Below are 110,982 nucleotides of genomic sequence, written 5' to 3'. Positions count from 1 at the left end.
TGGATCTTCAGATCAGAAAACAATGTCCTTTTGTAATGTCACTAACCAAAGTCTTTTGTGTTTTTGTTTGGAGGACTTGCCACAGCTTTGATTTGTATTTCAAGTATATTCCTAACAACTCTCGCTCTGCCAATAAATCACCGTCAACACAATTTCCAGCAGAGCTTTGGAGCGTTGAGGATTTTGTGAAAGTAGGGAAAAACTGTGAGTGAAATGGTTGGTTTGTTTAGTTAAGCTTAGTTTTGTGGAGGCTTTGAAAATAAAATCTGTTACGCATATCAATAGTCTTTGTTATGCATGAAAGGTTTTTGTATTACATTATTATTTTTAAATACAGAGCAACACATTTACTTTGTTAATCATTTTAAACCATGCATATGTTCTTATGATGTTGTTGTGAGTACAGTCATTTTGTAATATCGACATTGGCTTCACATGGCCGTTGTTTAACCTTCAGGAAAAGTCCTTCAGCTTCCTCCCCTTCACTCCCTCTGTAGTAGGTGCTTTTTGATTATTGTAATTTCACTGAAAGGAAGCAACAATTTCCTGCCCATAGCAGAGAGAAAACTGTGAGGATTTTGTGATACTTTCAAAATCTCGCCACAGTAAAGTGTGAAAACTGAAGGTGTCAAAAAGAGGTGTTATTTCTCGTCATGGAATTATGTGATTCATCCTCTTAAAGCATTTCGGCTCCATATCAGTCATAATAGTGAGGGATCAAGGTTTGTATCACCTTTCATTGAAGTGATAAGAAGTTGTTTATTTTCTATTAACAAATATATATTTTGCTACACGGTTTCACCTAGTTTCATGATTCAATAGTGATTCAATTCCACTGGTATCTTTTTACATTTTGTCCATTCATGCATCTTGTGGTCCATACGTCTGATTCATCTGTGTGTGTACATGTTAGGTAATGGTGACTGGTTAGCTTGCTTGCCAGCTTCTAAACAGTCCAATCAAAATGTATTATAATCAGATAGTAGTAGAAGAAGAACTCACATTTTATACTTTAGTAAAAGTAGTAGTAACTTGTAAAAATACTCTCTTATAAGTAACAGTCCTGCATTAAAAGCAGAGATGTAACTAAGTACATTTACTCAAGTACTGTACTTAAGTACAATTTTGAGGTAATTATTTCCATGTTATGGTACTTTGTACTTCTACTCCACTACAGTTCAGAGGTAAATGGTGTACTTTATTTAATACCTTTAGTTACTTTCCAGATGTGGATGAATGATGTGAAATATAATCAAGTGTTAAATCAGACTTTAGTTCCACCTGGAGTAAATTCTCAAGCTACCCTGCAGTATACAAAGTCCAGCTTTGAGAACTTAATGGTCAATCATTATAAAACATATCATATATATTATTCTGAAATGGACCAATCTGCACAACGACTACTTTCACTGTCGCTACTTTCACTATATTTTGATGATAATACTTTTTATACTTTCACTTGAGGAACATTTTGAATGCAGGACTTTTACTGTAACAGAGTATTCCTACACTCTGGTACTTCTACTTTTACTCAAGTACAATATCTGAGTACTTCTACTTTTACTCAAGTACAATATCTGAGTACTTCTACTTTTACTCAAGAACAAGATCTGAGTACTTCTACTTTTACTCAAGTACAAGATCTGAGTACTTCTACTTTTACTCAAGTACAATATCTGAGTACTTCTACTTTTACTCAAGTACAAGATCTGAGTTCTTCTACTTTTACTTAAGTACAAGATCTGAGTACTTCTACTTTTACTCAAGAACAAGATCTGAGTACTTCTACTTTTACTCAAGAACAAGATCTGAGTACTTCTACTTTTACTCAAGTACAATATCTGAGTACTTCTCCCACCTCTGATTAAAAGGCTTACTTAAGTAAAAGTACAACATTTGCATAAGAATATACCTAAAGTACTTGTTAAGCATAAAACTCAATTTCAGAATCATATGAAATGACTGGATAATGATTATTGATGCATTCATTCATCCCAGCTGCCGGCCACCATGACATAAAGCTAAATGAAAGTAGTTCCTTATAACACTTTTGTGCAGTGATTCAGAGGTGGTTTTTGTCTCTATTAGAAACATCCGCCCATTGTTCTATGAAGTGGATGTCAAATATGTTGTGGGTTTCGTCAACAATGACAATGAAAAATACATTTTTAGTACCACTCCATATACAAGTACTGTAAATGTAACTCACTTGAAGTCAATTGGCAGCATGCATCATGTAAGACACTTCATTTAATTACTCGAAAATAATCTAAATTTGTAGCTTAAAAAATAGTAACATCAAATATCCCCAGTTATCACAAAGCATCCAAAGTAAATCCATTCTGAGATTATGCAGACTATATAAAAATGGGTTTGCTTTGCACGGTTGGACTTGACTCGATCCCTCTCTTCGTGATGTAACACAAACATGTCCAAACATTTCATCTCTGTAGTGTCAGAGAGGAGGGAGAGGAGGGTCTCTTAACCGATCTGCTGCTCTCCTTTTATTGCTGCCCTCTAGTCAAGTGTCTTTGTGCAGCGAGGAAAAGGAAAGAACAATACAACGAGAGCACTGAAGCACAATTTATCTCGTTCTAAATTATATAGGAAACAAAAGGTCTTTACACACCTAGGGCCCTTTTTGCTACATTCATCCATCAATTTATTTCGCAATGAATGCTTTTGAGCAGAATGCAAATATAACACGACGAAAATAAAGCAATCTCATCTTTCTGAGGCCTTTAGCTTCGCTTTAGCCCATTGAATAAATTATCAAACCAATCACGTTGTGTGGACCTGGTTTAGTTGCATTGATATTAAACAACACAGAGACTATGTACTGTAGTCCACACCAAGATGGAAAACCTTAAGACTCCTTTCAACCTTGGCAAAGCTAATCCATCCAGGAGGCCTCATTTTGCGGAGGGATCCTCATCTGATACACCTACACCTACAGTGTAAGCGCGCCACAGTTTCGCCGCTGCAAGGCCCCACTAGCACCCACCCCCCCCCCGCTCGCGACACAGAGGGCCTCATCATATAACTTTGTGGGGCCACAAGTTGGCCACCTCTCCATTGACATCAGGACAGCCAAAGGTAGAAGCAGTTAGAGGGTTTAGTCCATTTAGTCCAGGTAAAACTAATGCAGCAGCCCTGTGTGTGTGTGTGTGTGTGTGTGTGTGTGTGTGTGTGTGTGTGTGTGTGTGTGTGTGTGTGTGTGTGTGTGTGTGTGTGTGTGTGTGTGTGTGTGTGTGTGTGTGTGTGTGTGTGGCCTGGCATTACTATCCATGTGGGGACCTACATATTTTTACACAGACACGTGTGGGGACTCGCCTCCCTTATGGGGACAAAATGGAGGTCCCCATGAGGGGAATCATTCATTTAGGGTGAAGACTTGGTTAGGATTAGGGTAAGGTTAAGGGTTAGGGTGAGGGTTAGGCATGTGTTGGTTATGGTTAAGGTTAGGATACGTCTCCAGGAAATGCATGTAAGTCACTGTAATGTCCCCTGAAGTGATGTATACATGGTGTGTGTGTGTGTTTGTGAACCTAAAACAAAAATAATTGGTGCACTTAGAGTTTTAGTCGTATGAAGCCAATCCTGCATGTGTGTTGCTGTTCTGAGTTTGTGTCTTCATGATTTATTGCACTTATTGTACGCTGCTTTGGATAAAAGAGTCAGCTACATTAAATGTAATAAGCTGCTCATTTCCCAGAGCAATGTGTGAGCGAGTGGGTGTGTTGATGACGTGTTGATGACGTGTTGATGACGTGTTGATGACGTGTTGATGACGTGTTGATGACGTGTTGATGACGTGTTGATGACGTGTTGATGACGTGTTGATGACGTGTTGATGACGTGAAACCCAAAGAAAACAAATACTAGAGGATAAAGAAGAAGGGGTATTTACAAGAACAGCTAGAGAGCATCCAAATTCAAGGACTCTAGGGCCAAAATCTGATAAGAGACCTGGTTGGTTAAACCCAAATAACAAAGCAACTGAACGACCAGTGTAACTTGCGTCATGTTCTGCCTCCTGCACACCAGCCAACACTTTGCCCTAAACCAAACAGAACATTTCCAGTAATTAAAGTCTGCTACTTCATGGAAAGGAAAACAATTTGAGGACCTGATTCTCCTGATAATGTCTGGGTTTAATATGAAACATCTTATACATGTCTGATCCGCTGAAAGGTCTTTCTCTTTTAAGTTGTGCAGACTAAGATCTGACAACATGGCAGGAAATGCCTCACCTTTAAGAAGTCTGAAAGCCTCACAAACTTGGAAATGACTTTGCAAAATGTTCCTGATTTTGAACTATTAAAGGTTTCATAGAGTGTAATCCATTATCAATGTGACATTTAACAAATCCTGCTTTGAGATAACAAACATTTTGACGATACACTTTAATGATGTTATCTCTGAGAAAGAAGATAAGGGGAATATGTCTGGGGGCTTTTAAGATATGATATGGAGGATATCATCTTAGGTTTGATTGCAGGCAGGTCTCTTAGTGTCCTTTAGGACCTGGAAGTTTTTCTGCTTCGACGTAACCCCTTACTTCCTTGTGTCACTCTCTAGGACTTGCATGCATTTAAGATCTCAGAAGGATGAGTGCATTGATTTTCTATCTCTTCATTGCTCTACAGAGCTGCTGATTTGAAGAGCTCTCAACACTCTAAGTTTTCCTATCCAAGTGAAATTAAGAAAAGTTTCCAGGCTCTTACACAAAGAGGAGTCCTAGCGGCAGTAATGGCGGTCGTCTCGAACAGAAACAGATGATGCTGAACACCCAGCTGTTTGTCCTGGACAACATCTGGACTTGTTTTAGTGTTATTTTCCTTCCAATAGATTCGTTTTGGATGAGTGTTTGCGCCATAAGATGATACCAAATGATACCCGGCCTAGAACAAATAAACTCTGAGTTTACTTTCAGTTTAGGTGACCTCATGTTTTCCAATGCACAACTGTATGCCGTGCCAATATTTCCAGAGTGTAAAGTAGAGCGATAAGAGACCTCCTGTTGAGGTGGAAGTCAGTCCCTCAGTCGCTGCTTGTTGTCACACTAAGCGTCCGTCAGGGAGATGGTTTATTGACTACTGGTGGCCAAAGGTCAAGGGAGGAAAAAAGACTGAATGACTGACTCCACATACAGAAGCAGAGTGAGGCTCAAATTCATGTCATCTCTTATCTGAATGTAGCCTGAGTAAAAAGACTCCAGTATAGGACTCAGATGAGGGTGTTGCACTTTTCCTTGTTCATCTGATGTTTTGGTGTTCTTTGTTTGTTTCCCTTAACTGTCTAGTTAAGAATAAAAAGGGGCTTAGCTTCTGAAACCTCCTGCAGCTGATCTGGCATGTTCATGAAAGCTGTTACCAAACGGCCATCATCCTGATCATTTACAAGTGACAATTAATGTGTTATTTGAGACATTGCACAGAGGGACTGGTTGTTATAGTAACAGTGCAGATAAGTGCTCAGTGACACAGAGATCTGTCCGACACCTCTCGATTCAGAAACAAGAACAACAATGACTGTATGAGGATTTAAACGATGTGTGTTTACTCAGTTAATCTGCATTCAAATGTAGATCTAGCAGTCTGTGAACAGAACAGAGGCCAAACAAAGAATGATGCTGTTTTTTTGGAGTTTGACTGATTATCCAAAGTGAAAAACTGGCAATATTGAACAAGTTTCCTTTCAAGATCTCTTATCTGAGACCCTGAGGCATTACTTGCCATGTTGGCACATTTAAAACCAGTTAAACCCCACGGGGCAAAACCCAACATCCTGCAAGAAACAGCGTCTGAGGGTTTCTTAACATTTAATAAACTATGAATGTGTCATACCCACTTAACGGGAAGAAACTCAGCTATCAGACAATATTAACCATTTTTAGCAAATTAAACACAAGTGTAATAACAAAGGCTCTGAATTAGGGCTCTGAATTAGCCCTGAGTGAATAAATGCTAACGCACTTAGCACATAACTCACGTTAAAATACCCATATTACTTATCAGATCTGCACAAACAAGATATCGATTAGCAAACTGAGATTCCACAGATTCCAGACATATAAGTATCATCACTGAGCGATCAGAACTTGCGGCGAAACGACAACAAACAACAAACAAATTAGCTTTACGGAGCCAAAACGGCTAAAAACGTCTTACCTTTGTTGTTCTGATCAAAAGTTGTGTTCAATGGCATTAAAACGATAAAAACGCTGCTGAAGGTGATTATTGATAATCCATCATTCATATTAGCTGCTACGATAGCTACTAGTGCAGGGGTCTCCAACCTTTTTTAGGGTGAGGGCTACTTTAAAAAAATAAAACAAGTTGTGAGCTACTTTTACTCTTCTTTAGTTTTTTGCAGTGGATATATTTAGCACATTTTAACATTAGTATATGCTTACCTTTAACCTTTGTGTGCATATAGATAAAGGTGTGCTCTCTCTCTGTCTCTCTCTCTGTCTCTCTCTCTGTCTCGCTCGCTCACAGTGTGCTCCTCCGTGGCGATGACGGCTTGCGTCAAAAAATAATAATAAACATATTTGTAAAGTGGGGGGACACAAACAGGATTTCGAAAAGTGTTGGGACTGTCCCAGTGGCGGTTCTAGACCAATTTGACTGGGGGGGCCACTGGGGTGCCAGTTATTTTCTGAGGGGGGCACAATAAATGCAGGACGAAAAAGAGAACTAGAGAGTATGAAGTAATTGCGCATAAGAAAACAATGCAATCCAGTTATTGGTATTTGTTTCAGTACACTTATTTATTTCAGATAGATCTTATAGTTATTACTGTTAGCTTCAGCTTAAGTTATAGTGCAATGTTTGCACTAACACCATATTTATATAAAAATAAAGGCAATGAACAGTTACATCTCTACTTTACATAAGGGTGTCTGCACAATCTCACATTACAGAAACAAAATCCTGCGGTTTTTGGCAAACCGAGTACCAGAGAATACACATTTAAAAAAAAATCTTTTCATTGTTAGGGGGGCCACAGGGGGGTCAGAGGTCAGTGTTAGGGGGGCACTTGCCCCCCCCTGGCACCCCCCTGGCACCGCCCCTGGACAGTCCCCAGTGGAAATTACGCCATGCGTGTGTGTACGTCAAGTGCAATACATATGCAAGTTGCAACTGGTTGCAACACACACACAGTAAAACTCTGCCCCTCATGTGTTGTATAGGCTGGCATGACTAGGCTGTGTTCAATGGGGCTGATGTGTAGATTGTGCCAGAAGGAAAGGTTAAACTCCTTATAAAGCGGTGAGGTGCCGCTCCACATTGCTTTTCTTCCAGACTGCAACGCTGGTCCCGCAAATCAAGCAAGAACGTGATTGGTCGATATTCATTGTGGGGGTGGGGGGAGGAGGGGTGTTAGATAGATATAGAGTTGTAGTAAGTAGATAGAGTTCGCTATGTTTGAGGTTTCGTTTATGCATAGGGTAGATTCTTTTAATTACATTTGCTTTATTTTTGGTGTATTTTTTACATTTTGGATTTGCTTGGCGAGCTACGTATTGAGGGCTTGCGAGCTACCGGTAGCTCGCGATCGACGTGTTGGAGACCCCTGTACTAGAGTGTATGACAGCTTCCGGTTCCGGGGCATTCTGGCTACGCATCACTCATTCACCAATGGGTAATGTTTAGATGGATTTTAGAAACTTCCTCTCGATCCTATTGGCTCTAACGGTTAATAAGAGGAGTCAATCATCAAAATCGACCGACGGGGGCCAGAGATATGGAAAATGCACCCAAATTACCCCAGAAGTTTATTTTGCAAAATCTCTCCAAAAAGATCAAATTTCACTTATTTTGCATCAATCTTGATACAGGGTACTTATTATATGTTATAGTTTGGATTCCTAAAGCTTTTAGTACCATCCCATCATTCAAGGGTGGTTTTCACTATAAGTAATGTGGTATTTTTGAACAGACACTATAGAGTACATTTTTGTACTATGTTCAACCTGAATTTACTTTAAAATAAAAAAAATCTATATTGACTCTGACTTTTCTACATCCAACTCACAGGTTTATCATTGCTTTGAGGAAAAAAGATTATTAATGTAACCCTTTTAGAAGTGAAGATATTGTCAATTGTTCTGGGAATGTCATTTTCGAGCCTGAGGCCTGAAAAACAGGCTCGGGGCTCAACTAAATCACGCACTTCTTGTGATAAGAGGGCGTTGCTATGCAGTAGATGAGAGATGTAAATGTGTAAAAGGTATAAGCTTTTGTTCTCAAATGAACTCTGGACCATTTGGGGTGAATCAGGTCCTCGAGTGGTCCAGGATATCAGTGAAACTGCAATCAAATGTACATCTAGCAGTTCATTAACAGATCAGAGAATAACCTAAAAGCATTATCTTTTTGTGAGTTTGGATGATTATTTGAAAGGTCCAACTGGTCATTTTGTATAATCACTCTATCCTATTTGTAACAAAAACCTTTTCCACATTGCAGGCTCGAGAAAACGTCCTTGTCCAGGAAACCGAACTTTATAAATGTACCAAGAAAGTGATGAATTTCTCTCTGTGATGCATCAACCATGTTTCAAATTGCATTTCAAACTAAGAGTATTGTGCAAGTTACAACACTAAATGAAACCAAATCATCACTTTTTGCATAAACATTTGGTAAGCTCTTCACAATCAAACATGTTTTGTAGGAGGAAGAACCAATCTATGATGTAAATATAACTAGTTTAGGATAGTGTTATCCATGCTATCTGTGTTTAACTCCTCCGACATAACAGCTAGTTGATATTACAGCTATGATCTCCGTCACATATGCACGAGTCTGCTGACCATTAAAGCAGAGCGTTGTTGTCCTTTGGAGGGAGAGTAATACAAGCACAGATAAAATCTCTACACTTCTAAATCTGCTCCGTGCATGCAGATGGGGTCACAAATGGAGGCGAGTCCAACCTAAATAAATCCTGATTGCTAAACACGAGGCGTTCAGGCTCTTTGACTTCAGTGTGTGCAGCAATAACCTTGACCAGAAAACAAAGGCTCCCTTGCTAACAGCTCGCCAGGAAGCCCTCACTTCTGATGATATCACGCATAATGGATGTGGACAATCACACCCACCAGGTCTGTGGAAATGAAGAGGAAGTGGAATCTCAGAGAATCAATAGACTGCACAGATAGACATGATTCATTAGAAGGACAGTGTGTTATTTGTGATGCCTTTGGAAGAACATTTGTGTATTCACCGCCATCCTCACATGTGCATTGAAATGGCATGAATATCAGTATGTAGTGTCTGTACTTTAAAGAGTCCTCTCCTGCTGATGTTCAGGTGTATATCAGTATATAGTGTCTCTACTTTAAAGAGTCCTCTCCTGCTGATGTTTAGGTGTATATCAGTATGTAGTGTCTCTACTTTAAAGAGTCCTCTCCTGCTGATGTTCAGTTGTATATCAGTATGTAGTGTCTCTACTTTAAAGAGTCCTCTCCTGCTGATGTTCAGGTGTATATCAGTATGAAGTGTCTCTACTTTAAAGAGTCCTCTCCTGCTGATGTTCAGGTGTATATCAGTATGTAGAGTCTCTACTTTAAAGAGTCCTCTCCTGCTGATGTTCAGGTGTATATCAGTATGTAGTGTCTCTACTTTAAAGAGTCCTCTCCTGCTGATGTTCAGGTGTATATCAGTATGTAGTGTCTCTACTTTAAAGAGTCCTCTCCTGCTGATGTTCAGGTGTATATCAGTATGTAGTGTCTCTACTTTAAAGAGTCCTCTCCTGCTGATGTTCAGTTGTATATCAGTATGTAGAGTCTCTACTTTAAAGAGTCCTCTCCTGCTGATGTTCAGGTGTATATCAGTATGTAGTGTCTCTACTTTAAAGAGTCCTCTCCTGCTGATGTTCAGGTGTATATCAGTATGTAGTGTCTCTACTTTAAAGAGTCCTCTCCTGCTGATGTTTAGGTGTATATCAGTATGTGTCTCTACTTTAAAGAGTCCTCTCCTGCTGATGTTCAGGTGTATATCAGTATGTAGAGTCTCTACTTTAAAGAGTCCTCTCCTGCTGATGTTCAGGTGTATATCAGTATGTAGTGTCTCTACTTTAAAGAGTCCTCTCCTGCTGATGTTCAGGTGTATATCAGTATGTAGTGTCTCTACTTTAAAGAGTCCTCTCCTGCTGATGTTCAGGTGTATATCAGTATGTAGTGTCTCTACTTTAAAGAGTCCTCTCCTGCTGATGTTTAGGTGTATATCAGTATGTGTCTCTACTTTAAAGAGTCCTCTCCTGCTGATGTTCAGGTGTATATCAGTATGTAGTATCTCTACTGGGACATGTCTCCATGCTTTAATGTTCAAAACATTTTCTCATACTGTCTGTGCTGCAGCATCTATTTTCACCCTCTGTCTGAAACCAGAGCCCAGTCTGCTCTGATTGGTTAGCTGGCTGGCTCTGTTGTGATTGGTCAACCGCTTAGAGATGTCCCGCCCCTTTAGCCTATCACGTACAATGTGTCGGAGCACCAGCCAATAGAAGCGTAAGTGTTACGTAGTGATGTCCGGAAGTAAACTTTGAGATTTTAGCCTTTGCAAACCATTTACATGCACAAAATAAAAAGTAATATATATATTATATTATATAATGTTCTGTATGTCTGGCTCACTGTGATTATGGTAACTGCAGGAAATGTTGATTCACAGTCAGAGAAACTGTATTGTATGGTTGATGAAGGTACAGCGCTATTGATTATGAAGCCTTCTGTGTGTTGCACTTCAATGAGGCGGCTATTTCTGGCCAGGGCTCTGTATTATAATAACAGGAGAAAGAAAAGAAAGAAACTTTAGGTAGACATTGTTATTTTATTTGATATTAATTTTTTAATGGAAAATAATTAAAAAAGTATTATACATTAAATAAAATAAAATAAATAAAATAAATAAAATAAATAAAATAAATAAAATAAATAAAATAAATAAAATAAATAAATAAATAAATAAATAAATAAATAAATAAAATAAATAAAATAAATAAAATAAATAAAATAAATAAAATAAATAAATTAAATAAAATTAATTAATTAATTAATTAATTAATTAATTAATTAATTACATAAATTAAATAGATGAATTAAATTAAAATAAGTAAAGGATAAAGAAAATGTATTAAAACAATTTATGCAATTAAATTAACAAATAATAGACGGGCCTTTAATTCTCATACAAACATTAATTATCTCATTTAAACAGAGGGACAGTAGAGATGTTTTGTCTTGTTTTTTCGTACACATTTATTCTGCTGTTAATTACTGTGATCGGATCGGCCCCTTCATGATTTCAAAAGAATAAACTAGAGCAGGTGTGAGATGGTGTCTGACACCTGGAGGACAGAGCTTTTTCTCAGTGATTGGTTTTCTCCGCGTTTCTCTCCTGACTCCACCATCCACTCAAAGGTCAGAAGAGCTGCACGAACACCACAAAGCCAGCGTGTCATCGATGGTAAATAAACATGGAGAAGGACCACAGTGTCAAGGAAATCATTACAGAGTCGCTTTCAGTGACTCATCCTTTCAGAAAGAGACATTGGATTTTGAAATATTGCAGAAAGTAAACTCTGTGGTAAACAAACTTGTATTATACTTACAGGTTTTGTTCAGCACATAATCAGTGATTTTATAAAGGAGACATATCCTCATCTTGTTTTGTTGTTGCAAGAGGTGGAAGAAGTACTCAGATGTTGTACTTCAGTAAAAGTAGAAGTACTCAGATCTTGTACTTGAGTAAAAGTAGAAGTACTCAGATGTTGTACTTCAGTAAAAGTAGAAGTACTCAGATCTTGTACTTGAGTAAAAGTAGAAGTACTCAGATCTTGTACTTGAGTAAAAGTAGAAGTACTCAGATATTGTACTTGAGTAAAAGTAGAAGTACTCAGATGTTGTACTTCAGTAAAAGTAGAAGTACTCAGATCTTGTACTTGAGTAAAAGTAGAAGTACTCAGATCTTGTACTTGAGTAAAAGTAGAAGTACTCAGATCTTGTACTTGAGTAAAAGTAGAAGTACTCAGATATTGTACTTGAGTAAAAGTAGAAGTACCAGAGTGTAGGAATACTCTGTTACAGTAAAAGTCCTGCATTCAAAATGTTCCTCAAGTAAAAGTAGAAAAGTATTATCATCAAAATATAGTGAAAGTAGCGACAGTAAAAGTAGTCGTTGTGCAGATTGGTCCATTTCAGAATAATATATATATATGTTTTATAATGATTGATCATTAAAGTGTTCTCAAAGCTGGTAAAGGTGCAGCTAGTTTGAATGACTTTGTATACTGCAGGGTAGCTGGTGGATTCACTCCAGGTGGAACTAAAGTCTGATTTAACACTTGATTATATTTCACATCCTTCATCCAGATCTGGAAAGTAACTAAAGGTATTAAATACATGTAGTGGAGTCAATCTACACCATGTACCTCTGAACTGTAGTGGAGTAGAAGTACAAGTCCCTTAAAGTTGTAAGGACAGCACTTGAGTAAATCTACTTAGCTACTTAACACAACTGGTTCTCACTCCTCATTACTAACCCTGTGAGAGAGCAGCAGTGCACTCTGGGAGAGGATTTGAGAGCAGTCAGACAAGATGTCAGGGTGAGAAACTCCTGCAGCCTCTCGGCCCTGCAGATCAGCAGCGATGTGCAGCGACAGGAAGTGAGAGTGAGATCTGCAGTAAGCACAGGAACACCTGAGCTTCCTCCAGCCAATCAGTTAACAGCTGTCAGCGCTCACTCTGCTGCACAAACACACATTTAACTGACTGACAAGGACTTCACTCAAGACTCAGGCTGCACGCGCACACACACACACACACACACACACACACACACACACACACACACACACACACACACACACACACACACACACACACACACACACACACACACACACACACACACACACACACACACACACACACACACACACACACACACACACACACACACACACACACACACACACACACACACACACACACACACACTCATACTAACAGGTGATTATCTATGTCATTCAGTCACTGCCATTGGTTTCGAATAAGATAAGATAAGATGGAACTTTATTTATCCCCTCGTGGTAATGCAGGCGTTAATAGCAGCAACAGGGTCAGAGTTAAAAACAGGATTCACATAAGGTACAATTAAAGACAAAATAGAGTAAAACATTTAAATAATAATACAAAACATAAGTGATAAGGTGATAAAGTAACTGTTGAAACAAGAAATCACAGTCAAACGTTGAGAATTTGAATGAACAATGAACACGTCATCACAACAAACCTTGCGCGTGCATTGGCAATCTGAAGGCCCTGGTTTGTGTCGACCGTGTCATTCTGCTCACACCACCAGCATCCAGTAGCAACGCCCCCACATTCATGCTGCTGAATACCCGCTCCCTCAATAATAAAGCACCACTCATTCAGGACATCATCACTGACAGGAAAACGGACTTTGTTTGCCAAACGGAGACCTGGCAAAATCAACAAGACTTTTTCACCTTAAACCAAGCCACACCCGCAGGCTATATTTACCTACAGAAGCCCCGCTCCCTGGGTCGGGGTGGTGGGCTGGCTGTTATCCACAGAGCAGAAATCCCAATAAAACAACTAGCTGTGGTAAATACAACCTCTTTTGAGTGTATCGCCTTTTCTCTGGCTGGTTCATCACAGCTACAGGTTGTCCTCATATACCGCCCCCCCAAAGCCTCCGCCATCTTCATGTCTGAGTTCACTGAGCTGCTCACCTGTGTCTGCTCCAGGTCTCCATCCACATTACTGCTTGGTGACTTTAACATCCATGTCGACTCTAGTACATGCACCTTTGACTCTGAATTTCTCTCACTACTCGACTGTTTCAACATCACACAGCACGTCCAAGGTCCCACCCACACCAAAGGTCACACGCTGGACCTAGTGTGCTCTATAGGCACCCCTCCCTCCCATCTCCAGTGCCTGGACCTAGCTGTTGCGGACCATCTTGCCATACTCTTTACTGTTCCTGTCCCCCTGCCCACTCAGCGTGCAAAACGCACCATCACATTCAGAAACACCAAATCACTGAGTGCACCAGCCCTGACCAGCACGATAGCAGCCCACCTAGCCTCCATTCCCCTTACCACCACAGTGGATGGCCTGGTTGCTCGCTACAACTCAGCTCTATCCCTCAGCCTTGACTCTCTAGCCCCCCTCAAAACCCGGACTGTCTCCTTCACCCGTTCGGCCCCTTGGTTCACCACTGAACTCCGCGCCCTGAAGGCTTCTGGTCGTCGGCTAGAGAGACTCAAAACAAGAACTGACCTCGCCGTCCACCGCGAAGCATACCAGGACCATGTAAAGGCCTACAAAGAAGCCCTCTCCCTGGCTAGGTCTTTGTACTACTCCACCCTCATTGGCATCCAACAATCCCAACCGAGAATGCTGTTCTCAACTAGTGCTGCGTACCGGTACGCCGAACCGGTACTGGACTTGTAAAAAGTTTCGGTTCAAGTCCGGTTAAAACCGGAACGTCGGGAACCGGTACTTGGACTCGCAAAAAAACTACCACTTACGTATATTCTGGTGTCTGTGGTTATTTAAACATTCCCTGATAAACGTTATTCAGCGTCAATAAATGAGTGCTAATCCCAGTGTGCTCAGTGTACAACATCACATGTCATTTCACCTTCGATTCACGGTTTGAAAATGTAGCATTTTGCTAATGCTAACCGGAAGTGAATACTTTTCAGAATAAAAGTATTACATTAATAGTGTGAACTTCCGGTTTTTTCAGAATAAAATTACGCCATATCAACATTGATTTTAATTTCTAACAGTATGTATGTACATCACTATGTATGTAGTATGTACTGTATAATGTACACATGTAGAGTTGTAGAAAAGACATGGTGTACAGACAGTACAGTACACTCTGACTGTACAGTCACTACAGTGTAGCCGATACTGTATAGTAGGTGTGTAATGCATATAGTCTACTCTACACTCTACCTTTCAGCAACGTTTTAGGGATTTAGGCTCAGTCAGCTCAGGGACTGTTTGGTTACTTTAGTTTGGTAAATGAAATAAATGTTTGAACTTTGTAGTAGTTCACTGTAGTTGCTGTCATAAGTCATTGTAGACTTGTTTTTTTTTTACATTTGTACTTTGTAGAGAAATGTAGACACAAGTTGGAAGGGAGCACAATAAACCTGACGAGTTTGAATTTGAGTTGATTATGAGTTAATTTTCAATTGATAATTAGCTCACAATAAGTTCACTTTAGTCACACAACTTGACACAAGCCATGGGTTCAGGTCCGGACTTATAGGTCCGGACCTGAACCTGAACCTCTGGACTTGAGTCCGGACCTGAACCTGAATGTGAGTCCAGGTACGCAGCACTATTCTCAACCATAAACCGGCTTCTCCGCCCCCTTGATCCCCCCCATCCCCCAGGTGCTCTTGATCTCTGCTCGAAGTTTCTGGATTTCTTCCAGGCAAAAGTTGATTCCATCCACCAGCAGCTTCTGGTGCCTGGCCCCCCACCTACTTCAACCGCACCCCAGCCACAAGGTATTACTCGTCCACCTAGGTGTTGCCTCTCCACCTTCTCCCCAGTGGATGTCATCCAAATTACCAAGCTGGTTACTAAGGCCAATACATTGACCTGCTCTCTTGACCCCATGCCCACAGCCTTGGTCAAGGCAGCTCTATCCACCATCTGCCCCATCATTGTTGACATTGTGAACTTGTCCCTGTCTTCTGGCACAGTCCCACCCTGCCTCAAAACTGCCTCAGTCTCTCCAATCCTGAAGAAGCCTGGCTTGGACCCGGAGGACCTCAACAACCACCGGCCGATCTCAAACCTCCCATTCGTGAGCAAGATCTTGGAAAGAGCAGTTGACGCACAACTGCAACACCACATGTCACTGCATGAGCTCTACGAACCCCTCCAGTCTGGCTTCAGACCATATCACAGTACTGAGACTGCCCTCATCAAAATCACAAACGACCTTCTCATCGCATCTGATTCTGGCCTCATCAGCATTCTCATCCTCCTGGACCTCTCAGCAGCCTTCGATACCATATCCCATTCCATCCTCCTCAGCCGCCTGTCTGACTACCTTGGCCTCAGTGACACAGCTCTTGCCTGGTTCGTGTCCTACCTGTCTAACAGGAAAAACGTTGTCACCATCAGTGACTGCAGCTCCCCTCCCGCCCCAGTCAACCAAGGTGTACCTCAAGGCTCTGTGCTTGGACCCCCTCCTATTCAATATCTACATGCTCCCACTTGGTCAAATCATCCGCCAACATGGTCTCAGCTTTCACTCTTATGCTGATGACACACAGCTCTATCTCTCCACCAAACCGTCCACTCAGCTCCCCCCTCAATCCCTTGTCAACTGCCTACAGGACATACAAAACTGGATGTCATCAAACCTGCTCAAAATCAACAGCAATAAAACAGAGCTCATGATTGTGGCTCCCAAGACGCAGCTCCAGAAGGTTTTTTAGGTTCGACCACCTAAAAAACATTGCCAGAATCCGGCCTTCACTCTCTGACTCTGTGGCAGAACCCTTGTACACGCCTTCATTACATCCCGTCTGGACTATTGCAATGGAGTCCTGTCCGGGGTTCCCAGCAAAACCCTGGATAGGCTCCAATACGTCCAGAACTCTGCCGACAGGCTTCTCACCCACACCAAGCCATGGCACCATATCACCCCCACCCTCATCCACCTACATTGGCTGCCGGTCAAGTCCCGGATTCAATACAAAACACTCATCCTCACGTACAAGTCCCTCCATACCCTCGCCCCCCCAGTACTTATCGGACCTCCTCCATCCCTACACCCCTTCTCGGAGTCTGCGGTCCTCAGACACGGGCCTGCTCTCCATCCCCCGCTCTTGCCTCCGAACTGTTGGTGACAGGGCATTCAGTGTTGCGGCCCCCACCCTCTGGAATGCACTTCCTGCCGAGATCCATAATGCTGCCTCCCTGGACATCTTCAAATCTTCACTAAAAACACACCTGGTCACCCTGGCCTTCGGGCCCTAGGCCTTTTCTGGTCCCCCGGCTTCCTTTATTTATTTCTTTGGTTTGCCTGTTGATTGTCTGTTTGTTTTGTTTGTCCACCATGTACAGCGACCTTGGGTCCCTTGAAAGGCGCTATATAAATATCATTTATTATTATTATTATTATTATTAACAAGCAGTGGAGCAAGAAGTATTCAGATGGTTACTCACTCACTTACTTCTTCTTCTTACTTGCTAATGTTTATCTCTATTTACTGGCTTTCACATATTTGCTAAGCTTGGTAAATGTCCTTATTAAGAAGATCTGTTGTGATGTTCTCTATGTGCAGTATGACCTTCACTTTCTGTTGAACTGAGAACGTCTTGATACTGCCTCCCTTACTGCACAATACAGGGTTAGTTTCTGCATCATATCCCAACACACATATCATTATCTTGCACTGTTTGTTTTATATTCTGGTATTTCTTGCACTTTTATCTGTTTTATGTCCTACATATATTCATGTTGCTCTGTTGGAGGAGCCTGTGACTTACAGTAAGTGTTTCATTGCCATATCTACACTGTAGCTACTGAGCACATGACAATAAAGCCTTGCATCTTGAATGATGTGTTTATCATGAGGAACAATCAGTGTTAGAAACATCTTAGTATGATGTTTGTCTCTGAAATATAATGAGGTACAAGTATAAAGAAGACTAAGATGATGCTTTACATGCATACATTTCAAAGCTGCTCATACCCTTACAACTTGTGTGTAATTAGTGGCAGGTCCCCGGGTTAAAAGCTTGCATTATTGCTGAGAAATAAAAATGTGGAGGATGGCAAAAGTCAGCCTTGAAGTTGAGCCGTATAGAAATATGCTGAGTGCCCTGCTTAAAATGATAAAAGGGTTTGTATAATGGGGATCAGAGCTCAGTATATTGTGCCCTCTTTACATAAATGAAGTTAGGAAGCATGCAGAGAGCGGTCTGTGGGAATGTTGAGCACATCATTATCTTAAAGGCAAGGCAAGTTTATTTATATAGCACTTTTCAACACAAGGCAATTCAAAGTGCTTTACAAAAAATGAAAGAGTTTAAGAAAATGACATTTAAAATCAGTCATTAAAGGGTTCATATGTAGTGTCTCTACTTTAAAGAGTCCTCTCCTGCTGATGTTCAGGTGTATATCAGTATGTAGTGTCTCTACTTTAAAGAGTCCTCTCCTGCTGATGTTCAGGTGTATATCAGTATGTAGTGTCTCTACTTTAAAGAGTCCTCTCCTGCTGACGTTCAGGTGTATATCAGTAGGTAGTGACTCTTCTTTAAAGAGTCCTCTCCTGCTGATGTTCAGGTGTATATCAGTATTTAGTGTCTCTTCTTTAAAGAGTCCTCTCCTGCTGATGTTCAGGAGTATATCAGTATGTAGTGTCTCTACTTTAAAGAGTCCTCTCCTGCTGATGTTCAGGTGTATATCAGTATGTAGTGTCTCTACTTTAAAGAGTCCTCTCCTGCTGATGTTCAGGTGTATATCAGTATGTAGTGTCTCTACTTTAAAGAGTCCTCTCCTGCTGATGTTCAGGTGTATATCAGTATGTAGTGTCTCCACTTTAAAGAGTCCTCTCCTGCTGATGTTCAGGTGTATATCAGTAGGTAGTGACTCTACTTTAAAGAGTCCTCTCCTGCTGATGTTCAGGTGTATATCAGTATGTAGTGTCTCTACTTTAAAGAGTACTCTCCTGCTGATGTTCAGGTGTATATCAGTATTTAGTGTCTCTTCTTTAAAGAGTCCTCTCCTGCTGATGTTCAGGTGTATATCAGTATGTAGTGTCTCTACTTTAAAGAGTCCTCTCCTGCTGATGTTCAGGTGTATATCAGTATGTAGTGTCTCTACTTTAAAGAGTCCTCTCCTGCCGATGTTCAGATGTATATCAGTATGTAGTGTCTCTACTTTAAAGAGTCCTCTCCTGCTGATGTTCAGGTGTATATCAGTATGTAGTGTCTCTACTTTAAAGAGTCCTCTCCTGCTGATGTTCAGGTGTATATCAGTATGTAGTGTCTCTACTTTAAAGAGTCCTCTCCTGCTGATGTTCAGGTGTATATCAGTATGTAGTGTCTCTACTTTAAAGAGTCCTCTCCTGCTGATGTTCAGGTGTATATCAGTATGTAGTGTCTCTACATGTCTCCATGCTTTAATGTTCACAAAGCTCTTTATTGTTCTCATACTGCCTGTGCTGCAGCACCTCTTTTCACCCTCTGTCGGAAACCAGAGCCCAGTCTGCTCTGATTGGTTAGCTGGCCGGCTCTGTTGTGATTGGTCAACCGCTTAGAGATGTCCCTCCCCTTAGCCCATCACGTACAATGTGTTGGAGTGCTAGCCAATAGGAGCACGAGTGTTACATGGTGAGTCACTAAGTACAGGATGGTAAATACATTAAAATAAGTAGTATTTTTTGGGAAAGTGAACATTTAAAATGATTGCAGTAGCCAGCTATAATAAATTGTTATGAATTGTAAGACAACAAATAAAGGGTAAATTGCACATTAAAGTAGATAGCAGAAAGTTATAAAAAATAAAGCAGAGAGAACTACAGAATCTGTCTTCAAGGAGATCTTTTGGTAGTTCAGATCATTCTCAGTGTCCTCTTTGCCGACTACATTACAGGCCAGATTTAAAGCACTAATCATCCAGATAACTGCATTTTTGATTAGCTTGAAAGAGCCAACAATCACATTATAATGATGTGTGTTGGTTTTACATTGTTATCTCCTGCATATAACTCCTGCTTCTGAATGTCCCGCAGCGCGATGAACGGCGAAGCATTTAAAACCTCTAGCAGGCGATTATTGACGAAGAATTGAATCACCATAAATAATGCTCTTCACACGGCATTTACCGTCGCTCTATCAGCAACATGTTGATGCTGCTGCGTGCAAAATGCAGTCCATTATGCACTTTCTCACCAGACTGCTGTTATTATTCTCATCAATTAAAAGACAGAGGACAGGGATGGAGGTATTTGATCAGTGTGAAGCTGACCGTTGAGCGGCCCAGACCAAGCAAGGAGGCAGAGGCAGAACGTCCAAAAATATAACCCGACGTGGGCATTTATTAAAATATGAACACATTACACACAGCCTCAATCCTGCTGCTGCTGCTGTTCACGTGAGCCCAGCCTGCAGCCACCAGGATCTCTCACACACACACACACACACACACACACACACACACACACACCACACACAGCACACACACACACACACACACACACACACACACACACACCACACACACCACACACACACACACACACACACCACACACACACACACACACACACACACACACACACACACACACACACACACACCACACACACACACACACACACACACACACACACACACACACACACACACACACACACACACACACACACACACACACACACTACACACACACACACACAACACACACACACACACACACACACACACACACACACACACACACACAACACACACACACACACACACACAACACACACACACACACACACACACACACACACACACACACACACACACACACACACACACACACACACACACACACACACCCTCCCAACAGACAGGGAAACAGAGCCTAAATACACACACTCTAATCAGCACAACAAGACACAGGTGAGGGGGGAGGAGACAACATAGGGCACCAGGTGCACACAATCACGCTAATAAAGTGCAATATTACCCGGCCTGAAGCCGTCAGTCAATAGTGACGAAGTTACCTTCGTCACAAGCAGGTAGTACATGTGTGACGACAAACATAAGCTACAGGTTAGACGAGGTTATTATAAAACACATTTTAACAGCATGACAATTCAAATACTTTAGCAAAAACCGTAAAAGCATTAAGACATTCATGAATACAATTTGGTTTTGTTATGATTGTAAGGCTATTCAGTTGCATTGTGGGAATTGTAGGATCCAAAATACAAATCAAGCTATTTTGACTATTGTAATAATCTGTCTTCTATAACTTGAAAGAAAATCAATGGCTTTAGTTCTCCTTTATGTCAGTTTCTGTTGTGACTCGACAGATAGGTTTAGTTATGTTTTTACTCTAGTTTTGTGTTTTGATCTTGTCACTTCCTGTTTTTATTTTGAAAGTAATCTTTCCTGTCATTCCAGATCCCACACTTCCTGCCTTTGTGTGTTTCCCGCCCGTGAGATTGCTTGGCCCTGCCCTGATTGTTTTCACCTGTGCCCATCCCCCTCACCTATATATAGCCGGGGTTGCATTCCAATAGTCCATTTAGCTTAGGAACCTTCCTAACGGAGTGAAATGACCCGGAAGTCCCTCACTGGCAGCCATGATAAGTGCCGTTCCAATTCTCCAAATGAAAGGAAAGGAGGTTTCAAACTTCCTTTATAACCTCCTTTAGCTTAGGAACCACTGGACCTCCCTAACCGAAAGGAGAGGAGAAAATGCTGCCCCACAATGCATTGCAGCCGCAGCATTTGCCGTCACTCAACAGTCGGCCGTTCACGGAAACAACCGATTATGACGGAGAAATGATATCATGAAAGTTACGGTGCTTATTAAGCATTTTAAAACGTATGTGGTAAGTTGCCAAAGTGCTTTTTTCTGAACGTTCATCAGTATTATAATCAAAAAGAGAAATATGAACGTTAGTTTTTACTGAAATGATCAAATGAAGTCAACATCTCAGTCTTTACTGAGCTGTGGGGTTTGTTCAACTTTTAAAAGATGTTTGAATGGTGATATACCAGGGTTCCCAACTCTCACGCATCGGGCGTGTGACACACGCTTTCACTCTCAATCTCACGCTCTCACGCTGCCCAAACTATTCTCACGCCAAAAACAAGACAAACCGGCGATCGTTTTTGGTTGGTTATTTACAATGTTGAGTTGACAGCTGCTCAAGCTGTCGATCCGCCCCCTCCACTCTTAACAACGTTAACAGACAGCAGAGCAGTGGGAGCCGGTTGGTCAATCACCGACCCGTATTGCGCATGCGCAGATCTACGATCCAGTAGAAATGATAACAAGTAAAAGTCTGCTGCTTATTGTTCTACTTGGTCAAAATAGAGTCAAAGAGTATGAGAGTGAGAGTGTGTTAATTCATATATTTGGCAGTTTGGAGTAAGTCTGTAGATTTGTTTGTGTGTGTGTTTCATGTATAGCTCTCATGATAATTAATTTTGTTGGATACATTTTCCCGGAAATGATTGCGATAAACGATAATATTGTCGGCACCGTTGTTTGACCATTTTAGACCACTGACATAATGATAATGTATAATAATAATAATTCAAGTACATCCTTTCAAACTGCTAGTCACATCCTCATGTAAATGGAAATGTATCGAGTTCATTTTTATTTATCGTACGATAAGTCAATGAATTGCTTATCGCGACAGGCACACAATAAAACAGCGGAAACAAACATGTGACTTTCATTAGTGAATGAGACTGTGCCCTTTATAGTCTGTGTCTAATATTGTGTATTTGTATATATTGTATATATATGCTAAGGTCCCGCTGCTGACACAATAGCAGTCATTTAGTGCACATATGTGTAATTAAACCCATGATATCAAAATCTCACTCCAGCCAGGTACCCAAAGTTGGCAACCCTGATATACACAGTGATAGATGTTAAGGACTAACGTTTATAATAAATACATCTGTATTGATTTTAAGATATTTTCATCAATCATACGTATTGGGATCATGTGTATTAATGTGGACCGGAGGGAGAGGGTGATGAGCATAAGTTTCACTTTCCTTTTTTATTTCAATTCCAACTTTGGTCATGAAGAATATGTTTCTCTGTTGTCCACGTTCATAAAGCATAAAGCAACAGCATCAGAGCACGGTGCAGAGTCTCTAGATGAGTTTACAGTAGTCCCTCGTTCTTATTGAACATCCATGTTGTAGTCCGCTGTATAGAAAACTGTAGTTTCCATGGTTTCCCCACAGCAGCAGACGCACATTCATGACGTCCGCTGGTGCATCATAAACACGTCGGATAGTGTAGCATTCGGATTCTCTAAAGTACCGCGGTCTCTTCTCCTAAATCCTTTTGAATTCTCCTATCCACTATCCCTTAACCCCGTGACGTTTCACTCAGAGGTCAAGGAATAGGAGATAGGGTTAGAATTTAGGAGCTGATTTTTGGATTATCGGAACGCAACCCTGGTGTTTCTTTGTTCCTTTGTCAGTTCGTTATGTTTCATGTCGTGAGCACCTAGGCCTTTTGACTCCTGATACCTACCTTGCGATTTAGACCTTTTGCCAAGTGAGTTTTTGTGTTGCTGTACAACTTAGTTTTTGCTGTTTAACTACTTTCTATTTTTTTGAAAGTACGATTTAGTTTTTGTTATTAAAGAACATTCTATTTTTGGACAACTGTCTCCGAGTCCTGCTTTTGGGTCCTGCGTCCTGTGTCTCGGTTCACAACAGTTTCAAGAAAGCATTCACTAGATTAGATTTGTGAGATTACTGAAAACAAAAACTGGAAATACTTTTGACATAAACATCTTTCTTATCTAGGAAAAATGTATAAATAAGTGATCAGGTAACATTGAGACTAAAATACCTTTGTGATTTAATTAGCTAAAAACCAATGAAGATGTCAGGCAGTATTTCATAAGACTCTATAATATATTATGAAAAAGTATTATGGCTTATATTATAAGCGTTTCCATCAAGTTTGAACATTAATTTATGGAAAATCTTACAACAAGACATTTGTATTGGTCTGAAATATGTTTTATTCTATGCTTTACACTCATAAGTCAGATAAGAATAACTTCAGACAGTGATGTGCATTTCTTTAAGTGGTTTTACCTCGTGCGTAATGAAAACAAAGAACGATTTAGGAAGTGCAACTTTTTTTTTTATGTACTAAGCATATTAAGTGAATATGGAGACGGTATCAGAGCATATGGGTGGATTCTACTCATCACACACACACACACACACACACACACACACACACACACACACACACACACACACACACACATACATTCACACTCAGTATCACAGATGAAGTGAACACTCATCTCGCTGAGTAGGAGGGCTCTGAATTTGGCAGTGTGTTGTGAACATGTGTGAAAATACAAGAAGATGAGTCAACACTCAGATACTCTAAAACCATGGCAGTAAAATGCAGTCGGGGAATGTAATGAAATGCATTTAATGAAGTATAGTACATATTTGAGGTGCTTCTGCTTGAGTATTTTTAATTTATGATACCTTATGTCTCGGCTCCAGGCCAATATTGTGCTTTTTATCCATTTATCTGACAGCTTTAGTTACTTTACGGCCCGTCCACACAGCGGCGTGCGTTGAAAGCTTCACCATTCACTTTGAATGGGGTGACGTCACTTTTCGCCGAACTGCATTGTGGGAAGCGACGCGGAGCTTTGCTGGCGTGGCTCGCTGCAAAAGTTGAGCAATGTTCAACTTTTGACGCCTCGGCAGAAGCGTCAGCCAATCGAATCATATGCCAGTACAAGCTCTAGCCAATCAAACCGCTGCTTGTGTGTCAGGGGCGGGAGATTCATGTAATTGGTTGTTGGTCGAGTTTCAGACACGCCCCCCGGGAAGCTTCAACGCACGCCGCTGTGTGGACGGGCCGTTATCGATTTATCTGACAGCTTTAGTTACTTTAGAGATTCAAAATATAAATAAATAAACATTGTCGGAATATTATGGGGTACTTGGTATGGTATTAATGTATATTTTGATGCCAACATGTTTGTACTTGAGTAGGATTTAAAATGCAGGACTATTTTTTTTTAAATAGTATTCCTAATTTTACTTAAGTAAAAAAATCAAGTAAACAAAGGAGTCCAAAAGAGGCGTTTCAGGGGGTGGGGGACACAGGGATGTTAGCCTTTGCAGACCATTTACATGCACTAAAACCTATAAAACACACTACAAGAAACAGAAAACCCAAAAAGCTTCTTCCACTGCTGGTAAAATCAATAAAACACACACAGGCCGACACGTACTGTGAGTTCACTTTGAAGGGTTCTCTCATGTACAGTTTCCTTTGATGCTGCCAACCTCAAGAAGCATGCGTTTACCTCCCAGCACTATCACACAACCCTAACACAGAGAGCTGTTTGCAGAAAATACAAAACCAAGAAGCATTTTGGCTGTCACTTTGACATTTTTAGCAGATAACTTCACTGCATAATGCTGTTCTGCAGGCCCATCCCCGCAGGAAGTGGCAGGGACTAAACACCGAGTCCTGAGCTGTGATTGGCCGCTCGAGGTGTACGTGGGAGGAAGTTGATATTTCAGGACACAGCACATAAATCGGATTAACACATTGACGTGTTTATGGGTTTATTTATAGCCACCATTTGATTAGAAAGTAAGGCTCAATTCACAGTGCTGCGAACACATGAGCCCACATCAACTTACAAATGTGATTTAGATCGATCTGTGGACGCAAATTAATAAAGGAAGAGAGGGAAGATGTATTCAGGTCCTTTAGTTAAATAAAAGTGATGATACCACCCTGTTAAAATACTCTGAACTAAAGTCCTGCATCAAAAATCGTGCATTTAAATGGTCTGCAAAGGCTAAAATCCCTGTGTTCCCTCCATCTGTACATCTCTAAGCGGTTGACCAATCACAACAGAGCTGGCCAGCTAACCAATCAGAGCAGACTGGGCTCTGGTTTCAGACAGAGGGTGAAAAGAGGTGCTGCAGCACAGGCAGTATCATACTGATATACACCTGAACATCAGCAGGAGAGGACTCTTTAAAGTAGAGACACTACATACTGATATACACCTGCACATCAGCAGAAGAGGACTCTTTAAAGTAGAGACACTACATACTGATACACACCTGAACATCAGCAGGAGAGGACTCTTTAAAGTAGAGACACTACATACTGATATACACCTGAACATCAGCAGGAGAGGACTCTTTAAAGTAGAGACACTACATACTGATACACACCTGAACATCAGCAGAAGAGGACTCTTTAAAGTAGAGACACTACATACTGATATACACCTGAACATCAGCAGGAGAGGACTCTTTAAAGTAGAGACACTACATACTGATATACACCTGAACATCAGCAGGAGAGGACTCTTTAAAGTAGATACACTACATACTGATATACACCTGAACATCAGCAGGAGAGGACTCTTTAAAGTAGAGACACTACATACTGATAGACACCTGAACATCAACTGGAGAGGACTCTTTAAAGTAGAGACACTACATACTGATAGACACCTGAACATCAGCAGGAGAGGACTCTTTAAAGTAGAGACACTAGATACTGATATAATAATAATATATTTTATTTATAAGCGCACTTTTCATTTGCGTAAACAAAACTCAAAGTGCTACAAAATTTAAAATTAAAAAGGGTGAAACAAAACAATAAAAACAATAAAAAAAACAATTGAAAAACAATTAAAACAACATAATAAAAGCTGTGACATTCATGCCGGCATGGCATAATGTGGGGGATTTCAAAATCTAGTTAAAGGCTATTCTAAAAAGATGCGTTTTTAGGCCTTTTTTGAAAGCCTCCACAGTCTGTGGTGTCCTCAGCTGGTTTGGGAGGGCCACAGTCTCTGAGCAGCGGAGCTGAAGGCTCGGTCTCCCATGGTCTTCAGTTTTGTCCTTGGTGGGATGAGGAGGTTTGCCTTTACTGAACGTAGGTTCCTCGTGGAGGTTTGTGGGGTGAGCAATTCCTTGATGTAGGAGGGAGCATTTCCATATATGCACTGATGAGTGAAGAGGGTGATTTTGTAATCAATCCTGAGTGAGACCGGGAGCCAGTGCAGTGATTTGAGGATGGGTGTGATGTGTTCGTACTTCCGCACTCAAATCAGGATCCTAGCAGCTGTGTTTTGGATGTATTGCAGCTTCTGGATGTTCTTGCTAGGAATCCCAATGAGAAGTGCGTTACAGTAGTCCAGCCTGGAGGAGACAAAGGCGTGGACAAGCTTTTCAGCATCTGGCAGACTGAGTGTGGGGCGGAGTTTCGCAATATTTCTAAGGTGGTAGAAAGAGGTCTTGCATATTTGCTTGATGTGGGCCTCAAAGGTCAGGTGAGGATCCATTTTAACTCCCAGATTGGTAACCGTTGGTGAGAGTGGAATGTTCTGACCGGAGAAGGTGATGGCGGATGAACGGACCTGATGTGGAGTGCCAATAAGAATGGCTTCAGTCTTGGAGCTGTTTAGCTGGAGGAAGTTGTGCTTCATCCACACCTTTATCTCCTCCAGGCATGTGGTTATTGTGGATGATGGCAGAGGTGCAGAGGGGGTTGGGTTTGCTCTGATGTAGAGCTGTGTGTCATTAGCATAGCAATGGAAAGATATTCCATGCCGGCTGATGACACGACCAAGGGGGGATATGTATATGGTGAAAAGGGTGGGGCCGAGGACTGATCCTTGGGGGACACCGCAAGTCACAGAGTGAGTTCTATGAACCTGAACATCAGCAGGAGAGGACTCTTTAAAGTAGAGGCACTACATACTGATATACACCTGAACATCAGCAGGAGAGGACTCTTTAAAGTAGAGACACTACATACTGATATACACCTGGACATCAGCAGGAGAGAACTCTTTAAAGTAGAGACACTACATACTGATATACACCTGAACATCAGCAGGAGAGGACTCTTTAAACACTAAATACAAATATGAACCAGGAAATGAGGATAATAGAGAAAATAAAACTAAAAATGAAAATGAATTGGTCGTAAACATTGTTCTATAGGATAAAATGTCTGATCATATAAACAATTGAGTGGCCATGAAAGAAGAAGTAGAAATGTTGTGTGTTCATGTGCCAAAAAAAAGAATTCATATATATTTTAACAATGTAAATAATGATAAATCATACATGACATATAGTGCTTTTCACACTGCTCCACCATGCTTTACAGGCAAACCAGATGTTAACGACAGAGTAAACAAAAGTCCCGAGACCAGAGGAAGAAGAGGGAGGGAGGGGTGACGAGGTGAACGAGAAGCAGTGAAAAGGTCAGTTTTGAGGGTTTTTTATTTTTCTTTTGTGTTTGAAAATGTGTATTTCCAGTCTTTTAAGAATCTTTTAGAATCCCTTTTGTGAAAGACAAGCATTCTTAACTGCCTAAATACCCATTTAAGTCACTTTGAAAATGAAAAACTACATTATAAAAGCAAGATTACTGAAGAAAGAAATCAGGAAATGCTTTAATAAATGTGAAATATGATTGATAAACACATTTCTTATAATGGCTTATCTTATGTGCAAATATATAAATAAGTGGCCATGAGGGAGAAATGGTGTGTGTTCATATGACAACAATGTACAGTACATCATACATCACATATATAGAGAGCTTTTCACACTACTCAAAGACACTTTACTAGCAAACAAGATTTTAACGACAGAGTAAACAAATGGAGGAAGAAGAGAGAAGAGCAAAGAGGAGAAAAGGTTGGTTTTGAGGTCTTATTTGTGTTTGAAAATGTGTCAGATTATCGCCTTTATCACTACTTACTCTAACTGCTGCAGGAGGCCTCTCGTAACAGCTCTACGGTGTTTACATACGGGGGAGTAAGGGACACATTGCATGATAGTAACATTGCTTTAGATACCCCTCTGCATGCTTAATCAAAGCTTCCCCCACTTAATTACTGGGGCGGATTAAAAATAGCCGAGCTGGAGTGTGTGTGTTCCCCCGTCAGCCTGTCAGAGCCCACGGCAGCATATGTGAAGAAAGACTCATCTGCTTCCATCCCTCTTTGATGAGAAATGGGCGACTACATCACACGCAGGGTTGGGTTGTAACGGAATACATGTAACGGCGTTACGTAATCAGAATACAAAAATCAAGTAACTGTATTCAGCTCGCGTTACATTTGAAAAACGAGTAATCTGATTACAGTTACTTTCGTAAACCTGAAGTGAATACATTTTGGATTACTTATTGGAATTATTGATGGAAATATTTCCTCACAACATTTAATATTCATTATTAAAGGTAGGCCACAGCCGAATCATCACAGCGCACAAACACTTTTACCGCCGCAGATGGACCAAAAAAGGGAGCGAAAAAAAGGGGCGGGGCCGCTCAGTGAAACAATAACAACGAAACATGGAGGAACAAACGTCTGTGTTTAAGTCGTGTGTGTGTAGAGGCAGGGCCGGACTGGGACAATAAGTCAGGCCGGGAATTATACACCCAGTCAGGCCACTACCAGTTTTTTGTGCCATTTTGCTGGATTTATTTGTCAATATTTACAGCGTTGCTGCCCATAGTGATAGCCCTCTAAATCTACTACCCATAAATAAACATATGGAGATGGGTTACTATTTAAAAAAAATTGCAAATCTATTTAGGAACCTATGTGAACATATTTTAAGTGGAGGTGGACCTCAACTCCTATAGGAGGGTCCGGGGGCATGCTCCCCCAGTAATATTTTGTTTTAATGTTGGACTTAAATGCATCAATCTGGTGCACTTTGAGGAGGAAATAAAGAGACTACACCCATATCATATGAAACATAACTGAATACATTTAAATAATCATAAAATCATAAGAACATGGCCATAACCAATAACATACCATATCCAATATGGAAAAACATTGAAACTTGTTTATTTATTTGTTTTTGGTTCATTTATAGTTGTGAGTGTGTCTGTGCTCCTGAACCAGCCTCATCCGTCTCCCCCTGCTCCTCTTTGAGGCAGCAGCAACGACTAGTTTTAGCTCTCAACAAGTTTTTAAAGTTTATCTTACCTTTTTTCACCTAGTTAACGTTTTTTTTTGTATTATTCATGCATATTTTACTAATCACTCCCCCCTCAAATGGAAATATTTGTTTACATAAATGGTGACCAAACCGTTTGAGACCCACTGGGATAACTTAGACTAAGTTAACTATCTAAACACTCAGAGTCCTTTACCTCACCTGAGCTGTAGTTATCAGTCTCTCAGTCTGACAGGAGAGGACTCTCCTCCACCTTGTTGTTGAAAAAGCTCCTTATATCCGTTAGCGCAGCTAGCTAGCACCAGATGCTAACAACAACAACAATACACGTAACCGGTGCGCATGCTTTTTCTCACTCGCGCCACACATAACACACACCCTCCCGAGCTTGAATGACACACAGAGACCAATCGAGGGCATTAGTATGATCTGTATGAAAGTGACCATGTCGGCAGGCCACATCATGTAGACAGCCAGTCACCCTCTGTGAGGCAGAGTCAGACCCACATTTGCGCAGCGTTGCGTTCACAATACATAGGCCTACATAAAAAAAAAAAGTCCTCAGGCCAGCAGGCCACTTAGCAGGCCAGGCCATCGGGAAACCTCCCGGTCCTCCCGATGGCCAGTCCGGGCCTGTGTAGAGGTGTGTGTGGTTAAAACACATCAGCCTGCGGTCGCTCTTTAGCCTTATGATTCTGAAGGTAAACACAGCGAAGGCGGTGCGTGAAAGGCACTGCACGCTCGTCTTCTGAGTTAACCCTCCCGCTGCCTCCTGTTGCTGCAGAGATTTCATGAAGTGAAGGAAGCGTTCCTTCTATAAAACAGCTGTGGGCAGCAGATAGGCTACTGTGAGTGTCACGGACATGAATTCATAGATCAAGGCAGACTGGTGCACTGTGCACAGAGTCTCCTGTTTTGCCGATCCGGTGCTTAAACAAATATAGCTCTACACCCCTGGCCGACATGTCCTTAAAATGAAGTCCGAGTTCGACATTTTAATTCATGTCCTGCCAACACTTGCAGGACAGAATGCGACACGCCCGTTCTAAGCCGTGTCCCTCACTCCTCACATCCCAAGCTGCATCCCCAAAAAGTGTATTAGCCTATGTTGTTGCATCGTTTCAGATGTTATGTTTCAGTTGTGCTCTTGATAAGCCATTAAAACAGTAAAAACACGTTCAGTTTCCTTTTGCTTTTTGTGTCTCCTGTTCACCAAAACATACCCATCTGAAAAAGAAAGTAATTCAAAAGTAATCTAAAAGTAATCTGATTACGTTACTTTTTTAAGACACGTAACTGTAACTGTATTCGGATTACTTTCAGAGCCATGTATTCAGTAATCAGTAACTGATTACATTTACAAAGTAACCCTCCCAACCCTGATCACACGTAAAGCATTTCCCCCTCTCATCCGAGTACTGAGGAGAGAACAGCACTCCTCTCACGTCGCTGCTCACTCCCCGAGAGTATCGCCTGTTGACATCGCTGCCGGGAGATCTGCGGAGAGATGCACTGGGAAAACAAAATGTCAACAAGGCCGTGTCTCTGCCCTGAGCTTCCCGGAGTTCAGGCATTTTTATGTCCCAAATAATATTCCACAAAGAGCCATTTAAAAGTATTTTGTCCCTGGCACCTTGATGTGTTGGCACATGACTTCTTATGTAGCCTACTTTATATATATGTTATTATTTTTATTTTTATGTTAATTAACATATTAATTAAATTTCTTGTATTTATATAATGAAAGCTTTAGCGCAAGTTCAATAAGGAAGACCTAACATGAGTCACTTACACGTCACTCTATTGCTCCCCTCCCCCCTCATTAAATACGAGGGCGTCACCCCTCAGCAGCCAATCGCTGCACAGGCTAAATTCCTTAAATACCTGCTCTTCCTCCCTGTCAGTTGTCATTTCAGGTGACTACACGCAACCCGCCTCCACCCCTCTCGCCTCCCGTCTCCTCCAGGACAAAGCTAAACTTCCTTCTTCAGACCGGTCCCACCTACTCATCACCACCACCAGTGTCTAGACCCCGGGGATTTCATCGGAGCGGTGCTTTCCCTCCTGAATGATTATCCTGCAAACCGGGGCCTAATCGCCAAACACCATTCCATTCTCCTTTTGTATTATCATGGCATCATTTCATTCATATGACGTGTAAACAATAAATATGTATTCCTTACATCACGTCTCTCAGGTTTGAAATATTTGTCTCTTAATCGGACATAATTCTTTCATTTTCTAATGTTGACATAATATGTTATTCTTTGATTCTGATGTTGTTGTTATTATTGTTAAAAAGTGCTGAATTACACAACTGTTCAGTGGACTTGAAACGATACTCGCAATGAAAAGTATAATTAGAAAAGTCCTTATGCTCTAATTGGATCAGTCCCACCAAATTATTTGATAAACAGCAGCATGCAGGAATTGGCTAAATGAAGCGTATAAACCCAAACAAGCGATGAAATTTGGGGAAATTATGTAATCTTAAAAAGATTAAAGAAAGCTTTGGAAATGTGTTAACAGAAAGACATTTCATCCCTGATTTAACAGATAGAAACTAAGCACAGAAATGTCCCTTTCTCATTGTTGTCATAGGATGTTTGTTTTTTTAGATGTGAACCATCTGATCAATTCAACAAGAAAACAAATATATGCAGATGAAATGATATCATGTTATTTGGGAATACCTTGCAACACGTGACCCAAAGTCCTGCTCAAGACCAGTTTTGCGAAACCGAACTTGCACCTGTTATTTAGGTTGTTTATGTAATTTCTTTATTAGTGTATGTCTTTTTATCTTGACATTATTGGTCATTAAGGTAACCTCAAATACTTTCAAGGTTTGAATACAGGTTTTGAAGAGGCCCTATTATGCTTTTTGGGGATTTCCCTTTCCTGTAGTGTTATAGGTTTTTGTGCATGTACATATACTGATATACACCTGAACATCAGCAGGAGAGGACTCTTTAAAGTGGAGACACTACATACTGATATACACCTGAACATCAGCAGGAGAGGACTCTTTAAAGTAGAGACACTACATATTGATATACACCTGAACATCAGCAGGAGAGGACTCTTTAAAGTGGAGACACTACATACTGATATACACCTGAACATCAGCAGGAGAGGACTTTTTAAAGTAGAGACACTACATACTGATATACACCTGAACATCAGCAGGAGAGGACTCTTTAAAGTAGAGACACTACATACTGATATACACCTGAACATCAGCAGGAGAGGACGCTTTAAAGTAGAGACACTACATACTGATATACACCTGAACATCAGCAGGAGAGGACTCTTTAAAGTAGAGACACTACATACTGATATACTCCTGAACATCAGCAGGAGAGGACTCTTTAAAGTAGAGACACTACATACTGATATACACCTGAACATCAGCAGGAGAGGACTCTTTAAAGTAGAGACACTACATACTGATATACACCTGAACATCAGCAGGAGAGGACTCTTTAAAGTAGAGACACTACATACTGATATACACCTGAACATCAGCAGGAGAGGACTCTTTAAAGTAGAGACACTACATACTGATATACACCTGAACATCAGCAGGAGAGGACTCTTTAAAGTAGAGACACTACATACTGATATACACCTGAACATCAGCAGGAGAGCACTCTTTAAAGTAGAGACACTACATACTGATATACACCTGTGACGACCCCTCCACACCACGTGGGGTGCCGTCTGGGTGTAGGTGTGCTTTGTGGTTGTTCACAGGTTCATGGCTGATGAGTCGCACCGGTGGGAGGATACCTGCCTGATGAGCTGCACCTGGAAAGGAAAAGGATATAGGAGGAGCCCAGCCGTTACGTCGGCTGTCTCCTCTGGGCACTTTTCCTGTGCCAGCGTCAGGGACCTGTTGCGGGTTCTTTTTGTTTGGTTGTTTGTTTGTTTGTTTGTTTGAATAAATGAACATTATATCATAACCCTCGTCTCGCCTCCCCGCTTTATGTTGCAGCCCAGGAGCCGGGTTGTAACATATGGGAGCTCGTTGCTTTGGACCTGGGAAACGTGTGCGAACTGGATGTCCGTTGTGGGGACGGTTTTCGCGCAGCTGCTGTTGTCATTGTGTGCAGCTGATTGGTTAGGAGTAGCGTTACGGGGGTGAGTGTTTTGCAGTTCTAATGTACAGAGATTGTATGGCAGCGAGTACGAGCACAGTATCGTTAGTACCGTGGTAGCTGTCCCTGTTAGGTCTAGTACGGTCTTCCTTGGAGGTCGTAGGGGGGGGGCTGTTAGTGCGGTGTGAAAGTGGTTAGAGCTATGGAGAGGCGAAGTCCCTCCCCTTCCGAAAGCCTCCATGGGACCCCGGAAGCGGAAAATAATACATTGAAGTCAATGGAGAGAGAAAGGTTATCTTTTGATCCCGTTTGAGTTGTGCCACGAATGACACATATGATGTTTGTCAATTTAAAAGAACATTTTGCAAGTCAAAAAAATAAAAATGTGTTGTAAAACTGTGAAGTTACACATTTTTTCGTGTGAAACCGCTCAGTGAACTACAGGTCTCTGGTCTCGCACAATACGCGTCATCAACATAAAGATGGCCGTCACGTTAGCACATTTCACCACATTCTTTCAGAATGAGAATAAAAGTATTTTACGAGGTGAAAATCACTACAAGTCTGGGCACGTTGAGAGCTGTACCTATATGAAAGGGGAGTTAGTCGGTTCTGTAAGAGCCAGCATGCGGGACCGGCTTTACAAGGTTTCGGTGAGAAATATGAGTGCAATGTTTAACGTTAATGTCAGCTAGCTAACATTAGCTAACAAGGTACACTAACGTGTTTTGTTTTAGCAACTAGTTTTCTCCTTAAGAACTTCGTGGTCTCTGTGTATTCTGTGGATAACATTAGTGTTCACAAGAACAAGGTACACTCCCGTGTTTTGTTTTAGTTGCTCTTCAGATTGAAGCAGCCAGTTTTATATCGACTATACTGTATGTGTGATCTCCTTTTTCTCGTTGTGTCATTTGACTTTATTTGCTGTGTAGATTCAAGGATTTTGGTTATCTAGGCACAGCTGTGTGTGACTCCCTCTGGTACACTGGTATGTGTTTTCCTAATGTAGAGAGCATTGATTAATTAATAAACTACACACTGAGTCTAGATCCTGACCAAATCCTTTTTTATTGTTGATCAAATGTTTTTCAAAAATGTATTCATACACATTTAGAAAAATACAATGTACAATCACAACCAATACAACACAAATTACAAAAAATACAGAAAAAAACAAACAATAACAACAGACAAGAGGACAAAACTATGGAAAAATAAACCCTCCCACCCCCAGATCCGGACCATCCTTGTATTATTGCTCATTCAATCTATTATAGCATGCTAACAAATGGTACTTACTTTATTTTTACAGATCTGCATGGGAGACGATGGCGCGATGCAGAGCGCTGTCTGTGATTGTGCACAGGAGATGTACAAATGCAGCCACGCTGCAGCATTGGCAATATTTTCCATGTGGCAGATCAGCTCCACAGATGTTGAGTGCCAGTGGAGGAAGCCTGGCACTTAAAAAGTAGGCCAGCCGGTGTCTCAACTTTACCAACAGCGAGAGGAGACATACAACCCACTGGCCAGAGACATCGCCAACTGTCAACTGGGGGGTTGTAAACGAAGCCGAAGGGGTGAAGGCTTTTGTGGAGGCCTATCAAGTGACAGTGTTCGAATCGAGTCTGGTCTCTTTGTGAGTGAGTCGGGTGTTTTGGGAGCATCACCCGATGGACTTGTGCAGCCATCTGCCCTGCTGTAGGTGAAGTGTCCACACAGCCAGAGGAACATGACCATCGCGGAGGCAGTCCAGTTACCATCCTTCTGTCTCCGTGAGGAGGGTGGGTCATATATTCTCAAGGAGAATCACCCATACTGGCACCAGGTCCAAGGGCAGCTGCACATCACAGACCGGAGTCTCTGCTACTTTGTTGTGTGGACCACGAAGGAGGCGATCATCATCCCCATCCCCAAAGACCCTGCATGGCATGGAAATCTCCTCCTCCTGGAACAATTCTACACCCAGCATATGCTCCCTGTGTTGGCCAGTAGAGAGGAGGACATTTCAATAAACATACTCTTAACACCCTCGGACTCTGCGTTGTGTTTCGTATGTGTGGGTGTTATGCAGAGGGGAGGAAAACAGGACACGGCAGATTGGGATTGTGGTGGAGATGCTGAGCAGTTATTTAATTGTTGCATGTAATTATTATTATACTGCGTGCTTCTGAGTTATTCCATCTTTTGCTGTAACATGGATCTGTATGTAACTCTATATTTACTTGTTATCTACCACACTTCCTTCTACATCATACACCATCATTATACATGATGGTGTATATAGGATATATATATTTGTATACATATCTGTAAATTGTATAATTTTTAGGGCCGGGACTTTAACGCGTTAATTAAGATTAATTAATTACACAAAAATTAACGCGTTAAAAAAATTAACGCATTTTAATCGCACTTATTTTTGCACCGCGGGACGTTTCTCACTGGATGAGTTTCAGGCGTACCGATTATACTGGAGCACCAACTAACGTTCATGACTTCAGACAACAACAAACCACAGTGAACAACAGTGGGAAATGTTGTTTTAAAAAACGGACGGATGGAAGCGTCGATAAGTGCACGGTTGTGTGCAAATTATGCAAAAAGGAATTCGCATATCACCGCAGCACATCAAGCCTCAAGTATCACCTCAATGCAAAACATATAGCAGCTAGCGTGGAAGCTAGCGTGGACGTTAGCCTCTTTTATCGCGTTCACACCAAAAAGAGCCGGTACTAAAATTAGTTCATGAGAACCTTTTTACCCCCACGAAAGTCCCTGCTAGAGAGCAGAGAGCTGCTAGAGAGCAGGGACTTTCGTACGGCTCTCTTGTGAGAAAAGAGCTATATTTCTGATTGGCTGGGCGGATTGCAAACCACGCCCCGTAAAACTCCCAAAAAGTTTTGTGAAGCCGCCATTTTTTTTTCATGCATTAGCATTATTAGCATTAGCCCAGCGCAGAAACGCAGAGAGACTAACTTATGGCAACACAAAATAAAACATGGGAGCGGTGGAGATGAGGAGGTGTCGGCGTTCTGGCGATTTACTCGGAAGGCTGCTGGGACTCCCAGCAGCTTCTACTGAAGCCAGTCCCCCAACTCCGGGGACTTCCGGCCGGGGACTTTGGGCGGCAGTATACGCCGTGAAGTGGTTTGCGGCCTGCCAGTAAACCCAAAGCAGAAGAAGAAGAAGTGACGTCAGCGGCTTCATTTGCCTAATCCACCCCCAGGTTCAAAGAGTTCTCATGAACCTTTGTGGGAAAAGTACTGCGGTGTGAATGCGCCTAATGGTATACTAAAATCCATGTGAAAAAAATTGCTTCTCACTGTTCTTAGGTCAAATATTTATATGTGATTAAAAATGCGATTAATTTCGATTAATTAATTACAAAGCCTCTAATTAATTAGATTAATTTTTTTAATCGAGTCCCGGCCCTAATAATTTTATTTAAACGTCTTTTTGATCTCTCAAACTGAGTAAGATTGACAATAAAGTTGACTTTGAAAAATATATATATTCTTTATGAAAATAGTTGACTGTTGTCAAATGAAACGTTGGATTGAACTACAACTACGCCTTTAAATCTCTACGGACTGTTTTTCAGTGGGATGGCAAGTTCCTATCTTTAAACATTTATTAGTTTTTTTTCTCAGAACAGATTTGATTTTCTGAAGTTAATTTAACTTTGCCGACCATGTAAGGTCATCATTAAAAGGTACAATCAATTTGTTTAGGGTTGACTAAAATAATGAAAAACATTCATTTGGATAATTTACTGACAATAAGAAACTCAATGATGCTCTACTCACCTGTTCCTTTTTTATAAAGTGAAACAGTTGAAACGATAGATTTTAGTAAACTTAAAAACAACCTTCTCCAAAAGCTATCAAGGAATATACCGAATACTTGTTTTAGAACTTTATTACATATTTTTATATAAATAGTTTGAATGATCCATAATTGACAGAAGCTTGTGTTTACTGTTACTCATATATTAATGTCTTTGTAACTTCAGTAAACCACTACCTCACTCATTTCACTTTCATTCATCAAGGTTCAGTAAACTAAGTGATACATGAACCAGTTTAATCATAATAACGTAGGATTGCAACTCTTTGAAAATGTAGGTGGCTCTTAAAAGAGCTGTTGTGTTTGGGTGTGCTGGTCTCAGGTCAGTCTAAGCCCTCTCTCCGCGGATGCGGCGGGCCAGCTGGATGTCCTTGGGCATGATGGTGACCCTCTTTGCTTGGTTCATCTTACTGGGGGGCAGCTACATGGATGTCGGTGCAGTCCACAATCATTGCGCAGTTGAAGGCAGAATGAATTTATTATTGACTCCGAATGAAGCACAACTTCATGTCATACAATACAATGACTTTATTTGTAATTGTGTAAAAAAATATGAGCATTGATTAGCAAGCAGGACCTGCAGGAACAGAGAATGGTGATGGATGGAGTTGGGAAGAGAGAAGAATAAAGAAAACAGATCAACTTTATTATCGGATATTAAAAATTCAATTTCAAAACAAGTTGCCGCTCCTACAGTTTTCTAGTATGTAAAGATGATTTCACATGACCTATGCAAAATATCACACTCAATACATGTGTGTCTCTGGGGGGTGCATTGTGCCTTTGATGTATATAAATAATATACCATAACCAAATACTATTACGTACAGTGGAAACCAGGTTGCCAGAGCAGGTCAGTGTGCATGTTCCTCAACGTCTCAGCAGTTACAGGTGAGGTAAAGAAAATAAAAGAGAAAAAGGTCAGTAACAACACTTAGTTTAAAGCAGTGGTTCTCAAAGTGGGGGGCGCCCCCCCCCCCAGGGGGGCGCAGAGGCATGCCAGGGGGGGCGCGAGAGACCAGGAGGAAAAATGGTTTAAAAAAAAAAAAGATTAAAAAAAAAAAAAAAAAAAATCATAATTTTAAAAATTATTGATTCGAAAATAATATGATGCAGTACAGTATTATTACGTGTTGAGAGATGTATCCATAGATCTCTTCATTTTGCTCTCAAAGTGCACCAGATTGATGCATTTAACTTCAATATTTAAAAATGAAATCTTCCCGGGGGAGCTTGCCCCCGAACCCCCCTATGTGAGGTCCACACACCACCTATAAAAATAGCACTTTACCCCTGCTTACACCTATATGCCGTGAGCTGATTATCGAGCCTTCATTGTAACAGTCGCGGGTACACTGTGTATATGCGTGGGGAATGTTGCAGTAGAAAATTCCACTGTAGCGACCGGTACATTAATGGGAAACCCTAAATGTTTGAGCACCCTCTATGAAACGTCAAGCTACCTGAGCTACTGAGCCTGACTATTTGTGTTGGGGGGGCCCGACTTTTTTTTTTCTCCAAAGGGGGGGCCTGACAGAAAAAGTTTGAGAACCACTGGTTTAAAGTAACAACACTTTGAATAATTATCTCTTCTAACAATTTTCTCTCAATAAGCACACAACGACTGTCTTTCCAACAAACAGATTGTCATCACAATGAAACACGTCCAGAAGAATGTCATGCAAAGCTCCATGCCTGCCTTCGACTCTCCCTGAACTGCTTCCTTAGCACCCGGTGGAGGGCGCAGTAGGCTACTCTTCAAATGTTTCACGAAATATTTACCATCATGTTTAGTTACTGTTTAACATTTTGGTTTACTTCATGTAATAAAATAATAACTTCATGGTAAGGCTACTAAAAATGACAAGGCTAAGTAATGTAATGCTAACTAACGTGCTCGCTACTCGTCGCTACTAGCTAGGTAGCTAACTTGACTATTCTTTCACACACAGTGACGTCACAGCTACCCACAATGCAACGCGTGCCATATATTTTTTTATAAAGACGCCATTTTTCTGGAGGTGCAAAAATCCTGGTGATGCTAATATAAACAGCTAGCTTATGTTGCCAGGCAGAGCGCACTAGGTTTTTTTTCTGAATTAACGACCGAAGAAATCGCTGCATGTCTTCGGATTACATCTCTGGACTTGAGGGGTGTGATCTAGGTCGTTACCAGCGTAAACTAGAGCTGTGTGGGTTGTTGGATGTACAATGTATGGAATTACGACCCTCAAAAGTGGCCTTCGGTCGATTTTGGCATCTACGTCTATCTTCTGGAAACACAAGGTGAATACCCCACTTGTCACAATAATATTATCATGCCAATGCATATATGTGGTATTTTAGAGTTGACTATTTTGATTAAGGCAATCGACTATGATATTCTGTATGCACCTCGTGTGAAATAGTTGATACCGGAAGTACGGTGTCGCCCTCGGCCCAAAACCCGTATGTGTGTGTGAAAGAATGCACATGAACATGCACAACATGTATATTACCTATGATATTACCTGATATGTCTGATCCAGCGACTTCTGGTCCTTTCATCAGACGGGAATCGATAGCAGGAGCAAGTGGTATGATCACTTTTATGACTACAACCTGGTACAAAGCACACAGGCATCTTGTAAAAGTGAATTTATTTTTAGCGATCTATAATTTATTGATTAAATAAAAATAAATACATTTAATTTATATAGCGCTTCTCATCTGCCAAGACAAATCTCGAAGTGCTTCACAACAAGGGATATTGATACACTTTGAGAGATTAAACAAATAATTGTAATAATAATAAGAAATCAAAAAATTAAAAATAAAATAGAGTACAAAAGTAAAAGTCGGAGATAGCGATAAAAATGGCAATACTCCAGGTGTACCATGCTCAAAGTTTATTGGAAGGCCTGCCGAAAGAAGAGGGTCTTAAGGCCGGTTTTGAAGACCTCGGTGGAAGGGGCAGATCTCAGCTGATCTGGGAGGGAGTTCCAGAGGCGCGGGGCGAATGAGCAGAAGGCTCGGTCTCCCATTGTTCGGAGACGTGTGGGGGGGATGTGAAGAAGAGGAATAAATCAGTTATGAGATCTTCTTCTTCTTCGCTTTAATTACGAGTCTTATTATAAATCACCGAGCATGCCTGTGACATCACTTACGCGACCCAGAATGGGATTTGGGATTTTTCATAGTCTTATATTTCAGCAGTTTTACGACAAAATGTGACTTTTTTGACATGGAAATGATTGTTTAAGATTGACAAACATCATATGTGTAGTTCGTGGCACAATTCAAACGAGATCAAAAGATATGTGTTCTCTCTCCATTGAATTCAATGTAAATGTTTCGCTTCCGGGGTCCCATGGTCCGGAAGTAGATGGGCGTGACTTCGCCTCTCCATTAGCTCGGGAGCACGCCGAGGCTGCGGGTGGGGTTGCCGGTTTTTTTGTTCGCTTCGCCGAGCTTACGGTATTTAGTGCGTAAGTACCCGCCATAACTAGCACCTGCAGACTAGCGGGGAGTTAGCCAGTTACTGTGAGGCAGTTAGAGGGACAGACCGCGGTAGCGTGTAGGCTGTGGAGTAGCGTGAGCGTGCCACATAGTGTTGTCATGATGGAGAGTGTGGAGGAGTTTGTGAGAGCGCCTACAGAGGAGATACTGGAGGGCTTCTCACGTGAGCAGCTGATCGGTGTTGCTGAACATTTCCGCTTGGATGTTGGGGATAAGAGGATGAAGGAAAACATAAGAGGGATTGTTAGAGCAAATCTGTTCGAGTTGGGTGTTTTCAAAGGGGGAAAATATACTGTTGATCCTAGCAGAGACAGTGGCAGTACGTCTGGCTGCCGTGATACAGACCTGACTTTTGAGCAGAGAAAGGAGCTGTTGCTGTTGCAGGTAGAAATTAAAAGGCTTGAGTTAGAGGAGCGTAGGTTGGGTTTACCTGCTGGGGCTGCAAGTCAGGCCTCTAATTTCCCTGGTAGAGATACTCCATTTGACGTTGCCGGTAATCTGCGGGTTGTGCCTCAATTTAATGAACGAGATCCAGATACGTTTTTCTCCTTGTTTGAGCGTGTTGCTGAGAGCAGAGAGTGGTCAGAGGCTAATAGCACCTTATTGCTGCAGTGTGTGCTAACAGGTAGGGCCCAGGAAGCTTATTCTGCTTTAACGGTGGCGGACAGCAAAGTGTATCTGAGGGTTAAAACTGCGGTGTTGAAGGCTTACGAGTTGGTCCCTGAGGCATATCGACAGAGGTTTCGGTCCTGGGAGATGTCTGACAAGCAGACACATGTTGAGTTTGCCAGGGATCTGGTTACCTCTTTCGGTAGGTGGTGTAACTCCTTGAAAGTGGATACGTATGTCGCATTATGTGAGTTGATGGTGTTGGAGCAATTTAAAAATTCTGTGCCCAGCCACATTGCGGTTTACATCAGCGAGCGCAAAGTTAAGACTGATGCAGAGGCTGCTGCTCTGGCAGATGACTATGTGCTAACACACAGGGGCGGTCGCGACTTCAGGGTCCAGGATGAAGGGGGTATGTATCGTGCAGGGAGATGGGAAGAGAAAGCTAATCCACACTGGGTTGAGCGTGAGGTGCGAGGTCAGCCACAGGAAGATTCGGAAATCTGTCATTACTGCAGGGAGAGAGGGCACTGGAAGGCTGACTGTCCAAAAGCTAAGGCTAAAAGGGAGAACTGTGTAGGCCAGTTTAACTCTGCTGCTTGTGCTGTGTCTGTGGTGCCGTTACCTGTCATCTCTCCCTGTCAGCAGATTAATGAGCCATGCGGGTGGAAGGACCCAGTGTTTTCTGCATTTGTGTCAACCGGATACGTGTCATTGGTGGGAAGTGATATCAGCGTGCCGGTAAAGATTTTGAGAGACACTGCATCGTATGACTCATACATTCTGAGCTCTGTGTTACCATTTTCGGACGAATCTGGAACTGGGGATTTGGTCCAGATGAGAGGTATGGGAATGAATGTTGTGCCTGTTCCTCTGCATTCTGTGGTGCTTAACTCAGGTCTGGTGCAGGGTGAGGTCGCCATGGGGGTCCGTCCTGTAATGCCAATTGGTGGTGTGGATGTTATCCTGGGTAACGGCCTGGCTGGCAGCCGTGTGTGGGCTGAGGGTCCACCACCTACCATGCAGTCATCTTCACCCACTGTGACTGTTAAGGCAGAGGAGAAGGTCAAGTGCTCTCCTGCAGTGTTTGTGACACGGGCTGTGAGCCGTGCACAGGAGGAATCTGAGCAGGGTGAAGAGGTCAGTGCGACAGATTCAGTGGTTATTCCTGACTGGTTGTTGTCGGTATCCCGCAGTGAGTTGGTGATGGAGCAGAAAGCGGATGTCTCCCTCAATCCGTTTTTTGAGGCGGTTCTCTCCACCGGGGATGGAAATGGTGTCACCAGGGCTTGTCAGCTGCAAGGGGGATTGCTGGTCAGAAAGTGGTGGTCACGTAGGAAAGGCTTCATCGGTGGGCCAGTGTATCAGATTGTGGTTCCTGTTAGGTTTCGGGAGGAGGTCCTCAAAAAAGCGCATGGGCAGTCGGGACATCTGGGTGTCCGTAAAACATGTGGTTACCTGTTGCGGTATGTCTTTTGGCCTGGGTTGAGGAGAGATGTGTCTCGGCATGTTGGGTCATGTCACGCATGTCGGACGGGTGGGGCAGTTCGGCAGCGACCTGGGGGTCAGGTCTTGGGTTTGTTGCCGGGGTCTAGGTTGCAGTTTCTGGAGGGACATTCCAGGTTCTTCCAGGTGCAGGGTCAAGGGACTGGCCAGAGTGGTCTTCTGTCCACGCCGGAATATCGGAGAAGAGCTCCTAGCTATTTGGGTACTAACGGTGTTCTTAGGGGAACTCCTTTCTTATGGGGGGGTGGGGTGACCCCTCCACACCACGTGGGGTGCCGTCTGGGTGTGGGTGTGCTTTGTGGGTGTTCACAGGTTCATGGCTGATGAGTCGCACCGGTGGGAGGATACCTGCCTGATGAGCTGCACCTGGAAAGGAAAAGGATATAGGAGGAGCCCAGCCGTTACGTCGGCTGTCTCCTCTGGGCACTTTTCCTGTGCCAGCGTCAGGGACCTGTTGCTGGTTCTTTTTGTTTGGTTGTTTGTTTGTTTGTTTGTTTGAATAAATGAACATTATATCATAACCCTCGTCTCGCCTCCCCGCTTTATGTTGCAGCCCAGGAGCCGGGTTGTAACACACCTGAACATCAGCAGGAGAGGACTCTTTAAAGTAGAGACACTACATACTGATATACACCTGAACATCAGCAGGAGAGGACTCTTTAAAGTAGAGACACTACATACTGATATACACCTGAACATCAGCAGGAGAGGACTCTTTAAAGTAGAGACACTACATACTGATATACACCTGAACATCAGCAGGAGAGGACTCTTTAAAGTAGAGACACTACATACTGATATACACCTGAACATCAGCAGGAGAGGACTCTTTAAAGTAGAGACACTACATACTGATATACACCTGAACATGAGCAGGAGAGGACTCTTTAAAGTAGAGACACTACATACTGATATACACCTGAACATCAGCAGGAGAGGACTCTTTAAAGTAGAGACACTACATACTGATATACACCTGAACATCAGCAGGAGAGGACTCTTTAAAGTAGAGACACTACATACTGATATACACCTGAACATGAGCAGGAGAGGACTCTTTAAAGTAGAGACACTACATACTGATATACACCTGAACATCAGCAGGAGAGGACTCTTTAAAGTAGAGACACTACATACTGATATACACCTGAACATCAGCAGGAGAGGACTCTTTAAAGTAGAGACACTACATACTGATATACACATTACATTACATTACATTGCATTTAGCTGACGCTTTTATCCAAAGCGACTTACAATAAGTACATTCGACCAGGAAGACACAACCTTGAAGAAAACAGAATCATATAAGTACATCAGGTTTCATAGAGCCAAACATTTCAAGTGCTACTCAACTGGCTTTAGGTAAGCCAGTCCTTTATTAGTATAAAAGTGCTTCGTTAATAGTTCTAACGCTCGAAGTGGAGTCGAAAGAGATGAGTTTTCAGTTTGCGCCGGAAGATGTGCAAGCTATCTGCCGTCCTGATGTCAATGGGGAGCTCATTCCACCATCTTGGAGCCAGGACAGCAAACCCACGTGTTTTTGCCGATGGGAACTTGGGTCCCCTCGCAGCGAGGGCGCAGCGAGTCGTTTGGCTGATGCAGAGCGTAGTGCACGCGCTGGGGTGTACGGTTTAACCATGTCCTGGATGTAGGAAGGGCCAGATCCATTCGCAGCATGGTAAGCAAGTACCAGTGTCTTGAAGTGGATTCTAGCAGTTACCGGAAGCCAGTGAAGGGAGCGGAGGAGCGGAGTGGTGTGGGAAAATTTAGGAAGGTTGAAGACCAGACGAGCCGCTGCATTCTGGATGAGCTGCAGAGGTCGGATGGCACATGCAGGTAGACCAGCCAGGAGGGAGTTGCAGTAGTCTAGGCGTGAGATGACGAGAGCCTGGACCAGAACCTGAGTCGCTTTCTGTGTCAGCTGGGGACGTATCTTCCTGATGTTGTAAAGCATGTATCTGCAGCAACGGGTTGTAGCAGCGATGTTTGCAGTGAAGGACAGGTTGTTATCTAGGGTCACACCCAGATTCCTTGCAGTCTGAGTCGGGGAAACAACTGAGGTGCCGATGTTGATTGTCAGGTCAAGAGTGGGACAATCTTTTCCCGGAAGGAAGAGCAGCTCAGTCTTGTCAAGGTTGAGCTTGAGGTGATGAGCAGATATCCACTGAGAGATGTCAGCTAGACAAGCAGAGATGCATGCAACGACCTGGGTCTCTGAGCGGGGAAAGGACAGAATTAATTGGGTGTCATCAGCGTAGCAGTGGTAAGAAAAACCATGCGGGCTAATGACTGATCCGAGCGAGTTTGTGTACAGGGAGAAGAGGAGGGGACCAAGAACAGAGCCCTGAGGGACCCCTGTAGTTAATTGACAAGGGTCGGACTCAGACCCTCTCCAAGTCACCCTGTAGGTATGGTCTTTCAGGTATGAGGTGAGGAGGGAAAGAGCAGAGCCTGAAACTCCATGTTTTTGGAAAGTGCGAAGGAGGATCTGATGATTCACCGTGTCGAATGCTGCAGACAGGTCCAACAGGATGATGACAGAGGAGAGGGATGCAGTTTTGGCAGTGTGCAGTTATTCCGTGACAGCAATGAGAGCAGTTTCTGTGGAGTGACCTGCCTTGAAACCAGACTGGTGCGGATCCAGAAGGTTGTTCTGATGGAGATAACAGTAGAGTTGTTTAAAGACAGCGCGTTCAAGTGATTTAGACAGGAACGGGAGGAGAGATACAGGCCTGTAGTTTATAACATCAGACGGGTTGAGAGTGGGTTTCTTTAGGAGAGGGTTTACTCTTGCCTCCTTGAGACTGTTTGGAAAGTGACCAGAAGTTAGAGAAGTGTTGATGAAATGGGTGAGAAACGGTAGAATATCAGGAGCGATAGTCTGAAGGAGGTTTGAAGGGATAGGGTCCAGAGGACAGGTGGTAGGGCGGGCAGAAGTAATGAGGGTAAGAACCTCACTTGGAGAGAGAAGGGAAAAGGAGGTTAGTGGGTTGGTGGAAGGAGGGTCTGGTGACCCAGCGGTGAGTATAGGTGAGTCAGAAAAAGAAGAGCGAATATCATCAACCTTTTTTTCAAAGTGGTTAACAAAGTCGCTTGACAGAAGTGAGGAGGGGGGAGGGGCTTTTGGAGGGTCCAAGAGGGTGGAGAAGATGGAAAATAGTTTTTTAGGATTGGAATAGGAAGATTGGATCTTATCTTGAAAGAAAGTGCTTTTTGCCTGAGAGATCGAAGCAGAGAAAGAGGAGAGGAGAGCCTGATAGGTTAGGAGGTCGTCACGGTGTTTGGATTTCCACCATTTCCGCTCTGCTGCCCTAAGGACGGTTCTATTAGCACGCAGTGCATCATTTAGCCAGGGAGCAGGAGGGGACTGACGAGCCTGCCGAGATGTGAGAGGACAGAGAGAGTCCAGAGAGGATGAGAGAGTAGAGAGGAGAGTTTCTGCAGCAGAGTTTGGTGGCAGGAGTTGGAACGAGTCAGAAGAAGGGAGGGCTGAGAGAACCGACGAGGCAAAGGTAGAGGGGGAGAGGGAGCGAAGGTTACGGCGGACAAGTGCAGGATGAGAAGAGATTTGTTTGTTATGTTTGGGAAGGGGTAGAGAGAATGAAATGAAGAAGTGATCGGATGTGTGGAGCGGGTTTACAGAGAGGTTAGAAGTAGCGCAGTTCCTTGAGAATATGAGATCAAGGACATTGCCAGCTTTATGAGTTGGTGGGGAAGGAGACAGTGAGAAAGCAAAGGCGGTTAACAGAGATGTTAGTTCGTCTATCTTCCCCGTCTGGAGGTTGAAGTCTCCGAGAAGTACAGCGGGAGGGCCAGTTTCAGGGATGTGTGAGAGGAGATGATCTAATTCCTCCAAGAAGTCCCCCAAGGCGCCTGGTGGACGGTAGAGAACAACAATGGTTAACTGTATAGGATGGGTGACTGTGACGGCATGGAATTCAAAGGTGGAAGGAGTGAAGTTAGGTAGCTTGAAGAGGGAAAATCTCCATTTGGGAGAGAGCAGGAGACCAGTGCCACCTCCTCTGCCAGTGGGTCTGGGTGTATGGGAGAAGGAATATGCAGTGGAGAGAGCTGCTGGGGGGTCCAGCTGGGAAGAGACCAAGGGGTAGACCTAGGACCAGGTGGAGGGATTATATCTCTTCGCTGGCCTGGGAGCGCCTTGGGATCCCCCAGTCAGAGCTGGTTGATGTCGCCAGGGAAAAGAAAGTTTGGGGCTCTCTGCTGGAACTGCTACCCCCGCGACCCGACCACGGATAAGCGGGAGAAGATGGATGGATGGATGGATGGAGAGCTGCTGGGGTGGATGTGTTGGATGGAGTAATCCAGGTCTCAGTGAGAGCAAGGAAATCCAGAGACTGCAGGGAGGCGTAGCCAGAGATGAAGTCAGCCTTTGGAACAGCTGACTGGCAATTCCACAGGCCACCAGAAACTAGATGTTGGATCTCAGTGGAGCACGTGGGATAGACGAGAGCAGGCCGGTTATATCGATTAGGAGATACACGGGGCCAGTGATAATTGCGAGAAGACACATGAACAGGAATGGAGAAAATACACATGATTATAGCATGAGGGGCTAGAAAACTAAAGAAAAGAGAAATAAGACACCAGCTCAATCAGAGTAGGATTTGCCTCCTCTTTGCCTCCCTCGTGACTCCCGTAGGACTCCAATGTCTTTGTCAGTCTTACTCCCATAGGACTCCAATGTCTTTGTCAGTCTTCGGCTGTCTGACGCTGAAGCTGACGCTCCAGGAAAGAGCTACCCAAAAATGGACGCCTGATTGCTCAGTTCTCACAGCTGTAGGGCCACGCCCCTCTAATTAGTTAACTATCTACAGCTGATGGGCGACAATAGACTGGCCCTGCCTATATTAATGCAGGCTTGAGTGCTGAGACCTGTGAAGCAGGTTTCGCCTGAGCAGATCTGAGATTTAAAATCTCTCAAAAGCGATTTAGCCGTTTAAGCTACAATAGCAATTTATACAGAGTCGAATAAATGAAACAGAGAAGTCTAATTAAACAAGAATATAACTTACAGTGGTTGCTGCGTCAATAGGTAATGTCGTCACCGGGTCCAGATACACCTGAACATCAGCAGGAGAGGACTCTTTAAAGTAGAGACACTACATACTGATATACACCTGAACATCAGCAGGAGAGGACTCTTTAAAGTAGAGACACTACATACTGATATACACCTGAACATCAGCAGGAGAGGACTCTTTAAAGTAGAGACACTACAAACTGATATACACCTGAACATCAGCAGGAGAGGACTCTTTAAAGTAGAGACACTACATACTGATATACACCTGAACAATTGCTTATTAGGGCCACTTTCAATTAAAAAAGCCTGTCTGCTGTGCTTAAATACAACCTCTTAGAGCTAGCGTGGCATTAGATTTAGTCTTACGGCCCGTACACACAGCAGCTTTTAGCGATTTGTCCACCGCTTCCAGCGCATCTCCGCCCATTGACTTTGAATGGGGATGACGTCACTTTCCCTCGCTTGTCGCCGAACTGCATTGTGGGGGGGCGAGGCGAAGATTTCCAGGATTTCCAGGATGTTCAGGATTCCAATGTTGAACAATGTTCAACTTTTGAGGCTGAGCTGGAAGCGACAGCCAATCAGATCCGTTTATGCAAATCTGACAGTTCAAGCGCTAGCCAATCAAACCGCGTGCAAGCTGGGAGAACCAGACCCGCAGTTCATTCTATATTCCTAACAAAAATGGAGGAGAAGTTAGTTATTGCGGTAGCAAATCACCCGGTTCTTTATGACCAGTCCCTATTTACTTACCGGGATACAAACCGGAGGAACCAGGCATGGAGGGAGGTGGCAGAGGCAGTGGGTGAAACTGGTAGGTTTTCGCTTGTTTGGGGATTTTATATCCAGTTTACTTCGTTGCTAGTTTACTTCGTTGCTAGCAAGCATAGACAGTATCATTAGCCAGCATGGAATGTAGCATAAAATAGCACCATAAACATTAATCTCATAAATGTTCAAAATGTTAAAAAAATAAATGTTCATCATAGCCCTTCCTATTTGACAATAGTGTAGAAGAACCGGGTTTTTTTGCTTTGTATGTCGGGGGCGGGATATTCATGTAATATTCATGTGATTGGTTGTTGGTCGCGAAATCCCCAAGCTATCAGACACGCCCAGCTCCAGGATTTTCAAGATTTGGTCAAAGCTGCTGTGTGGACACACCGTTAGGTGTCTCTGCACAAACACAGCCTGAAAAATCTATATTGAGTTGTTTGGATACATTAACACTCCTACACATGACTACTAGAAGTGTAAAGTATTAGGTATGAGTATATCTGAACACACCACACACGTCAGACTCTACCTCGTCCTCCACGGGACAATTTCAGTTATCAAAAACAAGCAGACAGCTGTCATCCAGACTCTGAATAAAAGATTTTGCTGCAAGCAGACGGGAAATAAAGGAGTCCTTACAGCAGCATGAAGGCCTCGGTGGTAATACTCTAGGGAAAAGGATGAATTTTTAAAGGCTTCGAGTGGACCTTAAAGGTAGCGTCTCTATATCGCTTGACCTATCCGTCTAGGACAGCGGTGTCAAACTCAATTTCATCGCGGGCCACATTAGCATTATGGTTGCACTCAAAGGGCCGGTTGTAACTATATAAATATACATATATAAATAATATATAATATATATAAAATAATGTATTATATTACATTATTGCCTCTGAATTGGATTATTATTGGATAGGGTAATAACTTCGTAATTAACTACATCTGAAAGCAGAAGTCTAGGGCAAATAATTGCAAGTCTCTTCAGTGCGCATGTCACAAAACGAGATGCATTGTGGGACATGTAGTTTATGGGCAACCTGCTTCTGTAAAGTGGTATGTAACCGTATAATAAACGTATTATAATCTTTGCAAGCTCTTGCGGGGCCACATAAAATGAAGTTGTGGGCCGGATTTGGCCCCCGGGCCTTGAGTTTGACACCCCTGGTCTAGGAGGTGAGGATTATGAATTGTGTAGGGGCTAGAAAGCGAGGAGCCTTGTGTGAATTGTCTCCTATGAAAATGAGAAATTAAGGATCTTTTGATAGAAACTCGAGAAACATGTGCGTTCGTTCATATAATCTGAGGTTACCAATATAGGCCACAGTGACGTTTAAACCAAGTGTTTCTTTATTTACAAAGTGATGAAATGCTTTGCCACTTCCCCAGCTTGTTTCTGAAAAGACAAAGCGTTCACACAGAGAGCAATCACAGAGCAGTTGTACACAGATTGATTTTACACCATATATAAAATAGCAATTAATTACAAAATGATGCAAGACAGCGGTACATCTGTTCGGAGGAAATCTCAAAATCGAGGTAGAAAAAGCACGCACTGCTTCGAATGGTGACATTTGACGACAAAAGTTCATGAATGATTCAAGAACGTTTGTATTCTTAAAGTGAAACTGCAGAGTTCATCAGCTTTAGTTGAGCTGCGTAAAACCAATAAGGTCAGCAGCCAAATGTTGAGTAAAAAATAAAAGGCAAAATAACGACAGTGAAAAATGTCCACAGTATCTGACACATATTGTATTGAGTTCATTTGGATGTGTGTGATAAACACTGTAATCTGCTATAAATAATCTCTTATGGTTTATTTTTACAGTGGCATGTGTACGGTGTCCGACAGGTGCAAATGCAAAGGTCAAAGATATTTCCAATAGGAGCAACAGTTTCAAAAACGATGCAAATATCAAAACACAAATGTGGCGAAACACAGATGAATAAAACATCTTCACCGACTCACAAAAATTGCACAATTACTAAGAGGCTGCATAATCGAAATGCTGCAAGAAACTCAAAACACAACGGAAACGGGGGGGACAATAAAAAGTGACGCACACAGCTTGTTGACGTTAGGGGATTATAAAGTTAGCCAAACTGCATAGTCGCGGGAAGTAGGGGTGCTCGAGGTGCTGCAGCACCCCCTGTTGGTGAATGGTGTACATTCTTTATAAATATGGACATTTTGAGCACAAATTGAAATGTCACTGTCAATGTGGTTTGTCATTATTGATAGGGCTTTTTTGCCGGTAACTATTATGTTCATGTTACTGTTGAAATCTCTCCCCACTTTTGGCCGCACCCCCTAAGTAAAATGACTTCCCGCGGCTATGCCAACCTGTCTCTGTTGTTCGAAACGTACCTAAAATGTAACGCCTTTCTTTAACAATGTGATCACAAAACTCCCTCAAATATTATAGCGGATCTGCTTTAAGCTTACGTAGCTAACCTAGTCATTTCAAATATACTGACAAAACACTTACAAATATGAAACGGACTATCTTTGCCAACACAGACAGTTTGTCCAACTTTATATTCCTGAACGCTCCGGTCCCAGCTGTGTGCGTCACTTCTTAGTGTCCCCGTTTCCGTTGTGTTTTGAGCTTCTTGCTGCACTTTTAGTAAACGCTGCTCATGTTTCCTCAAGTTGCCAAATGTTATCTAAACGCTGCGCATGTTTGCATGTGTTTTCGTGCATTTGTGTTCTTGTATTTGCTTCGTTTTTTAAACTCCTGTGCGTTTCTCTTAATGGAAATGTTTTAGGCCGTTGAAGCGCGTTTGCACTTGTGGGCCACCGTACTTGTAGGTAAAAATGTGTTTCATGCAGACACTAAACAAACGACGTTCAGTTTATTTTCATAGCAACAAATACTGAGGTTTAATGAATGGAAAATGTTCCCCTTCATTCTGCATTTGACACCATGTTGTCCACCCACCTCCTCTCGCTTGGCATCACCACATGTTTTGTGAAACAATCAAAGTGCTCCTGTTAAATTTAGTGAGAGGACCAAATGGAAAAGTATAGCTGGAGTCAAAGTGATATAAATGTAAATGTAATCATGGCACAAAGCACAAAAGAGCTCAAAGAGTTGACTCTGTCTGAAATGAATCTGTGATGTCTCTAATGGGTGTTTTGATGAAGAAGCTGTGCCACATAAACAAATGTTTTTCCTTTACCCGCATTTGCTCCTGTAGGTAATGTCCGCAGTAATGACTCTTACATGTCTAATATGTGTAATGTGTACTTGTAAAGCGCTTTGAGCACCTGTAAAAGCGCTCTAATAAAAAATGTAATGCATTATTATTATTATTATTATTATCAAACATCAATTTCCCTAATGTACACAGATCTGTTTACTTCTGTTGCCTTGATTAATTGTGTTTACATGTCACTTCCTTTGTCCCTTCATTACCCTTCCATTAATCCAGGATTGGTGGCATATGCACAAAAGCGCTGTCGACATGAATAGCCCATCAAGTGCACTCCATGATTTTCTTTCCAAAAATAGAAAGACTGGGACACACACACACACACACACACACACACACACACACACACACACACACACACACACACACACACACACACACACACACACACACACACACACAGAGGGATGTGATTTGCAGAGAGACCAGAAAGCCACATACAGCAACTCCTCTACTGTCAGTCTTATCTTCACGCTGTGTTCAACATCCCCCTTTAAGCACCAGGTGTACAATCACAAGGCCTCCAAACCACCCTTTTTTTTTTTTGACAGTCAAACCTCAGCTTTTTAAACCTTGAGAGCTTCGTGGACGCCCACAGCGGACAGTCTGCGGTTGATGTTTCGATAGCGACAGCGGAGAAGGTCACGGTAAGTGGAGCGCAGGTCTCTGTTGAAGAAGGCGTAGATAAAAGGGTTCATTAGGGAGTTTGCGTATCCCAACCAGAGCAGCGTTCGCTCCAACCAAATTGGAACGCAGCTACACTCAACGCCACAAATAAACGGCCTGGCGGTGGAAAGGATGAAGAACGGCAGCCAGCAAACGCCGAAAACCCCGACGATTACCCCCAACGTGGTCGCTGCTTTCTGCTCTCGCTTAAAGATGGAGATGTTTCTTCGCTCGCGGTTCAAAAGGCGGGAAATGGCGGCACATTCCTCCGCCACGCCTCCAGGCTTCATTCCGTGCATCCTCAACGCCTCGTTAGCCACCGTGCTGAGACGCTCGCGGCGAGAAATGTCAGTGAAGCGATGTTTGGCGCCACTTTTACGCGCCGCCTTGAAGATCTTGTAGTACATGACCAGCATGACCAACATGGGGATGTAGAAAGCAACGGCTGTGGAGTAGATGGTGTAGCCGAAGTCTTGGCTGATGAGGCACACGCCGGCTGTGTGCACGTTTTTGGCCCAGCCGCAGAAAGGTGGCAGCGTGATGGAGGCCGACGCCAGCCACACGCCCAGGATCATCTTCGCCATCAGCTGACCGTTCTGCCGCGCCGGGTAGGTGAGAGGCCGCGTGATGCCCAGATATCTGAGGGGAGAGGAGACAGAAGAACATCAGTAACAACCTTAATATGCCATTCCTTGCAATCGAATTTGGCCCTTCACCATTTAGTCTTCAGATATATTTCTTCCACTGTCATTATGTATATATTTTACTTTAAAGGGGACCTATCATGCAAAATGCACTTTTGTACGTCTTTTATACATGAATATGTGTCCCCGGTGTGTCAGGGAACTCACCAAGTGTCAGAAAACACAACCCTCTCTCTTTTCCTCCATACCCAAATCTCTAAAAACGGGGCTGTAACGGATCTGATCAAAACTGGTCCAGATTTGAAATATCTCTGACGTCAGAAACAAGGAGCTCCGCCTATATGGGCAACTCTCCACCTATCAGGGGAATAGGGGGTTAGGCCACGGCCATTGCCACTCGAAAGCACTGGAGACGCTGTAGTACATATGCCAGGCCTGTAAGTGGTGCTGTAGTCTGCCACAAAAGCAGCGAAGAAGACTTCCCGCGCATGGTTGCCCTTCTGTTTATTCTCCGCTCTGGCTCTTTTTCTCCCCCCTCCCCGAGGCAAGCGTTTGCTGCTATGTTACGTTAATTCAATGCAATCCCTCCCTCGCTGTAATTCTCTCCGGTTAGTCCACCAGCAGATGACAAACACCCACCTCTCCGCCTCTTCCAAGGAACGAGGGGACCGTGCAGCAGAGTTTCAATTCGATTTTTTTTCGCCGGTCAACAAGTTTAAATCTTTCGGACAAAATTAGAAAAGTGCCGGTCAAAGGTCTTCTTTATTATTTATTGAGCTTTAAAACAAATGAATAACGACTCTATATAATCATATAAGAATAAAACACAGAGCCTCTCTTTTCCTCCCCCTCTTCTGACAGCCCAGCAGCTGATCAGAGCACGCTCCCCTCTCCTGCAGGGGGGCGTGGCCAGCTGCAGTTCATTTGCATTAAAGCTACGTCACAGAATCAGCCGTTGCAAAAACAGGGCTGGAAAAGAGCAAATAGAGCGAAATGAGGCATGGCTAAAATGCATGATCTGTTTGGTATTTTGAAAAAACTTCACAGACATGTTTTCTATAGGTATGGCCCTACAATATATATTTCAAATATAGCATGATAGGTCCACTTTACATTTCTGTTTTTATTTTCTATTTTGAGATGTTTATGTCTGTTTATTTCGTACTCCATTCTATTTTCACATTGTATGCAATGCCTTGTTTTAACATGCTGCTGTAACGAAAACATTTCCCAATTCAGGATCAATAAAGTATATCTTATCTTAAAACAATAAATAAGCAGTATTTTATGTCACTCTAAAGCATTTTATTTGATATTCTATTTTTGGCTCATCTCATTATTTCTTCTTTTTTGCGTAAAGTTAACTTCTCCTGCATTAATTGAACATTACTCTTGCAAAATTGTATTTCTACTCTTTAAACTCCTGATGAGTGACTAAATGAAATTTTAAAAAGTTGGCTTATACATGTTTTCTAAAATGTTATGTTAAAAAAAATTGTATTTAAAACGTTATTAGTGGATTTGGGGAATATTTACAGTAAAAAATAGACAGAGTTTGTCAAAGAAAAGGCTCAATATGTATTTTGGATATGTTCTTGCTCGTGCTCAGAATCTAAAAAATGACCTGTGATAGAACAAACTATATTTTCCTGCGTTGTCTCGCCCCACCTTGTCCAGTACGGTAGTTTTATCACAGTAAAACCAAGAATGTATTTTGAGTTTCTTCATGAAAAGCACTAAGACCCCCTGCTGATACACAACAATCTGTTGCCTGTCTTCTTTGGGTTGAAACCTGGGGCTATCCTGAGTTCTGGATTAAGTCGTGGACTTCGGGTCGTGGCTGAACCTGTCTCTGCGGTCCTGCCTTGGGTCTCGTCCTGCTGCTTCCCTGATGGCTTCCACAGGATTGTAGCTGACATCCTCGTGGATTCATCTTCTTATTACAGACACATGCATTTCCTAACATTCGGTCTATATGCTGTAAAATGTATTATCTCTTGGATTTACACACGGCATCTATTGCACGTCTGTCCGTCCTGGGAGAGGGATCCCTCCTCTGTTGCTCTCCCTGAGGTTTCTCCCATGTCCCCTTTAAACTGTGGGTTTTCTCTGGAAGTTTTTCCTTGTACGATGTGAGGGTCTAAGGACAGAGGGTCTAAGGACAGAGGGTCTAAGGACAGAGGGTACTGATATTCTGAACAATCTGTGCTGTTGTATTTGCTGTAAAGTGTCTCTACTTTAGGCTATTTTTATTTTATGTACAGCACTTTGGCTCGACCAAAAATCGTTTATAAATGTTCTATATAAATAAAACTTGATTTGATTTGAAACTGCAGAGAAGTGACATAAAATACATGGCTGTCAATTCAAAGACGGACACTTCAATGAGAGGTCATAAGCTCTGTCGCTGCCTGCAGAGTCATTAGCTGCTTTCCTTCAGCTCTGGGAAAGCTTAGCAGATGGAGAGCGAGCTATCAGTCGAACAGACGGCTCAGTGGTTTCAAATAGCTGCTGGAGGTGTCAGGGAAATAAAGATAAAGCGAGGTGTGAAAGCTTTAATTTGTACAAAACCGTGGAAGTTGCTACAATTCTCACATAATGACAAATCTGTGTGTACATCTCATCGTGTTTTTGGCCGTATTCCCACAGCCTTCATGAGCATCAAATGTGTCATTGATGAAAGCTGTAGATCTGAACCCCCCCCCCAACCCCCCTTTCGGCTGTTTTTCTAGTTTCCGTCTCTATTGTTAATCACAAGATAAAAAGCTTTAGGGAGCACTGGCCAATTCGCGTCGTCGTCCATCAGCGATGTGATGCTATCAGCGCCGATCCAATTCACCTCAGTCAGCCCAGGTGGCATTCTTCACTTTATAGACGACTTTAAGATGTTGAAGTTAATACAAGTGTCTGGAAGTTTACACATTTTACTTCCTGAAGCACCGTTTTGTGCTTGTTACAAATGCCATGGGGCTGTGTGGAATCTGTGCTTCATATTTTTGTACATTCAGATAACAGGACAGGGGTAATTACACGACTTTGTTTTTTAGTTTTGGTGATGGCAACATGAGTCGGAGATCCAGTCCAAAACGTTGGTGGTACCCGGTACAAAACAGCATGTGATTTGCAACCCAAATAGTACTTATCCAAATGTTTTGTTTGCCAGAAAAATAAGGCACTTTAGGACAGTATTTCTTCTACACACTCATATTGTTAACAACTGACAACACATAGTAGTAATTTAGATCGGATCCATTTGCAAAGGACAACAAGGCTACAGCTACACTGCAAAAAGCTTGTTGAACACAACACCACAATCCCCACACACACAACCCCCCCACACACACACACACACACACACACACACACACACACACACACACACACACACACACACACACACACACACACGATACAGATCTGATGGTTTTTAATCAGCTTAAAAAAGATGCACGAATCACGATTAATTCATTTTTTGTAGTTCCTATCAGGACCACTTGTATAAATCGACTACATACCACTCATCCCACGATTCTGTCAACATTGCAATGATAAACACGGATAAAACCGTAATTTATTTTAAGACAGGTATCATATTTTGTCACTCATGGCAAGCGGAGAGGACGAGTTTCATATACCAGTGGTTCCCAATACGGGGTATTAGCGCCTCATACGGGGCACCAGATGTGGATGTACCCAGATTTGTCTTTTTAAAATTCGATTTGAACATGTTTAACTATAATCCTTATCAGCTACGGGCTAATGTTGCCCGGGCAACAGCCCGTTTGCCCTTTTTGGCTGACCTGCCCCTCTGGAGAGAGCTAGAGTTTTTTTTCCTTTTGTGGCCGAATCAACATGTTAAGCCCACAATTAGTATTGTAGCGTCTCGCTGCGGGAAACACACCTTGTCAGCGCTGTCATCTGCCCCCAGTCACGTGACTTTGTTTACAATCTGACAGCTGGAAGCAAAGGAAAGCCCTCTGAGTCCGGCCTCATATGGCTATGGTGATCACACCAAATGCCTGCCTGGCTTTGGTGGCCAATCCCCGGGTCAATCTGTCCCCGGAAATGTCCCTGTTTTTAAATAGGCCTATGCTTATATTGATTTTGAGTGTTCTCATGGCAGTTAGAGGGGACAAACCAGGGGACTTTACTTCCTCTTGACACCGTCGGTTATTTACAAAAAAAACACCTAAATATACTTGTTATTGTGCTTCTGTCTTTCTGTGTCTTTTCATCTGCTCCGTAAACTCCCTCAACGGGCCGCTCGCTCTCTTTTCTTGATCGCCTTCACTGTCCCCCTTTATTGCAGGATTTCTGCCATGTCTCTACCCCTTTAGTTTGACCATCTCTGGTATTAAGTTATGGAATACTAAATAAATAATTAGATACCGTTACGGCGCTCATATAGAATGATAAGAATAAGAATAATGCGTATTGAATTGGTTTCATGAATTAGTGAGTTTATTTAAGGTAATTAGTTAGAAGCCCTATGTTATCAGTATGTCTGCACAGCAGTTACAATGGTCAAACTACATTAAAACAGAATTGTCCCCATTTTTTCTTTAATAGTTGCTAACATTAGATATTTTAAAGAGATATGGGCCAGAAAACTTGTTTGTTTTACAAAGATTTTTTTTAATAAATATATAGTTTATTTGCTGAGTCTCAAATAGTCGGTTTCTTAGTTGGCCCCACCTCAATAACGCTCTCAATCCCTTTCGTCAGGTTGTATTTGTTACGGTGGGTGAAGCAAGCAGGACCCAAATGCAGATAGCGCTGAAAATGCCTTTATTTCAAGGATAACGAAAAAATACTTGGACAAAACAGAACACTCACCGGTGAACTCAGTCACAAACAAAAGACGAACCAACCCTGAACACAGGAAGAGACTAAATACAGGGAGGGGTCATCACGAGACGAGAAACAGCCGGGCAGGGGAGGAGAAACACAAGGGCCACAGGTGAACACAATCAGACAATTAGACACACCAGGGAAACTAACGACTGGAGGAAGACACAGGGAGAAGGACCAGACAATATACAAGGGAGAAAACATGACAGGGAGAACAGCAACACACCCAAAACAAGACATACAAAACGTGACATAACACAATAATCGTAACAGTATTGTTCTCATCTCCAACTTGTTTTTTCATAAAAGCAGAGCATCACAGTTATTTATGAAAAAATGTGTGATGACTAAAAGTGCTGGTGACTATTCAAAAAGGGGAAATAAAGCTATATGTCAAGATTATTTATTTATTTATTTAGATTATTTATTTATTATTATTATTTATTGAAGGACAGTCAGAGCATCACTGTGTTATGAATGAAAGAAAATGTCTGAGGAATGTAAGAGTGCTGATGACTAATCAGCATCAAAAAATAAAGGAAAGCTATATCTTGAAAGTTACATTGGTTTTGTTGAAGGACATGCAAGTCTTGGCCAGACAAGCTAAAAACAGTTGGCGCTATCAAAATGATTCACAGACATCATAAAAAAAAAATGGCGTAGAACATTTGAAAATATGGCTTTTTATATCTACAAGTCGGGGGTTTCAAGGGAATAGATGAGAAAGATCACAAAGCCAAATACACATCCTTCAATTCAGTCAAAAAAAAGAAACTTACAATCTATGTTTGCATTGCTGTTCATTCTGGTAATGAATATAACATGAATATGAGAATAAATGTCATTCCTTGGCAGTACCTTTGTGATCGCCACTTAAAAAACGGAAATGTTTACTTAAATGTATTATGTCAACATATTTCACATAACTGTATTAGTTTAGCTGAAGGCAATACTATTAAATTTAAATACAAATACTAGTTTCAACTTAATATAATTGCTTTCGACTAACCAAATACAGTTATGTGAAATGTGTTGACATAGTACATTTAATTGAAGTAAACGTTTCACTTTTTTCAGTGTATTATAAACACTATTAATGAGTTGTCCTTAAAGATCCCTTGGGTCAGGTTAGTTATGCTCACTGAATATTTCATAATGACTTGTGTTTATTCAACTCCAATTCCCTCCAACCACTGATCTTCCTAATTTACACGCTCACTTAAAATGTTCTGAAGCTCTACGAGAGGGCTGAGCACACCCAAGCGAACGATGTCAAATAAATACAAGACAGATCCGGAGATGAGTACACTGCATGCTGTGGGAATTCTTAGGATACATAATGGAAACCCAGTAATGCAACACTCTTCTCTGAATTCATTATTGAATAAGAGGAAGGTCGACGTGGTGCTTATTTGGGGGGATTTTAGTGTGTGGGTGGGGGGTGGAGGGCAGTTCTCCTCAAACCTGTGACTCATCTGCAGCCCTTTAATGCTGCAGAGCGGTTTTCACTCTCATTGGATTCAAAATGCTCTCACCAGCCTTTGGAGACAAACAACTGCCAGGTTGGACAAGACAGCATGAATTTTAGCACTTCATTACACAGCATCCTGCTCGTATTTGAGCAGGAGGAAGTGATGCCAACATCTGTGGGACCTCGGGTTAGTTTTATCTTGTTCACTTTGACATAAAGGGATTAAAATGTACTGTTGTAACTAGGGCTGTCAGTCGATTAAAATAGTTAATCGCGATTAATCGCAAATTAATCGCACATTTTTTATCTGTTCTAAATGTACCTTAGAGGAATATTTTTCAAGTTTTTAATACTCTTATCAACATATGAGTGGACAAATATGCTGTATGCTAATGTTTATTATCATTTGAACAATGACAAATATTCTCATGAATATTAAACACAACAACCTCTGAACATTACAAATATTCGCCTCAATTCAACCTGGAACCTCTCTCATACAATAATACAATACAAATGGTGTGTGTGTGTGTGTGTGTGTGTGTGTGTGTGTGTGTGTGTGTGTGTGTGTGTGTGTGTGTGTGTGTGTGTGTGTGTGTATGTGTGTGTGTGTGGTGTGTGTGTGTGTGTGTGTGTGTGTGTGTGTGTGTGTGTGTGTGTGTGTGCATGTGCGCGTGTGCGTGTGTGTGTGTGATGGATCGTTGGAGCTATGTGCAACTCAAGGCATATGCTCGAACGGGAGCTGCCTGGACGCTGCAATCATGTTGCGCACTATCCGTGCTGAGTGTGCTGACTTTTCGTACAATGTCCCACTGTCTGGCTTCCTGCATAAAGTCAAGTGCTCGGCGCAGTTGTGGCGAAATGTCGCTCCTCTGTTTTCATTTAAACAGCTCCTTATATCCGTTAGCGCAGCTAGCTAGCACCAGATGCTAACAACAACAATACACGTAAGGTCTCTCTCTCGCTCGCTCCGGCCACACATACACACACCCTGCCGGTGAGCGTGGAAGTGTGGTCTGCCACAAGCGGGCGGCAGGAGCGGGGCTGTCAGCATCAGCTTGTAGATGGTATTTTAAACTCGATGCACTCTGAAACTACGGGGCGGCCGAGGAAAAAAAATACATATGCGTTAATCGCGTTAAAATAATTAGTGGCGTTAATTTTTTTTTGCGTTAGCGCGTTATTAACGCGTTAACTTGACAGCCCTAACATTACTGTTGTTATGGGGTTATGTTTTCAGTCCAGTTTGGTTGTCATTTGAATTTCGTGAAATCTACTGACATGACGACTATGGGCAATGGAAGAAACATTTGAAAGTATATTTAAATATACTAACAAATTATTTTTGAGTGTCATTACCTTTGCGTGTATGGTCTTTACGCGCTTTCAGTTTTTTTGGGCCACTAGGGGGCAGCAGAAATCAGCTTTAAACACAACGTTGACATATTACCTCAAAGTTGAAATGGCTAAAAGTTGTTATTTTTATATACTCAGAACAAACAGAGTAACATTTCTATTAATTTATTTGTTGTTTTAACTATCACTATATATGATTTGTATGACTTGACCAAAGAGAATGGATTAAAAAGATGGATTAATATAGATTTACTCAACCAATACAATACAATGTACAGAGAAAATCACAACATAAATGCACATAATATGTAAACGTAGCTCAATATTGGAGAATCATTTATCTTCAAACATTACTGTTGTTAAGGGGTTATGTTTTCGGTCCAGTTTGGTTGTAATTAGATATTCGGGAAAATCTAGTGGCACGATGACAATGCAAGACACCAATAAAGTCTTAAACTCGGTTGCGGATATACGCATTATGTTTCACATTCATTAACATTGCGTGATAGGACACTTGGCCTTGGTTTTGCTGTCTTTAGATTAGATTAGATTAGATTAGATTAGATTACTTTATTGTCATTACAAAAATGCAAGCACAGTGTAACGAAATTTAAGGAGGGTCTAACCAGAGTGCAAAACAGTCAGTTACATACACAATTATCAGAAGTATGTACAAAATACATTTTCATAGAAAGGCTTTAAGGGCCTTTCTATGAAAATTGCATCAACACTTTTTTAGGCCACTTTTGAGCAACATTGACATAACTTCAAAGGTGACATCTCTAAAAGTTGCGTATTTACACACCCAGAACAAACAGTCACATTTCTATTAATTTGGAGTCTTGTTTCTGTCCGCCTAAGGTTTTTGAAGAATGTATCATTTGTATGAGTTGTGTTTGACTTTGAATAAATGTATTTTCTGTCTATAACTTTGTGTTGTTGTATTTTGGCCAGGTCTCTTTTGAGAAATGAAACCCTGTATCTAAAAAGACACAAGTGTTGCTCTCTACTAACTCCTGGGGGCTTTGCAGCTGCAAAACACTTCATTATATTCACCGGCTAGTTGTGAAAATGACCTTTTGGGATGTGCAGGTAGTGCACAGTGGGATTTTGGAGCTCTTTAGCTGAAAACAAAGGCCTGCTGTGTCGGAAAATGATGCTTTTGAAAGCTGTGAGAGGGATTCAAAGTTGCGGCCATGGCATGAAAAACAGATACTAAGAAAAGACCTCATTAAAGCTGAGAGGGACTGTAAAATCAGGAGATAATTATCTGTAGTGTGATAACTACTGTACAAGTCACCGCTCTCACACTACACACAATCATTTGATCTGTAGTTCATTTAGAAACATTTATTGCATTTGAGGAATATTACCTAGTATATGCAATTAATGAGTGTAATGCAAAAAATATATGAAATTGTAGCATACGATAAGATACCACAAACCTCCCAGGAATCACATAACAACAACAAAGCTGTGGCAACACATTATTTTCACCTACAAGAAAACACTACAACTACAAAATATTTGAAGGAAATTATTGTTTTATTTTAGATATGTTGCTGTAATGTATTTGTAATGATGCCAACTGCATTCACCCTAATCATGATAAGGTTTCCCTTAAGTTAAAAACAATAAGGCTGATGCGATTTACACCCGGGTGTCTATAGTCAACAATTATATTTACATCCGGGTGTCTATAGTCAACAATTATATTTACACCCGGGTGTCTATGGTCAACAATTATATTTACACCCGAGTGTTTATAGTCAACAATTATATTTCCACCCGGGTGTTTATAGTCAACAATTATATTTGCACCCGAGTGTTTATAGTCAACAATTATATTTCCACCCGGGTGTTTATAGTCAACAATTATATTTGCACCCGGGTGTCTATAGTCAACAATTATATTTACACCCGGGTGTTTATAGTCAACAATTATATTTGCACCCGGGTGTCTATAGTCAACAATTATATTTACACCCGGGTGTCTATAGTCAACAATTATATTTACACCCGGGTGTCTATAGTCAACAATTATATTTGCACCCGGGTGTCTATAGTCAACAATTATATTTCCACCCGGGTGTTTATAGTCAACAATTATATTTGCACCCGGGTGTCTATAGTCAACAATTATATTCACACCCGGGTGTCTATAGTCAACAATTATATTTACACCCGGTTGTCTATAGTCAACAATTATATTTACACCCGGGTGTCTATGGTCAACAATTATATTTACACCCGGGTGTCTATAGTCAACAATTATATTTACACCCGGTTGTCTATAGTCAACAATTATATTTACACCCGGGTGTCTATAGTCAACAATTATATTTACACCCGGGTGTCTATAGTCAACAATTATATTTACACCCGGGTGTTTATAGTCAACAATTATATTTACACCCGGGTGTCTATAGTCAACAGTATATTTACACCCGGGTGTCTATAGTCAACAAATTATATTTACACCCGGGTGTCTATAGTCAACAATTATATTTACACCCGAGTGTTTATAGTCAACAACATTATATTTACACCCGAGTGTTTATAGTCAACAATTATATTTACAACCCGGGTTGTTTATAGTCAACAATTATATTTAAACAACCCGGGTGTTTATAGTCAACAATTATATTTACACCCGGTTGTCTATAGTCAACAATTATATTTACACCCTGGTGTCTATAGTCAACAATTATATTTACACCCGGGTGTTTATAGTCAACAATTATATTTACACCCGGGTGTCCTATAGTCAACAATTATTTACACAACCGGGTGTCTATAGTCAACAATTATATTTACACCCGGGTGTCTATAGTCAACAATTATATTTACAAAACACCCGAGTGTTTATAGTCAACAATTATATTTACACAACCCGGGTGTCTATAGTCAACAATTATATTTACAACCCGGGTGTCTATAGTCAACAATTATATTTACACCCGAGTGTTTATAGTCAACAATTATATTTACACCCGGGTGTCTATAGTCAACAATTATATTTACACCCGGGTGTTTATAGTCAACAATTATATTTACAGCCGGGTGTCTATAGTCAACAATTATATTTACACCCGGGTGTTTATAGTCAACAATTATATTTACACCCGGGTGTCTATAGTCAACAATTATATTTACACCCGGGTGTCTATAGTCAACAATTATATTTACACCCGGGTGTCTATAGTCAACAATTATATTTACACCCGGGTGTCTATAGTCAACAATTATATTTACACCCGGGTGTCTATAGTCAACAATTATATTACACCCGGGTGTTTATAGTCAACAATTATATTTACACCCGGGTGTCTATAGTCAACAATTATATTTACACCCGGGTGTTTATAGTCAACAATTATATTTACACCCGGGTGTCTATAGTCAACAATTATATTTACACCCGAGTGTCTATAGTCAACAATTATATTTACACCCGGGTGTCTATAGTCAACAATTATATTTACACCCGGGTGTCTATAGTCAACAATTATATTTACACCCGGGTGTCTATAGTCAACAATTATATTTACACCCGAGTGTTTATAGTCAACAATTATATTTACACCCGGGTGTCTATAGTCAACAATTATATTTACACCCGGGTGTCTATAGTCAACAATTATATTTACACCCGGGTGTCTATAGTCAACAATTATATTTACACCCGGGTGTTTATTGTCAACAATTATATTTACACCCGGGTGTCTATAGTCAACAATTATATTTACACCCGAGTGTTTATAGTCAACAATTATATTTACACCCGGGTGTTTATAGTCAACAATTATATTTACACCCGGGTGTTTATAGTCAACAATTATATTTACACCCGGGTGTCTATAGTCAACAATTATATTTACACCCGGGTGTCTATAGTCAACAATTATATTTACACCCGGGTGTTTATAGTCAACAATTATATTTACACCCGGGTGTCTATAGTCAACAATTATATTTACACCCGGGTGTCTATAGTCAACAATTATATTTACACCCGGGTGTCTATAGTCAACAATTATATTTACACCCGAGTGTTTATAGTCAACAATTATATTTACACCCGGGTGTCTATAGTCAACAATTATATTTACACCCGGGTGTCTATAGTCAACAATTATATTTACACCCGAGTGTTTATAGTCAACAATTATATTTACACCCGGGTGTCTATAGTCAACAATTATATTTACACCCGGGTGTTTATAGTCAACAATTATATTTACACCCGGGTGTCTATAGTCAACAATTATATTTACACCCGGGTGTCTATAGTCAACAATTATATTTACACCCGGGTGTTTATAGTCAACAATTATATTTACACCCGGGTGTCTATAGTCAACAATTATATTTACACCCGGGTGTCTATAGTCAACAATTATATTTACACCCGGGTGTTTATAGTCAACAATTATATTTACACCCGGGTGTCTATAGTCAACAATTATATTTGCACCCGGGTGTCTATAGTCAACAATTATATTTACACCTGGGTGTCTATAGTCAACAATTATATTTACACCCGAGTGTTTATAGTCAACAATTATATTTACACCCGGGTGTCTATAGTCAACAATTATATTTACACCCGGGTGTTTATTGTCAACAATTATATTTACACCCGGGTGTCTATAGTCAACAATTATATTTACACCCGAGTGTTTATAGTCAACAATTATATTTACACCCGGGTGTCTATAGTCAACAATTATATTTACACCCGGGTGTTTATTGTCAACAATGCTATATTTAATATTTGGAGCGGGATGGGTGTTATTAGCCGAATTACTGTGGTGTAGCTATTTTCACCCGGCTACAAATAGACACTCCAAAAAAAAAATAACAGGTATAAAACTGTTTTTTACAACAGTCATGATGGAGCTATTTCAGGGTCATAAGTTTTGATCATTCAAAAAAATACAATTTATTTGAAAGTTCAAGTTTTTATCCTGAACTTTGAAAAATACAATGATGTATTCAAAATAAAAATAAGTATTTGAAATCATTTTTCAGGTTGAATATTATTTTTGATTCAGTTCAGCACTTTTTTTGAATAAAATATTTATTTTCAGATTCCACTTTTATACATATTTTGATATTTGAATTTTTTTCAGTTGCAGATTTTTCGTTTTCAGATTCAAAAAAAAAAAATTTTCAGTTTCAAATCTTGTTTCTTCAGGTTTCACATTGCTTTTCACCTTCAGATCGTTTTTCACTTTCAGATAGTTTTTTTCGCTTTGAAAAAATGTGATCTGCTGTTAATATAAAAGACTTTATTACAGCCGCTTTGGGGAATAATATGTTCTATGAGCGATAAATGAGTGCTTGTGCAAAAAGATAATATGAAATCGTAGGATACCACAAACGTCACAGGAATCGCACTGTAGCAAAGGATTATATTCACCTCCTAGAAAACACCCTGCGCTAAACAGTAACACCACAAAGAGTGTGTTTTTAAATCTCTGGAGGAGTTGAAACATGTCCGCAGCAGCCCTCGGGGATTACCCTGCGACTGACAAACATTGTGCCCGAGCTAATGGAGAATGCCATTACTTCCACTTGGCTAACGGCTAGAGCAGTAAAGTGAACTATTTTCTGCTCTGTAAAAACCTCTCAAAACCTTTTACATCTGAGAAGGGAAGCACAGTTAAATTATTACTAAGGTGCACATTTAGAACAGGGTCTCCTAAAAAAGAAAGTAACAGGTCGGGAAAGTCTGTCCAATTATTCATGTTTAACCCACAGAAACCTTTCACTGCAGAATCCTCACTCATTTGGCTCCCTGAAGCATTTAAAATTCATCCATAATGAGCCTGTGAAAAAGTGAATTGTGTCCCGTTTAAGTCAGAATATCCTTTTTCTTTTGGCAGTTTATCCGTGTGAGAGATGTAGACATCGCTTTAGATCACAGCCTTTATGTTGAAGAACTGTCAGGAACTGAGTGCAGCGTGGCTTCCTTTTATAACTCAGTCATAGTGTGTATTCATGCATTTGTTTTGGAAACAGTGAATGAGTTTGCTGGAAGAACATCTAAAGACACACATATATTGTTCACTCTCTCCTCAATGAAAATTATATATTTGATAGAAAAGCGTATTTTCTTGTTGATATTCTGATGTACGGTTTCTAGGGTTAGGAGGGTTACTTCAAACATGTCTTACAATTACCTGTTACCTGTACAAAAGTGTAATCACTAACTTAATCTGAGTATCAAAATGTAAAAGTAATTCAACCTTATTACCTGACTCCATTGCTTCGGATTACCTCAAATGGCATGCAAATGAACATAGAGAAGACAAAGCTATACTTAAGTGTGTTATGTAAGACAACAGAACAGCAGGACCTTATAGGACCTAACCAAGATATTTGTAATCAACAATGTGTCCTCTGCTCAGAGGTGTTATGATAGAAAAACCTGCCTTTCATGAAGCATATTCAGCAGTAGCCTTCAATGAAACACATACTACAGTTTAAAAAGCAGGAATACAATCTGAGCTCCGTTTTAGTTTAACACACACAGTTAAGCTCACACAATCTGTTTTATTTTTCATTTCATTTCAAACCTTTATTTACCCAGGTGTATCCCATTGATCTCTTTTTCAAGGGAGACCTGCTCAAGTAGTTCCACATGAAACATAAAAACATAAATAGAACAACAAAGGGACATCATACAGCATCATTACAGGGATTACAATTTACAATAACTATCCACATAAACAGGTACCAACAGCTTCCGATTGAGTAGCATCCAACCGAGCTTTCAAAACATTTAGTGGCACCAGATTGTTCAGTTTCCATTTAATTTGCAGACTATTCTAAGACAGAGGAGCTGCGCATCTAAAAGCCATCTTCCCTAAGACAGTCCTAGCAGTTGGCACATTTAATAAAAACACAGCACATCTCAGGCAGTAGCCACTTACAATTCTCCGTGAGATCAGGGAGCAGATGGAAGATGGAAGTTTCCCTAACATGGCTTTGTATATAAAAATGTACCAGTGACTGAGCCTCCGTACAGTTAGCGAAGGCAAACCAAGTTGCATACAGGGTACAGTGATGGGTTAATGCTTTACAGTTTGATGAACATATAGGTTCACCTGCTGAATTGAAAACAGAACAAATGAAGCAAAGATTCAGGCAGTATACGTATAGGTTCACACTTAAAGTATTATCCTACAGAACAGAACAGCTTACAGAGACATCAAAACTGTTCCACTCAGAATTTTTATTAAAAAAGGGAGAATTTAGAAAAATAAGTCAGAATTTGAAAAAAATGAGTTTTTTAGAAAAAAATGATATATTTTTTTTAGAAGTGATATTTTTTTTTAAAAGTGATATATATTGTTTTTTATATTGTGTTGTTGTTCTTTTTTTAGATGCTATTTTTGGGGGAAAAAGTTATATCTTTTTGGAAAAAAGTGAGAAATTTCCAAGAATGTTGGAAAAAAGTGAGAATTTCTTTTAAATAAGAGAATTTTGAAGAAAAAAATTTAAAAGAAAAAAAAACAAGGATTCTGAGAATTTGTAAAAGAAGATGATAAGGGTGTGATAAGATCTCATAAAGCATATCAGGCAGTGTGCGTATATATTAACACTTAAAGTATTAGCCTGTAGATCAGCACAGTTTACAGAGAAGAGATAACCTCTGATACTTTTACAACAAACACTGCTCTATTTATTGTATTAGTTTAGTCCTGCTAGTAATCCCCAAATGTTACAGTAATCTGATCGCATCCTGATGACATACTCCTGTCACATGTAATCTGTTACTCCCCAAGCCTGAGAATAACCCTAACACTGATAGGGTTTCTCTCTCAAATTAAGTATAAAAGAGTGTTTATTTCATCAACCATGCCCTCGACTGAAGGTTCAAATCTGTCTAGTGATAGATCTGTGTTTTCTCCGACATCAAATAACAACCTCAGTCCTCGAGGAATGCTCCAGCTCTCCTAGTCTATTTGAGGATCCTCCGTCAGACATAAATTAAACGTCTCCTCTCAGAGCACACTGCACAAACGCCAGCAAATGTAATTTCCTCCTCAACAAGGAAGCAAAGGAGTAATACTTCACACAGAATCCATTCTCAAGCAAACTTAGCAGGTCAGGTTTGTTTTCTTCTGCTGCTCAGGTTCAGGTTGTATGAGTCAGTGAAAAAAGCAGCAGTAGTTTTAAATAATCTCATTTATACTCTTACATAAGGCAAACTGAGTCATCCTCAGTACTTCACCCCTCAGGCTGTTACCTCACAGCGTAGGTCAGACTAGTGTCAAGCAGACTGTGAACAAGTGTCGGCACTTATTTAGACGACTTGTGGAAGAAGATGCTTGGGAATTGTAAACCAAGACAAGATCATTGTTTACCAGGAAGTGCATAGGTCAACACTCCATATATGTATATGTTCTGATGGCTAAGGATTAAGGACACTGAGATGGGAAAGAAGTGAGTGCAGTTCAACCAAATTCAAAAACGACATTTACCTACACTCTTATAGACATGTAGGCAAGGCCAGTTTATTTATATAGCACCTTTTCAACACAAGGCAAGTGCATTAGAAAAATGAAAGACATTAAGAAAATGGCATTTAAAAACAGTCATTAAAAAGCAAAGATAATAAAATAAACATATGTAGCTATATTTGTATTATTCATAACTGTTCATATCAGTGTATATGCAAACAGTCAACCACATGTTCTTTGAACACAGAAAGAGAAGCAGTTTACAAGAAGAAATGTATATAATCTTCTACGGTGATATTGTGGTGCAGGAATGAGTCCTAATACTTTGAAATTAGTTAGCATTTTAACTTCTGGTTCCTTCTCTTTGAAGTCAACAGTTTTCTGAATGTGTGTTTGGTAGTGAGCTTGAAATAAGGTCTGTGGTTAACACAAGCTATAGAGATGTTCTACGACATAAAATACGTCAGTAAGTACCCCACTGGTGAATTTGAAAACGTGGTTGCTATCAAGTGTCTAAATGAGACGACTAAGCGTCATCACTCCCAACATTAGATGCCAATAGCTTAGCGGTGGTGCCGTGAAGTCATGTGACCGTGCTGTAGTTCCTTTATAGCCCAACATTAGCCGCCTTTAGCTTAGCGGTGGTGACGTGAAGTCATGTGACTGTGCTGTAGTTCCTTTATAGCCCAACATTAGCCGCCTTTAGCTTAGCGGTGGTGACGTGAAGTCATGTGACTGTGCTGTAGTTCCTTTATAGCCCAACATTAGCCGCCTTTAGCTTAGCGATGGCGACGTGAAGTCATGTGACCGTGCTGTAGTTCCTTTATAGCCCAACATTAGCCACCTTTAGCTTAGCGGTGGTGACGTGAAGTCATGAGACCGTGCTGTAGTTCCTTTATAGCACAACATTAGCCTCCATTAGCTTAGCGGTGGTGACGTGAAGTCATGTGACTGTGCTATAGTTCCTTTATAGCTCAACATTAGCCGCCTTTAGCTTAGTGATGGTGACGTGAAGTCATGTGACCGTGCTGTAGTTCCTTTATAGCCCAACATTAGCCGCCTTTAGCTTAGCAGTGGTGACGTGAAGTCATGTGACTGTGCTGTAGTTCCTTTATAGCCCAACATTAGCCGCGTTTAGCTTAGCGATGGTGACGTGAAGTCATGTGACCGTGCTATAGTTCCTTTATAGCCCAACATTAGCCACCTTTAGCTTAGCGGTGGTGACGTGAAGTCATGAGACCGTGCTGTAGTTCCTTTATAGCACAACATTAGCCTCCATTAGCTTAGCGGTGGTGACGTGAAGTCATGTGACTGTGCTATAGTTCCTTTATAGCTCAACATTAGCCGCCTTTAGCTTAGTGATGGTGACGTGAAGTCATGTGACCGTGCTGTAGTTCCTTTATAGCCCAACATTAGCCGCCTTTAGCTTAGCGGTGTTGATGTGAAGTCATGTGACCGTGCTGTAGTTCCTTTATAGCCCAACATTAGCCGCCTTTAGCTTAGCGGTGTTGATGTGAAGTCATGTGACCGTGCTGTAGTTCCTTTATAGCCCAACATTAGCCGCCTTTAGCTTAGCGGTGGTGACGTGAAGTCATGTGACCGTGCTGTCGTTCCTTTATAGCCCAACATTAGCCACCTTTAGCTTAGCGGTGGTGACGTGAAGTCATGAGACCGTGCTGTAGTTCCTTTATAGCACAACATTAGCCTCCATTAGTTTAGCGGTGGTGACGTGAAGTCATGTGACTGTGCTATAGTTCCTTCATAGCTCAACATTAGCCGCCTTTAGCTTAGTGATGGTGACGTGAAGTCATGTGACCGTGCTGTAGTTCCTTTATAGCCCAACATTAGCCGCCTTTAGCTTAGCAGTGGTGACGTGAAGTCATGTGACTGTGCTGTAGTTCCTTTATAGCCCAACATTAGCCGCGTTTAGCTTAGCGATGGTGACGTGAAGTCATGTGACCGTGCTATAGTTCCTTTATAGCCCAACATTAGCCACCTTTAGCTTAGCGGTGGTGACGTGAAGTCATGAGACCGTGCTGTAGTTCCTTTATAGCACAACATTAGCCTCCATTAGCTTAGCGGTGGTGACGTGAAGTCATGTGACTGTGCTATAGTTCCTTTATAGCTCAACATTAGCCGCCTTTAGCTTAGTGATGGTGACGTGAAGTCATGTGACCGTGCTGTAGTTCCTTTATAGCCCAACATTAGCCGCCTTTAGCTTAGCGGTGTTGATGTGAAGTCATGTGACCGTGCTGTAGTTCCTTTATAGCCCAACATTAGCCGCCTTTAGCTTAGCGGTGTTGATGTGAAGTCATGTGACCGTGCTGTAGTTCCTTTATAGCCCAACATTAGCCGCCTTTAGCTTAGCGGTGGTGACGTGAAGTCATGTGACCGTGCTGTAGTTCCTTTATAGCCCAACATTAGCCGCCTTTAGCTTAGCAGTGGTGACGTGAAGTCATGTGACCGTGCTGTAGTTCCTTTACAGCCCAACATTAGCCGCCTTTAGCTTAGCGATGGTGACGTGAAGTATGTGACCGTGCTGTAGTTCCTTTATAGCCCAACATTAGCTTTTTACTTCAAAAATCATAAAGTGGTGTTAACATGTGGATATTATCCTGCGGAACTAAACGTGTAAGAATCGTACGTTTTTTTTACAGATTGTTTTCTGCACTAATCCAAAATCCAGTGGAAAATGCCATTGGCTTTTTGTCGAGGGAGCTCTTGGGAGAATAACTCCTTAAAAAAAACATCATCACTGCATCCCTCTATAACAGGGGTGGGGAACCTTTTTCCTCTCAAGGGTCATTTCAATGTTTACAATATCCTCAGAGGGCCGTACAAATTATTGACCTCTGCTTAAAAAAACTAAAATCACAGCCCATTCATTTCATTCTGTGCAAAGAAAAAGCAACGTCTTAATCCAGATATCTCACCATGACTCACGTATGCATGCACGTGCACGGCGTGACCACCAAAACAGAAAGATATGGACACAAGATGTGTGCAAATGTATTTAGTTTCCTATCCATGTGAACATGATTTAAGTGGGGGGGACCTAACCGCTGCGGTTGCGCTGCGAATAAAATTAGACTCTGTTGCTCCTTTGAAAAAGAAGAAAATAAAACAACATAGATTAGCTCCATGGCATAATGCCGAAACCCGCAAAATAAAGCAAAAGTCGAGACAACTTGAAAGGATATGGCGTTCCACTAAACTTGAAGAATCTCGTTTAATTTGGCATATTACTCTCAATGAATATAAGAAAGCACTGCGTAAAGCGAGAGCAGCCTACTACTCTTCATTAATAGATGAGAATAAGAATAATGCAAGATTTCTTTTCAGCACTGTAGCCAGGCTGACAGAAAGCCACAGCTCAATTGAGCCTTCTATTCCCATAGCACTCAGTAGTAATGATTTTATGTGCTTTTTTAATGATAAAATTGTTACTCTTAGAAACAAAATGAATGACCTCTTGCCTTTGACCAGTATAGTGTTATCAACAGCTCCCGGAAACGTAAGTTCTAATATTACACTAGATAGTAAACTAGAATGCTTTTCAGCCATAAACCTTGAACAATTAAATTCAATGATTCTCTCTTCTAAACCATCAACGTGCATGTTAGACCCAATTCCAACTAAGCTGTTGAAGGAAGATTTTCCATTAATTAGCACTTATTTATTAAATATTATGAATATGTCTTTATTATCAGGCTATGTTCCACAATCATTCAAAGTAGCAGTGATAAAAACCGCTTCTTAAAAAGCACAACCTCGATCCAGAGGTTTTAGCCAATTATAGACCTATTTCCAATCTTCCGTTCCTCTCAAAAATTCTTGAGAAAGCGGTCGCAAAACAGCTGTGTGATTACTTAAAAAACAATGATTTATTTGAAGATTTTCAGTCTGGCTTTAGAACACATCATAGCACAGAGACAGCTCTGGTTAAAGTCACAAATGACATTCTAATAGCCTCTGACAAGGGACGTGTCTCTATTCTTGTTTTGCTCGATCTCAGTGCTGCATTTGATACTATCGACCATGATATCCTATTGCAAAGACTAGAGCACTTAGTTGGCATACAGGGAACTGCTTTAGACTGGTTTAGGTCCTATCTATCTGAACGCTCTCAGTTTGTACGTGTCAATGATGAATCTTCCACGCAAACCAAAGTTAGCCATGGAGTGCCACAGGGCTCAGTGCTCGGACCTATTTTGTTCACATTATATATGCTTCCGTTAGGCAATATTATAAGGAATCATTCTGTACATTTTCATTGTTATGCGGATGATACTCAACTATATTTATCAATCAAGCCTGATGAAATTAATCATCTAAATAAAATTCAAGACTGCCTTAAGGACTTAAAAACGTGGATGACCTTAAACTTTTTGATGTTAAACACGACCAAACCTGAAGTTATTGTACTTGGCCCGAAGAATCTACGAAACAAATTATCTAAGGATATATTAACTATGGATGGCATTAATTTGGCCTCCAGTGAGACTGTAAGGAATCTTGGTGTTATATTTGATCAGGATTTATCCTTTAACGCCCACATAAAATCAATTTCAAGGACCGCCTACTTCCATCTACGTAACATTGCAAAAATCAGGCATATCTTGCCTCAAAACGATGCAGAGAAACTAGTCCATGCATTTGTTACTTCAAGGCTGGATTATTGTAACTCTTTATTATCAGGGTGTACCAAGAAGTCAGTCAAGTCGCTTCAGCTGATTCAAAATGCTGCAGCTCGTGTACTAACCAGAGTTAGGAAAAGGGACCACATTATTCCTGTTCTGGCTGCCTTACACTGGCTCCCTATAGAACACAGGATAGAATTTAAAATTCTTCTTCTCGCCTACAAAGCCCTTAATGGGCAGGCGCCATCTTACCTTAAAGAACTCATTATACCCTACTGTCCTACTAGGGCATTGCGTTCCAAGAATGCAGGGTTGTTGGTTGTTCCTAGAGTCTCTAAAAGTACAATGGGAGCCAGAGCCTTTTCTTATCAAGCTCCACATTTGTGGAATCAGCTTCCAGTTTGTGTTCGGGCGGCAGACACCCTATCCGTTTTTAAGAGTGCGCTTAAGACCTTCCTTTTTGATAAAGCTTATAGTTAGGGCTGATTAGATTCAGCCCCTAGTTTTGCTGATATAGGCTTAGTTTGTCGGGGGACATCTTACTTCTTCCTTCTCTCTGTCTATACCTGTGTACTCTCATGTTCCGATTAACCCAGCTTCCCCAAATGTCTTTCTTTTTGGTGTCTGTATACGCCGGGATCCGGAGTCATGGATGATCCTGCGCTCCTCTGTCCTGGATCTTGAGTCGTGGCTGTGGTCCTGGATCATAGGTCCTGGATGGATATCCTCGTGGATTCATCTTCCTATTATACACACATGCATTTCCAAACATTTGGACTACCTATGTTGCAAATGTATTATCTTTTCAATTTACACACGGCATCTATTGCACGTCTGTCCGTCCTGGGAGAGGGATCCCTCCTCTGTTGCTCTCCCTGAGGTTTCTCCCATTTTTCCCTTTAAACTGTGGGTTTTCTTCGGAAGTTTTTCCTTGTACGATGTGAGGGTCTAAGGACAGAGGGTGTCGTATTGTCATACTGATATTTTGTACAAACTGTAAAGTCCACTGAGACAAATGTAACATTTGTGATATTGGGCTATATAAATAAACATTGATTGATTGATTGATAACCTCCTCTAGGGGGGTCCGGGGGCATGCTCCCCCGGGAAGATTTTTTTTTTTTTAAATGTTGCAGTTAAAAGCATCAATCTGGTGCACTTTGAGAGCAGCATTAGGAGATCTACGGATACATCTCTCAACACCCAGATGAAACAGAACTAGAAGCAGATTTATTTTTCTTTATGAATATTTGACAAATCACTCTCCTTTCAAACTGTATTCTTCTTTATTAATAACAACTTTTTTTTACTGTCATATAGTATTTTAGACCTATTAAACCTATACTTTATTCTCTTATTTTTTTATAACTATAATGATCATATAAAGAAGATGTGCCTTTACCTCACTGGTTGTAGAAAAAGCTTCTTATATTCGTTAGCATAGCTAGCTAACCAGATGTTAATAACAACAAAGTTATTGACTGTATGATCAGTATGACAGATGAACAGATCGCCACTGGGCTTTCAACTAAAACACAGACACGCAGAAACTGCGGCATGTGTACGGCTCCTTATGGGTACTGCAATTTCTGAAGTGCTGGAGTGGCGTTCTGGTGCTCTCCGTCAGAACTGCACCCCTGTCAGTCGAGACATATATCACGTGATGACACGTTAGGCTCGTGTTGTGTTCAAGGACCCTGACCTTGGCCAGGAAAAACAGGCACTCGCTTGTTTAATTTTTTTGAGGTCTAGATTTCTTACATTTTTTTCTTTTTTGCGTGTGTTTATAAATTACCTCGGGGGCCGTACCAAATTGTCTCGCGGGCCGTATACGGCCCGGAGGCAGGAGGTTCCCCACCCCTGCTCTATAAGATACTCTTGTTCTATAGTTTTAACAGTGACTCCCTTAAAGGTGGGGTAGGTAAATTTGAGAAACCGGCTCGAGATACACTTGTTGTTATATACCATGGAATGCTCTAAACATCCCGATAGCAATGAATATCTGAAGTGCTTTGATAAAAAATCCATTAAAAAATGTCATCTGTGGAAGCCGTAATACTGTTTAAACGGATTGGATTGCCGCCCTGTCTGTCAGCCTTCCATCTCGTGCACGCACAAATGTATCTCGTGCCCTCATTGGGCGTGCCGTAATTGGGCGTGCATTGCGCGTTCATGTGTGTTGGAGGAGGTGCTCTGTAAGGAAGTCTGAAGGAAGGGGCGGATTCTTTTCGGCTGTGTACTTTCAAATGTTAGTGCACTCGAGCCGGTTTCTGAAACGTACCTACCCCACCTTTAAGGGCCATGCCATGGTTAACGATCTTCTGTGGACTCCCTGAGTAACTCTGGTTGAATCGCCCACTGATGGCTGCTCCTTAAAAATCCATTTGCTTTATACTCTACATTATGTTGCAGTCATTCTCTTAACGGCAAACTATTTACAGAACCATTGCGTGCACTCTAAAGGCACACCTAAAAACAATAATCCACTCCTCCGACTTTAAGTCCTGACGCCTTTATGATGTCTGTTTTACCTCCTGTTAATTGTTTTAAAGCGGATACTTTATGGCCTCTTGCAGCTCACCACCTGTCCCTATCGGGTGTTTACTGGCTCCCTGAGCAATAGAGATGATGGGCGGCTATTAGTGTCACGGAGATAAATGGATTCTCCTTTCAACAGTCTGCGTGTCCATCCCTTTCTGAGCTGGGTGTCCTTGGAAAGACAAAGAAAACGCTCCATGGAGTCGAGTGGGGAAGATAATAGGGTCGTAGAATTCACGAAATATGGCAAATACAAAGATAAGATTCAAGGCTTTTATTGTCATTCGTACTAGCTACAGATATGTCGATGAAAATCTTAGGTCACAGGCTCCTCCAGCAGTGCAACACAATAAAACAGATAAAATAGTGCAAGCAAATACAAATAAAATAGAATAGAAAAAGTGCAATAAGAGTGTATATACAAGTCATTGGAATATGATTCCCCCGTTCCTGTTAACTCTGCTTCGACTGCGTTTTATGTAAATGAGCTGTGCTGTTGCCCTGATGTCATTGGCTACTCATCTCCTGGTCCGCCCCCGAAGGTTGTGATTGGAGCATGCCGGGCCCGACGCGCTCCAATCCCAGCGCACATCCAGCGCACACCTTCCGGAGACGACTACAAAGCCTGTGGACACCGATCAGTCGGGAGGCTCTGATGTGTGAACAGACGCCTCTCGCTACTTGCTCCTCAATCATAGACAAAGCTGTGAACTGTGATTAACTCGTGGGGTCCGTATTTAGTGTAGTGTTGTTGTGATTAGATGTGTCTAGAGTAGCCTAGAATTACGTTGACTGTTGTCCTCTAGCTTAGCTGTGTTTTCCTACAGCCTCCTTTTGTTAGTTTGTACAACTTTGATAGTGAGGGTTGTTTTGTTGCTATTTGTTTGTTAGTATCTATTTCTTTGTATTTAATTAGGCTCTCTTTTAGAGTCCTTCCTTTGTTGGTTCCTCATTTAAACCTGCGCCCTTTCGTTTGTTTCAGGCTGCGTGCCTTCAATTTTGTTAACCTGTTATTTAATAAACTCCTTATATTTAAAGGTGGGGTCGGTAAGTTTGAGAAACCGGCTCGAGATACACTTGTTGTTATATTCCATGGAATGCTCTTAACATCCCGATAGCAATGAATATCTGAAGTGCTTTGACAAAAAATCCATAAAAACATATCATCTGTGGAAGCCGTGGCGCTGTAAAAAGCACGACCAATCATCTGAGCCGGCCCGGCTAAAGTAACTGGATGGCCTACCTGCCTGTCAGCCTTCCATGTGTGTTGGAGGAGGGGCTCTGTGAGGAAGTGGCAGATTTCTTCCGGCTGTGTATTTTCAAATTCTAGCGATCTCCAGCTGGTTTCTCCAAAATTACCTACCCCACCTTTAAGGATATATTCCAATGTATGTTGCTTTCCTCTTCCCCTAGTTGGGACGTAACAGTTGCCAACAGGTGAATGTTATGGACGTTCTTTCCAAAGTTCAGGTGTTTAACAGTCTTATGGCCTGTGGGATGAAACTGTCCCTGAGTCTGGTGGTTTGAGATAAAATAATAAAATAAGAAGTACTTTATTAATCCCAAATTGGGATTAATAAAGACATGAATTATACATACAAAATGTAAAAGACCAGAAATAAACATTCCAAAATGTAAACATCTCAATAGAAATAAAATAGCATTAAAAAAGTTGAAAATATACATGTTGAATTATACATTTAAACTGACAAAATATAAAGTAAGTATGTGAGGGATGGACTATTACATATTAGATTGAATATAAATGTAAAATGTACAGTGTGAGTTTAAGTCCAGGTAGGTATAACTTAACGTCCACACGGCAGCGTGCGTTGAAGCTTGCCGGTGGGCGTGTCTGGCGTGCGACCAACAACCAATCACATTAATCTCCCGCCCCGGACACACAAGCACGCGGTTTGATTGGCTAGAGCTCGTACTGGCATATGATTTGATTGGCTGGCGCTTCCGTCGATGCTTAAAAAGTTGAAAATGTCTCAACTTTCGAAGCGAGCAATGGAGGCAAAGCGAAGGAACAACAATGCAGTTCGGGCAAAGCGTGACGTCACCCCATTCAAAGTGAATGGACGTACCGTAAAGATGTGATATAGTTTAGCTATGCCACAGATGAGAAGGGAATACATTTACAAAACAAAACTGTTAGAGGTGATCTTCCAGCTTTGTAGAGCAGAACACAGACTCAGAGGAAAAGACCCGTGACTTCACAGTCTAGTTCACTGAAAATAATCTAGTTCATTAAACATATAGTTTAACGACGGAGGGGGAAAAGTGTATACCTGTTTCGACCGGCGACAGTTGAAATAGTTTTAAAAGACTAACAGGATGAAGAGGTGAAACATTTAGGTCCAGATTATTCCTTGATATTGATAGGGTTTACATTTAGACAAAAAATCTAAAAAGTCAACCTTAAATGTGATTTATTTTTTTAAATGATAACAATAAAACATTTTTACAAAGTACGAAATAAAACATATTTATTTTTCTAAAGATATTTGTCCTTAATAACTTATGTATGTAGAATACTTAAAGGGCAGCTATCATGCAAAATGCACTTTTTGATGTCTTTTATACATAAAGATGTGTCCCCGGTGCGTCGGGGAACTCACGCAGCGTCAGAAAATAAAACCCTCTCTCTTTTCCTCCGTACCCAAATCTTTTAAAAACGGGGCTACAACGAGCGGATACAGATTTGCTGCCGATATGACGTAAAATTGGCGGCGGACCCACAGAAAGAAACAATGCCTGACGTGTTTTGGACGTAATCTCGTCTTTGTTTACATTAGCATCGCTAACACTCAGAGCTAACCTGCTGGAAAGCACATGTGTTTAAAAAGCAGGAAATAAAAAAAGGAACTCACCTTGTGATAAACCCACAAGAGAAAAAGCATTTGAGCTCCATACTGTTTCAGAAATAATCCTTGATGTGGTTTAGAACAGGATGGCGTTTTATCACAGCAGAATTTAACTTTATCTCCGGTAGAATTCTGATCAGGCATTCAGATAAGATAAGATCTTTAATTTGTCATTGTACAAGTACAACGAAATTACAATATGAACTCAAGGTGCCAGTGCGCAACAACAAGACAATATAAAAACAACAAGACAATATAAAAACAAGAAATGGGACTTAAATAGACATGATAGGGAATATGTACATAAATAAATAATAAATTAAATTGCACGATTCCCCTCATATTGCACGGAAGACATGATAACTTAAATATTAGCAGCGTTCAGTGCTCATATGGCCCTGGGAAAGAAACTCAACTTGATTCTGTTTGTCCGGGAAGACATGGTACAGAAGCGCCTGCCTGAGCGCAGCCTCCTCTTTGTTTTTTTTCAAACTAAGGACCCAAAATCCGCGTTTCTCTAACAGGGCTGGAATAGAGCATACTTGCCAACCCTCCCGATTTTCGCGGGAGACTCCCGATTTAACTGCCCTCTCCCGGTTTCCTCCCGTGGTTATATTTCTCCCGCATTTCTCCCGATTTCTGACAAAATCGGATTTACTCACGACTGTTTCCACTCGGACTGTAATACAGCTACACCATTGTTTTCCATGGTAGCGCGTCTCTTTAGTAGCGCGCGCAACTCAAAGTCTGAGAGGGTGAGGAAGATAGTCACAGAAAACAGAACAAGAATCGACAACACGACCCTCTGCTCACTCCTTTCCTGTAAAATACAGGTCCAGCCCACATATGCTCCATCAAGGATGGTGCTACAGGCAGCAAGGCAGTGCACTTACGTATGATAGAGGGGTATGAGTCATGGATGTATAATAAGAACTGGATACAGCGTGGGAGGCGGGGCCTCATTCATTCCTATGAGAGTTGCTCATTGGCGCATGAAGACAAAATGGCCCAACTTTTGAGAGAGCGAAACATCACGAAAGTATTCATATAATCCGACGATTTACAGACGTCTCTTTCCCAATGTTAGTCAATGGGGAAAAGTATTTCCGGGCCCAGCGACTGATACGGAAGTGTTGTACCGCCGTTTGGCCACAACGAATATTTTCCTCAGAGTCCGGCGCACTTCCTGGGGGCTTGGTTTGAGCAGTAAGAGGCATGGCTACAATGGGTGATCTGTTTGGTATTTTAAGCAAAAAACTTCACAGACATGTTTTGTATAGGTTTGGCCCTACAATATATGTTTCCAATATAGCATAATAGGTCCACTTTAAGCTTTTAAAGAAAGGGGAATACCAATTATTGCTTTTCCAAAAATAAAAATTATTCCTCTAAGGGTTATATGAAAACATTTTGATGTAGACGAATAATTTAATTTAAATCGTTTTTTTGTGGACATTATTTTAAAAGAAACATTTAAAAATATGGAAAAATAAAAAAGAATATTGCTTTTCCTTAAAAGATATTATGCGCATTAAATATATATTAATAACTTTTTTATTTGTTTCTTTTTCTTTAAAACACTTTTACAAGGTGGCAAATAAAAATATCCCCAATAGAAGAGTTACTAATATTTCAATTTAAAGGTTATACTGGAAACCTTTGTATTAAAATAATCTAAAATAAATAAAAGCTAAATGATTATAATTGAATATTATTCTAAAATGTAAAAGATTATACTGATGCCATTTTATGCAGATGATTAACAGATAAACATTTAAAAAGCTTTAAAAACGTGCATTTAGAGCTCATTATCTCAACTCCAAGCTATCAAACTGCTTTTCTTCACCGTTAACCAACAACAATGTCGTTGTGATTTTGTCTATTTTTACAATCATGAATGAATTCTCTTCCAGCCTTTTACTGTCTTATTGCTGCTTCTAGCTGTTCCTCTCTGGCCAGAACATGCTTTATATATATTTAAAATATCTAAATACAGTATCTTCCTCTTAAGTTTAAGTGGAAGGAAATATAATTCCCATCACACGCATTATTTAACATTTTCTCCTCTCTTTTAGTCTCACTCTTCAGATTCCCCATCCCAGTGGACCTCACCCTTTTTAACGGTTGTTTCAACCTCTGTGATCAGATAATGGAGAGCTCCTCTCGGCTCTTCCAGTCCTCAAGATACTTCAAAAGCACTCACACATCTGTGATCCATGGGTTGAACAAACTATATTTTCAGCAGTGCACAGACTCCTTGACGACTGAAATAACGGGGTTAAGCTGGCATACAATAGGAAAAAACGTATCTGTATTCCTCTAATGTTTGTGCTTTATTCGTTTTTTGTGCTTTATTCCTCAAATCCCGAGTTGAAAGCTGAGACAAACGTATGTAGCATGGCAGGGATTTAAGGTGTAGCTCTTTGACTATATGTATCACTTATTCTCCTCTAATACCTCACGATTGACACAATTTGGCCAAACCAGTTTAATATGTTCCCCTTGGTTGCTCTACAATTCAAACACTGTATGCATAATATTTCATTATTATCTTTAGTGTGCATTTCTGTCTCAACCTTGTCTCCGAGAAATTACATTCATATTTCAAAATTGAAAATCCAATTATGCTGTGGTTTCATATTTGATGAAAAAAATGGAAACACTTTTCTACCATGTCAATAATTTAAAGGGGCTCTATTATACTTTTTGGGTTTCCCTTTCCTGTGTGTCAATGGTCTGCAAAGGCTAAAATCCCTGTGTTTCCTTAACACTTGTGTTGAGTTCAAAAGCTGTTACCGTTCATGGTGTTTGTGGGGACATGTTGACCCATGATTTATCTCAGTCACACTCAAAGATAATGACTATAATCCAATATTGTTTTAACTACATCATGACTAACTTATTATGCATTCATAACCGTACAATCCTGTTGCAATTTAATGTCATGGCCCCAAAAAACATTACACCACATATTGCACACGTGCATGTGTGAGTTCAGGTTCAAGTGTTAGTGTACATATTCTTTGAGAAAGGTCGAGTTCCCGTGGGGGGAGGGGGGGCAGCGGGAGGGGAGGGGGGCAGCGGGAGGGGAGACCAGGTGCATGTTGCGTAAAATTATTGTTCCAGTGGATGAAGGGGGGGGGGGGGGGGGGGGGGGGAGGGGTGTCTAAAGTCAAAGATGAATCTTGATTGGGCCAAATTTGACCCAGAGTGACCCAAAACAATGCTGCTGGATCTCCCTAGACCCCAACACCAAATTATTAGATTTTAGAGACCTTCGGACTTGGCTGAAATGGTCAAAATCAGTTGAGTGTTTATCTAGCTGTTGTGGAAGATATCATGAAGCCATGTTGCGATACAGAAAACTACTGTAGAGCGTATTATATCATGTTAACTTGAAACGGGTACCGGCAGACCCGAACACAACATAAGGGTTAAGGAAGAGTTCATAGTTCAGAGCTTTTTGAACACTAAAGTATGGCAACAAGTCACAGTAAAGGCACTAAATACTGATATGAACCTGAAAATGAAATATGTCATCTTTAAAGTGCACGGCTTCAACTATATTCTCTTTTTTCCTGTAATATTTGTGCATTTTTTATCTTCAACCCCTCATTAAAGCCAACCTATCTTTCTTTGGTTACTCTGAAATGCAAATTGTATCACTCTCTTTAGTGTGCATAATTATTTAAGTCATCAGGCAATTTTTAGTCCCTCTGGTGTCTTCGAAAATGTGTTTGTTTTACTCAAATATTGTCCTGCAATATTGATCTACCATGACAGAAATGTAAAGAGCAAAACTTTGACGATATAAACTGTGCTTTGCTCCTAATGAAAAATAAACAATGCGTCTCTTCGTTTGAAGTCACGGTAGAGTTGTTTTTCATTAAACCCAGACTATGATCTTTCCGTCCTTTATGTCTTACTGTTTCTTGTAGTTAATATTCTCGAGCGGAAGCACAACCTTAATTCTCATGGCCTCACCTAAAAATAACTATTATATAAGGCAAAAAACGAGGTCAAACACAACATTTACATATTCATTAACAACAAACACGCTTTATTTTTTGACCAGGAAGCTCATCAGTAAGCAAAGTATTTCCGTCACACCTTGTGTTTTGGGGGGAAAGCATGCTGAATGTTTTTCAAGTTGATTTAAGGACACGTCTGTCTGTGTCTGCCTCGTGACATCATTTACTTTCTGAGAGGATTTTGCCTGCTTGTTATGCATTTAACCATTTTCTCGCTCCCGGTCAGATCTTTAATGGACTTCCATTATCGCTGCAGCCATGGTGACCAGGACTGTGGTGCGGCTGAAAAAAGCCTTGATAAACCTCTCTCTTCATGCCACAACTTTTAATTTGTCCACCCTCAGTGAAATATGTTCATGAAAAACATTTTGATATTGTCATGTCTCGGAAACGCATCATGAAAGTCTATTCTTTATTTTAGTTTTGTCATGTCCCTTTGTTCTGTGCCCTCTGTCTTACGGCCCGTCCACACTACAGCTTCAAAAAAAGCTTGGAGCTGGGCGTGTCTGAAAGCTTGGGGATTTTATTCGAGCAACGCGACCAACAACCAATCACATGAATCTCCCGCCCCCGACATACAAAGCAAAAAAAACCGGGGATTTTATGCTCTGCCACCTCCCTCCATGCCTGGTTCCTCCGGTTGGTATCCCGGTAGGTGAAGAGGGTCTGGTCATACAAAACCGGGTGATTTGCTACGGCGATAATTAGTTTCTCCTCCATCTTTTTTTGAAATATAGAAATGAACGGCGGGATATCTCTCCCAGCTTAGACGCAGTTTGATTGGCTACGGCTTGAGCTGTCAGATTTGCAGAAACGGGATTTGATTGGCTGGCGCTGGCTACTCCGGCGTCTCCGGCATCAGAAGTTGAACTTCTGACGCCGGAGACGCCGGAGACGGACCGCTATGCTACCCACAATTCAGTTCGGCGAAAAGCGAGGCAACGTGACGTCACCCCATTCAAAGTGAATGGGCAGACGCGTTGGAAACCGTTTTTGAAGCTGTCGAAGCTGTAGTGTGGACGGGCCGTTATTGTAAAAAGTATTCCTCCTCTCGTTTCAGAACTCCATGCTCCCCGCCCCTATGTGTCTCCTGTGTTCGTGATTGGTTTCCCCGCCCTGATTGTTTCCACCTGTTCCCCTCACCTTGTGTATATATTGTGTTAGTCCCCACTTGTCCAGTGCCAGTTCGTTTCTTATTCATGACCACGTTCAAGCCTGCTCCATGGTCGTATCCTGTTTTCTCAAGATCACGATTTTTGCATTTAGTTTTTCCTAGGAAGAGTGATTTTGTGTTTCTTGTTTTTGTTACTGTGTTAATTCCAGTAAAGTCTTTATTTTTGAATACCACCCGAGTCTGAGTTGTGCATTTGAGTTCATGCCTCTGAGTTCACCCCTTGACAAATATGCGTGTATTACGGCTATTACTGCCCACCAAGATGTTGAAATACTGTGGTCAGCATCCCTTTCAAACTCATTTAGCAAAATCCCAAAAAGCTCACTTAAATATTTATGCTTGTGCTAACTCTCTCTTCATTATTATACAAGGACTCAAGTCTGTTAGGTGCCAGGGAGTCTATCTTTCTCTCTTTTTTCCTAATGTGAAGAGACCCTTCATCTGCGTCATCTCCACACACTCTCTATCTAAGGACACCTTGGACAAATTAAATAAGCTTAGAGGAAGTCTCTGATGTAGGGGGGAGGAATCTTATTCTCCACTTCCTCCCATTTCTACTCCTGACCTTTTCAGGGTTTTTTCTTTTTTTGACCATTTTAGTTACCAAGGATACCACGGGCAGCTCTTTTGTGGCAGTTAGCGTCAGACCCACTATATGTCATCATTTTGTGTCTCTGCAAATAGAAAGAAGGACGGTGAGAAGGAGTGGTATCCAACTTGTTTCTGAGTCACTACGTTGTAACATGAAAGGAGAACATGAAGACTGTGCTTTTTACTCCGACTCGTGTTCTCTTACTGACCTTTTATTTTTTTGGTCATGAAAATCTCAGTGATATTTCAAAACGCAGCTAAGAGCAAGAGAAGGCCACAGATAAATGTATTCTTTTTGCACACACAGGAGATATGAGTCTGTGTCCTGTACTTCTGATTCATTCTGAGCTTTAAATGTTTTTTAACAGCTTTAATACCTCACCTCTGGCTAGCAGAAAACTCTCACAGCTTAAAGGGGTCCTTTTCTTCTCATGTTCAGATCAGTAGTGTCTCTACTTTAAAGAGTCCTCTCCTGCTGATGTTCAGGTGTATATCAGTATGTAGTGTCTCTACTTTAAAGAGTCCTCTCCTGCTGATGTCCAGGTGTATATCAGTATGTAGTGTCTCTACTTTAAAGAGTCCTCTCCTGCTGATGTCCAGGTGTATATCAGTATGTAGTGTCTCTACTTTAAAGAGTCCTCTCCTGCTGATGTTCAGGTGTATATCAGTATGTAGTGTCTCTACTTTAAAGAGTCCTCTCCTGCTGATGTTCAGGTGTATATCAGTATGTAGTGTCTCTACTTTAAAGAGTCCTCTCCTGCTGATGTCCAGGTGTATATCAGTGTGTAGTGTCTCTACTTTAAAGAGTCCTCTCCTGCTGATGTTCAGGTGTATATCAGTATGTAGTGTCTCTACTTTAAAGAGTCCTCTCCTGCTGATGTCCAGATGTATATCAGTATGTAGTGTCTCTACTTTAAAGAGTCCTCTCCTGCTGATGTCCAGGTGTATATCAGTATGTAGTGTCTCTACTTTAAAGAGTCCTCTCCTGCTGATGTTCAGGTGTATATCAGTATGTAGTGTCTCTACTTTAAAGAGTCCTCTCCTGCTGATGTTCAGGTGTATATCAGTATGTAGTGTCTCTACTTTAAAGAGTCCTTTCCTGCTGATGTTCAGGTGTATATCAGTATGTAGTGTCTCTACTTTAAAGAGTCCTCTCCTGCTGATGTGCAGGTGTATATCAGTATGTAGTGTCTCTACTTTAAAGAGTTCTCTCCTGCTGATGTTCAGGTGTATATCAGTATGTAGTGTCTCTACTTTAAAGAGTCCTCTCCTGCTGATGTCCAGGTGTATATCAGTATGTAGTGTCTCTACTTTAAAGAGTCCTCTCCTGCTGATGTTCAGGTGTATATCAGTATGTAGTGTCTCTACTTTAAAGAGTCCTCTCCTGCTGATGTTCAGGTGTATATCAGTATGTAGTGTCTCTACTTTAAAGAGTCCTCTCCTGCTGATGTTCAGGTGTATATCAGTATGTAGTGTCTCTACTTTAAAGAGTCCTCTCCTGCTGATGTTCAGGTGTATATCAGTATGTAGTGTCTCTACTTTAAAGAGTTCTCTCCTGCTGATGTTCAGGTGTATATCAGTATGTAGTGTCTCTACTTTAAAGAGTCCTCTCCTGCTGATGTGCAGGTGTATATCAGTATGTAGTGTCTCTACTTTAAAGAGTTCTCTCCTGCTGATGTTCAGGTGTATATCAGTATGTAGTGTCTCTACTTGAAAGAGTCCTCTCCTGCTGATGTTCAGGTGTATATCAGTATGTAGTGTCTCTACTTTAAAGAGTTCTCTCCTGCTGATGTTCAGGTGTATATCAGTATGTAGTGTCTCTACTTGAAAGAATCCTCTCCTGCTGATGTTCAGGTGTATATCAGTATGTAGTGTCTCTACTTTAAAGAGTCCTCTCCTGCTGATGTTCAGGTGTATATCAGTATGTAGTGTCTCTACTTTAAAGAGTCCTCTCCTGCTGATGTTCAGGTGTATATCAGTATGTAGTGTCTCTACTTTAAAGCGTCCTCTCCTGCTGATGTTCAGGTGTATATCAGTATGTAGTGTCTCTACTTTAAAGAGTTCTCTCCTGCTGATGTTCAGGTGTATATCTACATGTAGTGTCTCTACATGTCTCCATGCTTTAATGTTCAAAAAGCTCTTTATTGTTCTCATACTGCCTGTGCTGCACCTCTGTTCACCCTCTGTCTGAAACCAGAGCCCAGTCTGCTCTGATTGGTCAGCTGGCCGGCTCTGTTGTGATTGGTCAACCGCTTAGAGATGTCCCGCCCCTTAGGCTATCACGTACAATGTGTTGGAGCGCTAGCCAATAGAAGCGAGTGTTGCGTAGTGATGTCACTATGCTCCTGAATGTATATATAATGTTTAGAGTTTCTTCAGTAGTAGATTAGTCTATTATAGTGTATTTTTATCTTGTGTTATACGCTTCACATTTAAATAAAACACACATAAATAAATAAAAGTAGTGATTATAATTTTTCCTGCAAAGAACGTATTCATCTATCCATGGTATGGCTATGAAGTCAAATTAAACATTTTGAACATTTTGATTAAAATAGAAGAAAGGGGGAATAGGCCGACTGTATGTTCAGCTTTACAAGAAGGAATGATTCAAGAAAAAATTGATAAAAGCAGCTTTTCTGCTTACATTAGCAAGACTGATATTAATGTTTTTCGAGGAAGGAAAGTTAATTGAATTTAATTAGATTTTGCACCGGATGACATACCACGGAACAAAAGATATGAATATGGAAACGGTGTTCCTGTCTGAGCACAGTGTGCACCAAGCAGAATAGACTCTGACAGATTACAGGAATATTCATTATGTGAGCAATTTTACGGCTGTTTATCTCGAGCGGAGAGAGGGTGAAGTTATTAAGCGTCTTTTTCCTGGCAAAGCACATTTAGGTGAACAGTATCGCATTAGTACATTTCATGGATTAATCTTAACGCAGGCTAATTTGAAAGGTAGATAACACAATGCCATTATGGCTCGAGCAAGCAATGCTGGGAAGACAAGATAATAATACAGATTGTTGTGCATGTAATGATAGTTTAGAAGCAGTCAACAAATCATAGGGATTAACAGTAACATTTGATAATATGAACAAAAAAAGGAAGGTCCATATTTCTAGCTACAGTAGTTTGCTGTGATCTAAATGTCACCAAAGCTTTGTGGCTTAAAATCATAAAATAATTCATCTGAGAGTCTACACACCCGATTTTGGGGAGATTAAGCGACACTAAAGTCGTCCATCTGTGCCGGCCAGATCATTGGCTCACAAACACAACTATGCTGTATGTTGAGCATTAAGCTGCATCACACAGTTTAGAACATCATAAAAAAGTAAATATGGAACACACTATTTTGTTCTCACTGGAGCTACATCCTAACACACAAATACACTTACTGGCACATGTTTTCTGAGCTAGCAAACTCATATCTTTATCCATGCTAGCTGCCATGCTAATTTGTCCAAATGAATTTGGTGATGCCCAGACAAATTACATTTCCATCAGCCTCATCTGTGTGGGTTTATGTTCTATGTTGTTTAGGACATACTCAGGGGAGGTTCTATGGGGGGGGGGGGGGGGCAGTGCCCCCCTAACACTGACCTCTGACCCCCCTGTGGCCCCCCTAACAATGAAATTTTTTTTTAATTTTTTTTTTTAAAATGTATATTTTCTGGTACTCGGTTTGCCAAAAACCGCAGGATTTTGTTGCTGTAATGTGAGATTGTGCAGACACCCTTATGTAAAGTAGAGATGTAACTGTTAATTGCCTTTATTTTTATATAAATATGGTGTTAGTGCAAACATTGCACTATAACTTAAGCTGAAGCTAACAGTAATAACTATAAGATCTATCTGAAATAAATAAGTGTACTGAAACAAATACCAATAACTGTATTGCATTGTTTTCTTATGCGCAATTAATTCATACTCTCTAGTTCTCTTTTTCGTCCTGCATTTATTGTGCCCCCCTCAGAAAATAACTGGCCCCCCAGAGGCCCCCCCAGTCAAATTGGTCTAGAACCGCCACTGGACATACTAGCATGTTAACAGGCCAAACTAAGGTGCAGAAATTGGCTCTATGTTCACATGAACACCCACACAATCCCACTGGGGCACGGTTCTGAGCTAGCAAGCTAATATTTTTAGCCACGCTTGCTGCGAAGCTCTTGGGATTGCAGTGTTTCTTCCAACACTTTGGTCCAGACAGAAATATCTAAACAACTGTTGGATGGATTGCACATGAGATTTTGCACCAGCATTTAACACTCTGTTGGGCCATTTCCAACATCCACATCTGTATTTATGTTTAAGGCAATTTTGTACATGCTAGCACGTAAACAGGCTAAACTTAGATTGTTCACCAACACTACTGTATGTTAAGCATTAAGCTCTACACACACAGAACTTTGCAGCGACATATTACACAGTAAATATACTACACACTGTTCTGTACCACTGGAGCTACTCCTCTTTGTAGGCTACATCCTCCCCACACTGAGTTAGCAATGTTTGTGCACGCACTTTAGAACAGACAGTATTATTTGAACAACTGTTGGACGTTTTCGCACAAGCATTCCACACACTTTGGGCACACTTGTCCAGACAGAAAAATCTAAACAACTGTTGGATAGATTGCCATCACATTTTGCACAAAACATTCAACAAACATTAAGGAATTTCATAACTTTTCCTCCAGCATCAGATGTAAGTCTACATTCTCACTTCCTATTCAGTGAAATATTTTAACATGTTCTCCGTGGTTTTGGACGACATTTCTTGCAGACATTCATGGTCCCCAGACAATTTACTGTGGTGACTTGTCCATGACTTTTCTCATGACATTTCCATCAGCCTCATCTGTAAAGGGTTTATGTTTAAGGCTATAGAACATGTTAACCGGCTAAACATGTTGACGGTAGCATTTAACGGCTTAGGATTGATCACATCCATGGGGGTCGGACATTTATGCAAGCAGTGTTGGCAGCACTCAGACCTTTTACGTTTGAAAAAATGGCAATACTAAAACTAAAACTTTAAAACCCATTACACGTTAATGTATTAGCATCAAAATATACTTAACGTATTAAAAGTAAAAGTACTTATTGTGTGTAATTAACCATTTCAGAATCATATTAAATTACTGCATTATGATATTTGGTTGATTAATGTGTTAATCAATGGTACATTTGTAGCTAATGTTGCTACTACTGCTGGATATCTTAACCTATATTATTACACGGCTTAGTTGAATACTCGATTCTGATTGGTCAATTCCGAATTCATTATAGCCATTATTAGTCTTTCTAGGCTTTCTTATCGACTGGGTTTTAATTTGTGGAGGTTCAGTTTTCTATTTTCTTTTAGATGCTGCAAGTCATTATAGCCACTGGGAACTTCTTAATTAGCTTGGGTTTGCCAAGTTGAACTGAAGATGTTCAGCTGTAAAAGCTTAAAAACAACCTTTTGAAGAGATTGTTTTGGTCAACTTCTGTTTAATATGAACTTCCTATCTGAACAGTTTTTTCTCTGGATTACATTTGATGTTGCATCGGACTGTTATTCTGCTTTTCCCAGTAGGCTGTTACATACATACTGAGGTTTTCAAAGAGCGCAGCGCTGCATTTAGTGCAATGACCCAGTTGGTGGTCAGCTATGAGATTCAGTGTTTTGCTAAAGGGCAGTTTGGCAGTGACGGATTGGCATCACTAATTTTTCTGAATCACAGCTGGAATATGAACTCGCTGGGGGGTTAAATCACCCACTTCTCAGCGTGACTTGGGGACTATTTCGCCTTTAAAGTCACATTGACCTACGTCCAATGAACGTTATAATCATAAGCTACTCTTGGATAATGAGTTTGTGATTAACTGAGAACTGTATTGGTTGATTCAGAGCAGTGAACATTTATGAAGAGTGATGTTTCAGTGAGAGAAATATGAGGCAATTTATTAATGGCGGCATGTCTATTAGAATTGCTTTTATGAGCCATAGCCTTTTGGCCACATTACAGTACTGTGCTCAAATAGAGACACTTTTATTTATGCATCTTTTAAACAATAACACATGGATGCACAAGACTAGTCACAGATATAAAGAAAGTTAACTTCTCCGTTATTGTGTATAGCATGCTTGATTTAATGGAGAGTATAAATATTCAGTTCATGTGCACAGATGGACCGAATGCCCCAGCTGGAGTTGCATAGTTATTTTTGCGTCAATATGCTTTATTTACCAAGCATATTATCTGCTATCTACCACATGATGTGTGTACGAGCATCTCGGCTTCATTAACATTAAGCCCATTATCTCGTTGCTTGGTTAATGCGTGTTGTTCCTTTAGTTTAATCTTCATGAATAATGGACACCACCTTTGTTATGCTAAGCACAAAGCATGATTTATGCCTAAGTGAAGTCGTCCATCACTTTGCCCTTTTGGTTTTCTTGTTCCCTGAGATTGCAGGAGGGTGACTGGGGTGGAAATAAAACAATAGCCTCCTGGGATTGACATATAAAAGTTAGGTATCCCCTGCTAGTATATCGTTTTATATACTATCATACAGTATTTTATAAGCCTATATTCCTGCAGTATTTCTGATCTTTTTTAAAGAACATTTTAATTATCAAGAATTTTTTATATTGTTTATATATTAAATACTATTTTTCATTTTAATTGTATTTTTAATTGTTAACTCTTTTCTACTTTTTAAGTATTTGTATTTTAATGTTGAGCACACTGGTCCTGTAACTAAATAATTTCCCAATTTGGGATTAATATAGTATCTATCTATCAATATCTTTCCAAAAACAAGGGTTTCCTGCAGTTTTCGTTCCACTATGTTCATTAAACTCCCTCAAAACATCAACAACTAATTATAATTTCAGATCAAGAGAGTAAAACAGACGCATCAGACTTGGGTAAAATGCTTTTTTTTACCCAAAAGAAGGGACATGTTAATAATTCAAAACATCAGCACAACAGCCCAAAACAACCCCCTTTCATAACCTCATTTTCAGATGGGAAAACACTCTGGCGGCATATTTTCCTTTTAGTCTCTGATCCATCAATTCCACTACTACTACTCAAATATGATGCATAACTGGATCTGGTTCAAGAGCTCACTGATTAGCTGCGTAGGCAAATCTGATTTAAGTGGCTCCCTACAGAGACAACAAATAAACCAACAAGATGAATCAAATAACAGATCATGTGTCAGTGAGGCATGAATATCTGTGCTTTTTAAAAACGTGCAGCTGTTTCAAATATTTTCTTTATCATTAAATTCTAACCAAGTCCCTTGTAAGGTCAAAAGGCCGTCCTTTTTTTTCTTAGTTCTCCAGCTTAAGCCTTCCTCTTCCAGAGTAACGAGGAGCAGAAGTAACACATGTACTATTAAACATTTAACATTACTTTAAGGCAGAGACAGAGGAAAACACATGTAGGCTATAGTGTAACAAATTAGCCATGCTAGCGACATAGCTGGAAGGAGTACAACTCTTGTCCAGATTTAAAACATCTCAACAACTATTGCTCAAAAACTAGGTACTGTTAACATGCAAACAAGCTAAACTCAGATCATGCAAATGGAAACATTATACCTGCTAAACAACAGCATGTTACTTTGTCATTGTGAGCATGTTAGCATGCTAACGTTAGCAGTTGTAGGCCTACACATTTTTACAGTCCTCCCTCAGTCAATGAAACGTCTCAACACACTTGATTGAACATGTCATGCAGACAAATAATCATGTGTGTTTTTTAAATGTTTAACATAACACATGCTGATCAGAATATTAGCCATTTTGAGCATGATAGCCTGCTGATGTTAGCATTTAGCTCAAGGGCACCACTGGGTATTCAACCCAGTCTCACAGCATTTCGTGTTATAGTTACAACATTTATTTAATCTATTGATTCGTGTTCACCAACACAATTTTTGCATTTTTTTCGTGTCACACAGAACGATTTTAAATGCAATGTATTTCTATTGGTATGTTTCGTGCCCGCACCACGTCTTTTTGTCCGGTCGGGTCTTGGAAGATCAGAAGCTGTGTGGTTCATAAAAACATTTTCTTACTCAGTATCTTACCCTAAGCCTAACCCTATCCCTTTTATTTTAAATTGTATAATGTCAGAGTTTTTTTGCCGTCCGTGAGGAAAATAAATGGCTCAGAGCCTCAGAATACTGAAATCTGTATTTTTTTGTCATCTTTTTTTCCTTCTAATTTGTTATTATTTGGTGCAGGCACGAAACATACTACCAATAGATATACATTGCTTATAAAATCGTTCTGTGTCAGAATACTGAAGTCTGTATTTTTTTAAATCTGTTTTTCCTTCTAATTTGTTATTATTTACTTTGCTTTTAAAACCGTTCTGTGTGACGCGAAAAAAATGGCGAAATCGTGTTGGTGAACACGAATCAATAGATTCATTTTGTGATTATAACACAAAATGCCGTGAGACTGTGTTGGGGTATTAATGCAATCTCCAAGGGCAGCTATTTTTGCCGCAGACTCTTAGCCTTGTTCTATTCTTCATCTTCATCCTGTGTTTTGTTACATTACATTACATTGCATTTAGCTGACGCTTTTATCCAAAGCGACTTACAATAAGTACATTCGACCAGGAAGACACAAACTTGAAGAAAACAGAATCATATAAGTACATCAGGTTTCATAGAGCCAAACATTTCAAGTGCTACTCAACTGGCTTTAGATAAGCCAGTCCTTTGTTAGTATATAAGTGCTCTGTTAGCAGTTCTTTGTTAGTAATTCTATAGCTCGAAGTGGAGTCGAAAGAGATGAGTTTTCAGTCTGCTGCTGTCCTGATGTCAATGGGGAGCTCATTCCACCATCTTGGAGCCAGGATAGCAAACCCACGTGTTTTTGCTGATGGGAACTTGGGTCCCCCTCGCAGTGTGGGTGCAGCGAGCCGTTTGGCTAATGCAGAGCGTAGTGCACATGCTGGGGTGTACGGTTTAACCATGTCCTGGATGTAGGAAGGGCCAGATCCATTCGCAGCATGGTACGCAAGTACCAGTGTCTTGAAGTGGATTCTAGCAGTTATCGGAAGCCAGTGAAGGGAGCGGAGGAGCGGAGTGGTGTGGGAGAATTTAGGAAGGTTGAAGACGAGCCGCTGCATTCTGGATGAGCTGCAGAGGTCGGATGGCACATGCAGGTGCTACAGATAACATTCAGCATTGCTGCCTCTCGCTGAGTACCAATTTCCTTGAGTCCCTTGACGATGAACAACGGGAGATTACAAAAGGATGGGAAAGGTTGAATAAAGGAAAAGGAAAAATGCATGTGTCCACAACATTAACATTGTGCACCAGGGTTTAGTTCAACATAACTTACCTTCTAGACTAGAGTGGTAGGCACTTACATGTTATTGATTGTTTGAATTATAGGATCAAATATGATGGTGGATGAGTGACAAATGTCCCGTGGGAGGTGAGGAGGAGAAATGTTTGGTCATGAAATGAAACTGTGTGTTCCATTTGACAACTTCTGACAGTAATAAAGTGGGTAATTTACATTTTCAGTGAAATATAATTAGCGTTCAGTTACTGTGAGTGATTGACTCGAGCTCTCATGAACCGCCCATGTTTGCTTTTCAGAGATATTTCTGAATTATCAGAGTAAAAAATAAATTTAATTTTTTTAAAGATTTTGGATTCCTTGTCCTAAACAACAACAACAATGTTCTCTTTCTTATACTAAGATAGACAGAAGAAGCTTTTTACCCTTTGTACTTCTGCATTTAACAAGAAGCGAGTTGAAATCTGATAAGCATGGTATCTTCTGTTAGACGAAATTGAAGCATACCATGATTGACCGTGTGCTGTAGCTGCTATTTGACAACAAGCCAGAGCTAAATATATCTGTGTTTAATGAACCAACAACAAGAAGAATGATAGCTTGCATGTTGAATTTCTCAAGATATCAAGAGATCAGTCACTTAAATACACTTGCAAAGACTGTAACTCCATGACTCTAGTAACAATATTTAAGAAGAATTGAACCATCTTAAAGTCAAGCAACATTAAAAAAATCCCAGCCATCATTTTATCTCTCCTCCTTTTTGACTTTCTGTTTTCAGACATCCCATTCCCCTTTGAATGAGCTCATTCCCAGACACACCATGCTACCTGACCACACGATCAGTAGAAAATATGTCTCACAAGTCAAACAGACAGTCAGACAGGACAGAAACTGAGCTGCGGTCGACAGTACCAGCGGCACTTATCAATGATTAACTTGTGAATTGCCTTCCTCCCAGCATTTTGAAATAATGGTGCTCTGAATTTTTTTTTATTGACAGCAGTTTGCTCTGGAAGAAGTGCATATTTACAGGAAGTTGGATGTGGTAAATTCAAATATAGTTTCCGCTATAAGGGGACAGTGGTTTGTTTTGTATGAAACAGATAGTGACAATAAAAGTGTCTCTTGAGGGTTTCTGAACTATGTCCCCTGAAAGTGAGCCGGGCCTTTTTTGTAATAGCCAAACGCTTTTACTGCAACTTCCTTGTCAATCGGTGATGTCATGTATGCCCAAAAAACACTTTCCCATTGACTTACATTGGGAATGAGACGTTTGTAAATTAGCCGATATTTGTTTAACTTAATCAACTATGCAGTACGAACACTTTATAAAGCCCTTATTTAAATCACAAGGGTCTAAAAGTTGTACAATGCACTAAAAGCCGAATCCAGAGTTATTTTCTCTCGATTGATTTGAGTGAGTAGAGATCGCCCAATATGCTGTGGACTGGAGGATTAAGGAAATGTTGGCTTTATGCACCACTGAGCAACTTTCATAGGCTTGAATAGATTTCCGCCTCCAACGCTGTATCCAGTTCTCTTTATACATCCATGCTCTAAACTCTCTTAAAATATAGCACTCTCTGGGAACTGGTTGTGATCACAAGACTTCACTGTAAATCTAAAAAAACACCCACAAATTCAGCCTTCCTCTACAAGCATGAAGTGCTTTTAATCTGATCCCACGAGCCAAGCAGCGAGGTCCAATCCTCCACATTTCATCGAAGTGGCCGACAAGTGGGAAGTGGAAAGTGCCTGAGAGAGTGGAGCTCAGGCGTCACATCGTATTACCTGAGGAACCGTCAGCTAGGTCAACTCATCTGTGTCTGCTTCTCTGCACTAACTGTCTCTCGTGGGACAAACCTACGCGCCGAAATATTGTCAGGCGTTGAGGATGGGTCATCGTGTGAGCTGTGTGTGAACTCAGCTCATCATTTACACACCAGTTGGCAGAAAGCATGTGAAGGCTGCGGGTAATCCTGCTGTCATCTAAAGGCTGCCGCTACAGGCTGATTTCCTCCCTCAAATCCCTGGCAGAAGCTTACGGGTGTGATCACACCTTCACTGTAAAAGTTTACTTTCCTGTTATGTGATATTTCTCTCGACCTATATCCCATCGGGTTTCCACAAGTTCACGAATAGTTAAACCAGGATATATTCGGTTGGCAACTTTTGCTAAGCTCTTCTATCTCTTTGGCACTAGATGTCTACATAAAAAGGGCTACCATCTCTTACCCCTATTGTGAATAAATCATTCATCTTTCACTATTGAATTATTGAACATACAACATATGACTCTCAGTGAAGGTAAAAACTGACGGTAGCCAAAAGGCATGCTAACTTTTTGTGGGCTTTGCTGAAAGTGCATGCTGGGTTATCTTTTGAAACTGCTTTCATATATAATGTCTCTTATATTCACTTCCCTCCACTCAGACGGGACTCTTCTGCTGTGTTTTTGCATGGGTCAATGCCGTCGTGTGTGAAGTGCAATCTACTCTCTTGAATCTCCACTTAAAGAGTCTGGAGGTGTTGAATGGGTAGTCATCCATAAGCATGGCTTTCACAGCCATAAATCCACATTTGCACACACAGTACAAAATCAATACCACAGAAGAGAATTGTACAGATCTTTTGACGAGACCAAAGCCACAGAACAGGTAACCTTTTCGCCAAGTTTATCAATAGCTTGCTGTTATTCTGGTGGGAAAAGGTTACTAGAGTACATTTTAAAAGTGACTTTAATGCAGATTTATCCGGCATATTGCAAGGAGGAATAGGTCGGACATTTAGATTGTGAATTCATGTCGGATTATTTTGTTTGTTTACTTTATTCATTAAAGTGAAATATTATTCAAACAGTTGAAAAGTAATTTCCCCTTCCATTTGGATCATAATGGATTTTTAAATAGGGTTGGGTGCAAAGCAGATGCAGATGATATCAATGTATCAGGCAACAGAGATTTGATCCCATATGGTTTACCCCATGATATCTATCTGTTTGATATTTCTGGGTGTATTAGGGACTGGTGGGAACTGATGCGAATCAATGAGCAGGGATTAATTTATTTCATATGATTGTTATACGAAGTACGTTGATTTGGCATTCAAGATTAAAAAAAAATGTATACAGAAAAGTCTCTTTAATACTTTTCCAATTTCTCAGTTAAATTTCCACATTGATTCAATGTATCGTCTGTATTTGTCTTGTGTTTTGAGAGGACATATCATTCTCATGTTCAGGTTCATATTAGTATGTAGTGTCTCTACTTTAAAGAGTCCTCTCCTGCTGATGTTCAGGTGTATATCAGTATGTAGTGTCTCTACTTTAAAGAGTCCTCTCCTGCTGATGTCCAGGTGTATATCAGTATGTAGTGTCTCTACTTTAAAGAGTCCTCTCCTGCTGATGTTCAGGTGTATATCAGTATGTAGTGTCTCTACTTTAAAGAGTCCTCTCCTGCTGATGTTCAGGTGTATATCAGTATGTAGTGTCTCTACTTTAAAGAGTCCTCTCCTGCTGATGTTCAGGTGTATATCAGTATGTAGTGTCTCTACTTTAAAGAGTCCTCTCCTGCTGATGTTCAGGTGTATATCAGTATGTAGTGTCTCTACTTTAAAGAGTCCTCTCCTGCTGATGTCCAGGTGTATATCAGTATGTAGTGTCTCTACTTTAAAGAGTCCTCTCCTGCTGATGTTCAGGTGTATATCAGTATGTAGTGTCTCTACTTTAAAGAGTCCTCTCCTGCTGATGTTCAGGTGTATATCAGTATGTAGTGTCTCTACTTTAAAGAGTCCTCTCCTGCTGATGTTCAGGTGTATATCAGTATGTAGTGTCTCTACTTTAAAGAGTCCTCTCCTGCTGATGTTCAGGCGTATATCAGTATGTAGTGTCTCTACTTTAAAGAGTCCTCTCCTGCTGATGTTCAGGTGTATATCAGTATGTAGTGTCTCTACTTTAAAGAGTCCTCTCCTGCTGATGTTCAGGTGTTATATCAGTATGTAGTGTCTCTACTTTAAAGAGTCCTCTCCTGCTGATGTTCAGGTGTATATCAGTATGTAGTGTCTCTACTTTAAAGAGTCCTCTCCTGCTGATGTTCAGGTGTATATCAGTATGTAGTGTCTCTACTTTAAAGAGTCCTCTCCTGCTGATGTTCAGGTGTATATCAGTATGTAGGGTCTCTACTTTAAAGAGTCATCTCCTGCTGATGTTCAGGTGTATATCAGTATGTAGTGTCTCTACTTTAAAGAGTCCTCTCCTGCTGATGTTCAGATGTATATCAGTGTGTAGTGTCTCTACTTTAAAGAGTCCTCTCCTGCTGATGTTCAGGTGTATATCAGTATGTAGTGTCTCTACTTTAAAGAGTCCTCTCCTGCTGATGTTCAGATGTATATCAGTGTGTAGTGTCTCTACTTTAAAGAGTCCTCTCCTGCTGATGTTCAGGTGTATATCAGTATGTAGTGTCTCTACTTTAAAGAGTCCTCTCCTGCTGATGTTCAGGTGTATATCAGCATGTAGTGTCTCTACTTTAAAGAGTCCTCTCCTGCTGATGTTCAGGTGTATATCAGCATGTAGTGTCTCTACTTTAAAGAGTCCTCTCCTGCTGATGTTCAGGTGTATATCAGTATGTAGTGTCTCTACTTTAAAGAGTCCTCTCCTGCTGATGTTCAGGTGTATATCAGTATGTAGTGTCTCTACATGTCTCCATGCGTTAATGTTCAAAAAGCTCTTAATTCTTCTCATACTGCCTGTGCTGCAGCACCTCTTTTCACCCTCTGTCTGAAACCAGAGAAGTCTGCTCTGATTGGTTAGCTGGCCGGCTCTGTTGTGATTGGTCAACCTCTTAGAGATGTCCCGCTTCTTAGCCTATCACGTACAATGTGTTGGGGCACTAATGCATAACATTAACACCAACATCATATGAACCTTTGGACTTATATTTGGATATTCAAAACTGTTCATATATGCAAACAACTTCACCTGTTGTTTATATTTGATTATATACTGTTACTTACATTCTTTATTTTATATTCTTATTTGTACTTGTGTGAACTCTTACCTGATTCTGATAAATCTTCATATGTTTTAGATTATATTGCTCTACACTTTGAATTTGCCCCAGGACCCCAAAAGGTTTAATTTGGCGCTGATTAGATTTGTGTTAAAGTGGAGGCTGAATGTCAGAGAGTGTGTATTCCACCAGGATGATAGCAGTTTCTCTGAGACTATGAAAGCCTGTCAGGTCCCTGCAGGATCATAAACTCATTGGTCCCTCACACCAGGGACCACTCATCCAGCGCCACATTGTCCATATTGACATATACATATAAGAAGCCCTCTGCAAATCTGAAAGAGCACAGAGAGACAATCAATATCCCTCTGCACCATATGCCTCAGGGGAAAAATAACATCTGCAGCCCTCCCTACTGTACGGTTTAAAATGTAAAATGCATGTCCTTGGGAATCTTTAAATGACAGTGAGATAGCCCTAATTACAGCTAACCATGTGTCTAATTGGCAATTCCCATCCTAATGAATTATCTCTATGACTCCCGTTGTGAATCATAAACCAAACAAGCACTGAATCTGAATTTAAACGAGTCTGTTTTCATGGAGATTACAGAACAGTCTATGTGGGGATGAAACTATTCCAAAACTAAAGTCAACATTATTTGAAATTCTCAGTCGATAAGCAGTTGTAGAAAGTAACTAAGTACATTTACTCAAGTACAGTACTTAAGTTCAATTGTTAGTACTTGCTTACTTGAGTATTTCCATTTTAAGGTACTTTGTACTTCTACTCCAGTACAGTTCAGAGGTAAATGGTGTACTTTATTTAACACCTTTAGTTACTTCACAGATGTGGATGAATGATGTGAAATATAACCAAGTGTTAAATCAGACTTTAGTTCCACCTGGAGTAAATCCACCAGCTACCCTGCAGTATACAAAGTCATTCAAACTAGCTGCACCTTCACCAGCTTTGAGAACACTTTCATGATCAATCATTATAAAACACATCATATATATTATTCTGAAATGGACCAATCTGCACAACGACTACTTTTACTGTCGCTACTTTCACTATATTTTGATGATAATACTTTTATACTTTTACTTGAGGAACATTTTTGAATGCAGGACTTTTACTGTAACAGAGTATTCCTACACTCTGGTACTTCTACTTTTACTCTAGTACAATATCTGAGTACTTCTAGTTTTACTCAATTACATGATCTGAGTACTTCTACTTTTACTTAAGTACAAGATCTGAGTACTTCTAATTTGACTCAAGTACAAGATCTGAGTACTTCTACTTTTATTTAAGTACAAGATCTGAGTACTTCTACTCATACCCTTGCCACACGAGGACTATAACGGTCGTATCTGCTACAGTTCACTATCAGATAGACGGTTCGGCCACACGAGGCCGACACGGAAACGCAGAAAACGATAACGGGTCCCAAGGTGGGTAGATCTGCAAAAGAAACGCTCTGGGGGGGCAAACAGCTCCGTGTTTACGCCTATACGATCATGTCCTGATAACGATGATGCAATAGCCCCACCTCTCCTGCTCAGAGATCAGCTGCTGGGCTCTCAGAAGAGGGGGAGGAAAAGAGAGGCTCCGTGTTTTATTCTTATATGATTATATAGAGTCGTTATTCATTTGTTTTAAAGCTCAATAGATAACAAAGAAGACCTTTGACCGGCACTTTTCTAATTTTGTCCGGAAGATTTCAACTTTAACGGACATGTTAACTGAAACTCTGCTGCACGGTCCCCTTGTCCCTTGGAAGAGGCGGAGAGGTGGGTGTTTTTCATCTGCTGGTGGACTACCGGAGAGATTTACAGCCTCGGGGTGGGAGAAAAAGAGCCAGAGCGTCCACAGCGGAGAATAAACAGAAGGGCAACCATGGCAACCATGTGCGGGAAGTCTTCTTCGCTGCTTTTGTGGCAGACTACAGCGCCACTTACAGGCCTGGCATATGTACTACAGCGTCTCCAGCGCTTTCGAGCGGTCTCGTGTGAACGGACACGTTTCTGGTGCCTGTTGCGTGTGGACGGAATTCTTTTTTGATAACGATTGCGGTCCGTTATCGTTTTTGTCCTTGTGTGGCAAGGGCATTATACTCAAGATCTGAGTACTTATACTCAATATCTGAGTACTTCTGAGTACCCCTGTGTCTAGAAGCAGTATGAGACAGTAAAGTTAATGCAGAATCATTTTGTTTAGTGGGTGTTCACTTTTTATTTGATTTAAACACCTACTCTGTCTTTTCAGTCACGCTCGCTCACAGGTGGGTGCGTTTGACCTGTCTGAGTATTTGAACAAATCTCTTAGTCATCACAGACAATGGCCATGACACAATCCCACAACCTCTCCTCCACCGGAATAAACAGAGGCTGGTTTAACACATTGATGTTATTCATTATTTTAGATATTTATAGATGTAGATCTAGGAGGGTGTAGCAGATTGCGAAGTGATTGTCAAACAGGTAAAAACTCCAGCGATAGCAGTGTATAGAACAGCACTGATTACACTTTTCATTAGAGGATAATGTTAACTCGTCAAATTGAACAAGGTAAAATGTAGGTTGGTCTATTCAACAATAGGCCAACTACTTCTTGGTTATCACATTACTTTTAACAAACCATCCATCCATCTTCTCCCGCTTATCCGTGGTCGGGTCTCGGGGTAGCAGTTCCAGCAGAGAGCCCCACACGTTCCTTTCCCTGGCGACATCAACCAGCTCTGACTGGGGGATCCCAAGGCGCTCCCAAGCCAGCGAAGAGATATAATCCCTCCACCTGGTCCTAGGTCTACCCCTCGGTCTCTTCCCAGCTGGACGTGCCTGGAAGGGAAGGGAGGCGCCCAGGTGGCATCCTAACTAGGTGCCCAAACCACCTCAACTGGCTCCTTTCGACGCGAAGTCCCTCCCGGATGACTGAACTTCTCACCTTATCCCTAAGGGAGACACCAGCCACCCTGCGGAGAAAACCCATCTCGGCCGCTTGTATCTGCGATCTCGTTCTTTCGGTCATGACCCATCCTTCATGACCATAGGTGAGGGTAGGATGAAAATGGCCCGGTAGACAGAGAGCTTTGCCTTCTGGCTCAACAAACCATTCAACCATTATTAATGTTTTAGCTTATATAATACCTTTCACTATTTTAACTATTATTACTGTTCCTATTAGCTATCTTTCAATAGCTCATGACTTTTCTTTTGGCTAACTGTCTTAACTGTTTAAAAGCTGTTGTTTTAGCTATAGGCTATGTATACTGTATATAAATATATATGTAATGATACTTCTAGCCATAGACAGTAGTATGCTTCTAGCTTTCTTTTTTAACCATATATTCCTTAAGTTACAATTTGTTTTTACTTTACTTCAAATATTGTTGCATTACTTTTGACAATTTAAACATTTTTCCAATACTTTTAGCTTATAATTTTCTATTGATATTACTTTTTTAGCTAATTATTTCAACCATTAAGTCATTACGTTTAGCCCCTGGTTTAAACTTCTATTATTGGTTGCTAAATGGTTTCTACACACTCTTGTAAAACTCCAACATGTCGTTTTCAGGTGTGTTACAGTTGACATAATGTTAATATGAGGATATAATTTAAATTCTCTTTTCCCTTGTGTTTGTGAATTTGGCCTGCGTTGTCTGAGGTATAAGATATATAATGTTTTAAAATAAGATTGACAAATTGTGTTTGTTAGCCTTTCTTGGAGTGGATATAACATAATTGTTTTCCCTTGTGTTTGTGAATATGGCCTGAGTAGTCTAGACTCTACAGAAATGCTTTAATATAAGACTTAGTTTTTCAGCCTTCCTTGGGGAGTTGCCACAGACGTAAATCTATCCGTCCATTGTCAATAACATGACCTCTGTGACCTCTGTGACCTAACCCTTTGTCCAACCAGCTCAAAACACATTCTCAATTACACTATATCACACAATGATACCCGGGATCCACTTCCTCCCATAATTTCATTATCTTCCTCAGGAACACTTAACTCCCTCGTGCTCCACAGTGCTTCAACATTCATATAAATAATGCACTGAGGGAACAACACCTGATTGGCAAGATGGAGGATTAATCAGATCACCAATACTCCAATGAGCCCCCTATCTTCATTATGGCTACTGAGGCAGAACAATGATCAATTGACTCTTAATTGAGTTCATATTATAGTGGGAGCACTGGAAATATCAGAATGAGCTCTGGCATTATAAACCCAGCCGCTTTTAATCAAACTATTCATATCTTACACTGCACTGTAACTCTTATTCATGTATTTTACACCTGTGTTATTCTATATTAGCTTATTTGCACCAATCTGTCTTCATTCAAATCTCAAATCAAAACTCACCTCGTCAGAACTGCTTTTAATCTCTTATTATCGTTGTGTTTTATATATTTTAAGTGTGTTGTTTGTATGAGTTTCAGCATGTAAAGTGTCTTTGATTACCATGAGAAGCGCTCCATAAATCAAATGTATTCTTATTATTATATTTTAAACGCAAAGACAATATATTTTATTGTGTTTGCTGTTAAATGACTGTTTTTAAATACCGTTTTATAATCTGATTCTGCTGAACTGACTCTTAAAGCCCTTGACGGTTTTTATTTTTTGCAAAGCACTTTGAATTGCCTTGTGTTGAAAGATGCTGTCTAAATAAACTTGCCTCGCCTTGAGATAGTGGAAGTGGATCTTGATGAATGAAGGGATGGGTGTTTACTTTTCCCATTTTGAATAAGGAATGTAATGCAACACACTGTTGGGAAATTGGGAACTAACTTGAATGAATAATTTACTTCAAAATCTGCTCAAAGATTGTAGGTCTGTGAGAGACTTTATGAATCAGCCGACCATAACAACATCATCTCTAACCCCAACCATGTTGTCGGAGCCAAAATTATTGTTTTGCCATTGCTTATTATTTCTATTATTATCTTCACACTACAAAAACTCAAAATCTTGCCAAGTATCTTTGTCTAATATCTAGTATCTAATTTCTAATATGTGCTCCCTCTCTCTGTTTCTTATCTATATCTAATAGAACTGCTCGGGTCTTGATAGATTGAGTGGGGAAGTTCATGAGATCTTTCTAGAGGGTTATCAAGAATAACTTTTATCCAATGACCTTTTCCCTCTCTGTCTGTGTCTGTGTATTCTCTTGTTCCGATTAACCCAGCCAAATCTTTTTTCTTGTTTTGTATCTATATCTACGCCGGGATCCGGAGTCGAGGCTGATCCTCTTGCTGTAGTCCTGTGTCTTGGATCCTCTATCCTGAGTTCTGGATTAAGTCGTGGACTTCGGGTCGTGGCTGAACCTGTCTCTGCGGTCCTGCCTTGGGTCTCGTCATGCTGCTTCCCTGATGGCTTCCACAGGATTGTAGCTGACATCCTCGTGGATTCATCTTCTTATTACAGACACATGCATTTCCTAACATTCGGTCTATATGCTGTAAAATGTATTATCTCTTCGATTTACACACGGCATCTATTGCACGTCTGTCCGTCCTGGGAGAGGGATCTCTCCTCTGTTGCTCTCCCTGAGGTTTCTCCCATGTTCCCTTTAAACTGTGGGTTTTCTCTGGAAGTGTTTCCTTATACGATGTGAGGGTCTAAGGACAGAGGGTCTAAGGACAGAGGTTGTCGTTTTTCTCATACTGATATTCTGAACAATCTGTGCTGTTGTATTTGCTGTAAAGTGTCTCTACTGTAGGCTATTTTTATTATATGTACAGCACTTTGGCTCGACCAAAAATCGTTTATAAATGTGCTATATAAATAAAACTTGATTTGATTTGATTAGTCAGAATATGTCTCTACACCTGATATAAGACACAATAACTTCAGAAGTAACACCGCAGTGAGATATAGGGTCTTGTTTTTAGACAATGCATCATCTTGTTAAGTCAAACAAATCTTATTTTGAGTCGTATCTCAGATGAAACACATATTTTTTAACTAACATCAGAAAACAGAACACTTTGGAGCATGTGCGGCTTATATTGTAACACAACATTTCCTGATTCTGGTCAAATATAGTTCAAAATGAGTTCTCCAGCTAATTACAAGATGTGATTTATCTAAATATCCCTTCTTATTTCAAGACATCTAACCAAGCTAATGTTCACTTGTTCTATTGGCAGATTGTTACTTATTTGAAGTGAAAACACCAAGTTTTCCTAATTGTTTCACTTGTTTTTGGAGCAGCTTTTCTTCCAGTGTATTTATGTTTGCACCTCGTTTAATTCTTATTGGTTATCACTTCCGGCAATTGTCACGTGAGTGTGGTTTATTGGTATTTAGCTGACCTGTTGGATGCCGGTTTTGGGTGTATGACAAAGAGGAGAGGGTGAATTGCTCCGGAGTTAGATATTGTTTGTTTTTCTGTCGTTATTACAACACCAAGAACTCTAAATGACTACGGTAGGGGTGTCAAAACTACGGCACGGCGGCCAAATGTGGCCCGCGGGACATTTTGAATCGGCCCTCAGCAAACTCAAAAAGTATAATGGAATACGGCCCACAAATGAAACGTGAGCTTTTCTTGTATTGTACTTCTTAAATATATCTGTAAGCATATATTACACCTTAGTATTCATGTGACAATAAGCCCCATTTACAATAAATTCAGTCAATTCAATTTGAAAATATGTTCTAACAAATCTAAGTCAATAAGAAAAAAGCCCAATAACTTATACATAACAACCTTGAAATATACCCTTCATATTTCCTCTTATGATAATCAATCTGGGGCTCCTGTTGTGCTGAGGGGTGAGCTGCTAACAAATTAAATGAAACTCTCTGGAGAGCTGGGGCTGTTGTATCAAGCATAATTGACCTACATTTGATTGATTTTGCTAACTTATAACGCATCACAGTGAAGAGCAAGTTTTAGCCTCTCAGCGGCATAACTCATGGGGAGTTTTTGCCGCTACACATGTCCTTAACAGTGAATATGAATTGTTACCATCTAACCGGAGATACAGGGTCCCACGATTCAATAAAGTGAGACTGAAGCTGTGTGTGTAAAATGAAGGACGAAGGTGAATTATGTTTCAAAGTCAGAGCAGCTGTAAGGTCCATGGGCGAGATCAAGCGTAATTACAAGAAACACAGCTCATCGTCCGGTCAGGGAAATTAATTAAGCATGATTTAAATTCATCACAGTCTGCGTATCCACTGGTAATGGAGCTGTGTCCTCTTTGTGGAAGCAACAACATCTAGGCATCTTTATGTGGAGGTTGTTCATACCTGCATTCTTTAATACATCCCTTTTTTGGTTGTTTTTTATGTCTATCTCTTTGTTGTATGAATGTCTTTGAGGTCATGTTGGATCTTATCGTTGTCAGTTATCGTCTTTATGTTAATTTTGTGTGTCTTTTTGTTTTGTTATGGTCAGTTAGCATCTATCTGAAGTCATGTTGTGTCCCTGTGCTCAGTTTCTGTTGCTTTGTAGTGGTGTTGCATCTCCTAGAGGTCATTTACTATTTCAGATTTTCCTGAATCACAGTCTGCGTATTCATTTTCTGTTAATGGAGCTGTGTCCTCTTTGTGAAAGCAACAACATAGACATCTATATGTGGATGTTGTTCATATCTTCCTGGTCGAATGTACTTATTGTAAGTCGCTTTGGATTAAAGCGTCAGCTAAATGCAATGTAATGTAATGTAATATCAATCTTTTGTGGTTTTAACCGCACAGAGGAATAATGGATCATGTGGAGTGATGTATTTAGACATCATTCCCTGGCACAAAAACAAATGCATTACTGTGTTTGGTACTTTAACTGTTTCTGCTCCTACTTCGAGCTGCTTATAACACAGCTTTAATCTCAGGGTACATGTGCCATGGTGGTTCCAGACCAATTGTTCTGCAGGTGGCCATGCTGGGGCCAGTTATTGATGAGAAATTGGGCACATTTAATGCTGGACAAGGGCTCAAAAACAGTGTTAACATTTTTAACATTTCAGTAAAGTCATAGCGCACAAAAAATAAACTAAAAATACCATTATTGTTTTCTGACTTTGTAACGATTTTTGTTTCGTTACTTACCTTATCTTTGACCTAAATGCAGTTTTACAGCACAGTATCAGTTGCTACACTATGGTTTCAGATTACCCTATGTTTGTACTCCTGACTCTTTTATGGTGTTTTATTGTATTGTTTTTATTGTATTTGTACTATCTTTTGGTTGTATTTCACGTTCTATAATGTCTTTTATACTTTTCTGTAATTTGTATTATCTTTTACACTGTCATTAATGTTGTTTCTTGTCATATTGGGCTTTATAAATAAACGTTGAATTAATTTCATTTGAAAATTCAATTCACTTTTGGAGGGGGGCCACAGGGGGGTCCAAGCACAGAGTTACCCCCCTAGAACCGCCCATGCTTCATGCGTAATGTTGTTACCAGTGCAAATTGACAGGCTTTCTCTAGTTGCTATAACTTTGCCAACTTACCTATCGACGCTGATCACACACAGGGTCATGATGGAGGCAGTGCAGCACATTACATCCATTGCGATGAAGATGTTGCAGAACACCTCTCCAAAAAGCCACTTCCCCCCGGTGAGGTCTGTCACTATCACAAAGGGCATCACCACGATGGCTACGGACAGGTCGGCCACTGCCAGAGAAACCAGAAGGTAGTTTGAAGGTTGCCTCAGCTTCTTCACCACGCACACCGCGATCACCACCAGCGTGTTGCCCATAACGGTGACCGCTGTGATGATGGCCAGCATCACCCCGATGATGATCTTCTCCGGACGCCCGAAATCCTGCAGCTGTTCCCCGCAAGACTCGTTCCACATGGCCGTGGGACCGACGGTGGTGAAGGCGTCGTACAGAAGGTGCAGAGAGCCATTGATAACTTCGGAAATGTCCTCCTTCTTGGTAAAAGTGAACTCAATTCCCGAAGTATTGAACATCACGACGACGTTATCCCGCATGGGTAGCAAGGGACGCCTCGCAAGTGCACTCCAATTACGCGCATATTTGGATGAGTGGAACCTGGTGCCTGTCCAGCGGTGTTAGACCGAGGCTGTTGCAGCAGCTGCTCCACATCGCAGTTGCCACAACTCACTGAGACGTCTTGGCTGTTTAAGAATGAGCTGCATACTCCATCCCTACAGGGAAATCCAAAACTATATTTATTTTTTTTAAAGTTACACCATCAAATCATAGCTGCTCCCGATGTGCTTGTTTCCCGAGCTCAGTAACCGGACAAATGAGGAGTATTTGGGGAGTTGCGCTGTGCAAACCGCACCTATCCATGTGACGCATCACTGAGGCGCACAGCCCACAGACTGGAGAGGAAGCATGAAGGACACGGCAGAGGTTTCAAAGTGGAGCTCCAAGCGTGCAAAAGCATGAATAATTGCATGTTTTTTTTGTACATTCTGGCACAGGATTTAGTCTCCAAACTCACCACCTGACAACTCAATTTAGAATATAGTCATCTTACAAAAACAGTTACATGATGTTTATTTTTTCTGTGCAATCGTATCATTTTACGTTATATTACCACAAGTATCTCACACCATATACCACTATATATCTCCTCCTCCTTTTTGGACACATAGGGCCTAGTAAATGTTACATGTGACAGACGGGGCGGACTGGCCATCGGGACGTTCGGGACGAATCCCGATGGGCCGGTACTGAAGTGGGCCGGTCGGACGATGTGGGCCGGCCGGTAACCGGCAGGGCTCGACATTAAATGGCCCGCTGGCCCGGAAGCACTATTTAGACACCCCGGGCCAGCATAACGTACTTTCCACTTGCCCGCTCGGGCCACTAAAAATATTGCTTTAAAAAAATTGTCCTGTGGTATTGGTATTTTGACAAGCAATTTAGTTAAATTGTTTCGTTTATCAACGCTACAACATAGCGTTCCGTGAGTCGGTTGTCATTGTTGGGTGAAAAGCAAACAGCTGTTTGCTGCGGAGCGCAGCGGGAGCAGGCTCCCGTGAGCGAGAGCGCGCTCCTTCACTACAGACTATCGCGCCACCTAACCATTCGCCAAATGTTTTTAATACCAGCGGTAACCGGCCAAGCGCCGTGCAAAAAACAATCTTCAAATAAAAGAAAGTCACCGGAGGAGTTAAAGGAGAGTGACAGGGAGTATGAGAAGAAGAGGGAGAGAAAGTTTCAGCCAGCTTGATCGATGGAGTTGGCTGCAGTGACGCGTCCTAAAACCCTTTTATAATCTATCGATTAGATTTATGATTCGAAAATTATAAAAGTAGGGTAGACATGTGGAGATTATCCGGCTGAACAAAACATGCATTTATCAAACAGGTTTGTTTTCCACAGACCTTATTTCCAGCTATTTTCCAAAACCCTTGTCGAGGGAACCAGCAGCTTACTTCCTGGTTTTATGACGCGTCACTGGCTGCACCAATATGATGCCAATATAAACAAGGTCTTCTGTCGGCTCTGTACATCAATGCCGACCTATGCTGACAAGTAAGTGAAGAGTAGACAATATAAAGGTATTGGCGAAATGTCCCAGCAGTTTAGGATAATGAAGGTTCTAATCAAATCAATTACATAGCCATTACATGTCTAACTCCTAATGACAGGAAGGCAGAAAGTGCATTATACAAATAATAATAGGCTACTCATAATAATAGCAGACATTTTTTAACAATGACCACAATATCATTATTTTAATAAACCAAATATGAACAATTGAGGGAAATGAGGAAGAACCAACCCAGTCTCATAAAAAAACGTGTAATAACTACGTTGGTCCACAACGTAGGACGTAGTATTTCTACAAAAACGCCTCTGAAATTGTAAGATCCCTACGTTTTTTTCACCATTCATTCCAATGGCTGGCGTCTATGTCACGTGATCTTCACATTTCTCCCTGCAGAAAAAAAAAACATGGCCGAACTTCGTTTTATTCT

The 110,982-nt window shown here is 40.9% G+C and overlaps 1 protein-coding gene across 1 annotated transcript; it reads right to left on the bottom strand.

Moving 5' to 3' along the window:
* Nucleotides 1–50,504: 50,504 nt before the first annotated feature.
* Nucleotides 50,505–109,339, bottom strand: htr7c (5-hydroxytryptamine (serotonin) receptor 7c). Its single transcript, XM_034228395.1, has 2 exons — nucleotides 108,530–109,339; nucleotides 50,505–53,698 (listed from the first exon to the last, which is right to left on the bottom strand). Exons 1-2 carry the CDS (start codon nucleotides 109,015–109,017, stop codon nucleotides 52,960–52,962), a joined length of 1,227 nt encoding a protein of 408 aa, XP_034084286.1. The 5' UTR covers nucleotides 109,018–109,339; the 3' UTR covers nucleotides 50,505–52,959.
* Between the last annotated feature and the right edge of the window lie 1,643 nt (nucleotides 109,340–110,982).

The sequence above is a fragment of the Gymnodraco acuticeps genome, unplaced genomic scaffold (assembly GCF_902827175.1).
Source record: "Gymnodraco acuticeps unplaced genomic scaffold, fGymAcu1.1, whole genome shotgun sequence".
NCBI lineage: Eukaryota > Metazoa > Chordata > Actinopteri > Perciformes > Bathydraconidae > Gymnodraco > Gymnodraco acuticeps.
This window is presented reverse-complemented; position numbering and strand designations above follow the sequence as displayed.

Excerpts from the sequence above, each read along its gene's own strand:
- htr7c (XM_034228395.1), bottom strand. The coding sequence starts at position 109,017 with ATGCGGGATAACGTCGTCGTGATGTTCAATACTTCGGGAATTGAGTTC. Across the intron at positions 53,699-108,529 it reads TGTGTGATCAGCGTCGATAG|ATATCTGGGCATCACGCGGC; the intron begins GTAAGTTGGCAA and ends CTCTCCCCTCAG.